The 129,551-nt window shown below is 38.1% G+C and overlaps 3 protein-coding genes across 6 annotated transcripts; 1 reads left to right on the top strand and 2 right to left on the bottom strand.

Annotated features, from left to right (window-relative positions):
* Positions 1 to 42,703: 42,703 nt before the first annotated feature.
* On the bottom strand, positions 42,704 to 62,774 carry BPNT1_1 (3'(2'),5'-bisphosphate nucleotidase 1). 3 transcript variants are annotated; one of them, XM_012942749.3, is made up of 5 exons: positions 59,366 to 62,774; positions 59,171 to 59,328; positions 58,732 to 59,034; positions 52,724 to 53,020; positions 42,704 to 44,611 (listed from the first exon to the last, which is right to left on the bottom strand). In XM_012942749.3, the coding sequence occupies exons 1-4, from the start codon at positions 59,571 to 59,573 to the stop codon at positions 52,724 to 52,726; spliced, it is 966 nt and encodes a 321-aa protein (XP_012798203.1). In that variant the 5' UTR covers positions 59,574 to 62,774; the 3' UTR covers positions 42,704 to 44,611. The 3 variants fall into 3 exon arrangements, with proteins under 3 accessions (XP_012798203.1, XP_051074557.1, XP_051074556.1); XM_051209127.1 differs by lacking the exon at positions 42,704 to 44,611 and having other exon boundaries at positions 50,887 to 53,020; positions 58,732 to 59,328; XM_051209128.1 differs by lacking the exon at positions 42,704 to 44,611 and having other exon boundaries at positions 52,724 to 59,034; positions 59,171 to 62,774.
* A 22,383-nt stretch (positions 62,775 to 85,157) lies between these two features.
* Positions 85,158 to 89,627, top strand: MS3_00001656 (uncharacterized protein; the record flags this gene model as incomplete). The annotated part of the gene is made up of 2 exons (XM_051209126.1): positions 85,158 to 85,452; positions 88,681 to 89,627. Exon 2 carries the CDS (start codon positions 88,692 to 88,694, stop codon positions 89,625 to 89,627), a length of 936 nt encoding a protein of 311 aa, XP_051074555.1. The 5' UTR covers positions 85,158 to 85,452; positions 88,681 to 88,691.
* A 13,005-nt stretch (positions 89,628 to 102,632) lies between these two features.
* On the bottom strand, positions 102,633 to 124,359 carry MS3_00001655 (uncharacterized protein). Of its 2 annotated transcripts, XM_051209125.1 has the most exons (3): positions 124,299 to 124,359; positions 116,881 to 117,125; positions 109,676 to 112,331 (listed from the first exon to the last, which is right to left on the bottom strand). In XM_051209125.1, exons 1-3 carry the CDS (start codon positions 124,309 to 124,311, stop codon positions 112,281 to 112,283), a joined length of 309 nt encoding a protein of 102 aa, XP_051074554.1. In that variant the 5' UTR covers positions 124,312 to 124,359; the 3' UTR covers positions 109,676 to 112,280. The 2 variants fall into 2 exon arrangements, with proteins under 2 accessions (XP_035590158.2, XP_051074554.1); XM_035733950.2 differs by lacking the exons at positions 109,676 to 112,331; positions 116,881 to 117,125; positions 124,299 to 124,359 and adding exons at positions 102,633 to 104,157; positions 104,202 to 104,512.
* Between the last annotated feature and the right edge of the window lie 5,192 nt (positions 124,360 to 129,551).

Raw genomic sequence — 129,551 nt, 5'->3', positions numbered from 1 at the left:
ACAACCAACTGCTGCGTTGTATACTCGACCCTTAATTGATAGACGGATATCTCGCCTTCGCCATAGGTGACGTAAGTTGGCATAAGCCAAACAACCACTTCGAAACCGTGATCACAATTCGTCTGACACCAACCCATTAGGGCTGATCAGATTTCCGAGATAAGTGAAGTTGTCGACGTGTTCGACTACTTCACTCCCTATCCACAGTTCAGGTGTTGACACAGATCAGTCCTGAAGCAACAACTTGCATTTAGAGGGGAGAAACGCATCCCAAGCATCCTGACATTGTTGCTCAGTGCTACCAAAATACTCTGCATTTTATCAGCGTCTTCACCAAACAGGACTATGCCATTTGTGTATTCTAAGTCAATAAGTGGCCCTCCTCGTAGGAGGTCAATCCCAGAAAATTCAGTCAACGAGAACGTTATTTCCAGCAGTAGGTCTATGATGAAATTGAACAAAAATGGAGATAGTGGACTGCCTCGACGGACAACACTTGAGGTTGAAAAATCAGATGAAAACTTTCCATAAGCACTGACCCGACTGGTAGTGTTCGAGTAAAGAGCCTTCACAAGGTTTATGTACTTCTGAGGAACACTTTTCAATGACAGACACTGACACAGAACCTCTCGGTCTACAGAGTCAAATGCTGCTTTTAAGTCAAGATAAACATTCATTGTCGTACGCCGATAAGCATGTCTGTGTTCTAAGATCTGGCGAATGGTGAATATGTGGTCGATGAAGCCACGACCAGGTTTGAAGTCAGCCTGATTTCCTCGTGTTTGCAGTTCACGAGTCTTAGTTAGGCGTCCGACAACAATTGAGGCTAGTATTTTACATGCCATATTAGTTGAACTAGTCCCTCCATGGTTATCACAGGATGATTTTGACTCCTTCTTATATATTGGGACAATCAGTGATTGCGACCAGTCAGATGGGATTACATCCAACTCCCAGATTTTAGCTAAAATATTAATCAACCTAATCGCTAAAATTGGACCACCTTACTTAAAGACCTCTTGAGCCAATCCATCTGCTCTTACTCGTTTCAGATTAGCTACAGCTTTTTGAACTTCAATTAGAGTCAAGGGCCTATTTCAATGTTCCGTTCAGGATGTTTAAAAATGGTAGGTAGCTGTGAAATAGTTGGAGGCAAGCCCAACTTCTCCTTAAAGCGTTTCCTCCATCGTTCTAAACCTCTGTACTGCGAGCAGATGAGGATGTTGTCTTTTTCAGAGATTGTCTTACACTTGACTTCTCAATTTCGGTTTCCTTTATTAGTCTGGAAAGCTGCCTGGTGTTACCTACAGTCGCTGCCATTTCCATCTGTTTTGCTTTCGTTGCCCACCACTGCTCACGATCGTTCCATAGACTTTGGGCTAACCTAGATTTGATTTGTTTTCGCTTATCATCGTGTTCGGAGCCTGATGGGATAAGTTTACGAGAGTCTAGCAGTGCAAGAGATGTAGCACAAATGCACTGGTTATTCGTGGTCCTTTGTTTCAAATCACTAGTAGATGTCACTGCTGTTTGTATATCTTGCTAAGCAACATCCGGGTCGGCCTCGTTTTCGGAATTGCCTAAGTTGTTCCTGGAATCTACTTTTGACTTTCTCGTCACTGAGTTTAACTCGAATGAGTCTTCTTAATGTGGCTTTACCGTGTCCAGTGAAGCACAAGCAAATACGTGCTTGTATTAGAACATGATCGGAGTCCAAGCATGTATTCCAGAACGAGCAGTAGTCTTCTTTCGAACCTCAACAACGATGACTGATGGCAATATGGTCTAGTTGAGTTCATCGTTGGTTTGGTGCAGGCGACCGCCATTTTAGACGATGTCCCTCCTTGTGTTTAAAACTAATGCTTGTTAAAAATAAACGATTGTCTGGGCACAGTTGCAGCAGACGATCACTGTTATCTGTTCTCTGAGCCGGAATACCAAAATGTCCACCTAAATGTCTTTCTGTTCTGTTTGAGCTACCTACTTGGGCATTAAATTCACCTGCTACAAGTATTATGTCCGAGTGTTTAGCTTCTTGAAGAACTCCAGAGAGATTTCTGTAAAAGTTATTTTTCACTCCATCCGGGCTTCAGTCAGTGGGAGCGTTGGTAGAAATCACGAAAAGGTAACAACGTGTTCTTACGGAGTCGTTTGGTCAGACAGCATATAGTCGACTGTTAACGCGGATCCATTTTAATAGTGTTTGTTCTACCCTCGTACTCAGTGCTATGCCTACACCCACCAGTCCATGAGAACTAGCCATCGGATCACCAGGTAAACGGAGGGTATATCTCGTCGGCTGCCCGTTTTGGTGAGGTGAGGTCAAGTGAATGACCACACTAGGATCCTTTATGCATGTTTCAGAGACACAGCAAACATCAATGGTACGAGATTCTAGGGTTTTAGCCAAGGAAGTCTGCTGGCCGATTTGACATAGGGTGCGTACGTTGAAGACTCGAATGTGTAGTTTCGAGCGCGGTGTCAATAGACTTGGGACAGTATTTCGCGCACTAGAATCGTTGGCCATAGTGACACTTGAGGAGCAAGTCGAAGCAGGAAGTTTAGAGTTGGTAGTCAAGGGAAGATGAATAACAGGAATTGAAGGAAAGTGAAATCAGTGGTCTTGAGTGCTGTTAGAGATATGAGGACGGTTTTCTACATCGTTGAAGGGTTCTTCTGGAGGTACCTGAAAAGGTAATCGGGTTAGAGTTGGTCTTAGTGGCCTGAGAGCATGACCGCAGAGCTCAAGGTACAACCTCTTCAGGCCGGTCACACACGACCTTCTTGTGGGTAATTTTTGCGTTAGCTCAGTACTTGTTGAGACCTTACCGCCGAAGACGGATATCTGTAGGATAAAACGTGGTATGTATTTTTAGGATCGACCTTTAGTAACCCTACCCTTACTTTGTAGGAATACAGCACCGCTATCATGCTGGTTGTCTAAAGGAAACACCTCACTGCCGTCACACCTCTGTACAGTCAGTAGTACGACTTCGCCATCGGACCTTGGCTTTGTTGCTTCTAGTCTTACAGCCATTTAACCCACCTGTCTGGCACCGTAGGACCTTGAGGAACTATTTTTCCAACTAGTATAGCCCGACTGGCTCACCACGATGGGAAAGCCCGACTATCATGTCAAGGTAGAAGCAACGGTCGGATCTAAATTACCAATTGACTGTCTGATTTTCGGTACATGGGATGAAGTTATAATCCATAACTGAATGACTGAAATCAGGCCTTTTAAACCAATAAAACGCGGTTCCGACTTTAAAATTAACAAACGAGGAAATCCGATTTATGTAGGTAGAAGATACGTTTTTCCGGGAATACGATAAAGCAGAAATTCTAACTACTGTTGATTGGGATGTCACAAATACATGATTATTTTACGACTAACCTTTTACATGATGTCCAATTTATTTGAAAAAATAAAGAATATCACTTGAAAAGGAAAGAATTCGATGGATAAAAAGCACAAGATAATGTAAATGTATCTGCGCCATTGCGACCAATCCTGAGCCATGTCACACAACATCAACTATTCGTTACAATAATCGAACACACCGAAACCAAGTAGTGTAAATGCTAGAGTGAATGAAGACATCTTTCGTCATGAAGTAACGCAATTGTTAATGTATTTGTAGAAAAAATACAAATATAAGTACTAAAATTAATATTTAAGAATAATAAATTGTTTTGGCAACATATAATCAATAGGAAACAGAGAAAATAACAGGATGAACCCGAACACCATACAGGACAATGTTATAATCGGATGCAAGCTAAGATAGCAGAAACAACTAAAGATGATCCTAAAGCAATAAATCCAGTCGTATTACATGTTTTGATAGGAAAGCCAATAGCGTAGTCCCAAGCCTAGTAAAATAAATAAATTATACAATCACACATTTTCCGTAAAATAAAAAGCTAGTAGTGAAACTCAATAAACGTCTCTGAAAATGAGCCATGAATAAAGTGGAATTTTTTAGTTCCTTTCCACCAAACAAGTTACTTATTTCATAAAGAGGTCATTTTTAAGTTGAGTGGCAACCAATGCAACACTGTTGAGCATTCGACTAATACGCCAGAGGTATTGGTATCAGTGTAGTTACGCCATATAATGAAGCTGTACTGTTTAGGCTAAAAGCCTTGATGGCACCTCCAATTATCCTGCCTTTCTACAGTGGAAGTCAGAAGAGTCTTACCTTAAATGAGGCCCAACTTGCCTCGCCTAACATATTTCAGGTGGACTGTTGGTTAAGGCATTTGACTGAGTTCTAGATACGAGCCCCACACTTAAAGTTAGGGTGACCCACATCCAAATACTTAGCGAATGAGCTAATTAATTTACTATACAAATTTCAAAACCTGAAATTAAGGTATACAGAGTAGTTTTTACAACAAAAAAAACGTGTATGGTCAGTTTTAAGCAGAAATCTCTTGAGCCATTGATTGACGCTCCATTATTTAAGCCTCCCAAAAACAAATTTCTTTACAGTGTAAGTAACCTGGAAGTGTCAGTCATTTGCACAACTCTAGCAGCACTTAACATAATACTATCCATAGTAAAAATCCTATCCTTAAAGTATTTTTCTATTCCTGTTATCAGCCTTCCTCAGGTTTCATCTTCACTTTCACATGTAACCAATGCTAGTGATGCAGTCTTGAGAAATGTTATTCCATATCTCATGAAACCGTTTCAAACTGTATCGAAGCTTTCATTGTATGGACACGAATCAAATAAGCCTTACTAACCAATACTTTAGGCCAACATACAGAATCGGACTATGATTTTTTTATGTGACATCATTAAGCTGTTGTACAAAATAGGTGCGAACCACCACTCGACATTTGACATTTTTACTACCCATTATTAGAGAGTCGACCAGAAGCGTTGTCAGGTGTGGATGGTTTTTCACATAATAGTATACATGTTTGAACACTAACCACACTCTGGTGAGAGCAAATATTCGTCCTTGACCCAGGAAAATCGCAATAGGAGGGCTGATTCATTATTATGAAACTATCTCTGGTATGCCCAAGGAAGAGCTACCTGAGTACTTAGTCAATCAGGGAAGGAATGTTCATCCTGAGACCACTATACAGGGAGACTGAGGTGTAACACAATATACAAAGCAGAAAAGAAGATATTTTAAAAATCCCAAATACAAAGCAGTAACTATGCCATCCGTATCCTAATAATAATGATTTGTTTTCCGCCCTCCAAATATCCATTTATAATTCGCAAATTACTGTATCATTGCTGCCACTATTTCTATATTGTTGAAATATGCGACAAATTAAGACGATAAACAGTCACATGGTGCTTTACATTATTTGCATTTTTCTCGAATATAGGAACGTAATTCTGATTGGGAGCACGCTTAGGTTGCGCATATATATATGAGATTTCATAAGAATGTCCCACTGAGTCCGTTTCATCAAGAGAACAGCTATAACAGATTAATATTCTGGTGAATAAGACATATAATAGTTTAAAAATATCCTTGTTGGAATCGAAGTAATAGATATGAAACCTTAAACTTTTATGGGCTCGTCTGGTTACAGCATACAAAAAGGAATAATTCACAATACAATGAATGCTTACCAAGTGTCTTATCCCGTTCAAATAGTGGTAAACCAACGGGTAACAGAGAATAAACTTGCATGCGGTTATGACGGAAGTACCCAAATGCATGTTTTTTACATAATCAAGTATAGAGTCATAATGTCCAGTGAAAAAGAAAGCACCAATTCCTACAGATGACCACACTTTGAAAAAGATTATGTGATAGAAACAAAGAGATCTAGTCAAGAACAGAACTTCAACGAAAATGAAAGCAACACTACAAACAACATGATCAAGTACAAACAATACAGTTAGGGAAAAAGTTTAGTCAGTTACTTATCAACCCTAAAATCTGTGCAAAATGCTCACAAGCGCTAATACACTTTTTACGCTTAACCGTCATCTATACCTCTAACAATCAGATGAACGTATGATGAGCTTATCTCCTCCACCTGATCAGGCATTTAAAATAACAGAATCTAACTAATTAACCTTCAATAACACCGAAAACTACAAGCCAAACGACAATTATACCTTTCACATCAGATCGTTCAATGATCAAAACTCTCAAATTTCAAAGACAATCGGTACCTTCAAGTTACAAGAGCGGTTTTATTCCAACAATATTTTGCATTCTATTATGCACATCATACGAAATCTTTTGATTTGAAAAACGCAAAGTTAGCATCTCCGACACGTATCACTAACGGCAGTCAATAGTAATTATTGTTACAAAAACATCACAAATCACTTTATATTTTTATCTTCTTATTGTTAACATACTAGTTTATAAAAAGACTTACCAATAGCCATAGCAATCCCCGTCGCCCGATGTAGAAAAGAGAATCTCATTACCAAAGGTGCCGAGTAAACCTGAAGGTGGGGAGACCAGGGCCGCCTTTCAGTAGCATTTCTGTCCCAAAACGACTGCATTTCCTTTTCAGCTTGCCTACGAACTTTTTCGCTCGCACTACCTTTAGCTGCTTTGGCTGTACGTACGATTGACGATGGTCGTAAAAGTCCTACTGAAACTTTGGATACTGGTCCAAAGACTTCACTGAAACCAGTAAGGTTTCGCAAACAACACAACCTAGATGAGAAACTGATGAAAGAGTTAATATTCAAAAGCAAAGAACCTCATCATTGAAACTAATTTCCACGATTTCTTTTTGGGCGGTTACATAAGACCTTGAAGGCTAATGTTTCAATATTCAAATGGTTCAAATGGTTGTGGACGGAATAGAAGAAGCTTTCGCTTAACAGGCTTCCGTGTCTAGTAGCAGGGGTTCACTAAATCCTCCAGGCAGGAACCTAGGTATGTTAACAATAAAAGAGGAAAAGAAATTGGTAAATCATAGTATGATGCTGTTATTGGTCCTTAAGAATAAGTCAAGTTGCCTCTTGAAGGACTCCTGGGAAGTCGCACGGACTAGCTCAGCCGGCAGCGAGTTCTAGCATTTGACAACTCTTAAGGAATAGAAGTTATGTCTACATTCCGTTTTGCTATGTTGTGTATCCAGTTTCTGGGTGTTACCTCTTAGGTTAGTGTTCGAACTAAGCTTAAGTAGGTGTTTAAGAGGATGTCCAGAAAAGTTGAGAATACTATAAGCCATTAATAAATCACCTCTAAGACGCCTATACTCTAATGGGTAAAGGTCTAGTGAATGGAGGCGCTCTTCGTAAGGTTTAAATTTGAGTCCTCGAACTGATTTCGTGATTTTGAATTCACTCCCAGATTTTTAGACTTACGTTTTAAGAACAGAACGCTAAGAGCACAAATCGTTTGTTTTCTACGTCTCTGTGACTTTCTCACCACCCCTCGGATGAGTTAATTGAAAATATGAACCCTAATTGCATAGTATAGTGAGGTTATATTTCCTGAAGTCACATAGGAAAGTAGTCGGTTTGTACCTCACACGGGTTCATGTTTTATTAGGCATGAGTATGGCCAATGACTGTTCAATATAAATGGATACTACATTCAGGTTTACTTTACGTTGGCGGCCTGGAAGTCACGATCTACCGTGAGATCACGAGACAGAGCTTAAAGCCATAATGTGCCTACAGTGTCATACTTATTGTCATGTGGGTGTCCGATTTGCGTGTAAACACAATTTCACCGTGAACAGGCATCATCCACAATGCAGACGAGGTAGGCGGAGCATAAAGGTCGAAATGCTGAATTCATCAGCAGCAACAGAGGCTTTATGATATACGGGAATTCGTTAACATTAAGTAAAAACAGTAAATGACCGAGATCAGATACTTGAGATATTCCATAGAGTACTCTTTCCAGGAAATCTATTTGCGGATTATCTCACTTTAGTCGAATGCCTGCCTTAAGGCCCTTGAACAACCTAAGCACTGGACTAGAAACTTTCAGGAATCCTGCAACTCTAGTATGAGCCTATGACGTAACATTATATCAAATATTTGCAAAAACCAATACAGAAATATATCTAGTGTGCCATTACCAAACATTTTCGCCCATTTATTATTTTGATATCACGAAGTATGTTGCGTCAAAAAATCCTTTCCTGAAGCCGTGCCGTTCATGTTTATTCAAATTACTTTTGCTCGTGAGGGTCATAAGAACATTGTCACTCTGACAGTGATATTTTGAATATCATGGTTAACAAAGCATTCATATATATTGCAAGTACTCTTGGAAGTTTAGAGGCAATTGTTAAATGTTAGTAATGGTTAGTAACTTTGAAACGTCGACTAGTGGAAGTCTACTGTGAGTAACTAAATAAAAAACGTTGTCCATGAAGCTAATTCTAAATTGAAAGGATTCTTGAGAGAAAGTTTGTCGAATTATGGTCTACTATGATATTAGTACCGCTCTAATAATAGACCTAATCCTAAAATTGTAGAGTTGCCATGATATAACTGCCTAATCTATAAGATCTTACGTGGAAGACACACCATCGTCTACACCAACTCATTGCATTGTAACAATCACCAATACATGATGGAGAACAAGCTTAGGCTAGAGATAGAACAACGTATTTAATATGAATAAAAGATAAAGGTAACATTCAACAAGGACCACGCCTGCATGGCCGAGCCATGCCATACGATCAACTCCAATTAATTCAATTCCTTGTTCTCGCCATTTCGATCGTTGGGTTATTCTCCGCGTCAAATGTTTTTTATCAGTATGGGGGTTGTGGAGATTGTTAAGTTTTTGGTTGAGATCATGAATTAATTGATGTTAGACCACCGCTGGAAACCTGAAAGCACTGGACGGCCGTTTCGTCCTAGTATGAGACTCCTCAGCAGTGCGCATCCATGATGCTGCACCCCGCTGGATTCGAACCCAGGACCTACTGGCTTCGCGCCTGAGCACTTAACCATTAGACCACTGGATGCCAGCTCAGTTGTCTAATGGCTAAGTGCTCAGGCGCGAAGCCAGTAGGTCCTGGGTTCGAATCCAGCGGGGTACGGCATCGTGGATGCGCACTGCTGAGGAGTCCCATACTAGGACGAAACGGCCGTCCAGTGCTTCCAGGTTTCCAACGGTGGTCTAACATCAATTAATTCATGATCTCAATCAAACGTTTTTTCTGAGTAGTCTCGTGTTCAGCTTTGATGATTGTGTTGTTAGGGCTCGATGTCACTAAAAATTCTTCCTAGAATAAGGTTTGATGACTTTCACTCAGTCCTGTTCGTTTTCTAGCATCTTAATCCCACTTCTCTCAATAGTTAAATTAGGACCTCATAAATAAGTTCTTCTTCCATAATTGATTTAAGAAAATATGAACCTCTGAAATTACTCTGAGTATGAATAACTTAAGTTCATGGATAAACAACTGTGGTCTCTGACATAAGTGCGCAGATAATAATTCTGAGCTCATTCTTTTCGTTGATGATAATGCTAATGAATGTCGAGCATATTTTGTCTTACCTGTGGATACCGCAACGAAAGCTTCACAAAATCAGCCTAATGACGGTTGAAAGTAACTGCTGTTATATTTTTATGTTGTCCAATAGTGTTGAAGTCTATCTAGTGATTACAGCACTTAATATATGGTCTGGAAGTTTAAACGCATGGTTCTCAAGCTGATAATCGTCATCTACCAGCACCAGACGCAAAAAATCATCCTTATCTTTGACAAACACACAATGCACAGTGCACTCGCTCTATGAATCTCTATGAGAATAAGTTGAAGGCTATATGAACTGAAAAATTACGATATCAAGAGTCTTGTTATCTGAAAACATAACTTTAGCCAATCACCATAGTTGATTCTGGCGATGTAGCTTCTTCATCATCAATTGTACGCACAGTTGGTATACATACGTCTTAGCATGCTCCGAAGCATGAGCAAATAAGGTTATCAGACCGAAGTTAACCAAGAGCGTGGATTGAGTGGTAGTTACCAGTGCTAGTCCTTGGCAGATCTTCGCTCTGTATGGAACTTAACATTATATCCGTCGCACGAGGAATAAGGTTCATCATGTATTTCCTTGTTCAACGATTGCTATGTCGAAAAGCACCCATGGTAGTCATAGTGATCAACAAATAAACACATGCCTCCACGAATTGGATGTTCGGCATTGTCATTCAAAATATGGCCACACGGCAACAAATAGTTGTTGAAAAGTTCACATCGTATACGTAAAGTATCAACCACATGCATCATGTCGTTACAGAAGCAGCCAATGTGTCTTCCTAATATTACTTCATGTCTCCTTCTACTTGCCTTATGAATGACAGCTGAAGTCCTGGCTACTAATGATATAGCCCCGTTGTTCAAAAAGCTTGGAGTGAACTCACTCAAACCTGTTGATCTGATACGTCAAACTGATACATACCACCTCTGCAGACGCGTGACAGATAATTATTTGCACACGGCGACCGAAGCAAATCATAGATATATTTCTATTTTCTTGAAATACTTTCACGTTTTGGCTATACGAGCTGTACAATGCCGTTGACATGTTTAGTTCTGAAATCAGTTGATAAGAATGTATGTTTAACAACCTGAATGTAACTATGACCGCATTTTGGTAAAATGGTCCTTGATAAGCTCTTAACGGAACTCTCAAGAGACCAGATGTTGAATCCTACGCGTTGGTGTATAATTCAGCAAAAACGGTCTTAAATGCAATCGATGTCGAGACACCAGTTATCGTTTTAAAGAATAGTTAGAATTGCATTCTCTTAAGCTAGGGTGGTTGTGAACAGTTTTTTTAGTGGGTATGACCTTTAGCTTACTATTTACTGCTAGACTCGAAATTCAGATTGACAATCGCAATCTTTAGACATAAAGTGTGAATTCGTTCGAAATGAAATAAACGGTGATGCTTTATGTTACATTCTTTGCCTAGGCTGTGATGTTGAGTTAAAAGGCATATAGGCCGGGGACGAATGCTGATCACTATCTCCTTCTGCATCCTGAAGGCAAGCTTCCGGTACCAATGTACTGCATATATGTGCATATGTACAAACATATCTGGCGAATAAAACTTCAGAGTTTGGGCAATTTCGTCCCTTTTGCATACCGATATGACATACTCAGTGTGTTCATACTGAGACAAAAGTAATAAGTCATAGAGGTCAGATTACCTTATGAACTGTCGGGCAGATGTCAGAACTATTTTTACCGGCGAATCGTCTCAATGGCGTGATATTATTGAAAACTCGTCTTTTACCATTCATCATTACAACGGCATCATTTTGAAGGATGGAGGCTATCAGATATAATGGGGCTGAACTCCATGTAAATTTCACATTACCTTGATTTGACCACATCTGGAAAACTTACAAATTGTTTAGTTAGTGCATTGATCGTTTCATGTACGTTCGACCTTCGATTGCTCAGCAACCTCCGTCAATAGACAGTGTTATTGGATCGTTGCCTTACACGTTCGAAGCTTTACACTGTTAACTTCTTGTTCCGTTTATCGGATTGTCTTAAACTCGCGCTTGTGTTATTTCTGATTATAGCCAATTGATTTCGATGTTAAACACAGGTGCATTCCATGCGTTCATTGATTTGTTGCCTTGTAGAGGCATTGGGCCCTAACAACACAATTATCAAAGCTGAACACGAGACTACTCGGAAAAAACATTTGACGCGGAGAATAACCCAACGATCGAAATGGCGAGAACAAGGAATTGAATTAATTGGAGTTGATCGTATGGCATGGCTCGGCCATGCAGGCGTGGTCCTTGTTGAATGTTACCTTTATCTTTTATTCATATTAAATACGTTGTTCTATCTCTAGCCTAAGCTTGTTCTCCATCATGTATTGGTGATTGTTACAATGCAATGAGTTGGTGTAGACGATGGTGTGTCTTCCACGTAAGATCTTATAGATTAGGCAGTTATATCATGGCAACTCTACAATTTTAGGATTAGGTCTATTATTAGAGCGGTACTAATATCATAGTAGACCATAACCCTACAGGCCTAATTTTTCTTTTCTCCTCCAGATAATTGCTCTCACTGCTCCAAACTCTAGTCCGACACGCATGGTACCTTCAAAAGTTAATGCAAACCTATTAAAGGCTGGACATTACAGTTATGTCTTCGTTGCGTCTAAACTTAGCTGTATTGCGTTAGTGAAGAGCAATTGATTAGAACGCTTGTAAATTAAGGCCTAAATATCAAGATTGCCAAATCCGAATACAGGTGACAAACTTTTATTCGCAAATCCCATGTAATGTACTAAAATATATTACTCCAATATTAACTATAATAATCACACAAGAAACCTCCAACGTTCAGATTTCTAGAGCAAAATGTTCAAAATGCCAAACCAAAATATCATAAAACCGAAATTACGTAGAGTCGAAGTACTGTCAAAATGTTTGAACTTTTAGTCAAATAAATAGATTCAAAACGTTCAAATTGATGATATTCAGTATCACAATAATTGACAAGTTAAACGCCTTCAACTCATCGCATGATGGTACTTTGTGAACTGACTGCTTCCGCTTCACGTATTTTATTATTAAGGACGTCTCCTGTTTGTTGTAGAAACGTTTACAATTCATAATTGGTAACTAATTTTACTACCTTTGTAATAACTACTTTCTAGATCATTGCTCATATTTAGGCAGATTGATTTGATCTACTATTTTTCTTAGGACAGGATAATGTTCGTTCACTGATAGGAATGTTTCTCTTAATGTGATATTTGCGTTTTTTGAAATGCCTGTAACAGCTGAAAAAATAATGTTCATGTGTCATTAATCTCATACGCACTTACAATTTTTTTAAAGCACCTTTTTTGTACCACCTTGAAAGTTATTAATAAAAACTCACTGGCTATTATCATCACCTGAATTATTGAACTCTAATGAACTTAACATTCATATTATCAACGGCGCTGTCACATGAGAGCAACCAAAACTCCTAATGGAACAATGTATACAGTGTATTGGATAACAAACTTTTGTTCTTACACATACACGTAAAGTTGCCACTTTAAAACTTTTAGTAATACACTTCGTTGTATTTTGGTCTTTCTAGCATTTCACTCAGCTATACTATTTCAAGGACTGGATTAATTCTGTTTTTATTTGACCTCTACTTCTGTTATCATTTCCTCTTATTCAGATTTTTCCTCTGAACTGACTGTGTTGATTTAAACAAAGAACAATAAAAGTGTTACCTGCTTGGCGGGACAGTTTATAGTTTTTCAATTTTTATTAGTGTATCTACCAAATATATTCCAAATCTTGTGATATCCTGTTAAGCAACTCTATGGGTTGTGTAGCTAATTATTTCTATGCGACTGGGCAGTTCTATGCAAATCGTATTTATATTTCTTGTGAATAAAACTATACACAATTCAACAACATTTTTTAAAAATTAGACTGCATGAAAAGACCAGCATCCAACGTTTCACTTGAGGCCTTATAGAATCCAAATACCACTTTAGAATTATTAGCTCTTGGTAAAAAAAGACTGTACTGGACAAACTTTTGCCAGTAATTTCGTTTTCTAAGAGTTAACTTTATCTGAATAACGGTAGTATTGGTTGAAATTACTGAACAATTCTGTTCAATTATTAATTATTGAACACTATATACTGAATGACCACACAGTCTGCCCTAGATTGCCTGCAGAGAGAGAAGAATGCTGTCCACGTTGAATTAATGGACAAGGATTATGGTCTAAAGTAATCCTTACCTGTAGTACGCAAGCCTCCTATGACACCTTTCTATGTCAAAGTCCTGTGACTAGTAACGTAAATCAACACAGTAATACTGGTTATAACAGGGTGTTTCGAGGTTAAGTGCTGATTGGTGATATAAGTCAAAATAAAGAGACTGAAAAACATGGTCAGAATAAGTACGTTTATGAATTACATGCCCGTTTAATGCAAGCTGTCTAAAACTCATTATACTGAAGACACGGTTAGTCTGCTCTGCTCTCAATGGCTGTAAGAAGTGATCTTTCAAAGTCGAAAATACAGTATTTTAATAATGAATTGGGGTATTTTTATTCATTGAATAAGAAAAGGACAATTCAGCGAAGAACTTTTTCTTTCCGACAAATCATTTACTTAGGCTGTACATTCGTATATATAGTTATCTGAAAAATATATATCTATAGGAGGACAGAAAAGATTGCATTATAAACTGGTTTGGGACTAAATAGCAAATGAAATTACATACTAATCAAGAGGTGAAGACGAAAACTGTTTACGGGTCAGATAATAGTCCAATCGACAGATATGAAGAAAAGCGACAAATACAAATGTCATAATAATAAATTGACAATAATCAAGGTGAAGATGACACAGGTATTCAATGTTTGACAACGCTTTTACCAGAAACACCTAACATAATTTGTACCCACTAAGAGAAATCAAAAGACAGAGTCGAGGAGATCGGAAGAGTGTATTTGGCGATTACCAATATATCGGAATTATCTGATCTAATCTGGCTAGAGATTGCGGTAGATGTTGAGCACAGTGTTACCACACGTGATCTGGTGCGGATGCATGACCGAGCGCCTTCAGCTAGATGAGTCCACCAAAACATGTGGTCAGCATCCAATGTCGAAAACTTACAGAGCTATTTATTTTGGGGATTTATTTACCGCTACAGATCACTCCTCCTAGTGGGGCAGTGATGACCCTAAGACGTGGCCAGCCAGAAGTTAAAACCCAACGAGTCTGTCGTTGGTAAACACTCTTCTGATAGCTTACTAGGTTTAGCAGCGTCTGGTCGTCTTTCCTTACTATATGGGACCGATGTACAACATAGTAAAAAAAGAAGAAGTACAATGAAAATTTCGGCTCCTCGTAAACTATATCGTTCTTTTCCAGCCGTCCTGGAAAAGATAAAAGAAGATGTAAGTGCATATCGAAGTACACTCGTATGTGCGTAAAAACGCAATGTCGGCGAAAAAATGGAAAAGAAAGTCAAGCACACGTAATAGCGTCGTTTTAAGTTTATTTTCAGATACTGCCGAAGTATCATCGCTAGTGTTGTTTGTCGGTTGAGGAATTATGAGTGTAGGAGTCGTGTTGTGCGATTGTACTGAAGGAAAGTCGACGTGAATAGGATTTCTTTCTAAATACGCTGCTTTAAAGCGATCGATGCTGATGCTAACGTTTGTTCCGTTCTTATCGATTATATAGTACTTAGATCACGTTGAAGAACTTTGAAAGGCCCTTCGTATGCTGATTCGAAGGGTCGTCGATGCGAGTCTCAACGAACGAAAACGTATGTACTATATCGTAAGTCAGGTTGAACGAAAACATCAGTTGATTGAGGTCAAGTGGAAGTAGGTTTAACTGAACTCATTGCGTTTGTAAGCCTGTTCGTGTAAGAGGTTAGATCCATATTCATTGAAGAGGATGTAGGATCCACTAATTCTCCTGGAACTCGAAGTGTCGTTCCATAAACGAGTTGAGCCGAAGTGTATCCAATGTCAGCTTTCACTGCATTTCGAATACCTAGTAAGACGAGTGGAAGAGCGTTAGTCCACTGTGAAACGTTTGCAGCTGATAGTGAAGCTTTTAGTTGTCGGTGAAAACGTTCTACCAACCCGTTTGCTTGTGGATGGTAGGCGGTCGTTCGGAAGCGAGTGATTCATAAAAGTGTGGTCAGGCGACGGAAAAGTTCGGATTCAAACTGACGTCCGCGATCTGTAGTGATAGTTGAAGGGCAGCCGAAGTTTGCTACCCATCGTTCGACGAAGGTACGGGCCACTGTTTCAGCAGTAATGTCCTTGATATGTACTGCTTCTGGCCATAGAGTGAGACGGTCTACGCAGGTTAAGAGATAAGAGTATCCATTTGAATCTGGTAAAGGTCCTACCAAATCCAGATGAACATGGTCGAAACGAGCATCGGGAGTTTTAAACGAGCCTAAGGGACATTTATTGTGTCTGATGACCTTAGATTTTTGGCAGCTTACACGGGAGCGTGCCCACTCCCTCACGTCTTTATTCATGCCAGGCCAGCAAAACCGTTCTGCTATAAGCTTGATGGTTGCACGAACACCTGGATGAGAAAGTTTGTGCAATGTATTGAAGACATTGCGTCGATAATGTTTCGGCACGACTGGGCGATCCCTACCTGTAGATGTGTCACAAAGTAAGGTTTCCTTACCTGTTCCCATCTGTTTGATGAGTAGTCTGAGGGTTGTAGACGATAACTCGTGCTGAAGATCAGTGTCTTCTTTTTGAAGCTGGGCGAGTTTAAGAAGGTCGATTCCTTGTAAACTGTTCAAGGAAGTTATGCGAAATAAGGCGTCTCCAACTACATTGTTTGCTCCAGAGATGTGTTGAATGTCTGAAGTAAACTGCGAAATGTAGTCCAGTTGTCGAGACTCACGGGGAGAGTACTTGTCTGAAGTAGAGCTTAGAGAGAAGGTGAGTGGTTTATGGTCAGTGAAAAGAGTGAATTCACGACCTTCGATGTAGTGTTGAAAATGTCGTACAGCACAATACATAGCTAGGAGTTCCCTACCGAATGTGCTGTACCTCGATTCGGTGTCTAGCAACCGTCTAGAGAAAAATCCCAATGGTTGCCAGGAGTTGTTAACCCATTGTTGTAAGACGCCTCCGATTGCTGAGTCGGATGCGTCTACTGCGATACTAATGGGTGCTTCGGTGTCCTGATGTGCAAGCATTGTTGCTTTAGCGATCAGTTCCTTAACTGTGGAGAATGCTTTTCGTGCGGTGTCGTCCAAATTAATGGATTTCGCATTTGCACGAAGTTGATCGGTTAGCGGTTTCATGAGTAAAGCGCATTTGAGTACGAAACGTCTATAGAAACTTACCAGGCCGTTAAACGTTCGTAATTGTTTGACGGTGGTCGGTTCTGGGTAATCCAGAATGGCAACCACTTTAGTCCTAAGGGGTCGAATGCTTTGAGCATCGATAGTGTAACCCAGAAAGTCTAATGAGTCGGTTCCGAATTGGCATTTCTGAACGTTTACAGTAATGCCATGTTTTTGTAATCGTTCGAAAACAAGATCCAGATGCTTGAGATGTGTTTCTCTGTTCGGACTTGCGGTTAGGCAGTCGTCAACATACGCATGTACGAAGTTGAGACCTCGATAAACGTCGTCTATGAATCTTTGGGATGTTTGAGCAGCGTTTCTTAGACCGAAAGGCATTCGCAAAAATTCATAGAGTCCGAAGGGAATTATGATAGCTGTTTTCGGTATGTCGTCAGTAGCCATAGGGATTTGGTTGTACGCTTTAACCAAGTCGATTTTCGAAAAGACAGTTGTACCTTTCAAGGTAGCTGTCAAATCGTGAATGTGAGGCAACGGGTAACGATCGGGAATGGTTTTCGCGTTCAATCGCCGATAGTCGCCAGTTGGACGCCAATCGTTGCTGTCCTTTTTAGGGACCATGTGCAACGGAGATGCATATGGGCTATTTGACGGTCGTATGATTCCTAAGTCTATCATGTGATCGAACTCGTTTTTCGCCAACTTTAGTTTTTCGGGAGTTAGTCGTCGTGCTTTAGAGAATACAGGCGGTCCTGTAGTTGTGATGTGATGTGTAACGTTGTTGGTTACACACGGTAGTTTTGGTTGCGTTTGTTGTATCCCAGGATACTTATCGAGTAGCAGTTGACAAAGTGGGTCTATTGTACGCTTAATTGTGACTGGAGATAATCTGCAACCAGAGAAAGAAGTTACGCAAACAGATAAACTAGTGTTTCCGTCTACTAGCCTCCGTTTGCGCGTATCGATGATCAGATTATAGTGTTGTAGAAGGTCCATACCAATGATTGGAATAGAAACATCTGCAACAACGAAGATCCAGTGAATGGGTTTGCGTAAACCCACGTTAAGATAAACGTACCTTTTGCCATACGCAGCGATAGTTTTTCCATTTGCCGCCTGTAAGTTTAGGGTCGATTCGTGAAGTCGGTCGTTGGAATTCGCTGGGAGAACGCTAACTTCTGCGCGAGTGTCGACGTGGTAGCGAACTCTCGTTGTCACATCTGTGACGTAAAACAGACGGCTATGTTCGCCGGCTACGGTTGCCGTTAACGCGTGCCGGCTTGAAAGTTTCCCGAGTTGTTTTTCGAGTCACTCGGTTTGTGTTGGGAAAATTGCAGGGCTTTCTGCAATTTCTGGAAAACTTTCCATACTGGTTATGATACCAGCACCAGTCGGGGTTATCCGTCTCTCGTAGTCTAGAGACGGATCGCTTACGTGAAGTGCTTCTACGTGGGGTGTGCGAGCGACTACGGTCGTTAAGAAGATTAAGATGACGCGTGAGTGTTCTGAAACGAGACCACAACCGCCTGCACCTGTTGGGGAAGTTTAGACAAGAAAATTTGTTTGAATAGACCCTCGTCGAAAGTTCTTAGGCCTGTAACCCCTCTCATCCTTCGCAACATGTCCGTCGCAGAACCTTGCTGCAGGTCTATGTTATTAAAGAGTTGATCTAACCTTTGTCGATCGGTTAGGTCTCCTCGTTTAAGAATCGAACGTTTTAAGGTATCGTAAGGTTCAGAAACATCACTAGTAAACATACTAGGTGTTACGTACCTGTTGAATTCGCGCGGTAGTGCCTTGACTACTGCGAGGAATTGTGCACGTGTGTCGTTCACGCCGTGCTCGTGGAAGTCGGCTTCCGCGTAACAGAACCAGGCTTCGATATTGTCGGGCCAGAAGGGCATGAGCTGGAATGAGAGTGGGGACATGGTCTTAATCCTAAATACCTTAGGAGTCTGTTCGGTCATAGGGGAATATTAGGTGCGAGAATACGAGGGGAAAATATATAGATATCCTGAAACACGGGGGAAAATATCACAACGTATAAAAAATAAAAAATAAGGCAATAATATATAAAAAATTCCCAAAAAGGAAGAGACTCACAGTTGCAATTCGGTGTACCAGATCACGTCGGTCTCACCAATGATTTTGACACAGGTATTCAATGTTTGACAACGCTTTTACCAGAAACACCTAACATAATTTGTACCCACTAAGAGAAATCAAAAGACAGAGTCGAGGAGATCGGAAGAGTGTATTTGGCGATTACCAATATATCGGAATTATCTGATCTAATCTGGCTAGAGATTGCGGTAGATGTTGAGCACAGTGTTACCACACGTGATCTGGTGCGGATGCATGACCGAGCGCCTTCAGCTAGATGGGTCCACTAAAACATGTGGTCAGCATCCAATGTCGAAAACTTACAGAGCTATTTATTTTGGGGATTTATTTTTCGCTACAAAGGAAACTTGTATGGGTAATAATAATAACTGACTACAGTTTAAAATTACAAAACAGTCATCTAAAAAATACAAAAATTCAATAATTATCAAATAAAAGTGCAGAAAAAATACAAAATAAAAAGGCCTAAAACATACCCATTAAGGGAATTTAGGTCAAGGAAGAATGAGAGGTAGGACGAATCGTTTCTGCACACAAAGTTCAAGCTTGAGTTCGTGCGTTGCCACATACTATAAATTATTGCCGGATACTATAAATTATTTCATTTCCGAAATTACCTGTTCAATTCGGTGAGTCTGTCATAATTTGTTTTTTTTTTGACAGTGTTTTTTTTCCAAAAAGCTGTTTCATATATTTGCCCAAGAAGCAACATAGTAATCTTAGACGGTAATAATCTTCTAAACTACTTATCTCTGCACCTCCCAATTTTTACTAATACGGACTTTCAGTTTATATATGTATCACTAACCGTACTTTTTTGACTGTTTGATACTAATTAACGACATTTCTAAATTAAAGCAATTAGTCGAAATTTCTAAATTACTTAACTATATAAGCTATCTTTCGTGTCATATATGTTAAAATTTATACGACTTGCTCCTTTATATTCTATTTTGCCTCCACACAGATACTGACATAAATACCTCATCTCCACCACTATCTTCCCGCCATTATCATCTTTTGATTTTAACACCACTAATCCTCACGATACATTCACTCTTGGTTAAAACATAGATTTTGATTTTTAGACTAACTTGAGCCCTCGGAATTGATTTTTCCACCCCTATTTCCAACATTCTGTTCAAACCACTTGCTATACGTCACTTTCTTATCATGCCACAAAAGAAAACGAAGACCCCTGCTCCTAGGCGTTCAGCCAAACGTAGGAAAACGACACAATTTAACACCACTACTGACACGATTTCCAACAGTTTCAACAAGACGAGCCACTCTGTTCATCCGGAAGCAGACAAGCTTTTACCAGTTGTCTCCATCCCAGACATGTTGAAAACTTTGATGGTAAACAGTGATGATCGCAACTGCAACCATATGGATGCTATAAAAAAGTTGCAAGTAGACATGAACATTCTCAATCCGCTTAAATATCTCATCAACCTCAACCTCACAGAGACTCCAGATCAAATGAATGACATAAATATTTTCCTAGATCGTGTTGCATCAGAGGTATTTGAAAGAATAAGACGATATAGCAATGTAATTGTGTTTAATATACCGGATACACGTGCCCTTAAAAATATCAAATCTAGTCTGCTTAGAGCCAGCAATATGACACACGTACCATGTGTATGCACAAGATTAAAAAGAAGTCATCCTGGTATACACTCACCGATCTTCTTCAAATTCAACTCATCTGTTGACGCCAGTGAATTTTTAAATTCCTCCAATTCATTGAGACAAAAACAGATTTTCAAGGATATTAAGACTCTTCCGGATAAAACACCATGCCAGCGAAAAGCAGGAAGGGATAACTACAGACTATCAGCGTCAAACTCTCAAACGTATCATAATCCTAATGGTTGTAAAGTTAAGTCCAATTCTAAGAGGACGTCTAGCTTAACAACATTGCCGCCACCGAAAAACCCTTCTGAATCTCATGAAGTTCAAAACCCAGAAGAAAGTAACCCCGATGTAGGTGGTGTCCATCCTCTTAAGAATGTTGACTTAGATTCAACCCGAAGTAGTTGTGCTGATGAAGAATGGGATAACACAATCCAAACCCCTGTTAGTGCAACTTCCAGTTACAGTAACTGTGCAACGGATAACAGGAAAACTAATCATAACATTCATATAACTGACCACGCACTTAACGTTGATTTATTCGAATCTCGCAAACCATCGCAAGTATGTTTAACAGTACACAATCCTCTCCAACTTATGAACAAGCCGAAATCAACCACAAACCTTGGAAATAAACGTCTTAAACACGTTATCCATACGTCAGGTATAAATAGTTATCTGAATTGTAATTGGCAACTTGGTCACAACCATAGACCTGATAGCCTTCTTGGTCCGGCTCCCAATATGTACAGTATGTACTTATCAGATGTTATATCCACTAGCAATGAGAAGACTTTTTTTGTAATTCCGCCGGCTTTCCTGCCGGCAACGGTAAATATATTTCACATGATGACAAAGTGGTTGAATCTATTTCCCCTCGCAACGCAACTCTTACCTTGGCTAATCCTACGAGTATTCATGGAACTACCAATTGCGATTTATACTCTAACCTGCTTCACTACGATGACTCTGAGTTTCTCATTCTTTCGTTCAATGCCCGCTCTCTGTCTAATAAAATTATTCATCTTAAAACTATTTTATTCCTTGTAAATCCAACCATTGTACTTATTACGGAAACGTGGTGTAATTCATCTATATCCGATCATTCCTTGAATGTAGATAACTACGTTTTCTTTAGAACCGATAGATGTTATGGAATAGGAGGCGGTACAATTATCTATGTCCGTTCAGACATTCAAGCGTGCAAATTTGAGGATAAATCCCTTGATGCTATAGACGACTCCACTTGGGTTACTGTAAACTGTGGATCTCAAAATTATTTACTTGTGGGATGCATATATAGACCACCTCATGCGGATACTAAGTTTGATAGATTACTAACAAACATATTTTCCATTGCTTCGCACAAACCGCATACTTTTAAAATCATCGAAGGTGATTTTAATCCGCCAAAAATTACGTGGGACTTGACTCCGGTACCAGGTCGATATAACAAGCTAGTTGAAACATTAGAAATTTGTGGATGGGTTCAACAGGTCCGAAAACCAACCAGGGGGAATAATACACTTGATTTAATGTTCACAATCAACATAAACTCTATCTCAGTGCATACCAGTCACGAGTTTTTTATAAGTGACCATAGAGTTGTATTGAGTATTATTCACTCTTTAAACGCCATACAATTGAACTCTAAAGCTTCATTGACGTATCAAAGCAGACATTTTGATCAACAAACATGGAAACGGACTGGAACTCTCATTCAATGTTTACCATGGGAAACTTATTTTACCACAAATAATGTTGACATTGAGCTTTTCAATCTATACCACAACCTGATATATTGTCTTGACTGCACTGCTCCAGTTATTGGCCGTGTGGCTTATAATGCTAATAGGGGCCAAAATACTTTTAAAAGAAAGATGAGGAAATTAAAATGCCGCTACTACGAGCAGAATGATGTGTATGCACTTCAGAGTATACTTAAATTAATCAACAGAAATGCTTCATCTAAACGTAAGTATTTTATGAATATAGAAAATAAAGCTCTACGTAGTAAAAGCCCAGAATTATCAATACTTCGACTTTTTAAATCCCGTACAAAGTCAAATTCCCTTGGCACGACTAAATTCTTCACAGTTAACGGAAGCATTGTTAACGACCCGAATACCATATGCGAACAATTCAGCAAGCACTTCTCGCAGTGCTACAAAACTGGGACTGAAAACTCCATCATTACATTTCCAATGCTGACATCCAGACATCTGTCGAAAATTGATTTTACACACTCCAACATCAAGCAGGCCATAGATGTCCTGAAAATGTCTTATGATGGTGGACCTGACGGGACACCTTCATCATTTGTGAAATATGGAAGTAGAGAATTTCCACTATTTTGTTTGAAACTTTTCAATCTATCTATGGAATATGGGACCTATCCATCTGTATGGAAAACATCTCTTATCACTCCTAGATTCAAAACAGAATCACTTAGTGATATTATTAACTATAGGCCAATTAATTTGACATCCTTGCTCTCAAGAACCATGGAAAAAATCATCCACAAACAGCTACTATCATTTTTACTTTCGGCTAGTCTGATCAGCCCATCCCAACACGGGTTTATGACTAAACGCTCATGTTTCACATCGCACCTGGAGTTTTTTGATCAAATTACCCAGAAAATAGATGTTGGTCAGTCAGTGATAATTCTTTACTTCGATTTTAGTAACGCTTTCGACAGTGTCTCACACAAACTTCTTCTTTTAAAACTCTCTTCATTTGGCATACAGAATCCCCTTTTATCTTGGCTCAAATCTTTTTTAGAAGAACGTAGCCAAATCGTTCGCTTTGGATCTTGCTACTCTAAACCTGTGAATGTAACCAGTGGGGTTATACAAGGAGGTGTGGTTGGTCCATTACTCTTTCTCCTTTTTATCAATGACGTGTGTTCCCTCTTTCACCATGGTAAGCCTTTCCTTTTTGCTGATGACCTGAAAGTTGTTTATTCATTCTCTTCTCCCACGAAAGAAAGTTATATTTCAGCGGTAATACAAGAGGAAATAAACAAGTTGTACGAATGGACTGTTTCGTGGAATATGCCACTTAATGTTGACAAAAGTGGATTTATTCACATTGGTCGCTGCCTTAACTTAAATCTGACTGTGCACACACATACACTCAAACCTCTCAACACTTTTCGTGACCTGGGTTTAAGATATAGCAACAGTCTGAACTTTTCTGAACACATTACATATCAAGTATCCAAAGCTAGAAAGCTCATCAGATTGATAATGATAAACTTCAATAATATCGAATCGAGATTGTTACTATACAGAAAATGTATCTTACCCATTCTTGAATATGGTATTTTAGTTTACAGTAATTGTAGACATAATGACCTGATTAGAATTGAAGGTGTTCAAAGAAAGTTCACCAAAGCTGTTCTGGGGTATTCCAATAACAAAGACTATTACCAAAGATGTCAACAACTCAACTTAGAACCTCTTTGGATCAGACGTATCAAATTAAATCTTGCCTTTATCTACCGGCTTATTAACGGTATTTCCTACTCTTCGGTATCCACCCCTTCATACCTTATGATATCATCCCACAATCTACGCAATAAGGAGAATATTCTAGCGATTCCAAGAACCCACACAAACTTACGTCAGAATTTTTTCCTTAATCGCTACTCAACCATGTGGGACAGACTGCCAGTGAACCTCCATTGCAGTGAAACTACAACCCGGTTCAAAAGTCTCCTTGACGATTTTCTTTCCGAAAGTGGATTATGTCACCTATTGAATATCAATGAATTCAATAATGATTTATACAAACAAGGTCCGTCATCCATTTAATTGCTTGAAAAGCAAAATAAAACCTTTAAATCTTTCCATGTCTATTTTATTTTATTTCTATTTATCTTAATATATGAAATCTGCTTATGTTCGTGTTTATCATTATTTCCGTTATTAATTTCATTATTAGTTCCCCGACACATTAGATATTCTTTTTATATCTTCTTATCCTTCTAAACATATTTAACTTCAGATTATCCTTTAAAATAAATTGTGACTTTCATAGCATCAATCTTAATTATCATTGCACAAATATTTATACTAATATCCGGTTTCACTCTGTATACTATTACATAAATCTAAATGTATTCATCCGAGTGCTTTAACGGATTTTTATTTTATTTTTTCAATTCCTGGTTTCCTTGTGAGGTTGATATTCATTACACAATTATTATTCTTATCATGGATCAAAACTTTTCACTAAGTGTTCACTTCTTTTCTCTCTTCTTTCCCTCTAAATAAATATTATTCTTAAGATTACGAAGTTTGTAATTAAAACAATAACTTGCGTTACACTTAAATTAAATTCTCAGACCTGTTTTATCTTCACTATGCATATATGACTCATACATACTGATATTTTATTATCCTTTTCATTTAATTGTAACTTTCATAGCATCACTCTAAACTATAACTGCACAAACATCTATTCTAGCGTCATATCTTACTGCAGTTATAAGTTATTTTTTCTTAATTATTTTTTGTTACTAGTTTAACGATACACACATAGTCGTTTATTCTTGTTCTGTGTTCGTAAACACGCCTATTAGACTGTTTGCGTATTCCACGTCTCCTTTATTTCTATCCCCTTATTTTCTCCGTTTCCTTCTTTAAACTCCATTCAATATTCTTCTCAATTGCACAGACCCGATTTATTATTATTAATATTCTACTATTATTGCTCTAAATTTTTTTAAATGGCAAGTATAATGCTGATATTATTGAAAATTGTGTATTATTGCATTTTTTGAAGAAACCCGAAATGGTTTCTTCACAACACTTATGTACTCATAAGATGTTTGTGAATAATAACAATAATAATAATAATAATGCTTCAGCAGTACATAAAATATTGATTCGACACCCCTTCCATCCAGTTTCTTTGGCTCTGTAAAATACTCTAAAAGAAGAATCTTTTAGAGCGATGTGTCTACAGTTAATTAAATGCTCCTGTATTGAACTAGTAATTGTTTTACATTCTCCTCTTAAAAGCTAACCCGGAAAGTGCTTTGAAATGCGTTTGGGCAGTGATCGCTTTGTGCAGCTTATTTATCGTGCCCCACATAAGCAAGTAAATTTATAGATGCACATTGATGTTGCCTAAAGCAGAGGTTTATACTATACACATCCTAGAATGGCAGGGCGACTAGAGAAAACAATTTGGAGCTTGGCTGCGCAGAACGTTTTATTCAACGCTTATGAAATTCGTTTATTTCAGATTTCAAAATCCATGTCTCCTTAAAATCCCATATTCGTTAACAAGGTTTTCTTCCATACTGTCGATGCTTTTTCATGATGAAGTCATTTCTAATGAGTCTGTTGAAGTTAAAATAGTTCCTCATCTTTTGCGTCATTGGCACAGATTCTCTTGATCCTAGGGGATAAAGAGTGAATAAAGCTCCTCTTTCTACTCAGTGGGACCTAACTATAGAAATTCGTGTATTGTCCATTCCAGGTAGGTTTTCTATATATAGATCTCTGTATAAAACCGTCTGGCATTCTTTTCAATCAGCCATCAAGAAAACAAAATTCATTATTTGTCTTTGCTTCCAAGGTAAATTGAATTGACGGGTGACAATTATTGAAACTAATCAAAATTTAATTAAGGTCCATGTCTTCATCAAAGATAAAGTGCCACCCATATATCTGTTACATAAATGAAATCTTTCAATTATTGGTCGAAATATCAAATTTTCTAGATTGGCCATGAAACAGTCAACCAGTCGTTTTGTATCTGCTCCAAGTGATAAAAAGTTCTGCCGATCTGTTGATATTGCCGTCTCTGGTTGGATACCAAATCATTATATTCCAGTAAATAAATCAGACTCTTGTGAGGAAGGCACAGTTATGTTTAGGTTTCACCAAAGAGTAAGCAAACATCTCGGCGTTACCACTTCTTGTACAGAGTCTTAGTTTTTAAATTTCCGATATTTTTGCAAAGACAGCCAGTAGCAGAAATAAATACTATCCAAAAACGATTCAGAAAACTTATTGAAATATAGGACTTTTTGATTGGAATCAATAAATCTATCAACAGTGACGCTCGAGAGAAATGTAATTAAGTATGAAGTGGGACTGATGGTCAAACACAGGTCACATTTGTTTGAAATAATCTGAATTAAATCAAGGAAGATGATTTATCACCGAAATTTGCGAGACTTCACAATCAAATATTAACCTCGAGAACATCAGCTCTTCTATTATACGAGGAGTCATGAAGTATAGATCAATCACGGAAACAAGAATTGTTTTGTAATGACCTATTTTTACCAAGAGGACGCAATTGGTGTAATGTAAACGATTATTATTATAGCCAATTGTGCCAGTGATTGTTTTGCTGTACTTGTTCGTTTAACGGTACTATAGACATTCTTTCTTCCTTTGATTGTAGCCTTGCACGCACCTACGTTTGCTCAGTGATTCCCCTTGTACTCCTTTGGCACGATCTCAGTATTCTTTCGATACCACGAGATCGCCAACAAATATATCGCTACAACTTCCAATCACCTTCTGATATCTGGTACGCAACCATATTGTAGTGGTGATTATAGTCAACCGCGCCTCGACGCCACACTATAATGTACATCAACATACACTTGTTCGACTTCATTCATATGTTCTTTCTACTAGTCTACTGACCGTTTATTTAATTTTATCAGACTTTTGGCAATTTGGTGAAGTTGTTTCACTTTATTAATCAGGAAAAAACAAGTGTAGTGTCTGCACAAAACGTAATTAGACATATAGTGTCTCTACACTAATTAGAAATTTTGTTATCATGTTTTTGTAAATAATTACAGACACAATGTGATGCATTTTACATTTATTACAGTATCTAATGCGTGACTAGATGATGGGATGGTGACAGTGGAACTATGTTGGAAAATGTGCATTCATGTACAACACATATGTTGTAACATGAGTATTACATGAATAACTTACGACCACCCACTCCTATTTATCGTTCGATGAGCAGATGTGTCAAAATCAAACAACTAGTATATATCCTTTACTTGTGTTAACGATCATAAGTATAGGTAATAAATGTCCAAGTCCTACTAGTTTTTCAAGCGAATAAAAGTTATTCCAAACTCATTAGATCAGCATACCTGCAGAAGGAAAAGGATGTTAGGTTGTGAATAGAAAACCAATAAGAGTGAAGAATTGATGGAACACTGATAAAAAGTTTGACTCTACGTTTTTTCCAACTATAAATCTGATTAATGTAAAACACCCAGTCTTATTTGTGTATACTGAAACAAAAGCTTAGTAAAACCAGCTTAATGATGGTAAAAAGTATCTGTTGTGAGATTCTTAAGGAGTACAAGCGTACCGAATCGATCCTGGAATTTCAATACACCATTTTCAGGGTTGCAGTATTTGGTAAGTGATCAGGATAGCTAATCGTGTGGACACCGACCTGGTATGTGTTGCACATCAATGCGAACCATCATTCCTATAGTTTATGGCCGCACAAGACCGTACAGTACATTCTCCTTGCCTTAACGCTGTGAAAACAAGTTATAGAGCATGCAGATTAATCTATATAAAACTAAAAAAATTCAAAATTGAAACGTTTTGTTGTCAAGAGACATACAACAATGGATTCTGACGATGTAGCTTCATCATCGCTACTGACTGGTCACATAACATGTGCACACATGTCTTCAGATGCTTCGAGGCATGATCGGATAAGTTAACTGACCAGAGGTTCACTAAGAGCACGGCTTGAGTGCGAGTTATTGGTGAGCTTCTCATGCAGATATTTTCCCCCTGTAGAGATTTACATGTTACCCAACGCACAGAAAACCAAGTCCATTATGTAGTTCCATGTCGACGGGCTATGTCACAATAAATCTGAAATGCTTATAGAGATGATTAAACACACGTACCATCACAAATTAGGTCTTTGGAATGTACATACAAAATATGACCGCACAGCAGCATGTAGTCACTGAAACGCTCACAAGCAACAACATATCACATGCCCTTGTTGTAGCAGCGAATGTATTCTCCTGCCATTAATTCATGTCCAATTTTCGTAACACATTTATAGTCTATGAACAAATTTTAGCTGCGGAAACTGTGAGCTCACTAAAAAGAGTTCGGAGTGACCTTGGAAAATGGAAATAGAAACTTCATTTCATTCCTCGAGCATCGGAAAACTTTGAAGATCCTTTATTGTGTCCTATGGATGGGAACGTAGGACAGTGTTTGTCTTGCCCCAGATTTTCCGGACCTTTCTAAAAATGCTTTTGAGACATGGAAACAACGCTTTATGTCGATAAGATTGTGCCTGAATTGTACATCAAAAAATTCAGTCATTGCCGAGTACATTACGGAAGTGTGTATCATAAGTAGCACACTTCGTTTTTGCAGTACTCCAGTAGTCTTGTGACATCGCGTCGTTCTCGCCTGCAAAGAACGTATATAACGGTATGCCCTTGCCTAAGCCTTTCAGTAACAATTAGTTGAAATAATGGAAAACTTTAATACAAATTGGTTACTATTTAGTGCTTTACCAACTTTGTTGGTCTGATAAGTCGAGTCAATACATAACACTTCTAGTAACGCATGATGTATAGTCGTTTGCTCCATGAGACTGAACAAGCCATAGATATGTCCCCATTCTCATCGAACACTTTTACTTCGATGTTTGGCTTGGCGCGCCGTGAAATCTCGCCGATGTGTTCAGTGACTAAGCACAATTAATTAGAATGTGAGTTAAACATGTATCCAACTGTGATCGCGTTTTGTAAATATCGTCTTTGATAGGCTATTTGTGCAACTTCAAAGAAATCAGATGTCAAATGATACTCACCGGCGAATAAATCAGTAAGAACGATCTTAAATTTAATCATCGACTCGACGACAACTGTCATCCAGAAGGATCTACAGAAATATACGCTTCTGTACAAGGATGGTTGAGCGCGGTTTTGATTGGGGAATCTTTGGCGCACCATATACTACACGGACTCAATCCAGACTGGCAGTGGCGCTACTTAGATTTGAATGATTAATTCATTTGAAATGAAGCATACGTAGACCACCGACGTCGCTACCATTGTCTCAGTTGTGATGGTGAGTAAGAAGCTATATGCTCTTCAGAAGAATGTTGATCACCATCATCACCAACATCCTGGAGGCAAGCATCTGATTTTGATGCATTATGATTATGTCCATATATGATGAAAAAACACTTCACAGTTAGGTTATCTTTGTTCTCTTCACATACTGAAATGACACGCTTAGTGAGAATATTGCCCAAAGAATTTTCAATCACAAAAGTCCCATTACCTCATGTACGTCTCTTAAGAAGGTCTCAAAATTGTCACAGCTGGTAAATCGTCACCATAGCATAACATTACTGAGTATTTGTCTTACATCATCACTTACAGCATCACTTTCGTTCCTAAAATGATAGACATTGCCGGACTCAAATCAGATCTAAAATTGTATGGAGTTGATCGCTTCTGCGAAACACTAGACGTTCTACGGCAATATGAGCTACAAGCGCCCAGTAACCTCCAGCAGTGAACGATATCACTGTATCGTTGCCATCTCACGTGTAATTGCGTGATCGACTGAAAGCGGTAATCATGCCAAATCTGGAAAAGAGCTAAAGATGCTACAAGTTTTTAAGTTTGACAAAGCCTCAACCAGTAACATCTTTTATGATCGAAATTTGCCAGTTCAGTCAAACCAGAAGTCAGAATCGAAAAGGTTTGAAGATATGTCTGATAGGCCATCGATATGTCGGAAAGTGATCAATCTAAGCTAGCAGGTAATCGTAGGAGATTTAAAGCACGATGTATCAAATAGTTTTCTGGTGTGGATATGTGACTAACCACCTTCAGTTTGATGAGTCCATTAAAACCAACGGGGTCAACATCAAATGTCGTCGACTTACAGATCCATTGTATTTGGGGATTTGTTTATCGCTACAGAGCTTATACAAATGTCGAGGTGTCGTTTCAAGGATACTAGAACTGTATGTATTAATTCTGAGGCAGTGTATTAAATTGCCTTCCAGAACATTTAGAATACTACTATAAAACTTAGTTATCCTGATCCGTTGCGTGCTCAAGGTCATGAAGATATGCGTTTAATCCGTGACAGTCCTTGTTCTCGCAAAAACATGAACAACAATCCCCCAGAGAGTCACAAAGCAGGTCACAGAGTTGATCGCAGGTTTGGTAAATGTTTATCTTGTGGTAAATTTCACTAACGTAACTCATGTGTCTCTCGTGCCGAAGTTTTCAAATGTAATAAAATGACTACACATCCCAATCTCCCAATTTTAGGGATTATTTGACTCCTTTTTGGGGAATTTCACAAAAATTTTGGGTTTTCCCTCAATATTTCAATTAAATTTACCCAGAATCTTATCACATTGTGGGAAAACCGGCCTACGTTCATTGACAAAACCCAACATTTTCGGCAAATTTGGAAAACCGATCCAAAATGTATCGTTTTACCTCAATATTTTCTCACATTTTTCGACAGATATCATAAAAAGCCTGTTTTTTTAATATTAAGTACCCAAAAGTTTATACTCATATATCCCAATTTTTCCTGTCGACTTTGCATAGCGAAAGCAACTTAACTAAAATTGGTAACTAGAGTCGACCTGTCGCCGTAAATGAAATACTTACGAGTTATACAGGAAAACCTTTATTCAACTCTAATAAAGTACAAATTTTCAATCAATACATTAGTTCTTTTAGTTCTTAACAACCGTACGTGTTTTTAATAAGTACATTAAATTGAGATTGAACTTTCATCCACCGTGTTTTACAAAAAGAAAAAAGGTACTCTTTAGTAAGTACACAAATGCCATGGCAATCATCCACCTTATGAATCCTGAATGTCATATTGTGAATAATCGGAATAAAAATCTTACAGTTACGTCCGTCAGACTTGCAAAGCTAGTTGAAAATATGATGGACAAGAGACACTTATTCCAGTATAAATGTTTATCACAAACCAATATCAAAGCCAAAACAGTTATTTAATCAAAGATCCAGAGTGCATTTAACTCACGCTTTCTTTGGATCGAATTGCGCGCTTATTGATTTTATCTCTTGCGCAGTGCGAGAAAGCCTGGCTTGCAACATCCATGGCTTGCGTTATTTCTTTCTATGGACAGGTTGAACTTTGGAACCGTGAACACAGAACATCTACAAATAAATTAATACTATAATGTGAACTTACTTTGAATGGTCGTGTAGAATTTGTAATTACTAATATCTAGTTTACATTTGGTCCCACGTAAAGCATACAAGGTTGGCAGTTCCGGTATCAACCCGCAAGCTAGATGTGATTTGACTGATTTCCGAAGATCACATATGGTCTCAGAAACTCAAGCCACCTAAATTTTTTTGAACACCTTTTAAAACTGGATATCCAGTTGGTCTGTAAAAATACTATTCATTTAACCGTAAGTAAAACTAAATTTCGCAATTTCAGTCCCATTAATTAAGAAACAAACACTATCCTAATTTAAAAATGCGAGAAATCAACTTCATATTCATGATCAATTATATATAAGTCATCAATGCATGAACAAATTTCTATGGCCAGTTTGGCCGGTATGATCGGGGTAAAACGAGAAAACTCGTCTTCTTGTACGTGCACAAAACCTACTCACAATAAGTCAAGTAACATAACCGCTACTACAGTAACTATGAGAATTTTCCAAAACGGTCACTTCAATTAGTGGTAGTCAAAGTAAAAACTCTACGAAATCAACAGAAATTAGTAATTGCCAATACACGCTTATCTGTACAGATATGCATCAGAAAACATTCAACTAGTCAAAACTCAGGTGACAAACGTGCAAAAATGTATTTTAAAAAACCAAATACCGCTTAACGCGTTCAGCATGATTTCGAATCTAAGCATCTGTTACGATGAACGCAACAGAATTCAAGCATCTTAAAATGTCGAAACATTCATCCGCTTGTTCAAAATCGCGCGGATAACCGTACTTCAACTGGTCCAAATGGTTGTCGACAGCATAGAAGAAATTTTCGCTTAAAGGGCTTCCGTGTCTAGTAGCAGGAGATCACCAATACCTCCAGGGAGGAACCCAGGTATAATAATGATAATGGAAGAAAAAGAAATCCGTAAATCTCAGTAAGATATTAACCTTAGTCCTTAAGAATAGGTCAAGTTCCCTCCCAAAGGACTCCCGGGAAGTCGCTTGGACTAGCTCAGATAACAACGAATTCCGGCATTCGACAAACCATGAGTAGAAGTTGTGTTTACAGTCCGTCCTGCTATGTCGTATTTCCAGTTTTTGGGTATTATCCCTTAGGTTTGTGCTGGAACTTATCTTAAGTAGATATTTAAGGAGATGTTCAAAAATGTATAAGATGCTGTAAGCCACTAAAAGGTCACCTCTAAGACGTCTATACTCTAATGGGTAAAGGTTTAGTGATTGGAGTCGCACCTCGTAAGGCTTGAATTCGAGTCACCAAACTGATTTCGTGGAACGCCTATGGATACTTTCCAGTGTCCTTATCCTTTTGAAGTAAGGGAGGAAACACTATCTTTCCATTCTCTAAGCGGAGGCGAATACAACTGTTGAAGATTATGTGGAAAGTTCTTCCGTCAAACTGTTCAAAAATGCCCTTCATTGTTACCAGTGCAAGGTTTGCTTGAAAGGCTTTTTGTCACAGTTAGCGTAAGACTTCAAATCGTAGTGTACCAGCACTACTAAATCTTTTTCGACTTGGGATACTACTAGACAGGAGTTTCTTAAGTTGTAACTGTAGTCTGCAATATGTCACATGTGGACTGCTTTACACTTTGGAGAGTTAAAGGTAAGTCCTTTGTAATCTGCTCAACTTTGAAGTCCAGTCAGATCCGCCTGAAGTGCCAGTATATCCTCTTGTTTGAGTATCTCTCTCCAAAGTGTCACAACATCAGCAAAAAGTAATAAGTCAGACGATACCTGTTATGGATAGATCGATTATATAAACAAGGAACAGAAGAGGTCCTAGTACTGAAGGCAGAACAACCCCACTAGAACATTCCATAGTCTGAGAAAAAGTGAAGTTAACCTTGACCTTGAAATGACGATTTTTCTGATTTGAAGTGAGCCAGTCAAATAAAGGTGATTTGATACCCAATAAAACAAATTTAAGGGGGAACTTTCTGAACTCGGCAGAAACTGCCAAAACAGTATGGCCGACACCACCAAGTAGCGAAACACTCCGCAAAAATACTATCATAACATCGAATATTAACAGAGGTGCATTGGTCGAAGTAACAACAACAATCTACACTCGATTCGTTTGCGCGCGCTTTTCGAACGGGAAGTTTAATCCTAACGTGATTTGCATATATCAAACTTTTGCTGTGTTCTTACGCAACAAAAGTACCATTTCAGTTCTAAAGAATCTATCCTGAGCTATACGTTCGGTAGATTACTTTTTTTTAGTTTCACCATATTTAATAGTTACCTGTGGTTTTGCCTCAGCTTACCATTCGGTTGTTTTTTTTTCACGTTTAGACTAGTTTCAGTTTATACCACTCGTTTTTACCTATTTTTGTTCGTTTTCAGTGTGCTTTTTAGTGTTTTTTTAAAAGGCTTAGGCTTTCGCAAGCATCTATAACATAGTTTGCTTCAACACAGTCATGAAAAACTCCGGGATGCCGTTTTGCTGTCACAACTGGCATGCAGTGCGACAACTGCAAAGGTTGGTTCCACGAAGCATGCACAGATCTGACAGCAACTGCATACAACAGACTCAGCAAGTCAGAGCAAAAGTGGGTATGTGTCACGTGCAGCTAGGACGCTGTAGTCTTGCTGAGTAACATCATTGTCCTACTGACGGGTCTTCGGAACAAGTTGTCAGTTAACTTGGATAACGATAGTAAAAAAACCGGTCGACAAACAAGAGCGTGCGACGGGTACAAAAATAGGGATGCCGATAGGTACACCACCGATGGAGCATCCGTCAACACTAATGATGACGTGTCGAGGCTCAGCACCATCATTACGTCGACGGTACTAGACTACTTAAGCAAACTCGGGTCTCCCAGCTTAGGGTCCCTGAACACAACAGTGGTTCCCAAAAACCCTGTAGGTGATTCGACCCATGTTAAGAGAGCCCAAAAGAACCAGGCATCACCGCCTAAGCCGAGCAACCCAAGTATTGCTGCACGGAAAATAAGTGGGGATTTGGTCGCACAGTCTACCCCCAAGACTCAAAAACGCACACTGACCTCCAAACAACAAGTTATTAAACAACAAGTTATCAAACCTGAACCCATCGTGAAACCTGGTAAATTAACAACAGTTCGTGACGATTCTCTCATTATCATGAACCTCGTTGACAATCCTGGCCTTCCTCTCAGTCTGCAGGACAAAAACGACAGGATGCTCTGGGGTGAATTGAACAAGAAGCTCGAACTTCCTAGAATAGAGCATTTGATGGTCACCTGGCTCACTCGAGGAAAGGATTCTAAGCATCTAAATCACCCGAGGCTTCTCCGAGTAACACTTAAGAATGCTGCCGACGTTGAGGACGTCTTGCTAGCAAGTCACTTGTTGAAATCCGATGGTAACGTAAAAATATTGCCCGACATACCGTACTCTGAGCGCAATATCATACGGAACATCCCCAAAGAAACTCACGATCAGTTTTTCCGCGGAAGAAACATAATTGTTCAAGGTATACCGGAAAATGCAGACCCTACTCAATCAAATTCTGACATCAGGGAATGGAAATTCATCAAACAGTCCTTGAGGCTCAAACACATACTAACTCAGCATGTGACGAGACTAGCCAAGAAGGACGGTGATCCTAGACCTCGTCTAATGAAGACAACCTCCCCATCTTCCCACATGGCGGCTGCAGTTCTGGAAGTATTTCGTGCCAACAGACGTCGATTGCCACCTGGAATCCAGATGCACCCGGATAGGCCATATGAAGCTAGGACCAAACACAAAAGCAAGTTGGGTCTGATCATTCCACTTGTGGACTGTCTAAATGATAAAAAAACGTGTAAAGGACAGGGCCTTATTTATTTATTTATTTGAACACATGAATATTGGTACAAGAGAGCGCCAATATATATGCGCCACACAAAACAATGAGAATTCGAAGAGAAGTAGAAAAAAAAACTAAGGAGCGCAAAAGAAAAAGAGAACAATGACGAAGAGATTGGAGTAAGGTAGTGTGGTAGTAACGAGGGAACGAAAAGGTACAATCAGAAGAAATCTTTCAGGTAAAGGAGACACAACCACTTTTTATGAAGAAAGTAAAAGAAGGTTACAGCAGGATCGCCACTGGCTTCTATTCTGAGCCATATCTCATAACGTCTCTAGCCACTGTGTAGCACCATCTCTCGGACCCCAACCAGGGAGTCGTGAAGGACCAACAGAAGCCAGTCCTTTGCAGCTTTCTTTCATACCACGACACCATGTCATGCACTGACCACCTCTCCGCTTCTTCCAACCAGTCCCAGAGTCGGCAAATTGTGCACGACGTGAAATTCTCTGGGACGACATTCGTAGAACATGTCCAAGCCACCGAAGTCGATGTTTCAAGATGGTGACGTCGATTGCATTATCATCTCTGTGCCCGAACACACGATGCCGAACCTCTGCATTACTAACATGGTGTTGCCACTGAATGTCAGCAATCCTTCGGAGACAGCGATGATCGAACACAGAGAGTCGTCTAACGTCCTCAACTCGGAGAGTCCAGGTTTCACAAGCATAGAGCAAAACTGCTCTCACCGACGCGTTGTAGATCCGATCTTTCACAGCCAGACTAACATCACGAAGGCGCCAAAGGTGGCCCAGATTGGCATAAGCCGCTCTGGCTTTCACTATACGTGCATTGATCTCATCACTCACACCACCACCAGTATTTATGCAGCTACCTAGATACACGAACTTCTCGACTACGTCTGTCTGCTCACCATCCAGGGTGAGTACAGGATTAGAATCCTGCCAGTCTTGTACAAGTACTTTGCACTTCGAAGGTGCAGAGTACATACCGTACCTACGGACATTGATTGCCAACTGGTTAAGTGCGGATTGCATGGCTTGGTCATTATCGTATAGTAAGACAATATCATCCGCATACTCAAGGTTGAGAAGTCTTTGTCCAGGCAACAGATCCACACCACCATTACTTACATTCATCAGAGCTGTTTCCAGAATATCATCGATGGCAAAGTTGAAGAGGAATGGTGAGATTGGGCAACCCTGCCTAACCCCACTACTCGAATGGAACAATGGAGAAAGGTGGTTGTATGCCCTCACTCTGCCTGAGGTGTTTTTATATAGGGCTTTCAGGATGTTAATAAACTTCTCAGGCACACCCTTCTTCAATAGACAATCCCACAGAACAGTGCTGTCCAACGAATCGAAGGCAGCCCTGATGTCAAGAAACACTACGATTGTTGGCCTTTGATAAGTATGGCGGTGTTCTAACATTTGGCGGAGGGTGAAGATATGATCAATACATCCTCGACCAGAACGAAACGCAGCCTGCTCCTCGCGAGTCAATCTTTCTCGGGTTTTGAACAACCTACGAAGAATGATGGAAGCCAATAGCTTGGACGCAATCGGAAGTAGACTTATCCCCCGATAGTTGTTACAGGAACGACGTGAACCCTTTTTAAAGATACGGACAACTATCGACTCATTCCATGACGTTGGTACACTCTCTAACACCCAAACCTTTGTAAACAACGTCGTCAGTTCCTTAGTCAAAAAGTCACCACCATCTTTAAAAAGAGCCAGAGGTAAGTCATCTGGGCCAGGTGATTTGTAACGCTTCAAGAGTTGGAGTTCCTTGCGGACTTCCTCCTCATTTGGTGGATCAGTCGTCACCGGCCATGGAGGGCAGGACAGTCTGACCGATGTTGCCGGAGCAGCAGGCCAGTTGAACTGCCCTTCGAGAAATTCTGCCCATCGTCCAAGACGTCGATGGATGTTAGTGATTGGCATCCCATCATCCTCGCAGATTGTTTCACTCACTCCAGACTTCTTGCTGCCAGTGGCTCGGATGAGCTGGAACAGCCTCCGGTAGTTACCAGATGCAGCTGCTGCTTCCAGCTCATTAGCACGCTCCGACCACCAGGCTTCTCGGTACTTACGCAAGCTTTGCCCAATTTCCTTACGTAACATCCTTCGTTTATGGTCAAACTCACGGTCACCCGGAGTAGACCGACGGGCTTCAATGACTTGTAAGGAACCAGAAGAAACCCAGTGCTTATAAGCGGGACGTTTCGCAAACCCACAACTAACTGTACCCACCATTTTCGTGGCGTCATGCAATTGCAACCAATGCTCATCTATACTTTTCGGTGGAATGGTAGCTAGCCCAGAAACTAGCTCGGTTCGATACTTACTAGCAACAGAAGTTGCAACCAGCTTGCTAACATCAATCCGTTGGTGGTGGTCACTTCGTTGTCCACTGAAAAGTAAGGTAAGATTGGCGCAGACCAAGGCATGGTCAGGGTCCAGATAGGTACTCCAAAAGGAGCGGCAGTCTTGCACACAACCACGCCAGCGGTAGCTGATCGCGATATGATCAATCTGAGTCCAGGCTTGAGATGCAGAGAGAAGACGCCAGGTGGCACATCGGCGATGACTGTGCCGAAAGTTAGTGCTAGCCAGAAACAGGTTGTGGTCTGTGCAAAGTTGCAGTAGACGGTCCCCGTTATCTGACCTGCGACCAACGAGTCCCCATCGGCCACCTAAACGACTCTCTTCTGTGCCTAGACGCCCGACCTGAGCATTCAAGTCCCCGGCTAGTACCACAATATCTGTCGAACTCACTTTCTGGAGAAGAACAGATAACTGGTGGTAAAACTTATCCTTGATTGCATCCGGGCTGCAATCTGTCGGGAAATAGGCGGAGATGACGAAAAGACATCGTTTCTCACGCCGATTTCTTCTCACTTTGATGGAACTTTCTAATCTAACAGCACATAACCGACTGTTAATGGGGACCCAATCGACTAGTGCTGCCTCAGCTCAAGCGCCTAGTGCGACACCAACGCCAGCAAGACCAGACGAAGATGCCACACGTAAAACTAGCTTTTCGAAGCGACAGATGGAGATCGAATTTGTAGTACTTCGCCAGAGTCCTGAATACGGGTCTCGGATAGACAACAAACATCAATATTAAGACTTTCCAAAGACATACCCAGCCCTATCTGTTGTCCGACCTGCATAAATGTGCGAACGTTGAAGGCAGCCAGTTTGAATGGTGCACGTGGTTTCAGAAAAACTACTTCAGTCCTCGTATTCGGTGGTGACATACAATTTTCAACCGGACAGTGACTCGAGAACGTTTAGATACAGTCGAATTTCCACCAAAGACGAGCCGCTCTATAAGTATAAAAGAGGGTGAATAATGTGGAAAATAATAATAATAACAATAATGACAATAATAGTAGTAATAATAATAATAGTATTAATAATGACAATAATTGTAATGATAATAATCTGAATCAATTGTTTGTTTTTCAAAGCGAGAAAGGTAATTTCCATAGGCATAAAGAGTTCATCAATTTGTGTGTGGGCTGTGATACTGCCCGGGTGCCCAGACCGAAGCAGATGGTTTTCTTAGGGGGCCACACCCGGATCCTTCGACCTGAAGGTCTGATCCACAAGGTAGTGTCGCATCGTGAGGAGATGTATTCCCATGGTAGCCGGTGACCAACGATTGGTTCATACGCCACTTGTTCCCGCAGGATACTGGAGCCCATGTGCACCATTGGTTTGGGATCCGGTTAAAGCGCCGGACATTCGCTTTTCGTCTTCATGTTTTCGTAAACAACACCCCCGCCACGAGAAGGCAGTGAATAGGACTTCCCTGGCAGAGGCTGTATACGCGTGGCCATGTGAGAGCATTTCGAGAGGGAGAATGGACTCTCCCCACTCTCGGCCGTACCAGGGCATCCAGGGGGCCTACCACCTCGGCAAACCTCATATAGGTGGGCTACCTGTCCATTCACATAAGGTTCATACAGTAAAACAGGACGAAGCTCACGCGTTCCAAATTGAAAGCATAAACTGCTTATATATGAACGCCGCGAGTCTAGCAAACAAACTGGATGAACTACGTGAACTTAGCAACGCTAATAAGGCCCATCTGATAGGAATATCTGAAACCTGGATATCTTCTCAGTTCTCGGACCAAGAGTTAGCATTACCTGGGATGACTTTGTTCCGCAACGACAGAAAAACAGGAATTGGGGGCGGAGTAGCCATATACATAAGCTCTTGCTTGGAGGTGCACCAAGTTCACAACCTCGAGTTTAACAATCTTGAGGAATCCATATGGTGCTCTGTTACATTGTCAAGTACTTCGAGGTGTCTAGTCGGAGTCATTTACAGGAAGCCAACTGCCGACATCGAGTACGATAGTCGTATGCTGGAAGGACTATCCCGCTCTACCCGCCTCGGTTTCACACATATCCTGATTCTAGGGGACTTTAATCTCCCTAGAGTCAACTTCGTGGAACACACGTACACTGGAGGCGACAACTCAATTGAAGCTCGGTTCTTCAACCTCATCGATGACTTGGGCTTATATGAAAATGTGAGGTCGGCAACTCGTTGGAGAAACAGTCAGACACCATCGCGCTTAGACTGCGTATTCACTAACGAAGAATTCCTAGTTGACAACCTCTCAATCCTGGCTCCTCTGGGAAAGAGCGATCATGTCGTCATAGCCTTCAGTTTTGTCATCAAAACTAAGCTAAGGTATCCCAACAATAATTTGCGTTGGAATTCTAAACGGCTGAATGTCCCAGCTCTACATGACTATCTACAACAGGTAGTTTGGGATGTTCACCCTCAACTCGATGTGGATGGTCATTGGGACTTCTTACTGCACACGCTCTTATGTGCTACAGACCATTCAGTTCCTCAAACGGTTCCTAAAAGCTGCAAGCCACCTACAGTAATCAAGAACCGTACCCTTCGCCTGCTAAGCCGCAAAAGGCACTGTTGGGCAGAATACAAACGAACTGATAACGACGGAGCGTATAGGCAATATAAACATATAAGGAACATATGCACGAAGGCTATGAGAGAAGACAGGCTTCAGTATCAGACAAAGCTTATGGACAAATTTGCCTCTAACCCTAGAAGCCTATTCCGCTATGCAGCCTCTCTTCGTCAAGCCAAAACAGGAGTTTCTCAACTGGTAGGTCTTAACGGCCCGACCAACAACGATGACAACGCCGCCAACCTTCCGGCGGCACATTACTCTCAAACATTTCGACCGGCTGACATCAACTTTACTGACGACAGTTTCATCTGCAATTCCACAGGACTCTCCGAAGTGAACCTAAGCGCTGACTTGGTGTTCCGGAAATTGCAGCACTTAAGATTAGATACTTCTCCTGGCCCGGATATGGTTCATCCTGCCATACTGAGGGAGGCAGCCTCAATCCTGGCAACGCCGCTTAGCGTGATGTTTTCACACTCGCTAAGCCGAGGCAAATTGCCGGAAAATTGGAAGTTGGCTCACATCACACCAATTTTCAAAGGAGGTGAACGCAATGAACCTTCAAGTTATCGGCCGGTGGCTCTTCTGTCATTACCTTCAAAACTCATGGAGTCCCTGATATACGACGGTTTAAATGACTATCTACTGTCCTTAAATTTCTTCTCACCCCAACAGCATGGTTTCAGGAAGGGTTACTCTTGTATAACCAACCTGCTGACTGCGGTTGACAGATGGACAAACATCCTCGATCGCAAGGGAAAGGTTGATATCATTTACCTTGATTTCTCAAGAGCTTTTGATAAGGTTAACCACTTGTGTCTTACCAATAAGCTCAAACGACTAGGTATCAAACCACCTCTAATCGATTGGCTTACTTCATACCTAAAAAATCGACACTTTAAGGTTAGGGTTAATTTCACTTTATCTCAGGCTATGGAATGTCCTAGTGGGGTCCCCCAGGGCTCAGTACTAGGGCCTCTTCTCTTCTTGATCTACATAAATGATCTTCCTCAACAGGTAACGTCAGACTTATTACTTTTTGCCGACGACGTGAAACTTTGGAGAGAGATACGCAACCAAGACGATACACAGGCACTTCAGGAGGATCTGACTCGACTTCAAAGTTGGGCAGATGATAACGAACTTACCTTTAACACTTCAAAGTGTAAAGTAGTCCATCTGCGACATGTTGCAAACTACAGGTACAACTTAGGAAACTCCTCTCTAATAGTATCCCAAGTCGAAAATGATTTAGGAGTCCTGGTGCCCCATGATTTAAAGTCTTACGCTAACTGTGACAAAAATGCCTTCCGAGCAAACCTTGCACTGGTAACGTTGAAGCGCATTTTTGGACAGTTTGACGGACGAACTTTCCATACAATCTTCAATAGTTTCATCCGTCCCCATTTACAGTACGGAAACATAGTACTCTCTCCCTCACTCCAAAAGGACAAGGTCACTTTGGAGCGTATCCAACGTCGAGCCACGAAATCAGTTCGAGGACTCAAATCTAAACCTTACGAAGAACGCCTCCATTCACTAGACCTTTACCCATTAGAGTATAGGCGTCTTAGAGGTGATTTATTAATGGCTTATAGTATTCTTAACACTTCTGGACATCCTCTTAAACACCTACTTAAGCTTAGTTCGAATAATAACCTAAGGGGTAACACTCAGAAACTGGAAACACAACATAGCAAGACGGAATGTAGACACAACTTCTACTCCTTAAGAGTTGTCAAAATCTGGAATTCGCTGCCAGCCGAGTTAGTCCAAGCGACTTCTCAGGAGTCCTTCAAGAGGCAACTTGACCTATCACACTATGATTTACCAATTTCTTTTCCTCTTTTATTGTTAACATACCTAGGTTCCTGCCTGGAGGATTTGGTGAACCCCTGCTACTAGACACGGAAGCCTGTTAAGCAAAAGCTTCTATTCCGTCCACAACCATTTGAACCAAAATTAGAAAACATACACGAATATGAAATCTACCAGAAAAACTGAATCTTCACTTGTAAGTATACACCTAGGATTAACACAGGTCATCCGGTCTACTATTATTCTTATTACGGACATCCTCAAGGTCGAGCGAATCCCCGTCTAGTTGATATCAAATTTAGTTCTCGTGAAAATGTCTCACATACCGACGAGTTAAAAGCAGTGCATGAACAATCCTGATCATCCTTCTTATCACAAGATGTTTGTAAAGTGTTCACCTCTACTCTGGCCATTTTCTTAATCAAAACTTACGCTTTTCATTCTTATTCCAGAATGGGATTATGCTCACCAAATCAGTTTTCATGCCTAACGTAAACGGCTGACTGACTAACTTTTTCGGTCGCCTTAATAAATGACATTGATTTCGAACATACATTCTTGACTGATTTGCAATCACGTGGCTCGATCGACTTTTTCTGTTAAAAATTTGAATAGAATTAGTCTAAACATATGTCAAGTCTGTATAATGTTAGTCTAGAGTGATGGTAATCAGTTTCTAAAAACGCATTTACCGAGCAGTTTGACGGTCTAACGCTCGCGAATAAATAATTATATCGATGGACAGTCGTGTGGATCACAGTCAGATCTGCCTTAATGACTGTCATTACCAATGAACAAGCCTGAACTTCATGTCCATTTCGCAAACTAAAAAACAATTTTACTCTCAATAATAATAACATTTGAACAAATTATAAGAATTATTGAAAGAAATTTACTGACTTCTATCAGCCTTTTGTACATATTGATATAAAAAAAATGAAAATAAACTTCCTAACTATTAACATGTGTTTTTGATTGTTTTTCTGGTAGACAGTGTATGGGGTATCGTACGTGTTTTTATAGAGAGGAAGTATGTAGTCCTGACAATCCGATAGGTTTAACCAGGTCGATAACCCACTTGAATACAAAATTAGTTGATCGTAACTGAGTATTGTTAGTCGTGAACAATACAAAGTAGCACGGTTCCCATTTCTGTCGAGTGTACGTTCACCGTCAACGCCATCAAAGTTCTATGTACCTAACTTATCACGGATCGATAGTGGAAAATCGAAAATGTACACATGCTTGTATAATCAACTATCATCTGGTCGCACAAACACTCGTTTCTCTCTATTGAGCTTCCGTTTAGAACTCATCACCATCTATTTGCATACAGTTGGATGATCAAGTTTTACATCCAGTCATCATAAGACACATGAGAATACAAGCACAGTTCGGGAACTTGTATTTGCTCACTGGAATGTATTTGCCTGTCAATTGTGGGATGAATGTAATTCGTATAGGATTTCCATGAATAATAAATTCCAGGAAGCCGACCATTTCAGGGTAGAAATTCTAGGAAATCTCGACCGTATTCGGTCTCGGATAGACAGAAGCAGCAATAGTAGAGATAGTAGTAGTAACAGTAGTAGTAGTGTTTGAAATAGCTGTAGTCCTAATAGCAGCAGTAATGGTAGTGTAGTGAAGGAGAACACAGGTGATGACAACCCAATCATGTTTAGTAGAACATTACAGAGTTACTTGGTAAAATAGAAAAAACCACACTATAATACCTAATTTGCAAAATGTTCAATAATTGTCTCGGACTTCATTGTTCTTGCATTTCTATACTAATTGCTTTCTATTCCCGTTCTTCCTTACTTGATCTTCTCAATCTTCTGCTGCCACATATTACATTCCTGACTCGCGTTATATACTACTTATGTCAATATAAGTAGCAAGCATCACAGTAGTATTATTATTAGGAATATTAACGTTAGTCAGTGAATTTCCGCCATGAACGTTTCAGGACAACTTTGTAAACACAATATCCGCATCCTCATTAAATCCGGTTGTGCTTAAACGGCCAACACTATTCACCTGTGAACTGTTACAAACAACGAGCTATCTTCATAGTGCTTCTATGTATAACAGTATACGTGGAAAATTAGATGATTTCCATTCGATTCTCTTTTGTTCGATTACGCAAAACTGACAAACTGTCGTGCAGTGTGATTTATCTGTCAGATGGCATTTCTGAACATCAAGTCCCCTATAAGTAAGAAAAATGATCATGATATTCGAAGCAATTAGTCCCTTTCATAAATTTGGATAGAGTAATAAGAAGACGAAGATTATCAGAACTATGCAAATTTTCATATGGCTAAGTCTTCAATAAACCTTAGTATACATTTTTTAACAACACCCCAAAAACCGTGTCAAGATCAATCTTGTAACCTGTTTCAACTATATGTCTGCGATAGAGGATGATGGATGTTCATCATCTACTCTCATTGGATCATTTGATTTTATTTGTTTTTGCAACCACTTAGGTACATGATAGTGGCTAGCAGTAGAATCCAGGAAGCGCGTTTCGTCCTGTTTGGGACTTGTCAGCTGGATGTACCTACATCTGAGTTGATGTTCACTCTGGGACTCGAACCAAGTACCATTCGCCTCAAACGCCATCGCTTCATCCACTCAGCTACTGAGTCCTGACAGCCACTTGCTTGTGCAATGGGGTAAATTTAAATTCACTTGGTATTGTTTTGGCTTGTATCTTCCCATTGAGGTTTAAGACTGCAACTGATCAGTCTGTTATTGGCATATGTGCATACTGTGCTTATGCCTCGATATTGCCTTAATTTTCAAGCTTTTTGTACATGTTCGGACACCCTAAATTGGAGATCACGATTACTCCTCCCCATCTATATGTGGCCACACACAATCAAATCGATAAACACAGTGGCATGTGACGCAATCGTTTCCATGTCTTTTACGTTTTTGCTGAGACATGGACATTGTTTTCTCTTTCATAAAGACCTTTGCTGCGTAATACGTCCTGTTAACAACTTATTTAAGCCTTTGTTTCAGTAAAAAGCTATTTGAATCACCTCCAAACCGAAAAATGATGTAGACAGGTTCCTTTCTGCCAAGGTTTTAGTGGGTCTAAGTATACCGTGACCTTTACACCCATTATGAATTTTAAGCGATAGCCATTTCTCCGCTGCTTCGTTTAAAAACCTGATGTCGTCATCAACACCGTCATTTGTACAAACACGACTAACCCTATTAAACAGACCGCTCATAGAACCTCATTTGTATTGCACTGTGCAGTAACTATTGTGACTAAGGTATTGGCCCGTCAACGTTGGTTTTCGAAAGATGGATCGTCTGCTTGAACCATCTTCTCGTCTACTTGTTAGCATATCTAAGAAGAGAAGCCGGTCATTCTTCTCCTCTTCACATGAAAGGCTGATGTGGTTTTGAAGAGTGTTAAGTCTACTTAGTAAGCAATTCATATCGTCCTTTCTTTCACATAAAACTAAGATATCATTTACATATCTCTTATAAACAGACGTGTTTTCGACTAGGTTTTCAGCTAGATTTGTAACATGTGTCATAAACACATCTACTAATAACGGTCCTAACGGACTAACCATAGTATCCCAATCAATCTGGTGAAAGTATTCACCTTCAAATGTGAACTGGACGTTGTCAGTACATAATAGTGCTAAATCTTTAAGAATTTCTAAAGAAACAGATAATTTAAGGTCGTTTAAAGATATGTGGTCGCATAATATATTAATAGTCATTTTCAGAGGTGCATTTGTGAACTAGGACATCACGTCAAACGAACACATTGTCTTTCCCTTGATATTAACACGACCTAAATTATCGACCAATTCAAAAGAATCCTTCACAGAATACTTATATAAACGTGTTCAAATAGGATCCAGTAATTTAACTAGGTTATATATAGATGAGCGAAACAGTGATAAAATTAGGCGTAAACGAATGTTTGGTTTGTGAATCTTACCCGACCGAAGCTGCTACCTTGACGCGGTGGTCGGGCTTGCCTATCGTGATGACCCAACCGAGCTATATTGGCTGGAACATATGTTCCTGTAGGTCCTACCATGCCAGGCAGGTCGATTGAAGAACGGTAAGACTAAAAGCAGCAACTCAAGGTCTGAGGGCGAAGTCGTACTGCTGACTGTAGAGGGGTGTGACAGCAGTAAGGTGTTTCCCTCGGACAACCAGCATCTACAGCGATGCTGCTTTCCCACAAGGAAAAGCGGGGTTAGAAAAGGTCGACCCTAAAAATGTCACACCTTACCTTACCCCACGGATTTCCGTCTCCGGCGGTAAAGCCCTTTGAAGAACGGAGCTAACACGTCAAAAACCTCCCACAAAAAGGCCGATCCCGACCGGCCTCAAGCAGTTGTCCCTTGGGCTCTGCGGTCACGCTCCCAGGTCGTCAAGACCAACACTAATCCAATTTCCCTTTCAGGTTCCTCAAGAAATGCCCTTCTACGGTGTGGGCAGCCGGGAAGTGACACCAGCCCTCATACCCGTAACAGCACACGAGACCAAGTTGGTCACGTTCAAATCCTTCCTACACCCCCTAATAACTCTCTTATCTCCATGACTAACCCTCCTCACGTCTCTTTATCACCTCGCACCGCTAGGGCAAACGATTCGAGTACGCGGAACGTTATTCCTGGTCTCCTGAAACCACACTCTAAACTACATGTAGGAGCTTTTAACGTTCGAACACTGTGCCAAATAAGACAGCAGGCTTCCTTAGCTAAGACTTTAGAATCCCGCGCCATCGATGTGTGCTGCGTCTCCGGAACGCGCATACAGGATCCGAGTAGCGTCATTCACTTTACCTCACCATGCCAAAATAAAGAACCGACTCGATTTACGCTTCGTGTATCTGGAAGCCCTGATTCTGCTTCCCGTGGCCTCGCCGGCGTAGGTATAGCATTGAGTCCTTGGGCAGAACTACCTCTCTTAGAGTGGATCCCAGTAGACAGTCGTTTGTGCGCTGTCCGACTAAACGGAACAGTAAGGATCCGAAAAGATAGGGACGCTCTTCGTCGTCTCTACCTATTCTCCCACTGACTGCATCTCAGATGATGTAAAAGATGAGTTTTACAGAAAGCTCTCCGACCTTCAGGAAAAGCTAGGCGCTCTGATGTAGTAATAGTGGCCGGTGACTTTAATGCTCAAGTAGGCAAACTAAACGAAACGGAAAGACACCGAGGTGGATCTTATGGTGTCGTGGCTCATAGAACAGATAATGGCGACCGTCTGTTGCAGCTATGCTCAGATAACCGCCTCTTTCTTGCAAATACTAACTTTAAGCATAAGGAAAAACATCTTTTAACATGGAGACCCCCTAATTCGTCCCAACGTTGGACCCAAATAGATCACATCGCTATCAGCCACCGATGGAGGGGCTCGATAGAAGACTGTCGCTCATTCTGGGGCACATGCTTAGATTCAGATCATGCTCTAGCACGAGTGCGTATCTGTCTGCGTCTTACTGGACGTAGGAAAGACGCTGCAAGTAAACCTCTTAGGGCCCTACTTAATGATAGTCAAGCTAAGAGTATATTTCAGGAACAACTAGTAAAACAGTTAGGCAGCCATGTATGTGATGCTCACCCCGAGGCAGCATGGAATGATATCCGACCATCTTTCGCACTGATAGATGCTCGGAAACTCATTCCACCTGGCTCTGAACATAATGAAGAGCGGAGTCAGCTTAAGCGCAAACTGACAAGAAGTCTACGCAATGATCGTGAACAGTGGTGGGTAGCGAAAGCAAGAGAGATGGAAAAGGCAGCGGCAATAGGTAATAGCAGACAATTGTTCAGACTTGTTAAGGAAACTGGTATTAGGAAACCGACTGTTAGCGAAACAATTGCAGAGAAAGATGGACATATTATTCATTCTCAATCCAGGAGATTGGATCGATGGGCAGAACACTTCAGGGATCAGTTCAACTGGCCTTCAGCCACGATCTCCAGTCAACCTGAATGGCAAGTTAATGTAGGTCCTCCGTCTCTTTACGAAGTTGAAAAAGCCATAGGAAATCTGAAGCGTAGGAGAGCAGCAGGCCCTGACAGGTTTACTCCTGAGATTTTTAAGGATGGCTGTCCAGTATTAGCAGCGAGATTGGCTGAGGTCTTAGGTAGAATTTGAGAACTGGACGTAATCCCATATGACTGGTCCCAATCACTGATTGTGCCAGTCTATAAGAAAGGACAAAAGTCCTCTTGTGACAATCACAGAGGAATCAATTTGACAAATATAGTGTCTAGAATATTAGCTTCAATAACACTTCGATGCCTAACTAAAGCTCGTGAAGAGCAGACTAGAGAAAATCAGGCTGGTTTTCGACCTGGACGTGGTTGTATAGACCACATACTCACACTACGTCAGGTTCTAGAACACAGACGCCCCACAATCGTAGTATTTCTCGACCTTGAAGCAGCATTCGACTCTGTCGATCATAAGGTTCTATGGCAGTGTTTGTCACTGAAAGGAGTACCAAAGAAGTACATTAACCTTATACAGGCTCTCTACTCGAACACAACTGGTCGAGTGAGAGCTTATGGCGAAGTGTCATCAAAATTGATTACCTTAAGTGGTGTTCGTCAGAGATGACCACTATCTCTATTCTTGTTCAACTTTGTCGTCGACGTACTTTTAGAGATAACACTTTCCTCGTCTAGATTTCCAGGGGTTGAACTTCTACCGGGAGGTTCACTTGTTGACTTAGAATATGCTGATGATACAGTTTTATTTGGTGAAGACGCTGACAAAATGCAGAGTCTTCTGACCACTCTAAGCAACAATGCAAGCATGTTCGGGATGCGATTCTCCCCCTCGAAATGCAAAATGTTACTTCAGGATTGGGTTGCATTGACACCCGAACTAATGATAGGGAGTGAAGTAATTGAGCGTGTCGATCGCTTCACTTATCTTGGAAGTCTCATCAGCTCTTGTGGTCTGGTGTGTGACGAAACCTCAGCACGGATGCAGAAGGCTCGACTAGCTTTTGCCAACTTGCGTCATTTATGGCGTAGGCGAGATATCCGTCTATCAACCAAAGGACGGGTTTACTGACCAGCAGTTCGTTCCGTCCTACTTTATGACAGTGAAACGTGGCCGGTAAGAGTAGAGGATATCCGTAGGTTACTAGTATTTGATCATAGGTGTCTTCGAAATATTGCTCGTATATCGTGGGACCATCGAGTAAGTAATGCAGTTGTTAGGAAACGGGTACTAGGTAAGGATGGCAAATCAATTGATGAAGTAGTGAAACTTCATCAGTTGAGATGGCTGGGACACGTGTTACGTATGCTTAACGACCGACTGCCTCGATGTGCGATGCTCAGTTGTATAGGAGTAGGCTGGAGGAAAGCTAGGGGCGGCCAGACTTAAACATGGCACAAGTTCATGAAGTCAATGACAAGTGGACTGAGCCATGTTGGTAGGTGTAGACTACCTGGTTGGGATGTGCGAGATGATAGCAATCGATGGTTAGAGACCTTGAATGACATGGCTCAAAATCGTTTGCAATGGCGCAGGTGCATCCACTCTTTGTGTTCTCCCAAATTTTGATCTCCTTATTCCTCCTTGTCTCTTTTTTTTCTCTTCCTAAATTTATTTCACTGGATTATACTCTTTAAATAACGTCTCCAAACAATAATTTTCCCGATTACTGCTTATACTTTTATTACCTCTACCACTACGGGATTTAAACCGACCACTGCATCTCTGTGCTAATGTGGTGTGGCAACTCGAACTGATGTACGTACGTACGAAGTTCTACGTTGATACTGACTGACTGATTGTGAATCTTAGGTAATCAATGTAGATGACGATACTCAGAACCAATAGGTTTTAGGGAATTAAATTCCTCTCTACCAATAATATTCATGTGTAACAGTTTTACTAGGTTCGAATTTATTCTTCCCTCTAGTTTGCTAATACCTCCAAATTCGGCTTCAGGCATAAATTTACTTTCATCACTGAGGATGGATAACATCTCACTTTTGTATTCATATTTGTTCATGATAATCATGATAATAAAGGGTCTTCTGCCAGTGATATTTGGATTTGGTACGATGATAAGTATATCTCAAATAACTAGAAGCATCTGTTGCAAAAGTAGCATTTCAGTACTCTCCAATCACATGATCAGAAGAATGGCCCGAAGTCCTGGATATAGCACACTAATCAAACATCAAAGCGTTCTGGACAGCCGCAACTTTGTTTACTCATGGAAATGAACCACTATACCTTCGACATTGGAAATCCTGGTTCGCTACTTGCGCCAAGGACTCAAAGTTGTTTTCTCGACCAGTATTCCCCAAAAGCTTTACTTCAGCTTATTTTATGGAATCCAAGCGCATTTTAGAACCGAATGGATGGGAGGGGATTTTATTTCAACACATAAATATTGGTACAAGAGGGCACCAAATATATATGCGCCACACCACATTTGTGTGTGTGTAGGCTGTGATACTGCCCGGGTGCCCAGACCGAAGCAGATGGTTTTCTTAGGGGGCCACACCCGGATCCTTCGACCTGAAGGTCTGATCCACAAGGTAGTGTCGCATCGTGAGGAGATGTATTCCCATGGTAGCCGGTGACCAACGATTGGTTCATACGCCACTTGTTCCCGCAGGATACTGGAGCCCATGTGCACCATTGGTTTGGGATCCGGTTAAAGCGCCGGACATTCGCTTTTCGTCTTCATGTTTTCGTAAACAACACCCCCGCCACGAGAAGGCAGTGAATAGGACTTCCCTGGCAGAGGCTGTATACGCGTGGCCATGTGAGAGCATTTCGAGAGGGAGGGCGAACCCACTCCACTCTCGGCCAAATCAAGACCATAATGTACCAGAATATTTAATACTAATCATTACATAGCTGGGACGCTTTTGGGACAGTTATCAATTACTTAGCGGTGACTTGTGAATGAACCATGACAGTAAAGTGACACAAGCCCCATTATGTTTCGGATCTAAATGAGACATTACACTGAATTTCATCAAATAATCTTGTTATCAGCATCATCCCCAAATTTATGGTAATTCGCAAACAGTAGGGGACCTTAGTATCAGCCATATTCCACGAACAATCAAATTAATATCAGAACCAGTATCAGTTTGACGTCTCGCTAACCGAAATCTGTTGTGTGTTTTGCTTGTAGCCCCTACTTCGTTAGAAAAACAAAAGAACACAGTCAGGAAATTTGAAAGGATAGCATACTGTCACTTTGTGGTTCATGATTCCTATATCTATCAGAATTAGGGAGTCTATGTGATGGAGAAAAGTGAATAATTCGTATTCTTCACATCAACTGTAATGGCTACTAGTATGAATGACTTAGCAAAGAGAGGTGTTAACATAATTAGTTGAGAAAGTTACATACACGATAGTTTTCACGTTTCGTTTTCTGAGTTTATTTGTTTTAAGATAGATTAATTATGATAAACCTATATTTTTCTAAAATAAAACTGTCAACTATCATACTAATAATGTTGTTTATAATCTGTAAATAAGAATGGTAGGCAGTTTTTAAATTTTACAACGCTTCCGTGCAAGTCAGTCAATGAACATTTTATTTGGATCACATACTTAATCTTTCCATTTACATCCAACCAACATACTAATTTATTCTTGTCGAGATAACTGAAAACCTGTTCTCCATAACTTCCGTGTCCACTTGACTAATGATAATTCCACTTTTATATCAACTATTACCAACCAGTATCATAGAATCGTCTTTTTACTAGTTAAGACAACATTAATAATAATTTAGCTTTATTTATTTCTTACATAATAAATATATGCTTTAATACGATTGAACCGACTGAGACTTTCTTTAATTAAGAAAGATTCAGAAACGAAAATTATGGATCACAACATTCAATCGAAACCATTAGGACTTCACAAAATAAAATTAGTTAGATTACAATAATAAGTGATTTTCAGCCAACAAAAACAATTTATACAGCCGAAAAGAAGTGGGCACCTGAACACATTAAATACTCGTCCAAATAATTACTATTTTTAAAACACATATAACATTGGTAGAAAGAATCAAAAGAACAAAATAATCACACACTTGAACACATACGAATTAGTCTATGGATGATATAGAATGTCATATAAACATTGTTATCAAGTAAAAGAAATACGACTACGGAATAGCGAAGAGAAAGGCTTATTCACATAAACACATAGGAAATGTATGTAATGACCAACACTTTGTGCTGAAAATTCTATAGTGTACTACACATCTAATATTGAACAAAGTCAATAATAATAAACAAAAAATAAGATTTAGTATTACCTAATCACGAGCTGAGAAATCGTCAAGCACTTCTTTTGGCAAACAAGAAACATATGATGGCAACCAATCGGCGACAGGAGTAGCAAGTATGCCTCGAAGATTATCATGTTTAGCATTCAGATCATATTTGTAAGACTGTCCAGTTAAATCTGTTAGTATCCCACCAGATGCCAGAAGCACAGCTTCTGGAGCACATGTATCCCACTTTTTAGTACCTTGGCTAGGGAATACATAAACATGAGCACGTCCTTCCAGAAGCACTAGAACTTTATAACCACACCCTCCTACACGAAGAACCTATGAAAAGAAAAAATAAGATATGGGATTAAAAAATGAGATAGCATAACAAATACTGCACGAGTATATTTCGGATTTTAGGGATAAAACTTGTGCATAAACTCTAACATCCAAAATAACCAGTTTCATTACTAAAAATACATGAAATTAGAATCGAACTTGCATCATTAAAAAAGTTTCAAGATACAGAGAGTCAAAAACAAGGTTTTGAGCTACATAAAGTGAAAACTTATCGACAGATCCTACTTACAGCATATTTACTGAATGGCATAAGATTTTATACACAATAAAGAAAGATCAAGAAGTCGACATTTTGGTAGAAAAATGAGAAGACTAAGTTGGTCTGAAAAACGTTTCGTATTTGGGCAGTTACACCTCGAACAATCTAGTCACATATACTTGTCAAGGCATCTTAAGTGAAAATTAATAAGGGTCAAATAAATGACGGTTCAAGTAAACAAAGTAGTACTTTAAAGAGAAAATCAACATAGTATGGAAAGAAGGGGAAATCATCGCATTACTCGTGCAATGTTTAGGTTTATTTGGAATCATGGGATTAGTACCTCCGATCATGATCAGTTTAGCAGCGTAATATGTCTTCGATGGCTGATTTTAGTTTCCGTCCTAAAATCATACTGTTAGATTCACTTCCAAATAGTAGAGGTATGTTAACACTTTCCTTCGCAACAGAATTAAAGAGATTTGGTGTTGACTGACTATTGCACTTATTTATAAACTCCAGTGGATAACCGTTTGATATCACTGTGTCAGTCAGCAATTCCGCATCTTCTTCAAACATATCTGCAGCACATATGTTTTGAGTGCTGTTAGAGAGGCACTTACGAAGCTTCGCTCGTGTTACAACGGATAAAAACTGGAATTTTAAATATTGATCACTCCATGTTGGTTTTCTATATACTGACCGCATTATAATCCCAACCTCCCATCGACTCGAAAGTACGTCTAAAAAGGATGATCTGTTATTACTTTCTTCCTCATAGGTCAGTGCGATATCATCCTGTAAACTATCTAGTTTATCTAATGACTGAGCAGTATCGAAATTATTATCACACATAACTAATACATCATCCACGTATCTCTTATGAAGTTACCTCACTGATGAGCTCATTTGTCACACTCTCAACATATGACAAATACACTAGCTAAGAAAGGTTTCAAAAGACTACCCATAGCAGCACCATCAACTTGTCGAAAATGTTCACCTTTAAACATGAAGTTTCAGAGTACACAACAAAAGTAAATTTTTCAACAGTGTTGACCGAATAGGGAAAAGGGGAACATTCGTAAAAACAATGTATACATCAAAAGAATGCATGGTCGTTTCTTTAATAACAAAACGATCAAGAAGGTCAGTTAGTTTAAATGTATCTTTTAAGGAAAACGTACACAATTTATTGCTCATTGCCCCCGAATGCCACGGTACGGCAGAGGGCGGAGAGAATCACCTCCCCAAAAATACTCTCTCACATGGTCACATGTATACAGCCACTCCTACGGAGCTCCTACTCACTAAATTCTCGTGACGGGAGTGTTTACGAAATTGAGAGGGTGAAAAGCGAGTGTTTGGCGCTTTAACCGGGTTGGTGGACACAGAGAGTCCACCTACGGGAGTTGGAAAACCCTAATTCCAAACCAGTGGTGCATATGGGCTCCAGTATCCTGAGGGGACAAAAGGGGTATTAACCTATTATTGGTCATCGGCTACCATGGGAGTGCACTCCTAACGTTGCTCCACTGCCTTGTAGACCTTCAGGTCGATGGCTCCGGGTGTGGCCCCCTAAGAAAACCACCTGCTTCGGTTTGGACACCCGAGCAGTATCATAGCCCACACACAAATCAAGTGACTTGTGTGGCACATATGTATTCGGTGCCCCTTTGTACCAATATTTATGTTAAAATAAATAAATAAAAATACATAAATATTGCGGATTAGGTTTAGAAATTTAGCTAGCTATTTCGCTAGTTCCTGTGTAGGTTAACGACATATAGATAATATTAGTCATAGTAAATTACTACGTTTACGATTTTCAGTTAAACTATATAAACTCGGAAGTACGGAACCGAATGGTTTTTAGCATATCAAACATTTCAGCCCGACGAAAATGGGAGGTTTATCAAGACTATTAAGCATAAAACGCCAGTGGAAAAAAACAGAAATAAACTACAAGGTTTTCAAACTAATACTACTTGCTAGCATGTTTTGCTCTGATTTGCAAATGTAGATCCTTTAATATGTTTTACGAAGATGTACTCTTGAAACTACAATGCGATGACGTAGAAAATCTAGAATTATTTCCCGACACCGATACAGTTGAACTTTTCTAGTCACAATGGTTTCGGTATATTTTACGGAATTAATAATAATTTGACTATAGACATGTCTCAAACGGAAAACTTAACACACATTGTAAGTTTAATATTCGCTTTTGATTCACAGATTACTACTAATGTTAACAAAACAAGCAACAAAAGGGTTTTCTCACAAAATTAATTTTGCTTCTGTAAATAAGAGAAATATGTAAATTGGAAATTGGTGGAATGCATAAATATCGTGCTTAAAGTACTTGGTAACGCATGTATTCATGTATGCATTCATCACTAGTGGTGACCAAGTGGTTGTAAACACGAGCTCGTAAAGTAGCTCATGTATAATAATAGTACACACCACACATAAGAAAACTACGTAAAAACTAGAACAACGATTACTTACTTAGCTACGCCTGCTAACCCTCGTGGAGAAGCATAGGTCGCGCACCAACATTCTCCATCCAACCCTGTTCTTTCCAGTTGCTATTCATCCTTTTGATGTCTGCTTCTAATTCCCGAAATAATGTATTTTTTGTCTTCTTCTTTTATGTGTCCCTTCAGAATTCTAAGTTGGAGCTTGCCTACTGACGCAGTTTAATGGTTTCTGCAATGTATGTCATACATACTTTCAGCGTCTTTTCATAATTTCCTCTCCAGATGGAAGCTGGTTTGTTCTCTCCCACAGTAAACTGTTGCTGATGCTATCCTGCCAACTTGCATTGTGTACCTTGAGTAGACAACTGGCATATCCAAGAGTTCCTCAAAGTGTTCCACCTATCTGTTCCTCTGTCCCTGAATCTAAGTGATTGGCTTACTTTCATTGTCCATGACCGGTCTCTCTGGTTTACTATATTTCCCTGCTAGTTTCCTCATTGTATCATATAGTTGTCTCATATTTCCTTCACTTACAGCTTTTTCCGCTGTTGTTACTAGGTATTCCACATATTTCTGCTTGTCAGTTCTAATGCTTTTTTCACTTTCCTATTTGCTTCTGTGTATTCAGCTTGTGCATTGATTCTCTCTGTTCTTGTTCGGCTGTTGTTTGTTCTCTTCCACAGTAGGCTGTTTCTGGTGGTATCCAGCCAACGGACATTGAGTATCTTGCGTAGACAACTGTCTGTCAGCTGACCTCCATGCACGACTTTGCACTGTAGTCCGTCGTACGAATTCCGTGTGATGTTGACAATCCTCTCAGGAACTCTGTAGTGTCGAAGAAGTTTCCATAATGTTCTCCTATCTACACTGTCAAACGCCTTCTCATAGTCAATGAAGTTGATGTATGGTGACGAGTTCCACTCAAATGGTTGTTCGACGATGATCCATAGTGTCGCGATTTGGTCTGTGCACAACCGATCCTCACAGAATCCAGTCTGTTTATCTCGAAGTTGGGCGTCTACTGCATCTTTCATCCGGTTCAGCAACACTGTTGAAACCTTTTACTGGTACAGATAGTAGTGTGATGCCTCTATATTTTTCACATTTGCCCAGATCTTTCTTAGGAATCTTGATGAGATATTCTTCTTTCCAGTCCGTCGTCACTTGTTCTTCCTCCTAAATCTTCTTGAATAAAATGCGGAGCTTCTTTGCAGTTACTTCTGTATGACTTAAGTGATTCGGTTGGTATATTGTCTGGTCCTACTGCTTTCTCACTCTTGATTTGTCCTATGGCCATCCTGATTTATTCGGTCGTTGGTGGAGTGACGGCTATAGGACGGTCTGTAGGTGGTGCTTCGATGTCCAGAGGGTTCAATGAGACTGGCCTATTCAAGGGTTCCTCGAAATATTTCACTTGTCTGTTCCTCTGTCCCTGAATCTAAGTGATTGGCTTACTTTCATTGTCCATGACCGGTCTCTCTGGTTTACTATATTTCCCTGCTAGTTTCCTCATTGTATCATATAGTTGTCTCATATTTCCTTCACTTACAGCTTTTTCCGCTGTTGTTACTAGGTATTCCACATATTTCTGCTTGTCAGTTCTAATGCTTTTTTCACTTTCCTATTTGCTTCTGTGTATTCAGCTTGTGCATTGATTCTCTCTGTTCTTGTTCGGCTGTTGTTAATCGCTGTACTGTCGTTCTTCCTTTCCTGAATCTTATCTAGGGTTTCGATGGCGATCTATTCATTATGTTGATGCTTCTTGCGGCCCAGAATCTCCTGACATGTTGAATTTAGTGATTATTTGATACCTTTCCAGTTTTCCTCCATAGTAGTTTCTTCCCTTACTAGATCCTGTAAGGCTTGAAACCTGTTGTTGAGAGTTATCTTGAATTGATTGAGTTTGTTAGTATCTCGAAGGGACGATGCACTAAACCTTTTTAATGCTGTTTCCCCAGCTGTTCAGTGTTTTTTTAGCTTCAGTTTCATCTTGGCCACCACCAGGTGGTGATCTGAAGCTATGTCAGCTCCTCTCTTGGTTCTCATATCCTCAATTGTCCTTTGGAATTTTTTATTGATACAAATGTGATCTATCTGATTCTCCGTGGTGTGGTCCGGTGAGACCCATGTAGCTTTTTGTATGTGTTTGTGGGGAAATATTGTGCAACCTAAAACCATTTTGTTGAATACACATAAATTTCCAAGTCCCTCGCCATTCTCATTCCTATCTCTCAGTCAGTTCGTGTCATCCCATGATATCCTCATAAACGTTGTTGTCCATTCCGACTTTGGCGTTTAAGTTTCCCGTTAGGATGGTCAGGTTCTTTCCTGGACATTTCACTATGATCGAATGCAGCCTCCCGTAGAACTGATCTTTATCGTTGTCACTGCTATAATTGATCGGTGCATAACACTGGATAACATTCATTGTGATTCCCTCCTTTGTTTTGAATGACGCTTTGATGATCCAGGATCCATGATTCCCGTCCTACAAGTGCGTTAGGTGCTTCTTTGGACAGCGTCAAAGCAACTTTTTGAGTGTGAGGAGCATTTTCCTCTCCGTGATCAGAGTACAGCAGCATCTCTTCCGAATATAACCTTTCCTGTCCAGCTTGGAATCAATGGGTTCCAATGATTCCAAGCACCGTTAAAGTTGTATCTCCTCGTTTCCGTTTCTATTTGTATGGTCTTACCAGTCTTCCACAATGTCCGAACGTTCCATGTACCTATAAAAACTGTTTCTCTGGTTGTTAGAAGAGTATCAGCCTCGTGAATTGCAAAGAATTTCGGCTCCCACTATGAGGCTTCATAACTCTTCAAAATGAAGACCTTTCAACTCCCAGGGTAGAGTTTAATAGATTATTTGATTTTAAGAGCGATACAAAGCATTTTACACCCACAATTACAGATCAATATCAAATATTTGAGAACTATGTGATATGTAAAAGTGTTGAACATACCCACACAAGAAATTCAAAAATGTATTGTAACAATACAATAATGCTTACTTCAGTGGGATAGAATGCTCCGTCGACAAAATCCTGAGTAGTAGAGCGATGGGATCGAGTAACCACAATAACATGAGGTGAAGTAAGTTTTTGGGCATTTTGGTTGACTGGATATGGCAATTTTGAAGAAGGTACCAGAGGATTTATGCCAAACACACCCAGACCTACAAGTCCCCAAACGATTCGAGTCGTGTAGTGAGGCTCAGTTGTATTGGCTTTGTAAAAGGGTTGAGCGATAACACCACCCACAGGCTTTCCAGCAATCGAAATTCCGATAAGAACTGTAACAAACTCAACAAGGCCCTGTATTTAGAAGAAGCACGTACACAGGGAAAATTAATTTTACTTAAGAGTTTAAAACCATGAATGGACATCTACTGTTAGTATGTGGTTGTATTTTACTTGATATCATGAATAAAAATCAAATAGATAAACATACTTCAGTAAATTCCTTTGTACCATCCAGTGGATCCACCCAAACTACAATATCCTCCAGTGACAAATCTTTTAGTTCTGGAGGACAGCGGTGTTCAAGAACAGTTGAGTTTAACTCAGTGGACGTAGATAGATCTCCAGGATCCAGATCACCTTCTTCGCCTATTTTTCGAGTTATTAGAGTAAACATTAAATATACCAATAACATGAAGACCCGGGAAGGTCTCGTTCAAGGATTGTACTATGCACCGTTGAGAATCTCGATCAGCTCTAGATTGCAAATCGTCAACTCCTTTGTCGATAATGGCCAAGTCTTTGGAATCATATACCGCACGAATCAAAAAACAGGCCTTGTCGGCTAAAGACACAGAGGCAGCAAGTATTCTCATGACAAGAGGGGGCTGCATATTTCTTTGAAATGAAAAAAGATTGAATTATAAGCTGACAACCATACTAACAAAAAGCTACTAAGGAACCAGATTAAAGTTTATGAACGTCTCAAGAGCAAAACACATTGTGACTGAAGCAAAGCAACACGATGTCTCTAGTGTATATTTAGTGCTGCGAATTACAGAATTATTCGTTAGGAAAATACACTAACAGCAACTCCCCTTCCTTTAAGAGCTGATCAGTTATAGGCAACGTAGAAACCGGTACATATGTCCATCGGCTTCAGATCAGTGAGATGAAACTGTCTAGATAAATACTAGAAAATCACAGTCCATACATACCTAAAAAGGAGATAAGCAACTTCTACACAATATATTCGCTGCTTGGATGCCAGATGGACAACCTACGCCACACGTAACCCGAAAATACAAGACAGTCTTGTGAACTTATATCGAATCTTCACCATACAGCAAATACTAGGGTCGATGAGACTGAAGTTAAATAAAGTGGATCCAGTGACAAATCAATCCTTGAAAAACCGGTCACAAGAAGCATTATCTGCAGAAGGATACCTACGATAGCGTCAGATGGAAGTTTCGATGGTGAGTACGGTAAAAGTAGTAATCTGGTGAATACCATACTGAATAGATTTAATAAATTGGTGTAAATAACTGTCTTTGAAATTTTCGCAAAATTAATGACACTGAGTAAAGGACTATGGATAAAAAATGATAGCAAATGTTGAGATCAATTTCGTGAGTTCGGTAGTGTACAAATGCCAGCCAGAATTAATTAGTGATCAATGGTAACGTGGGCCATCCTGATCAAATGCCATATCTGACACACACTCTTAAACAAGGTACCCAGCCCCGTATTAAGTACCACAATGTTGCGACAAGGATCATATTAAATAAGTTAGCTTAAACAGAAAAGTAAAGTCATCCAAAAACTCTTTAAGTATGTATCGAATATATGAGTGATTTTCGCAGACAAAATGACCTAGAAGCTAATACTTTGAAGGAAAAGTGGAGGACTCAAACAGCTACAACATAAAACCAGAGCATTCACAAGGTTTATGTACTTCTGAGGAACACTTTTCAATGACAGACACTGACACAGAACCTCTCGGTCTACAGAGTCAAATGCTGCTTTTAAGTCAAGATAAACTTCCATTGTCGTACGCCGATAAGCATGTCTGTGTTCTAAGATCTGGCGAATGGTGAATATGTGGTCGATGAAGCCACGACCAGGTTTGAAGTCAGCCTGATTTCCTCGTGTTTGCAGTTCACGAGTCTTAGTTAGGCGTCCGACAACAATTGAGGCTAGTATTTTACATGCCATATTAGTTGAACTAGTCCCTCCATGGTTATCACAGGATGATTTTGACTCCTTCTTATATATTGGGACAATCAGTGATTGCGACCAGTCAGATGGGATTACATCCAACTCCCAGATTTTAGCTAAAATATTAATCAACCTAATCGCTAAAATTGGACCACCTTACTTAAAGACCTCTTGAGCCAATCCATCTGCTCTTACTCGTTTCAGATTAGCTACAGCTTTTTGAACTTCAATTAGAGTCAAGGGCCTATTTCAATGTTCCGTTCAGGATGTTTAAAAATGGTAGGTAGCTGTGAAATAGTTGGAGGCAAGCCCAACTTCTCCTTAAAGCGTTTCCTCCATCGTTCTAAACCTCTGTACTGCGAGCAGATGAGAATGTTGTCTTTTTCAGAGATTGTCTTACACTTGACTTCTCAATTTCGGTTTCCTTTATTAGTCTGGAAAGCTGCCTGGTGTTACCTACAGTCGCTGCCATTTCCATCTGTTTTGCTTTCGTTGCCCACCACTGCTCACGATCGTTCCATAGACTTTGGGCTAACCTAGATTTGATTTGTTTTCGCTTATCATCGTGTTCGGAGCCTGATGGGATAAGTTTACGAGAGTCTAGCAGTGCAAGAGATGTAGCACAAATACACTGGTTATTCGTGGTCCTTTGTTTCAAATCACTAGTAGATGTCACTGCTGTTTGTATATCTTGCTAAGCAACATCCGGGTCGGCCTCGTTTTCGGAATTGCCTAAGTTGTTCCTGGAATCTACTTTTGACTTTCTCGTCACTGAGTTTAACTCGAATGAGTCTTCTTAATGTGGCTTTACCGTGTCCAGTGAAGCACAAGCAAATACGTGCTTGTATCAGAACATGATCGGAGTCCAAGCATGTATTCCAGAACGAGCAGTAGTCTTCTTTCGAACCTCAACAACGATGACTGATGGCAATATGGTCTAGTTGAGTCCATCGTTGGTTTGGTGCAGGCGACCGCCATTTTAGACGATGTCCCTCCTTGTGCTTAAAACTAATGCTTGTTAAAAATAAACGATTGTCTGGGCACAGTTGCAGCAGACGGTCAACAGGATATCAGTATGCAGCACTTGTTCACCAAAATCTCAGTGATACCCAAGCAGATAGTTATTGCTCGGGATTGTGACGAAACGTAATTATGTGATCTCAAAAATTCTTCATTTTAACCGGTTGAAGCCTACTATCTTATCATAAAACGACCCGGGGTGATATGATCATAGATCTGAAATTGTCTAGTAGTTTATAAAAAAACCATTAGATACCATATGCCATATATACCATCTATTTTTCTCTTCTCTCATAAAAGATATTTACGACATTTTGTAGGCGCAGGTTGTAGTTAAGGGATTTGTTACTCTGTTTAGAGAAAATCCGGAGTCAAATTACAGTTACCAACACGCTCGTCCTGCTAAATAGTCAAAAGGAAGACAACTACGTGTCAGACTACCATACTTCCTGAACCGTTATTGCTACAACATTAAGCTTATGTTTGTATTTATATACGAAGACCCAACCACATTAGTTGTAAATTCTTATAAGGATGCAATGGCGCATGAAAACCACCTATCTGAGTAAAGTTTTCCTAAAACTTGAGCAAACTAAACAGCTAGGCTTTACCAATCCTACAAAACTCTACATTAGAGGCAAAGGAACGGTGGGAAAAACTTAAATGCAGGTTAAAGGATAATGATTGATGCATATGCAACAGTTTGCGTCTGGCTGGAAGATACCCTATGTGCAAGTGAAGTATTTTGAGTATTTTGAGTGGAGAGAGCTGGAAAAAAACAGGAAAAAATATGGACGGCCCGGAAAGTGCACGTTGGACTTTTTCAAATCCGTCGCCTCGTTTCAACGACCTTGAACGACCTGACTGGAGGCGGTCATTCCGTATTTCTATTGTCGTGGGTTGTTTCTGTTGCATGAATATTACGTTTTCTCATATTTAAGTCGTCTTTTGCCGTATTAAAAACACAAAATAGCTGCCAAAAGCAATAATTTAGCAGTCTCAATTTTGTAGTGTACAAGTTAGCTCTATATACAGCAACAATATTGTTGCTTCGTAACTTGGTCTGTGATCCCAATTGCTGTAGTGAACCTCAACGCCTTTATTTAATTTCAAGATAAGGTCTAGAAAACAACGTTAAAAGGATAAGATAAACTCAGGAGGTATAGATATGCGAAGTTTGTGTGAATCGCTGTTAAACTCAGAAGTAAAGACGAAATATCCAGTAACCGGTAAGACTTAAATATTTGTAGTACTTCCTTCAGTTGGTGAAGAATTATTGCAAGGAATAACTGTTCTAATAATTAATAGGTGCTTCATGTTCAAGAGACATTTCAGTTGACGTAAGCGAGGCGTTTTAACGTATAATACTGAAAAGGCGTTTAGCAAGCTGGATTGAATTTGATGGTGCGCCAAAGGAGTTCCAAAAAGTATGGAAAATATTTATATTACTTCTCAAAGAATTGACCGACCGAAAACCCAATAATCGCAGATTTTCCCCACCGTTTTGTAGACGGGTTTCTAGTTCAGATAGTGCCGTCTTCCTTTTTATTCTATCTTCAAGAGGCATATCAGGTCTTACTCGGATGTCGGTATTGTCGTGACTACGAGCGCCACTCAGCAGAAGATCACGTTGCTTCTCCGATCCTAGGATTACCTTAAGGATTCTGGGTGGTCGGGGTTCAAGATTGTCCTCAGTCCTCTTGACTATTCTAACCAATTTTTTGACCTGAACTCCTTTAGAGTTATCCGGTAAAATACTACGAATATATTCTCCTAGCTTTTCCAAACCATGCCCTTGTCTACTTTTGGGACCAGGATCAAAATCATTTGATTCTGGCAAATTACTTACAACAATATTTTATAAGATTAGGCTTTCTCTGGACACGACAGGGTAGATTTCCTTCTTAATTTCAGACTTTGGTAGTGTATTTTGTGAGACATAATGGGAGTCCACCAATTACTTGTCAACCGAGTGGGTACCGCCTTTGGCTTTTGTGCTTCCACTTCTTTGTCGGGACTATCAAGAACAGTGACGGGTTATTCGAGTATTAAATTTTTACTGTAGAAGCATGATTATCAAGTGGCATTTCACTCCTCGTTGGTTTCCAATGAGATTATACTTCCCCGTCAATCACAGTCGGCTGTTTAGCACGTTTCGCAAAAGCACGTACTACACTGACATATTTTTCCACTTCAGTACTCATGTTACCAGCCCAGTCAGCACCGAGGTAATAGAAAACGGGCTAAAATATTGCGTTGAATGTATAAATGATTGTACAAACGGAAATTATTTAAAGGATTTGAAATTTTTTTTTTGTCAAAATTATTATAACTCATTTTTCACAGACTGAAATCATGAGTCAGTTGAAGCTAGACCACCATGGAAAACCTTGAAGCACTGGACGGCCGTTTCGCCCTAGTATGGGACTCCTCAGCAGTGCGCATCCACGATCCCGCACCCCACGAGATTCGAACCCAGAGCCTATCATTCTCGCGACAGGCGCTTAACCAACTAGACCACTGAGCCGCCATCTAATGGTATTAATGTCTAACTCCAACCAATCCACGAAGTTGCACCACCGTACACCATTGTCTTCAGTGAGCTGATATCTCTCATGATTTCAATCTGTGAAATTTCTAAAATCTCCACAAACCCCTTCTGATAGTAATCATCTGCTCACTAGTGACTGACTTCAAAAGATACTCCTGGAGTTCTAGTGAGAAGCCGTTACCAGTGGAGTTCAACCAGGTCTGTTGTGAGATATCAACTCACTGGTCTAGCTTCAATTGACTCATGATTTCAGTATGTGAAATTTCTAAAATCTCCACAAACCCCTACTGACAACTCATTTTTATCATTAAAACATTGTAGAGTGATGAGTTGGCTTCTAATTAGCGTAATTATCCAGTTTTGCTTGCAATAGTATCACTCGATGGCGAGGAAAAGCAATTAAAGTTTACGGAAATTAGTCAAAGAGGTGTATGGCATAATAATTTACCACCAATACCATTGTTTTATGACATCTCACTAGACCGCAAGGAGCCGTAACCTAACAAAATGTCTTGTCCTACAGACACGAGCAGATTGAAGTTATCTCTCCCCCATCATGTTTACTGGTCAGTAACGCCATCCTCCCTTCTTTTGTGACGTCAGGATTTCTTACGTTTGTGGTATGCATAAATATTGCTCTAATCTATTCACCATGTTACACACCTTTGTTAAATACACTGACTCCACTAGTTCCGTGTTTCAAGCAGACCAGACAACCCGAGCCTTTACATTGTGGGTCGGCTATCCATTCTGTCTATCACACTGCTATGAAGTTAACTGATGACGTAAGTTATGATATATTTGTCAGATGGTATTTTGTTTAGAGAAAATGACAGGTAACAGATCAAAGGATATAGGAGAGGGGTTCAGGGTTGCCTAATTTCAGAGTAAGATGATAACCAAGCAGAAATACACAATACTTGAATGATAGTAATAATTCTTTTAAAAAGTTTAAACTTTTATAACATGAAATAGGACCTCACAAATATGTAGGACATTGTAACTTTCCTATAACCGGCAATAGTTGAGCACTACTCATTGGGTTAGTGAGTTATCTGTCTACTAGCTAGTGAGTGAAAAGTTATTTTGTTCACTGTCCATACAACTGATGTTGATGGATGATTCTTCATAATTACCCAACGATCTTCGGTTAAGAGGTGTGCTAGACGTTAGGAGAGGTAAGGATAGTTCATTGGGTCATGGTACACGGTATTTGTAAGGCCTAGTATGTGCAACACCATAAGGAGTTATGCGGATCATAAAACAGTGATATTTAATGGTTATAAGAAGGAAATACGAAGTATTGACGATGGCACAGGTATTCAGTGTTTGACAACGCTTTTACCTGTAACGCCTAATATAACTCGTACCCACCAAGAGAAATCAAAAGACAGAATCGAGGAGATCAGAAGTTGTATTTGACGATTGCCAATATATCGGAATTATCTGATCTTATCTGGCCAGCGATCTTAGTAGCAGTTGAGCACGGCGTTCCCACACGTGATCTGGTACGGATGCATGACCGAGCGCCTTCAGCTAGGTGAGTCCACTGAAACATATGGTCAGCATCCAATGTCGAAAACTTACAGAGCCATTTATTTTGGGGATTTATTTACCGCTACAGTATATAGCAAAATGCAAACATTAAAACATGGCATTAAAACCGCGACATGTAGAATTTGAAATCAGAAACCTTAGTTGGGGTTGAATATCTGCGACGTGTGAAACATCCAGTAAGTACCAGTCGGTCATTTGTTCGCAAGTTTAGATGTTGGATGGCGCATCTTTCACTGCGGCCTGGCTTGAGTAAGCTCCATCATAGTCAAAATAGCTCTTGAGACCCAAAGTGGGACCTGAATCAAAGACAATAAACGAAAAAAATGAATAAAGACAATGCCTCAAGCGAGAGTACGAAGGTACAGTGATGTTACAATGTTAACCACTTGATAGTTAGTAATAAAAAGATAACTCAAGCTTTGAAATGACAAACAGAATCTTTATGATAAGTAGGACTTGTAGTGGCATTGGACAATGGCTACACAATCCACAAAGCTGAACATGAGACAACTCGGAAAATAGATATTCAATATTTAACACGGAGAAATACCTAACGATGGAGAAGGCGCGTACAATGGATTGAATGGACTGGAGTCGATCGAGTGGCATGGCTCGGCCATGCAGGCGTGGTCTCTGCTGAATGTTACCTTATATCTTCTATTCGTATTAAATATACTGTTCTTTCTTTAGCCTAACCTTGTTCTACATCATGTATTGGTAATTGATACGATACAGTGAGTTGGTGTAGTCGATGGTGTGACTTCCACGTAAGATCTTATAGATTAGGCAGTTATATCATGACAAATCTACAAATTTAGGATTAGGTCTATTATTAGAGCAGTACTAATATCATAGTAGACCATAGTCCTACATTGGTGAGCCCAACTAAAGAAACGCAACCTATTATTGTTAATCCTTATATCCACCTTAACCTTCTCAATCGGTTTTTATTTTAGTAAACCCAGTATTCTAATAGTCCTTTGATTAATAGTCACATATATTATCGTAATGTTATATCTACTAGTTCACATAACTTACTAGCTCAATCGATAATAAAAGTTGATCATCTATATCAACTAATTAGCTCTGATGGTTCGTTAACAAGCTTTAATAGCATTTACCTGCTTCAGCGACATAGACTTGTTTAAACATCAAGCTCTAGCAAATATGACCTGTAAATAGCGTAAATATACATTGACTAACAATGCAATCAAGGATTGAATAGTTATCTGGATCTAATTCTTAGTGTTCCTTCGCTTAACACCTCATCCTGTTTTAAACTAATCGTATTTGGGTTTATGGATTGGTTTATCATATTAGCAGCCTAAAATGCGGACATAGTTTAGATAATAAGATTACAAAATTTAGGTACTATTAACTGCACTAGTAAAATAACTAAATCCCTAGGTGGCTGTTGGCTAAACAAACGTTTAAAATCAAAACTCCGTAGCCTACTAGAATTAACACTAAACGAATCTTTCTGAATTAAAATTTATAATTAAATTAGGCGTCTCGGATTCTTTAACGTTACAAATTTCTGATAATTTCGAACCACCTAAAGCAACAATACCTATTTTTCCACTGACTAATCCTCATTCAACACTATAACTAGTTAAACATAATAGTTTCAGGATATCGTCATAAAGCATTGCCATGACTTGACAATCACGTAATATGATTGATAAAATTAATGAAACTATTAACAAAATCGGTCAGCGAATTTACTTACAATTATCACTAGTGTTATTTTTCTTTTATCTTCATTCACTACAGATGATTACAGTATGTTTCTCTATCGGTTGCTTATTCAGCAAATATCTCAAAACCTTGTCAGTCTAATTGGAGGTTTAGCGACACAATCATGCATGCAAATAATCAGTATAAGCAGTCGAGCAAATCTCCTGCAAACTGAAAACATCAATGTGGAATTTACCCCAACACTGACTAAGGTTCAAGCCATTATCATAGACATGAGTTCGGAGTGTACTCCCTTGGTTACAACTTATGTTCTCCTGATAATCACATGAGCATCAATCACTATTAATCATCTTGTAAAAACTTATTTAGCTAAATACATCTTGCAGCACCACATCACTTCGTAATATGACACAGGCCTAACTGATTTTAATAACTTATAACCACTATATCTCAATTAAATCGTATTCCGCCTTATAATAAACTGCATACTTGCAACTAACTTGTATGCTCAATCAGCCGGCAAGTATAAATACAAATAAATAGTCTGCCACAGATCAGAACATTGAGTCTAGAGCATGTCTCTCACGAATACACTCATGTTTAACGATTTGTTTCTAGCTATCTGTCCAAAATTCATATAATCATCACTCACGTATTTAAATTTTGTTTTGATATACATTTATGTGTATTAGTAGTATTACTAAATTCTATCACGGTCAAGTAAAAATGAGGTTGAGAAAATCTCCCCGTAACTAAATAAACCGTATCAAACTAACTGGAACACTAGTTGGAATTCTCCACGGTAATATTTTTGTTCCTTCAGTTAGCCTACTAATACAGATACAATTGGAAATCAACTCATATGGACAACATACCTGCATAATTGTAGATTGATTTCATAATTTAAACCAAAACTAATACCGATATTAATATTTCTACAACATTCATTACTTTAATACTTCTAAACACAAAATACTTACTACCTATACGTTAAGTTATTAACCAACAGCTATTAGCACGCATCGTTTTATTATCATTATTGTTATGTCATTCTTTATAGTTCATATAATCTTCACCCAAATTTTCATTTAAAGCGTTTTAAGCATGAAGGCAGATATTTTAAAATTATTACATGTATTTCCCGACCAGATGCTGCCACCTTCTTTTGATTTACCTTCCAGCTTACCAATACCCGGAGGATTCTTATTATCCTTGGTAACCTCCGGCGCGCGACGATCCCATCCAATTTGGTATCGAACCAACATCACGTTGATTCTGGTGGGAGAGTAGTGTAGTGGCATTGGACAATGGCTACACAATCCACAAAGCTGAACATGAGACAACTCGGAAAATAGATATTCAATATTTAACACGGAGAAATACCTAACGATGGAGAAGGCGCGTACAATGGATTGAATGGACTGGAGTCGATCGAGTGGCATGGCTCGGCCATGCAGGCGTGGTCTCTGCTGAATGTTACCTTATATCTTCTATTCGTATCAAATATACTGTTCTTTCTTTAGCCTAACCTTGTTCTACATCATGTATTGGTAATTGATACGATACAGTGAGTTGGTGTAGTCGATGGTGTGACTTGCACGTAAGATCTTATAGATTAGGCAGTTATATCATGACAAATCTACAAATTTAGGATTAGGTCTATTATTAGAGCAGTACTAATATCATAGTAGACCATAGTCCTACATTGGTGAGCCCAACTAAAGAAACGCAACCTATTATTGTTAATCCTTATATCCACCTTAACCTTCTCAATCGGTTTTTATTTTAGTAAACCCAGTATTCTAATAGTCCTTTGATTAATAGTCACATATATTATCGTAATGTTATATCTACTAGTTCACATAACTTACTAGCTCAATCGATAATAAAAGTTGATCATCTATATCATTTAATTAGCTCTGATGGTTCGTTAACAAGCTTTAATAGCATTTACCTGCTTCAGCGACATAGACTTGTTTAAACATCAAGCTCTAGCAAATATGACCTGTAAATAGCGTAAATATACATTGACTAACAATGCAATCAAGGATTGAATAGTTATCTGGATCTAATTCTTAGTGTTCCTTCGCTTAACACCTCATCCTGTTTTAAACTAATCGTATTTGGGTTTATGGATTGGTTTATCATATTAGCAGCCTAAAATGCGGACATAGTTTAGATAATAAGATTACAAAATTTAGGTACTATTAACTGCACTAGTAAAATAACTAAATCCCTAGGTGGCTGTTGGCTAAACAAACGTTTAAAATCAAAACTCCGTAGCCTACTAGAATTAACACTAAACGAATCTTTCTGAATTAAAATTTATAATTAAATTAGGCGTCTCGGATTCTTTAACGTTACAAATTTCTGATAATTTCGAATCACCTAAAGCAACAATACCTATTTTTCCACTGACTAATCCTCATTCAACACTATAACTAGTTAAACATAATAGTTTCAGGATATCGTCATAAAGCATTGCCATGACTTGACAATCACGTAATATGATTGATAAAATTAATGAAACTATTAACAAAATCGGTCAGCGAATTTACTTACAATTATCACTAGTGTTATTTTTCTTTTATCTTCATTCACTACAGATGATTACAGTATGTTTCTCTATCGGTTGCTTATTCAGCAAATATCTCAAAACCTTGTCAGTCTAATTGGAGGTTTAGCGACACAATCATGCATGCAAATAATCAGTATAAGCAGTCGAGCAAATCTCCTGCAAACTGAAAACATCAATGTGGAATTTACCCCAACACTGACTAAGGTTCAAGCCATTATCATAGACATGAGTTCGGAGTGTACTCCCTTGGTTACAACTTATGTTCTCCTGATAATCACATGAGCATCAATCACTATTAATCATCTTGTAAAAACTTATTTAGCTAAATACATCTTGCAGCACCACATCACTTCGTAATATGACACAGGCCTAACTGATTTTAATAACTTATAACCACTATATCTCAATTAAATCGTATTCCGCCTTATAATAAACTGCATACTTGCAACTAACTTGTATGCTCAATCAGCCGGCAAGTATAAATACAAATAAATAGTCTGCCACAGATCAGAACATTGAGTCTAGAGCATGTCTCTCACGAATACACTCATGTTTAACGATTTGTTTCTAGCTATCTGTCCAAAATTCATATAATCATCACTCACGTATTTAAATTTTGTTTTGATATACATTTATGTGTATTAGTAGTATTACTAAATTCTATCACGGTCAAGTAAAAATGAGGTTGAGAAAATCTCCCCGTAACTAAATAAACCGTATCAAACTAACTGGAACACTAGTTGGAATTCTCCACGGTAATATTTTTGTTCCTTCAGTTAGCCTACTAATACAGATACAATTGGAAATCAACTCATATGGACAACATACCTGCATAATTGTAGATTGATTTCATAATTTAAACCAAAACTAATACCGATATTAATATTTCTACAACATTCATTACTTTAATACTTCTAAACACAAAATACTTACTACCTATACGTTAAGTTATTAACCAACAGCTATTAGCACGCATCGTTTTATTATCATTATTGTTATGTCATTCTTTATAGTTCATATAATCTTCACCCAAATTTTCATTTAAAGCGTTTTAAGCATGAAGGCAGATATTTTAAAATTATTACATGTATTTCCCGACCAGATGCTGCCACCTTCTTTTTGATTTACCTTCCAGCTTACCAATACCCGGAGGATTCTTATTATCCTTGGTAACCTCCGGCGCGCGACGATCCCATCCAATTTGGTATCGAACCAACATCACGTTGATTCTGGTGGGAGAGTAGTGTAGTGGCATTGGACAATGGCTACACAATCCACAAAGCTGAACATGAGACAACTCGGAAAATAGATATTCAATATTTAACACGGAGAAATACCTAACGATGGAGAAGGCGCGTACAATGGATTGAATGGACTGGAGTCGATCGAGTGGCATGGCTCGGCCATGCAGGCGTGGTCTCTGCTGAATGTTACCTTATATCTTCTATTCGTATCAAATATACTGTTCTTTCTTTAGCCTAACCTTGTTCTACATCATGTATTGGTAATTGATACGATACAGTGAGTTGGTGTAGTCGATGGTGTGACTTCCACGTAAGATCTTATAGATTAGGCAGTTATATCATGACAAATCTACAAATTTAGGATTAGGTCTATTATTAGAGCAGTACTAATATCATAGTAGACCATAGTCCTACATTGGTGAGCCCAACTAAAGAAACGCAACCTATTATTGTTAATCCTTATATCCACCTTAACCTTCTCAATCGGTTTTTATTTTAGTAAACCCAGTATTCTAATAGTCCTTTGATTAATAGTCACATATATTATCGTAATGTTATATCTACTAGTTCACATAACTTACTAGCTCAATCGATAATAAAAGTTGATCATCTATATCAACTAATTAGCTCTGATGGTTCGTTAACAAGCTTTAATAGCATTTACCTGCTTCAGCGACATAGACTTGTTTAAACATCAAGCTCTAGCAAATATGACCTGTAAATAGCGTAAATATACATTGACTAACAATGCAATCAAGGATTGAATAGTTATCTGGATCTAATTCTTAGTGTTCCTTCGCTTAACACCTCATCCTGTTTTAAACTAATCGTATTTGGGTTTATGGATTGGTTTATCATATTAGCAGCCTAAAATGCGGACATAGTTTAGATAATAAGATTACAAAATTTAGGTACTATTAACTGCACTAGTAAAATAACTAAATCCCTAGGTGGCTGTTGGCTAAACAAACGTTTAAAATCAAAACTCCGTAGCCTACTAGAATTAACACTAAACGAATCTTTCTGAATTAAAATTTATAATTAAATTAGGCGTCTCGGATTCTTTAACGTTACAAATTTCTGATAATTTCGAATCACCTAAAGCAACAATACCTATTTTTCCACTGACTAATCCTCATTCAACACTATAACTAGTTAAACATAATAGTTTCAGGATATCGTCATAAAGCATTGCCATGACTTGACAATCACGTAATATGATTGATAAAATTAATGAAACTATTAACAAAATCGGTCAGCGAATTTACTTACAATTATCACTAGTGTTATTTTTCTTTTATCTTCATTCACTACAGATGATTACAGTATGTTTCTCTATCGGTTGCTTATTCAGCAAATATCTCAAAACCTTGTCAGTCTAATTGGAGGTTTAGCGACACAATCATGCATGCAAATAATCAGTATAAGCAGTCGAGCAAATCTCCTGCAAACTGAAAACATCAATGTGGAATTTACCCCAACACTGACTAAGGTTCAAGCCATTATCATAGACATGAGTTCGGAGTGTACTCCCCTTGGTTACAACTTATGTTCTCCCTGATAATCACATGAGCATCAATCACTATTAATCATCTTGTAAAAACTTATTTAGCTAAATACATCTTGCAGCACCACATCACTTCGTAATATGACACAGGCCTAACTGATTTTAATAACTTATAACCACTATATCTCAATTAAATCGTATTCCGCCTTATAATAAACTGCATACTTGCAACTAACTTGTATGCTCAATCAGCCGGCAAGTATAAATACAAATAAATAGTCTGCCACAGATCAGAACATTGAGTCTAGAGCATGTCTCTCACGAATACACTCATGTTTAACGATTTGTTTCTAGCTATCTGTCCAAAATTCATATAATCATCACTCACGTATTTAAATTTTGTTTTGATATACATTTATGTGTATTAGTAGTATTACTAAATTCTATCACGGTCAAGTAAAAATGAGGTTGAGAAAATCTCCCCGTAACTAAATAAACCGTATCAAACTAACTGGAACACTAGTTGGAATTCTCCACGGTAATATTTTTGTTCCTTCAGTTAGCCTACTAATACAGATACAATTGGAAATCAACTCATATGGACAACATACCTGCATAATTGTAGATTGATTTCATAATTTAAACCAAAACTAATACCGATATTAATATTTCTACAACATTCATTACTTCAATACTTCTAAACACAAAATACTTACTACCTATACGTTAAGTTATTAACCAACAGCTATTAGCACGCATCGTTTTATTATCATTATTGTTATGTCATTCTTTATAGTTCATATAATCTTCACCCAAATTTTCATTTAAAGCGTTTTAAGCATGAAGGCAGATATTTTAAAATTATTACATGTATTTCCCGACCAGATGCTGCCACCTTCTTTTGATTTACCTTCCAGCTTACCAATACCCGGAGGATTCTTATTATCCTTGGTAACCTCCGGCGCGCGACGATCCCATCCAATTTGGTATCGAACCAACATCACGTTGATTCTGGTGGGAGAGTAGTGTAGTGGCATTGGACAATGGCTACACAATCCACAAAGCTGAACATGAGACAACTCGGAAAATAGATATTCAATATTTAACACGGAGAAATACCTAACGATGGAGAAGGCGCGTACAATGGATTGAATGGACTGGAGTCGATCGAGTGGCATGGCTCGGCCATGCAGGCGTGGTCTCTGCTGAATGTTACCTTATATCTTCTATTCGTATCAAATATACTGTTCTTTCTTTAGCCTAACCTTGTTCTACATCATGTATTGGTAATTGATACGATACAGTGAGTTGGTGTAGTCGATGGTGTGACTTCCACGTAAGATCTTATAGATTAGGCAGTTATATCATGACAAATCTACAAATTTAGGATTAGGTCTATTATTAGAGCAGTACTAATATCATAGTAGACCATAGTCCTACATTGGTGAGCCCAACTAAAGAAACGCAACCTATTATTGTTAATCCTTATATCCACCTTAACCTTCTCAATCGGTTTTTATTTTAGTAAACCCAGTATTCTAATAGTCCTTTGATTAATAGTCACATATATTATCGTAATGTTATATCTACTAGTTCACATAACTTACTAGCTCAATCGATAATAAAAGTTGATCATCTATATCAACTAATTAGCTCTGATGGTTCGTTAACAAGCTTTAATAGCATTTACCTGCTTCAGCGACATAGACTTGTTTAAACATCAAGCTCTAGCAAATATGACCTGTAAATAGCGTAAATATACATTGACTAACAATGCAATCAAGGATTGAATAGTTATCTGGATCTAATTCTTAGTGTTCCTTCGCTTAACACCTCATCCTGTTTTAAACTAATCGTATTTGGGTTTATGGATTGGTTTATCATATTAGCAGCCTAAAATGCGAACATAGTTTAGATAATAAGATTACAAAATTTAGGTACTATTAACTGCACTAGTAAAATAACTAAATCCCTAGGTGGCTGTTGGCTAAACAAACGTTTAAAATCAAAACTCCGTAGCCTACTAGAATTAACACTAAACGAATCTTTCTGAATTAAAATTTATAATTAAATTAGGCGTCTCGGATTCTTTAACGTTACAAATTTCTGATAATTTCGAATCACCTAAAGCAACAATACCTATTTTTCCACTGACTAATCCTCATTCAACACTATAACTAGTTAAACATAATAGTTTCAGGATATCGTCATAAAGCATTGCCATGACTTGACAATCACGTAATATGATTGATAAAATTAATGAAACTATTAACAAAATCGGTCAGCGAATTTACTTACAATTATCACTAGTGTTATTTTTCTTTTATCTTCATTCACTACAGATGATTACAGTATGTTTCTCTATCGGTTGCTTATTCAGCAAATATCTCAAAACCTTGTCAGTCTAATTGGAGGTTTAGCGACACAATCATGCATGCAAATAATCAGTATAAGCAGTCGAGCAAATCTCCTGCAAACTGAAAACATCAATGTGGAATTTACCCCAACACTGACTAAGGTTCAAGCCATTATCATAGACATGAGTTCGGAGTGTACTCCCCTTGGTTACAACTTATGTTCTCCCTGATAATCACATGAGCATCAATCACTATTAATCATCTTGTAAAAACTTATTTAGCTAAATACATCTTGCAGCACCACATCACTTCGTAATATGACACAGGCCTAACTGATTTTAATAACTTATAACCACTATATCTCAATTAAATCGTATTCCGCCTTATAATAAACTGCATACTTGCAACTAACTTGTATGCTCAATCAGCCGGCAAGTATAAATACAAATAAATAGTCTGCCACAGATCAGAACATTGAGTCTAGAGCATGTCTCTCACGAATACACTCATGTTTAACGATTTGTTTCTAGCTATCTGTCCAAAATTCATATAATCATCACTCACGTATTTAAATTTTGTTTTGATATACATTTATGTGTATTAGTAGTATTACTAAATTCTATCACGGTCAAGTAAAAATGAGGTTGAGAAAATCTCCCGTAACTAAATAAACCGTATCAAACTAACTGGAACACTAGTTGGAATTCTCCACGGTAATATTTTTGTTCCTTCAGTTAGCCTACTAATACAGATACAATTGGAAATCAACTCATATGGACAACATACCTGCATAATTGTAGATTGATTTCATAATTTAAACCAAAACTAATACCGATATTAATATTTCTACAACATTCATTACTTTAATACTTCTAAACACAAAATACTTACTACCTATACGTTAAGTCATTAACCAACAGCTATTAGCACGCATCGTTTTATTATCATTATTGTTATGTCATTCTTTATAGTTCATATAATCTTCACCCAAATTTTCATTTAAAGCGTTTTAAGCATGAAGGCAGATATTTTAAAATTATTACATGTATTTCCCGACCAGATGCTGCCACCTTCTTTTTGATTTACCTTCCAGCTTACCAATACCCGGAGGATTCTTATTATCCTTGGTAACCTCCGGCGCGCGACGATCCCATCCAATTTGGTATCGAACCAACATCACGTTGATTCTGGTGGGAGAGTAGTGTAGTGGCATTGGACAATGGCTACACAATCCACAAAGCTGAACATGAGACAACTCGGAAAATAGATATTCAATATTTAACACGGAGAAATACCTAACGATGGAGAAGGCGCGTACAATGGATTGAATGGACTGGAGTCGATCGAGTGGCATGGCTCGGCCATGCAGGCGTGGTCTCTGCTGAATGTTACCTTATATCTTCTATTCGTATTAAATATACTGTTCTTTCTTTAGCCTAACCTTGTTCTACATCATGTATTGGTAATTGATACGATACAGTGAGTTGGTGTAGTCGATGGTGTGACTTCCACGTAAGATCTTATAGATTAGGCAGTTATATCATGACAAATCTACAAATTTAGGATTAGGTCTATTATTAGAGCAGTACTAATATCATAGTAGACCATAGTTCTGCAAACTCATAAACCTTTAACACAAAGAACACACCTTCACCATACTTTGAAAAACGAAAAACGGTTTCACCGCTTTCAATCAAAAGAAAATTGACAATAAAACTATAGTATAATTGAGAACGCTTTAATCGAATGGAACATCAACTACAGCACCAAAACTATGAATTGAATGAAACGGAATATGTGGAGTAACATGATCTGTCATAACATTGAGAAATAACCAGTAATGTATTTCTTTAATTTTGGGCTCCTTGATTGAGTACACTGTCTCTACTAGTTTCATGTTGCAAGCAAATCAAATGAATAAAGTTCAGTATCGTGATTTAGACATCTATCAGTATATCACACTGCTACGGAAATAACTAGTGGTATAATTTATGAGACACTGGTAAAATTATATGTGGTTTAAAGATGGTAAGGATAGATAAAAAATCAAATAATATGCACGAGTTTAGAAATGTAAAGTTTTCAGAGTAAAAAAAACATTGGGTGACTGACAAGAATTTAGGAAATTATGAGCTTCTTATGGTCGGCCATGGTTGATCAGCATCCATGAGATTACTGAGTTATCTGTCTACTTGTAATGGAATAAGGGGACATGACACTTAAGAAAAATAATACAATTTTAACCATTAGAGAGATTCAGAATCTGAAACTGAGGATTAGGAGCATAATGACATGACTAATAATCAATGAATAATGGGAGAGGGTTAACCATGTGTCCTATCTTTTGGTTATATCCGTAGTAACGTCACTTGGTGTCTGTTATACTCATGATTGGTTTAGATATAAGGCGGTTCATAATAAAGTGCCTCACTGGTGTGTGGAAGTTTATGGAATAGTTGGTGAGGCTCTTTAGATCCAAGTAAAATCGCTTTTAGTCTTTAAAACTTGGTGATAGTATCACCGTTGCGGACAGGTATTGGCGACCTTTTTCATAATGAACTATACAGCAGCGTAAAAAACTTACAACGCATTAGCACTCGGTGTTTTACGGTAAGTAGTGTATATGCGTAGTTTCCGAGTCTGTAGACTGGGTCATGGATAATGGTCAGGTAGGAGGTTAGAAATGAGAGTCCATATATTGCTTTGTAAAGAAATATTAGAATGCTCCTTAGCCGACATTGACATAAAGGTTCTAAAGAAAGGTTCCTACACTTACCTATGTAGTTGAGATTGGAGTCACATCATAGCAGTCGGCATGTGAAGGTTCTTTGAACATCTTCTACTCTCATTTTGTGTGTGGTACTCGTGTTTGAGAAGATAAACGAGCAATATTCAAGGGAGTGTCGTATAAATATTTTGTAAAGGGTAAGCTTAGCCTCTGTTGCAAAGAAAATTTTCTTTATCAAAACAATTAGCCCTCTAGATTTAGAAATAATAGAGGAAGCATGTTCTTCAAATTTTAGGCTTTCTGTGTAATTAATATCTAGATTGTAAACTGATTTGAGTGTTTGAACACTACCTTTATTTAAGTTGTAGTACGTAGGGGTGCTTTCCAAAATGCATGATCCCATACTTGTTGAGGGTGAATGGTAATTTCCATTTTTCGCTACAGATAGTTAGGTTATTGAGATTACTTTTAATCTGCGATACACTTTCACTTAGAGCTTCGAACTTAATGCTACATACCATTTCGAGATCATCAGAGTATAAGTATGGTCTCCCAAGTTTTATGGTGTTACACGTATATATATGCACAAGAAACAAGAGTGGACCTAGTACGCCCCACTGATGACTCCACTAGTTATTAATCTACGTGATGAGAAAGAGTCACTGTACTTCATCGTTTGCTTATGTTCTGTTAGAAATGAAGCAAATGATGAACGCAGTGGGTTGTTGATTCCGAAGGACTCTAGTTTGACAAGAAGCCTTCTCTCTAGAACCTTATCAAAAGCTTTCTTAAAGACTAAGAGTGGGACTGATACAAGGAGTCTGTTGTTTCGTTTCAGGGTTATGTCATTCAGATAGTCTACTAGGCGTACATCTCATGATATTGACCTAAGGAACCCATTCTGCGAGGTCCAGATGGGATTATTAATAAGCAGGTGCTGAACTACCGCCGACTAAACTACATTTTTCACCATTCTAGATACCACTGAGGTTATGTTAATGCGCCGGTAATTTTCGACATTACTTTCATGTGCCGTCTTTATTTTAAGAATGATAAGTGAAGTTTTAAGGGCTGTAGGGTAACAGGCTGTAGAGAGTGATATCACGAATAGTTTAAGAAGTAAAATACACATAACTTCACGTTCACGTTTTATTATGCTAGACGGAATACTATCTGGTACATCAGTGTAGTAGTGATTGTATGTGCAAAAACCGCCCACCAGCACTCTCCATCCAACCCCGTCCTGGGCAACCATTTCCAGTTGATATTCATCCTTTTCATATCTACTTCCAATTCCCGGCATAGTGTGTCCTTCTGCCTTCATCTTTTCCGCTTCCCTTCAGGATTCCGATTTAGGACTTGCCTCGCGATGCTGTTTTGTGATTTCCGTAATGTATGTCCTATCCATTTCCATCGTCTTTTCCCAACTTCCTCTTCAGCTGGAAGCTGGTTTATTCTCTCCCACAGTAGACTGTTGCTGATGGTATCCGGCCAACGGATGTTGAGTATCTTGAGTAGAAAACTATTTATAAATACTTGCACCTTCTTGATGATGGCTGTGGTAGTTCTCCAAGTTTTAGCTCCGTAAAGTAGAACTGTCTTGAAGCTCCTAATGAAGATTCTGACTTTGATATTGGCTTCCATACAGTTGTTTCGTAGCTCCATGTTTTTCAAACGTAGGAATGTTGTTCTTACTTTGCCAATCCTTGCCTTTACTTCTGCATCCGATCTTCCTTGTTCATCGATGATGCTGACCAGTCAGTCACGTGAAATTTCACACCTCTTACACAGTTTTTCCATCAAGTGTGGTTGGATTGGTGTTCTCTGTGTTACATTTGAGGATCTTGCTTTTTGCTTTGTGTATGTTGAGGCCTACTGATCCAGAGGCTGTTGCTACACTAGTTTTCTTTATCTGCATTTGTTCGTATGTACGAGATAGGAATCCTAGGTCATATGCAAAGTCCAAATTGTCTAATTAGTTCTGAGCTGTCGATTGTATTCCGTGCTATTCCTTAGATGTCGAGGTCTTCATAATCCAGTCAACCACCAGAAGAAAGAGGAAGGGGTAGAGTAGACAGCCTTGTCTCACTCCAGTCCTTACTTAGAATGCATCTGTCAACTGTCCTCCATGCACGACTTTGCACTGTAGTCCGTCGTACGAATTCCGTGTGATGTTGACAATCCTCTCAGGAACTCCGTAGTGTCGAAGAAGTTTCCATAATGTTCTCCTATCTACACTGTCAAACGCCTTCTCATAGTCAATGAAGTTGATGTATGGTGACGAGTTCCACTCAAATGGTTGTTCGACGATGATCCATAGTGTCGCGATTTGGTCTGTGCACAACCGATCCTTACAGAATCAAGTCTGTTGATGAAAAAGTTGATCGGAGGAATGTTCGAACATTAAAAAATAATCTTAATTCAAATTTTTATATCTGTGAAAGAAATAGAAAACATGATAGATACTTGAACTCTATGAATATGAACGATATTTTACCTAAAGGATTATTTAATTGTACTACTACAAATAATATAAGTAGTACAAATTCATCTTCTTTAGCTATTCCAAAAGTAATTTCTTCGCCGGATATAACTAAACTGCTTAACACTCGCAGTAATAATAACAATAATAATAACACTAGCAAACATTTAAATCCTATACCCACAATACATACAGAAACATCAAATTCAACTGAGAAAGTTTCAAAACCAAATATTTATCACTTATTTTATACAGATTCCGGTGAATGGATACATTTAAACAAGCTCAATTTAAATATATCAGCTCCATCAAGTGCATCAAAATCATCGGCTTCATCAAAAGGTATGAAATGTACAAAATCTTGGTCTGAAAATGAATAGATTTAAATAAGATATATGAATGTTTTGATGTGTATACATATTTCGAAGTTGATGATAACTTCATTTTACAAGTTATATATCTAACTGACTATTTGAATATCAAGAATTGCATAAATTTATATCTAAATATACTTTCTTGTTTAGCAAATTGGTATATGTAATTACATAGACCATTATTTGTTTTCATTTTCATAGAATTAAAATAAGTGGATAATTCTATGAATATTAGATTTTATCATTTATATACTTGTAGAACTATCAAGAAAAACAAATTATATTAATTAAATCATACAAATAAATTGTGATTGGTTTATTGATTTAATGAAATAACTGAAGTCGAATGTATTTCTTTTTTTAAAAAAATTGTTCCAGAACTTACATATTTTGTTTAACTTTTAAAGTACGAATAGTTTACTTCAAGAATTTTCAAATATAAAATATATATTTCAGTAAGGCGTACCATGTAAGTTTTGATTATCAACCAATTATTGGATAATAGACAGGTCAGTCAGTCAGTTAATTCGTAGAACTAGACATATATATATATATGCATCGGTTCAAGTTGCCATACCTCATTAACACAACAAGATAAACACCGAATTCATAGAAGTAATATATAAAAGAAAGATTACATATAAGGACATAGTACAGGAAAAAAGAATTAGTTTATAGAAAGAAAGATGTGAAGCAATTTCAATCTCATAGTTTAAGGGATGACAAAGAGTGTATGCATCCATACCATTTTGATCGATTCTGAGTCATGTCATCTAGGTACACATAAATCTAAGTAAAATCTTACCAAATTCACTGTTAAAATTGTTTTTTTATTATAATTACGAAATAGAATACTTTAACAATAACTAAGATATATTTATAAATATTCATAGTATATTGAACCTCATATAAAAACAGAAATGAACAAGCTTTATACAGTTTATGATTATTTATCATACAATAAGTGAGTAAAAATATCAACTTTTGAAAGAATAGTACTACATTTTGTGTTTCTTTTTACATAAATAATGTTAATTAGGAAAGAAAAAATAAAACAAACAAATGAATGAATGAATTTCTGCTTATACTAAGAAGATCTTTCATCTTTATCAGTTAAAAGATAAATTAATGTAATTCATGTTTCTTTTAACTCCACCTGGAGTCCTTCCGGGGCTACTACCGGTCCCAAGCCCGGATAAAGGAGGAGGGTTGGGTATGGGGTTAGTGACCTCATCCCGTAGAAAACTAACTCGTTAATGTTTTTTTTTTAAAAAAAGTCAATAATTATGAGAACCAATTTGAAAGGAAAATTTAATTTCTTATTGCTGTCATGGATCAATCAGTTAATTTATTTTATTTCTTCATTGTTAACTATGCTGATTTGTCATTTAAAATGAAACATGCCTGAAAAATAATTATTTCGGATTTTTTCTATTTAAGCACTAAAAACACGAAGTTCAGAGAAGGGATCTCCTTTTTCAATGAATTTATTATCAAGCTGTACAATCGTATACATATATATATGAAAATTTCTTGTTCAAGTACTAGTTCCGTGAGGAAACGTAAACAAGGAATAGCTAAGATGATGTAATGGAGAGATTATAATACTAGATTACGCAATACGAATAATAACAATAGACATAATAAGTTAGTAACGAATTATAATGTAAATTTGGTAAGATGATTGAAATGTTTTCATTACAGTCATTCTATTGATCCACAGTTTGACTTTAACGTCGTATATACGATTCGTCCAAATCTACCTAGATTTCATCGTATCTAACTTTTAAAAATAGCCGAAGCTCTTACCATCCATGAGCTCAAGCCAGAACAATGTGTACAAAAGAAGTATGTTCTATCATTATCGTTACATATATACTTACGCCTGTTACTCCTCGTGGAGGAGCACAGGTCTCCCACCAGCACTCTCCATCCAACCCCGTCCTGGGCAACCATTTCCAGTTGACATTCATCCTTTTCATATCTACTTCCAATTCCCGGTATAGTGTGTCCTTCTGCCTTCATCTTTTCCGCTTCCCTTCAGGATTCCGATTTAGGACTTGCCTCGCGATGCTGTTTTGTGATTTCCGTAATGTATGTCCTATCCATTTCCATCGTCTTTTCCCAATTTCCTCTTCAGCTGGAAGCTGGTTTATTCTCTCCCACAGTAGACTGTTGCTGATGGTATCCGGCCAACGGATGTTGAGTATCTTGAGTAGAAAACTATTTATAAATACTTGCACCTTCTTGATGATGGCTGTGGTAGTTCTCCAAGTTTTAGCTCCGTAAAGTAGAACTGTCTTGAAGCTCCTAATGAAGATTCTGACTTTGATATTGGCTTCCATACAGTTGTTTCGTAGCTCCATGTTTTTCAAACGTAGGAATGTTGTTCTTACTTTGCCAATCCTTGCCTTTACTTCTGCATCCGATCTTCCTTGTTCATCGATGATGCTGACCAGTCAGTCACGTGAAATTTCACACCTCTTACACAGTTTTTCCATCAAGTGTGGTTGGATTGGTGTTCTCTGTGTTACATTTGAGGATCTTGCTTTTTGCTTTGTGTATGTTGAGGCCTACTGATCCAGAGGCTGTTGCTACACTAGTTTTCTTTATCTGCATTTGTTCGTATGTACGAGATAGGAATCCTAGGTCATATGCAAAGTCCAAATTGTCTAATTAGTTCTGAGCTGTCGATTGTATTCCGTGCTATTCCTTAGATGTCGAGGTCTTCATAATCCAGTCAACCACCAGAAGAAAGAGGAAGGGGTAGAGTAGACAGCCTTGTCTCACTCCAGTCCTTACTTAGAATGCATCTGTCAACTGTCCTCCATGCACGACTTTGCACTGTAGTCCGTCGTACGAATTCCGTGTGATGTTGACAATCCTCTCAGGAACTCCGTAGTGTCGAAGAAGTTTCCATAATGTTCTCCTATCTACACTGTCAAACGCCTTCTCATAGTCAATGAAGTTGATGTATGGTGACGAGTTCCACTCAAATGGTTGTTCGACGATGATCCATAGTGTCGCGATTTGGTCTGTGCACAACCGATCCTTACAGAATCCAGTCTGTTTATCTCGAAGTTGGGCGTCTACTGCATCTTTCATCCGGTTCAGCAACACTGTTGAAACCTTTTACTGGTACAGATAGTAGTGTGATGCCTCTATATTTTTCACATTTGCCCAGATCTTTCTTAGGAATCTTGATGAGATATTCTTCTTTCCAGTCCGTTGTCACTTGTTCTTCCTCCTAAATCTTCTTGAATAAAATGCGGAGCTTCTTTGCAGTTACTTCTGTATGACTTAAGTGATTCGGTTAGTATATTGTCTGGTCTTACTGCTTTCTCACTCTTGATTTGTCCTATGGCCATCCTGATTTATTCGGTCGTTGGTGGAGGGACGGCTATAGGACGGTCTGTAGGTGGTGCTTCGATGTCCAGAGGGTTCAATGAGACTGGCCTATTCAAGAGTTCCTCGAAATATTTCACTTGTCTGTTCCTCTGTCCCTGAATCTAAGTGATTGGCTTACTTTCATTGTCCATGACCGGTCTCTCTGGTTTACTATATTTCCCTGCTAGTTTCCTCATTGTATCATATAGCTGTCTCATATTTCCTTCACTTACAGCTTTTTCCGCTGTTGTTACTAGGTATTCCACATATTTTTGCTGATTCCGAGCATCGTCAAAATTGTATCTCCTCATTTTATTGGAAATGTCTGTCTACATGAGGATAGAAAAATTGCATCGCCAAAATGGATCCGAGGATATATAACAAATGAGGTTACGTACTAATCAATGACACTATGGGTTATTTTAAGCATGTATATTTAATTGCAATTTCACTGAAAATCAAACAAACTTTCTCAACACCTGAATAAAGTTTCTCATGTATCGTATTGGACTAACAAGGTAATTATTTATAACGAACATGAAAAACGGAGCGCACGTCACTCACTTGCATCACGTTAGTTATCTGTGATGGCTACTAAGCATATCGGAACACTTTAGCTAAACAAAAAACAAAGTCAGTTTATATGTGTCTCAGTCAAATCCTTGTGTCCGTATTTTGTAACTTGTGTTAATGACAATAGTTTTGTGTGTTTATTAAACAGTGCGTTATTTTATGGACTTTTGTGAAAATATAAGTACGGGATGCGGCATATTCAAACACGGTACGTTACGTATAGTTGTCGACTAATTTCCCCCGAATACACGAAGTAAGGGGGAAAAATCGACATTTCCCCTCTATTTACGCTTCCGTCCCCTTTGTTCACCTTTATTTCCGCTTTATTGGTTGTTTGGGGTTTATTCTCTTCCCGATTTTCTCACTAAGAGACGGAATATTCCTACCAGACTTTCCTGTTTATGTCTTTTGAGAAAAAAATACCGCCAACTGGACGCAAACTCATAGGTGAATATATTAACAGTTGCATACCACATACTTCCAAATTTATACAGAGGTAATTGAAAATTTTAGCGATGTTTTACGAATAATTTCAAATGTTTTTGAGAAACACTTAGTAAAATTTAGAGTTTTTATTGTCCAGAAAAAAACATTCCTGACCAATTCTCTGGTATAGTAATTTTGTTATTACATTTATCAAGTTTATCTACACAAAAGTTTACTGATCAGTAAATTCTTTAATGTCCAACAAGCGTTACTATTATAACGTTGTAGGCAAGACTCTAGGGAAGACCTTTGAACGAATTTTAAATGACCCTGAAAATTATTAGCCAATCAGAAGACAGTATAAAGTGGGAATATAAGTAATGAATTACAGTGGGTATTCTAAAACTTGTTAAGGTTTGATAAAGGTTTAGAGGTTCTGAATTCATAATGCATATGGTATAGAAACTCGTCCATAGGGTTAGGTTAGAGTTTAGTGTTAGGGTTTATGTTTAAGGTTAGGGTTAGGGTGCTAACATGAGATCGGTTTACAACGGATTTTAGAGGTTAGGGTTAGGGTTGTAGCCTAGGGTTAGGGTTACGGTTGGGGTCAGGGTTAGGGTTGTAGCCTCTCTATACCGTATGCATTATGAATTCAGAACTTCTGAGCCTTTATCAAACCTTAACAAGTTTTTAATCATGTAAAAGAAGAATATCCACTGTAATTCATTACTTTCTTGTAATATAATTTTACTTCATACTGTCTTCTGACTGGCTAATAATTGAAATTGCACAAACGCTTCTCATTGGTTCGTCCCTAAATTAGGGTCTTGCCGTCCCATCTGTTGTAACCTCTCATTAATCACCTCCTCTCTAAGATCCGCTGTGAACCGATCGTATGTTAGCAGCGCGTGTTGAACTTGGCTCCGTGACCTTGAAATTGCTCAAACGCTTCTGATTGGCTCGTCTCTAAATTAGAGTCTTGCCTCGACATCTTCATACTCTCTTAGGAAATAACATGAAATTTTTTAAAGTTGTTCAGATTACTTTAATAGTTAATTAACATAAAGATCAATATTTCCCATATATATGGTCACCAATATGTTTATGTGTGTTTAAGTGTTTACTGTCAACCCGACTTAATATTATTCACCACGGAGTTTAAGAAATCAACTTGATTAAAGTATAACTATATTCGTTAATTAACTCTAGTAGGAAAATCTCTATGAAGTGTGGAATGTAAGAATATGTTCCCTTTCCTATTCATTTATTTAAAAAGTAATAAACAATGTATTGCATGGTTTGTGGTTTGCATCTTTTCTATTATAGTCAGTTAACGTTAAGAATTACCTATAAGATGGTATTCATCTTTTATAATAAAGTCTAAAGGTAGAGTACATAAGAATATCTGTCTTCCAAGTAATATTTTCGATAATAACGATAGGTGTAACAGGATTAAATCATATCAGGACCATCAGTCCCTTAGAAATTTCAAATGCTTTTCAAGTTGCGTATGTCTTTTAATTGGTGCTTCTATCAATTTCCTTCAAATATTAGAACTACATTTACTGTAATATCTGATCTATTAGCCAACTGACTATAGTTTAAGTAGGACAATAGAGTTTGATCTTCATTACGAATATTAAACTCGTAAAAGCATTCGAGTTGTATTGTTTATTATTAAGAATAACAAAAATATTTTGTCCTTCTTTCGAACAATGATCAAACCAACTTGCTTAAATTTATTCCTAGATTAAAGAAGTAATTAATAGTTCTAAATTATTGTTTCCCCCAAACGCTCTGGTTCGGCAGAGGGAAGGGAGAGTCAGCTCTTCCTCGCAAAGTACTCGCACATGGCCACATGTATACAGCTACACCCACGGAAGTCCTACTCGTGACGGTAGTGTTGTTTACGAAGTTGAGATGACGAAAAGTGAATGTCCGGCGCTTTAACCGGGTTGGTGGACACGGAAAGTCCACATAGGGGAGTTGAAAAACCCTAATTCCAAACCAATAGTGCACATGGACTTCAGTATCCTGAAGGGACCTGTTGATGGTCACCGGCTATCATGAAACTGCATCTCCTTACATTGCTCCACTGCTTTGTGGATTAAACCTTCATGTAAAAGCTCAAAGAGTGACCCTCTTCGTTTGGGCACCCGGGCAGTATTCCGGCTCGCAAACATATTGAATGATACTCATGGACGCTGTGTATAACTTTTACACTGATTGATATCAGCTCTAAGACATTTTTAAGTAAGATTTTGAACCCTTACCTCAGGTGGCTGCCCAATACTGTAACGAAGTTGTTTGTCCGTTTAAAGTATGCCAGTTATATGTTTCAAAGCCATTTAATTTTGAAAGCTAAGTTGACTAATTAATGTATCAAACCATAATGGGTCTTCACTAAGACTCTGTGTGTTGTTATGCTTAAATGGTCAGTCCCAGTGAGAATTAACTGATCAAAAAGTATCTATTTGTTATTTCTGAGTTTTGTTCCACGTCCAGGAACACTCGAGCTAATCATTTCCAGGATCAAATCTCACTTCCTGGTGCTCGTTCTGTTTTCATCCCCAACCCTCTTCTGGCTTCAGCTTTCGCACGTTCTCCGCAGTGACGTTTGATAAACATTGCTTCTGCTATACTATTATGAGATTTCTTTTTTAAAATATTATATAGCTATAATATCATCGTCCTACACACGATAGACACCATGCAAGTAATCCCAACATTGAATAGCTGGTATTCAGATATGTACTCAATAAATTCACTGCACCCACAGGTTTTGACCGCTTATGTATGAGAACTATGCCATTGCAGTGGCGTCCAAACAGCATAGTGTTTAGTGGAGCTTACCTGTAAAGATAGTTTACAACGCAGTACCTTGAAGTGAATGATCGTAGTATTAGTTTACTGTCCAACAGTTCCTTGAGTAGAGTCCTGGAAATTATATGACTCATCATCAAATGTAGCTCAAAATTGCTGTTATTGCCATAGTTCTTCTCGGTGTTAAATTGAACACATTCATGGAAATGATTCGGTCATAGCACTTAACTTTCAGCTAGTAGGTTACTCGTCCCAACGCCATTCTAACCACTTCAATTCAAGTAACCGGGTGGTTTTACTAACCATCGAAAACAATGTGGCTTAAAATCAACTTGGTGTTCACTCGTTGAATGGGTTACAAGCATTTTTAACCTATGTAGCTAAGCTGTAATGAGAGCTTGTTCCTATTCTGAATTCATATTATCAGTCACATATCTTGATCCCCCTCATTATTTTTTTCACTATCCTCTTTTAGGTTGACTCAACATGTCAGATGTTGTTGAGTGTTTTGTTTGCAAAATTATTTTTTGTGACCAGGATGCCTATTGGAAACATGTCTACGAGGAAGACTGTCACAATCCGTGTAGAACTTCAACTGCTAATTTCAGTAATGACAAAAATAACATCCAAAAATCTGTTGAAAGCCTGTCTAAAATAAGCAATCACTCTGCCCAATCATCTACAAATCAGCCTTCCAATGTTTTGTTAAAACCATCCTCATTTGATAAAGTGTGTAATGTTAAGGCGCCACTCAATAAAAAACCTACTAATAAGGCTTTTTGCGGTGTTTGTCAAACCTACATGAGTCCTTTTGATTTAATTCGGCATGAGACCGGTAAAAAGCATTTGAAAATGTTAGAAAAAGGAAACCTATATGCCCCTAAATCAGTCGACGGACATCAAGATGCCAACCATTCTACTCTTAATCATCAAGGAAATTATTTTAAAGAAGAAAATTATTGTGACCGTAATCATAACCCCCATAGCATGACTTATGATATACCGTCGTGTAAGACTTCATCTTCAGAGGCTCCAGTAAAATGTGATGCTGATTCGCAGTTCATTCCTAATGTACGTTCGCTCTTAAATTTTAATGAGACATCCGAGAATAATTCAAGCAAATCAGCTACTAAGTCTATTTTACGCAGATTATGTATGACGGAAATTTCATCACTTCTAAGTCAAATGATTGGAGATATGTATAAAAATACTCATTTTTATAGGCAATTAAAAATAAAGTGTCGGAACGACCTTAATTCTATCTTGTGTCTTGAGGTCCCTATTCTGCAGAGCACAGTCAGTCAAGAACTCTCAGAATCAAATTCTTCCGGACTAAACAGCGTTTATCATGATGAAAATACGTCGCTCAGTCAGTTACTTTTGTCTTGGGTCAAACAACTCCATGCACTAGACAACGATTAGTTTTATTAATGAATTGTTCATTTCTTTGAGTATTTCATTGCATCTTCACAAATAGAGACTATTTTGATAAAAAGTGATTTCTTCATTTTGATTGCTTGTTAGTGTTGTAGAAATTGTCAACGTTCAAAGGACTGATTATTTTCACATTCTATGCCTAAAATTACAGCTATGGCATAGATCTACCCCTCATTCATCTCTGCTGCTTTCTTTCCTTTCTACATAACTTTTCATTAGGTTCATATGCTTCATCGCTATATTTTTATTATCTTAGTTCCATTCTAGGGAATGAAGTGTTTCCATTTCATCGCCCCGAAATGCCCTGATACGGCCGATAGTGGGGAGAGTCAGCTCTCCGTCTCGAGATGCTCTCACATGGCCATGTGCATACAACCACTGCCAGAGAAGTTCTACTCACTGCCTTCTCACGGCGAGGGTGTTGTTTACGAAATTGAGAGGACGAAAGGCGAATATCCGGCGCTTTAACCGGATTGGTGGACACAGAGGGTCTACCTAGGGGAGTTGGAAAACCCTAATTCCAAACCATTGGTGCACATGGGCTCCAGTGTCCTAAAAAACAAGTGGCGTATGAGCCTTATGTTGATCACCGGCTACCATGAAACTACATCTCCTGACATTGCTCCACTACTTAGTGTTTCAGACCTTTGAGTCAAAGGCTGCGAGTGTGTAGCCTCTTAAGAAAACCTGTTTCGGTTTGGGCATCCGGGCAGTATCCCAACCATTACACAGATCGAATGATTTATGTGGTGCATCATTGTACCAATGTTTATGTGTTTAAATAAATAGATTTTATCGCTGTAGATTTCTCATGATCTTGATAAACGACAAAAAATTTTTCTTTTTGCGTAAAACATTAGCGAAGTCGTGTGATTGTTTGCATCCTTAACCATTCATAAGTTGATGGTTAAAATACCTTGTTATAAGTATGTGACATATGTGGTGTTCAAAAGTTCTATCTTCGGGTTTCCCGTCATTCAGTATTTAAAAAACTGTCGGAGGATTTATCGGGAATTCGGTATGATTTTTGTCATGTCATTATGTTGTTAATATTAACTGAATAATTTGGATACGTTAGCGGTCAAATGATTTAGGTGTTTCTACATGATAATTACTTTTTCATATTTACGTGTCACCTGTTAACGTAGTGTTTAGTATTGTCTGTCACATGTAGTCGAAGTGTGTTAATAGGGACGGGTGCTATTACGATTTTTCTTATACTAAGGTTATTTTTATAGTAATATGACTACTACCGTAGTGTGACTAGTAGCAATGTAATAGCTAGTGGAATGAGTTTTAACAGTCTTATCTGACTATTAGTTCGATTATTCAGCGTTCGTTATTTACATATATCCCAAGATTAATTTCGTGTATATTACTGGACTGGATTTCATTCACTATAACGCCGTTTCCAAAAGTTAGTATACGAAATCTATGAAGGGTACGTATATCCCTAGTATGCATATGAGTAGCAGACATACGAGTCTGAATAGATAAATAGTTGGGGTTGGTTACACACTAATTAATTAAATTATTTTGTCTACATTGATAGAGTCATATGCATAGTGCAATAAATATACATGCAGACACATGCATGTATAGGAAATGTACTTCCACAAAATGTTAGTATAAATAATCATTTTAGCATTAGTGGAAAGTGGTTAACAAGGTCATGTGTGAAAACGTACAGGCAGTATAAATAAATATAAAGTAATTGATATTACTACAGTCACACATTTGGCTCCCACATGATTGTCTCGTCAGAAATTTGTGAAATTCATTTCGTACTAATGATATTAGTCCTGTTACGATTTCCATAAAATATACAAAACGAATTAGAAGCCCGTACCTGTAAATGTCTGGGGTAACTCAGTCAGTCAGCTACAACGTAGGACCAGGCAGATATATGTATCGGTCAAAGTTGCCACGCCTTATTAGCACAACAAGATAATCACCAAATTCATAGAAGTAGTTATTTCAGTGATAGTAATATATAAAGGGAAGGGAGAGAGTGTATACACCCACCCAACTGTGATCGATTCTAAGCCACGTCACCCACAGTCTCCAACCATTGGTTACGATAGTCAGACGGACCCCGACCAAGTAGTCTGCATATACCAACATGGCTCAGACCAGAAGTTAGTGACTCCAAGAACTGATGCTACGTTTTGGTTTGGTCACCCCTAACTTTCTTCCAACCTTCTCCAACACTTGTCACCGTTGTGCACCGTGACAGTCGGTGGTAAGGCATGCGTAATACGTAGCGCAACCACCCCAGTCGATGAAGATTCACAAACTCATCAACTGATTTACCATCATCCCCTGATACCCTGAGTCTAACATCATTATTACTCACTATTACCCGGTGATCCCAGCAGTGCTGGAAATCTTTCTAAGACATCTGGAATCAAATACTAGTAACTCACGAGTATCCTCTATCCCTAATGGCCACGTCTCGCAGCCACAAAATAAAACAGAACCAACTGCTGCGCTGCATACTCGTCCTTTTATTGATAGACGGATATCTTGTCTTCGCCATAGGTGACGTAAGTTGGCATAAGCCAAACTTATTTATTTATTTATTTGAACACAAGTATTGGTACAAGAGGGCACCAAATATGTATGCGCCACACATAACAATGAGAATGGAGAGAAAAAAAGAAGGTAGGGAGCGTAAAAGAAAAAAAAGAACAATAACGACCAGATTAGTATAAGGTAGTGTAATAAAAATAATAATGGGTAAACGGAAAGGTACAACCAGAAGAATCCTTTCAGTTAAGGAAGTTACATCCACTTTTTATGAAGAAAGCAAGAGTAGATTACAGCAGGATCGTCACTGGCTTCTATTATGGGCCATATCTCATAACGTCTCTAGCCACTGTGTTTCACGATCTCTCGGACCCCAGCGAGGCAGTCGAGAAGGACCAACAGAAGCCAGTCCTTTGCAGCTTTCTTTCATATCCCGACAAGATGTCATACACTGGGCATCTCTCCGCTTTTTCCAACCAGTCCTAGCGTCGGCAAATAATGCACGACGTGGAATTCTCTGAGACGACATAAGCTAAACGACCATTTTGAATCTGTGATCACATTTCGTCTGACACCAACCCATTAGGGCTGATCAGATTTCCAAGACAAGTGAAGTTGTCAGCGTGTTCGACTACTTCACTCCCTATCCACAGTTCAGGTGTTGACCCAAGTCAGCGCTGAAGCAACAACTTGCATTTAGAGGGGGAGAAACGCATCCCAAACATCCTGACATTGTTGCTCAGTGCTACCAAAATACTCCGCATTTTATCCACGTCTTCACCAAACAGCACTATGTCATTTGTGTATTCTAAGTCAAGAAGTAGCCCTCCTCGTAGGAGGTCAATCCCAGAAAATTCAGTCAACGAGAACGTTATTTCCAGTATTAAGTCTATGATGAAATTGAACAAAAATGGAGATAGTGGACTGCCTCGACGGACAACACTTGAGGTTGAAAAATCAGATGAAAACTTTCCATAAGCACTGACCCGACTGGTGGTGTCCGAGTAAATAGCCTTCACAAGGTTTATGTACTTCTGAGGAACACTTTTCAATGACAGACACTGACACAGAACCTCTCGGTCTACAGAGTCAAGTGCTGCTTTTAAGTCAAGATAAACTTCCATTGTCGTACGCCGATAAGCATGTCTGTGTTCTAAGATCTGGCGAATGGTGAATATGTGGTCGATGAAGCCACGACCAGGTTTGAAGTCAGCCTGATTTCCTCGTGTTTGCAGTTCACGAGTCTTAGTTAGGCGTCCGACAACAATTGAGGCTAGTATTTTACATGCCATATTAGTTGAACTAGTCCCTCCATGGTTATCACAGGATGATTTTGACTCCTTCTTATATATTGGGACAATCAGTGATTGCGACCAGTCAGATGGGATTACATCCAACTCCCAGATTTTAGCTAAAATATTAATCAACCTAATCGCTAAAATTGGACCACCTTAAAGACCTCTTGAGCCTATCCATCTGCTCTTACTCGTTTCAGATTAGCTACAGCTTTTTGAACTTCAATTAGAGTCAAGGGCCTATTTCAATGTTCCGTTCAGGATGTTTAAAAATGGTAGGTAGCTGTGAAATAGTTGGAGGCAAGCCCAACTTCTTAAAGCGTTTCCTCCATCGTTCTAAACCTCTGTACTGCGAGCAGATGAGAATGTTGTCTTTTTCAGAGATTGTCTTACACTTGACTTCTCAATTTCGGTTTCCTTTATTAGTCTGGAAAGCTGCCTGGTGTTACCTACAGTCGCTGCCACTTCCATCTGTTTTGCTTTCGTTGCCCACCACTGCTCACGATCGTTCCATAGACTTTGGGCTAACCTAGATTTGATTTGTTTTCGCTTATCATCGTGTTCGGAGCCTGATGGGATAAGTTTACGAGAGTCTAGCAGTGCAAGAGATGTAGCACAAATACACTGGTTATTCGTAGTCCTTTGTTTCAAATCACTAGTAGATGTCACTGCTGTTTGTATATCTTGCTAAGCAACATCCGGGTCGGCCTCGTTTTCGGAATTGCCTAAGTTGTTCCTGGAATCTACTTTTGACTTTCTCGTCACTGAGTTTAACTCGAATGAGTCTTCTTAATGTGGCTTTACCGTGTCCAGTGAAGCACAAGCAAATACGTGCTTGTATTAGAACATGATCGGAGTCCAAGCATGTATTCCAGAACGAGCAGTAGTCTTCTTTCGAACCTCAACAACGATGACTGATGGCAATATGGTCTAGTTGAGTCCATCGTTGGTTTGGTGCAGGCGACCGCCATTTTAGACGATGTCCCTCCTTGTGTTTAAAACTAATGCTTGTTAAAAATAAACGATTGTCTGGGCACAGTTGCAGCAGACGATCACTGTTATCTGTTCTCTGAGCCGGAATACCAAAATGTCCACCTAAATGTCTTTCTGTTCTGTTTGAGCTCCCTACTTGGGCATTAAATTCACCTGCTACAAGTATTATGTCCGAGTGTTTAGCTTCTTGAAGAACTCCAGAGAGATTTCTGTAAAAGTTATTTTTCACTCCATCCGGGCTTCAGTCAGTGGGAGCGTTGGTAGAAATCACGAAAAGGTAACGACGTGTTCTTACGGAGTCGTTTGGTCAGACAGCATATAGTCGACTGTTAACGCGGATCCATTTTAATAGTGTTTGTTCTACCCTCGTACTCAGTGCTATGCCTACACCCACCAGTCCATGAGAACTAGCCATCGGGTCACCAGGTAAACGGAGGGTATATCTCGTCGGCTGTCCGTTTTGGTGAGGTGAGGTCAAGTGAATGACCACACTAGGATCCTTTATGCATGTTTCAGAGACACAGCAAACATCAATGGTACGAGATTCTAGGGTTTTAGCCAAGGAAGTCTGCTGGCCGATTTGACATAGGGTGCGTACGTTGAAGACTCGAATGTGTAGTTTCGAGCGCGGTGTCAATAGACTTGGGACAGTATTTCGCGCACTAGAATCGTTGGCCATAGTGACACTTGAGGAGCAAGTCGAAGCAGGAAGTTTAGAGTTGGTAGTCAAGGGAAGATGAATAATAGGAATTGAAGAGTGCGATTGATTATGAATTTATTGGCCTCGAAGTGTTGTCATAGGTTTGTGAGCGGTTATCACTCCCGGTTGCCCACACCATGGCAAGATTCTTCTAGAGGCAAACATAAAGCTCTATTGCTGATTCTTCAACCATCTTCGTATAGATAACACAAAAATCATACTGGCGCTAATGAAACTTTATCCTAGTGTAGGACGTTAATTTAGGGATGTTGCCGGCACCTGTTGCCTAGATTTTAGCTCTATTGACGGATATGTCCCTTTTATCTACGATGGATCAGCAACTCACACCAAATGGCTGAGTTGGTGAAAGGTCACTTCGGAAAACTCCAATTACAGCTATTTTTCGATTTTTTGTCTACCCAACTACAGAATAAATAAGAGATCGATCGGGTCCTCAAGTCTTAAAAAAAGTTCAAAACGGGGTAACTAACTTTAGGTAGGCAAAAGCACCAGTTCATAATGGACTAGTGCTAAAAAATGACCGTGGTTATTGGATATAATCTGATTAACACTACTGTAGTTTTAATATTCATACCCCACTAGTAGTGAAAGGTTTTTCACCTATCAGTGCTACCTGTCATCCAATAAAATAAAGACCTTGGTCACCATCCCTTTACGGTGATTATAAGAAGTCAACAATTCCTGGGTAAGTACTCTTTTTCAATCCCAAGCCATACTAATAAATCAAAAGTGAATAAAATAGTTCCTAACGAGATTACAGAGAATGTTTCTGATTATGTTTTCTCTGATAGTGTTCCCCTCTCTCAATGCATTGAAAAGCTGGCTTAAGCCAAATCTGAAAGTGTCCAACCTCTGGTTATTTCTGCGATAGCAGCTTTTAGTGTCGTAGACTTTATGAACTTACAAAACCAACAATGAATGATTGTTTCTAAATCGAATCATAGCACTTTGTATGAATATAACGTTAATATTTATTTTCGCTTCATCAGTTGTGAAACTTCTACCGTACTATTCCTATATGTGCTGTTCTTCAACCAGTCAAACGGTATAACTATTCAGTAATTAGATTGTGTATATTTATGTTCCTCTTATTATAAGCTTCATTTTGACCCATAGATTATTGTTGCATGATTTAGTGTTCTTATATTATAATCAGTTTATTAATTACTGTCTCCCACATTCACAGCTACTTTTTGGCTTTATTGTGTATGAATGTTATTTCTTGTTTCATGGTGCGTTGCGGTCTGTTTGGTTGCTTTATAAACCCAGTATGTCTGAAATAAATGATTCGCATAATGGAGGCTGTTGTTGGCATTGTGGACTCAGCTGGACGGGCTAGACGAGCAACGAACCAATAGGACGCTAGGCTGATCGGATCGAACGAACGTCATTGGTTTAGTACAGTACAAGGGCGAATAAGTCGTATCTTGATTGGCTAATGAATTCCGTGATAACTAACCGACCATAATGACACACTAGTGTCAGTTAACAAGTATTTGCAATACTGTAAAAAATAATGTTCTCTTGAGAAAATTAGACTCATCTAATTCAGAGCTTCAGCTATCATTATCCCCAAAGTTCATGTATTGTTGATAGTCTTCCTAAAAATATCTAAGTTTCTAAGATGTGATAACCGATTTGTGTAGGCTTGACAATCGTTTCTTCCAGTTTCTCGGCAGAACACTTTATTTATATACATCATGTAAAAGCTAATTTGTAACACACAGCTTAACATTTTAGCTTTTATTATTGCAACTTTACGATTAAACACTTGTCGAATTTCATTGTATATACTGACCATCCAAAATATCTAAGATTCCAAAATATACCTATTGGTTATATCCTGCTTCATTCATCAATCCTACTGGCCGTGTGGACGGATAACAATTAATAATCATAAGTGATCTTCAAAAGTAGTAACAAATTAATTTAATGTGAACGAGAACTACTCTACCAGTTACATAACTGTATTCAGATAGCTGCGAGATTATAATTTATAGACGAACCAATCACGTATAAGATATCAGGTCTCAAATTTTGGCGCGAAATCCACTAATCCATTTGGATAAACAGTTTTGGTATTATAGGTGATGTCAGATCGTGATGAAAACGCTAAATCTAATTCCTAACCCTAACCATCAACTGTAAATCATAATTCTAATTCCTCAAACAGGTTTATAACCCTCATTTGGTCTTATTTATTAGGTGGACACTAAAGGTTAGTTTAGCGTCACTCAAATGTTGTCCATAAATTATAGTTTCACCTAAAATTTCAGTGATAATAGTTTTAATTATTACAAAATAATCAACGAAAGCAAAATAGTTCAATTAATTATCGAATAGGTAGGTATTTTTTGTGAATTCATGATAGTAGCAAACTTATCCGACTGATTCATCGCAATAATTTTGATGTCGGTTATTCTGTAAAACAGTTGAGTGAAATCCATTTCAAATCGCAGTATATTTTAGCACATTTCTTTGAACTGAGTTACCCTTTGATAAATGCCAAAGACTTGTCTTAGTTATGCCATTATTATAAACAATGCATTGTCACTTATCCAGTGGTGAGTATACAACAGAATCAGGTGAGTTAGACCAATGTATACATCATTTAAATGTTAATTTGCTTATTAATATTCACCATACTATCGTTACGGGCACTTAGTCATAACCACTACGCCATTTTAGATTGACAACTAATCTAATTATATGAGAGACCAAATAACGAGGCGAAAACGATGTTCGTATACCAAAAAATATGAATCGCTTGTCTATTGGTTGATTATTCAATAATCTGTTTGGATATTTTCTATTCTTTTTTGGCCTGCGATCTGACTACAATCCTCATGAAACTAAATGCTGCAAAAAACAGACCTTTCGTTTAATTCTATGTATTACACTTAAACTAATCCCGTTTGTGCGATGGCGGTAATCAGAAGCCAAATATGGATGAGTTTATTTCAAGCAGGCAGACACTAAAGTGGGGAGCAGTAGAACCAAGCAGAAGCAGAAAGGGCAACGATCAACTCGACTATACCACTCATTTCAAGCATTAATATACCTGGGAATAGATTATGCGTATTGTGACAACTAAACAGGCATTGGATAGAAAAAATCAGCGTAGGAATACAAGAACATGAGTATACGACATGTGTGTGCTGAAGATAACAATCTCCTATGAAAACAATTCAGTCATTATGAAGGTAAAAATGACTCGATAATCACATGCTATTGGAGTTATTAAAGTTTGTACAAAAGCTAGGACAAATCATGTGTGTCGTACTAAATACTACAATTCTCAGCTCATTTTGTGCTTACAATTCTAGGCAAAAGGTCAAAATGTTTAGGTGGAACACGCATTCTGAAAGCATAAAATAAAGCCTTGGATCTTTGAATTGCCTCTGATGAACTATCAATACATTAATAGCATGGTATCCCAGTCAGAGGACTTTGTTCAGAAAACGTATCACAAATTTAAGTTAATTAAATGTTTGTTAAACGATCAGCTACATGAACGACTACTTTTCACACATAGCGTCACAATTTATTGAACTAAGATGCTGAATAATTCTCAATGTTAGTAAACCCAGACAAAATGTTCAATTAAAGTACACTTCTACAATAACGAAGCATTACTCATCGAGTAGTTGAGTTACGTAATAGCTACATGGTGTCACATTGAGTATAAATTACTATACCAGAGAATTGGTCAGGAATGTTTTTTTCTGGACAATAAAAACTCTAAATTTTACTAAGTGTTTCTCAAAAACATTTGAAATTATTCGTAAAACATCGCTAAAATTTTCAATTACCTCTGTATAAATTTGGAAGTATGTGGTATGCAACTGTTAATATATTCACCTATGAGTTTGCGTCCAGTTGGCGGTATTTTTTTTCTCAAAAGACATAAACAGGAAAGTCTGGTAGGAATATTCCGTCTCTTAGTGAGAAAATCGGGAAGAGAATAAACCCCAAACAACCAATAAAGCGGAAATAAAGGTGAACAAAGGGGACGGAAGCGTAAATAGAGGGGAAATGTCGATTTTTCCCCCTTACTTCGTGTATTCGGGGGAAATTAGTCGACAACTATACGTAACGTACCGTGTTTGAATATGCCGCATCCCGTACTTATATTTTCACAAAAGTCCATAAAATAACGCACTGTTTAATAAACACACAAAACTATTGTCATTAACACAAGTTACAAAATACGGACACAAGGATTTGACTGAGACACATATAAACTGACTTTGTTTTTTGTTTAGCTAAAGTGTTCCGATATGCTTAGTAGCCATCACAGATAACTAACGTGATGCAAGTGAGTGACGTGCGCTCCGTTTTTCATGTTCGTTATAAATAATTACCTTGTTAGTCCAATACGATACATGAGAAACTTTATTCAGGTGTTGAGAAAGTTTGTTTGATTTTCAGTGAAATTGCAATTAAATATACATGCTTAAAATAACCCATAGTGTCATTGATTAGTACGTAACCTCATTTGTTATATATCCTCGGATCCATTTTGGCGATGCAATTTTTCTATCCTCATGTAGACAGACATTTCCAATAAAATGAGGAGATACAATTTTGACGATGCTCGGAATCAGCAAAAATATGTGGAATACCTAGTAACAACAGCGGAAAAAGCTGTAAGTGAAGGAAATATGAGACAGCTATATGATACAATGAGGAAACTAGCAGGGAAATATAGTAAACCAGAGAGACCGGTCATGGACAATGAAAGTAAGCCAATCACTTAGATTCAGGGACAGAGGAACAGACAAGTGAAATATTTCGAGGAACTCTTGAATAGGCCAGTCTCATTGAACCCTCTGGACATCGAAGCACCACCTACAGACCGTCCTATAGCCGTCCCTCCACCAACGACCGAATAAATCAGGATGGCCATAAGACAAATCAAGAGTGAGAAAGCAGTAAGACCAGACAATATACTAACCGAATCACTTAAGTCATACAGAAGTAACTGCAAAGAAGCTCCGCATTTTATTCAAGAAGATTTAGGAGGAAGAACAAGTGACAACGGACTGGAAAGAAGAATATCTCATCAAGATTCCTAAGAAAGATCTGGGCAAATGTGAAAAATATAGAGGCATCACACTACTATCTGTACCAGTAAAAGGTTCCAACAGTGTTGCTGAACCGGATGAAAGATGCAGTAGACGCCCAACTTCGAGATAAACAGACTGGATTCTGTGAGGATCGGTTGTGCACAGACCAAATCGCGACACTATGGATCATCGTCGAACAACCATTTGAGTGGAACTCGTCACCATACATCAACTTCATTGACTATGAGAAGGCGTTTGACAGTGTAGATAGGAGAACATTATGGAAACTTCTTCGACACTACGGAGTTCCTGAGAGGATTGTCAACATCACACGGAATTCGTACGACGGACTACAGTGCAAAGTCGTGCATGGAGGACAGTTGACAGATGCATTTTAAGTAAGGACTGGAGTGAGACAAGGCTGTCTACTCTACCCCTTCCTCTTTCTTCTGGTGGTTGACTGGATTATGAAGACCTCGACATCTAAGGAATAGCACGGAATACAATCGACAGCTCAGAACTAATTAGACAATTTGGACTTTGCATATGACCTAGGATTCCTATCTCGTACATACGAACAAATGCAGATAAAGAAAACTAGTGTAGCAACAGCCTCTGGATCAGTAGGCCTCAACATACACAAAGCAAAAAGCAAGATCCTCAAATGTAACACAGAGAACACCAATCCAACCACACTTGATGGAAAAACTGTGTAAGAGGTGTGAAATTTCACGTGACTGACTGGTCAGCATCATCGATGAACAAGGAAGATCGGATGCAGAAGTAAAGGCAAGGATTGGCAAAGTAAGAACAACATTCCTACGTTTGAAAAACATGGAGCTACGAAACAACTGTATGGAAGCCAATGTCAAAGTCAGAATCTTCATTAGGAGCTTCAAGACAGTTCTACTTTACGGAGCTAAAACTTGGAGAACTACCACAGCCATCATCAAGAAGGTGCAAGTATTTATAAATAGTTTTCTACTCAAGATACTCAACATCCGTTGGCCGGATACCATCAGCAACAGTCTACTGTGGGAGAGAATAAACCAGCTTCCAGCTGAAGAGGAAATTGGGAAAAGACGATGGAAATGGATAGGACATACATTACGGAAATCACAAAACAGCATCGCGAGGCAAGTCCTAAATCGGAATCCTGAAGGGAAGCGGAAAAGAGGAAGGCAGAAGGACACACTATACCGGGAATTGGAAGTAGATATGAAAAGGATGAATATCAACTGGAAATGGTTGCCCAGGACGGGGTTGGATGGAGAGTGCTGGTGGGAGACCTGTGCTCCTCCACGAGGAGTAACAGGCGTAAGTATATATGTAACGATAATGATAGAACATACTTCTTTTGTACACATTGTTCTGGCTTGAGCTCATGGATGGTAAGAGCTTCGGCTATTTTTAAAAGTTAGATACGATGAAATCTAGGTAGATTTGGACGAATCGTATATACGACGTTAAAGTCAAACTGTGGATCAATAGAATGACTGTAATGAAAACATTTCAATCATCTTACCAAATTTACATTATAATTCGTTACTAACTTATTATGTCTATTGTTATTATTCGTATTGCGTAATCTAGTATTATAATCTCTCCATTACATCATCTTAGCTATTCCTTGTTTACGTTTCCTCACGGAACTAGTACTTGAACAAGAAATTTTCATATATATATGTATACGATTGTACAGCTTGATAATAAATTCATTGAAAAAGGAGATCCCTTCTCTGAACTTCGTGTTTTTAGTGCTTAAATAGAAAAATCCGAAATAATTATTTTTCAGGCATGTTTCATTTTAAATGACAAATCAGCATAGTTAACAATGAAGAAATAAAATAAATTAACTGATTGATCCATGACAGCAATAAGAAATTAAATTTTCCTTTCAAATTGGTTCTCATAATTATTGACTTTTTTAAAAAAAACATTAACGAGTTAGTTTTCTACGGGATGAGGTCACTAACCCCATACCCAACCCTCCTCCTTTATCCGGGCTTGGGACCGGTAGTAGCCCCGGAAGGACTCCAGGTGGAGTTAAAAGAAACATGAATTACATTAATTTATCTTTTAACTGATAAAGATGAAAGATCTTCTTAGTATAAGCAGAAATTCATTCATTCATTTGTTTGTTTTATTTTTTTCTTTCCTAATTAACATTATTTATGTAAAAAGAAACACAAAATGTAGTACTATTCTTTCAAAAGTTGATATTTTTACTCACTTATTGTATGATAAATAATCATAAACTGTATAAAGCTTGTTCATTTCTGTTTTTATATGAGGTTCAATATACTATGAATATTTATAAATATATCTTAGTTATTGTTAAAGTATTCTATTTCGTAATTATAATAAAAAAAAACAATTTTAACAGTGAATTTGGTAAGATTTTACTTAGATTTATGTGTACCTAGATGACATGACTCAGAATCGATCAAAATGGTATGGATGCATACACTCTTTGTCATCCCTTAAACTATGAGATTGAAATTGCTTCACATCTTTCTTTCTATAAACTAATTCTTTTTTTCCTGTACTATGTCCTTATATGTAATCTTTCTTTTATATATTACTTCTATGAATTCGGTGTTTATCTTGTTGTGTTAATGAGGTATGGCAACTTGAACCGATGCATATATATATATATGTCTAGTTCTACGAATTAACTGACTGACTGACCTGTCTATTATCCAATAATTGGTTGATAATCAAAACTTACATGGTACGCCTTACTGAAATATATATTTTATATTTGAAAATTCTTGAAGTAAACTATTCGTACTTTAAAAGTTAAACAAAATATGTAAGTTCTGGAACAATTTTTTTAAAAAAAAAAGAAATACATTCGACTTCAGTTATTTCATTAAATCAATAAACCAATCACAATTTATTTGTATGATTTAATTAATATAATTTGTTTTTCTTGATAGTTCTACAAGTATATAAATGATAAAATCTAATATTCATAGAATTATCCACTTATTTTAATTCTATGAAAATGAAAACAAATAATGGTCTATGTAATTACATATACCAATTTGCTAAACAAGAAAGTATATTTAGATATAAATTTATGCAATTCTTGATATTCAAATAGTCAGTTAGATATATAACTTGTAAAATGAAGTTATCATCAACTTCGAAATATGTATACACATCAAAACATTCATATATCTTATTTAAATCTATTCATTTTCAGACCAAGATTTTGTACATTTCATACCTTTTGATGAAGCCGATGATTTTGATGCACTTGATGGAGCTGATATATTTAAATTGAGCTTGTTTAAATGTATCCATTCACCGGAATCTGTATAAAATAAGTGATAAATATTTGGTTTTGAAACTTTCTCAGTTGAATTTGATGTTTCTGTATGTATTGTGGGTATAGGATTTAAATGTTTGCTAGTGTTATTATTATTGTTATTATTACTGCGAGTGTTAAGCAGTTTAGTTATATCCGGCGAAGAAATTACTTTTGGAATAGCTAAAGAAGATGAATTTGTACTACTTATATTATTTGTAGTAGTACAATTAAATAATCCTTTAGGTAAAATATCGTTCATATTCATAGAGTTCAAGTATCTATCATGTTTTCTATTTCTTTCACAGATATAAAAATTTGAATTAAGATTATTTTTTAATGTTCGAACATTCCTCCGATCAACTTTTTCATGACGTTTACGTAAATTTTCTAAGACATCAGCAAATTCACGTCGTTCTAAAGAAAGTCGTTTTAATTCCCATTCTAATTGTTTGTCCAATTGAGATCTTAAAGATTGAAGTCGATTTCTTTCAACTAAATTTCTTGTTTTCACAAATCTTGCAACATCTGGATTACGTGAACATTGTTCCCATTCAGTTTCCTCACGAACTTCATCTAAATTAGCTTGATCCTTAAAAAAAACGATAATTTATAAAACATTTAAGAAAAAATTACCATTTGTGAATTGTGATTAAATTAATTCCTTCTTTACAATATTGAAAAAAGAACTTTATTATATTTCGTTCTTTTTCATTTACACTAACTGTTGAATAGGACTATATGGCACTAAGTTCTATTTTCACTGGACACTTGCATTATAAAACAAATGGGTGACCTTTAAATCAAGGTTAAAACACCCACGCAAAGAAAGTAGACAAATGAAAACACTATGACAACAGTTTAGTATTATTTCGATGGTATACTCAAATAAACACAAATGTTTGTTTCAAGTTTACATACACATGATGTACACACTTCTAATGAAGATAATATGAATAATAACTAAATATTATATGTTCTAAAATGTAAATTTGCATAAGTATGTATGTGTATATATATGATACATGCAGATGAAGTGTACCTAATAAAAAGACCAAAAAAATCTAAAGAACATTTTCCAAAAAGGTATTGTGAAGTGGACAACATAGAGGGATAATTATTGTGACTGATTCAATAAACTATAAGCTTAGTTCTTAATAATTGAAGTAGGTAGTAAAATCTGAAAGATTAAATTTTACCATTAAATTTCATGAAGAGTGGGTCATGATTTATTTAAAATGTAGCCAATGTGTTATATACAAATATTCAGAGAAAATTCAAAGTAGAAATCAGAGTAAAACCATTTTCTTAATACAATAATGAAATTAAGAGATTTGCTGCATGATTTTATTGCTTATTCAATTGACCATTCAAATTCGTTCGGTTAGAAAAACAATATTCTTCTATAAATGATACAATCTGAGACAAAACTAATTTAAGCATGGAAAAATTCGGTTTCAAAAAAGTCACTTCCTTAAATTAGGAAACGAAAAGTGATCAAGAAACTGGTGCAATTAAGAGTTACCTGTTTGTAGAGATTAGAAGTATGTTTTGTGCATCTGAATTATGGCCAAAAGTAACAAATTAAAGAGTTGGATAGTGAACAGAAGTCCTTGAATGAACATCAACTCTGGGATGTATCCACATTCAGCTGACCAGTCCCAAGTAGGACGAAACGCACGTCTTAAATTTCATTGTTAGTCACCTTCAAATTCTCATTAAAGTGCTTGTGACTTAATGACAATATTGAAGTAATCCACACAGGAGGCACATGTACCAAAAAGACTAACCAATTACAATTCTAAATAACGATGGCACGATCCAAACAACCAATACAAATGAATTTTAGACTGCTTATTGAATTTGTCCAATTCTTTCATGAATAACTGATTTCCAACTATTTAAAATCACAGAGATACATAGGATGAAGATAAACGTCTGAATTCGGAAAAAATTTCTTACCTTTCTTTTACTCATGGCTTTAACCTGTCATTCACTTATTTTTTTAAGAATGCTGACATTTCTCAAATGGTTCTCTAGTTTCACAGAAAAGTCTTGACTAACTTTAAAACTCCGGAAACTGTCTGCGGTATTGTCTAAGGAAAAGCTTCTCCGTTCGTCCCTCTTTAACTGTATCCACCGATTTCCTTATTTTTATAGGCCAAGGTACATTAACCTTTCCTAGTGTTTGCTTTTGATACGTGTTAGAAAAAACAGTTCAACCTGGTTTTACAAGTATGATGGGTAATCGGCTAAGTATGTGGCCTTTGAACACTGAATTAACCCTGACGAACCAACTATTTGACATTACTGATTTTAAGGTTGCTTATAGAATTTTATAAATTTCTTCGTGCTTAAAACAAAGGAACTCTTGTTTACCCATAAGGTGATACTTGAGCTTTGTATATAAAGGAGTTATCAGCTCTCCCTTGTCCTGGATCTATTAATATTACTTACATTTCGTACATTTTTGCTTATGGAAATGTACACCTCTTCTTTTCGTAATCCCTTTCTTTTCTACTTGCTTTTAATATCATTTCATATAATCTCACTAACACCTTTAATCGCTGGTATGAAACACACAAATCATTTTACTCCCTTCACATTATAATCCAGTGCTACCACACCATTTTCACATCCCTTCTTTATATACATATCCTGTATCGGTTGTAGTGCTCTACACTATATCACCTGCTACTATAATCTTCTCTTAATTACACCATGTTTACTCAAATCACCACCACGAACTAAGCCCTAAAATACCATACATTTAAGTCTACAAACTCATTGGAGTTTCACTAGAATTGTGAATGTTTTTAGTGAGTATTAAAGATTTACTAAAATACTAATAACTGAAGCGTCCTTAACATTCTACGACTTATTCGTAATAAATGTCTTGTGATTATGCCAACAGAAGTAATTATCTGTAAATGTAGACAATTTTAGTCCATTATTACATCACTGACTGATTAACTAGTGATTCTACTAATAATAAAAGTATACTGTATGCACCTATCTATCTATCCGATAATCTACTCGTATAAACAGAAGAGTGCATTTCATTAGAGCAGAACACAAGTTTTCCTAAATATGTTCTTAAAACTCTTTAGATCAAATAGTTTTCGATGGTGTTACCTATTCCATTCAAGATATAGATTACTTACTTTTGTAATGATCATGTACAAATCTCAATCTTATTTGAGATTCATAAATGGATAAAATTCAATTAATTCTTGAATGATACTAAAAGTTGTGAGGATTTACCATGCTTGTTGGGCGTTATGCATTAATCTTGTTGGTAGATAGATGTGTTATATAACTTATCAAATTGAATGGAAGTTTGCTTATCTATCATATTGAATAACATTGCAATTAACTATTTGACTTGACTTTTCAAGGATTTCCGACTGATAATCCGTCATACAATTTTAACGTACAAATCTGCATTACTGCGGAACATAAGACCAAGCTCTAGATACCCAATTGTGTTACCAATAACTATCAGCTTTTCATGTTGGTAGGTACAGTCCAGGGCAGTATTTTAACGAGTATACAAGTATGAATTATTTTTATTTGAACACATACATATTGGCACAAGAGGGCACCAAATATATATGCGCCACACAAAACAATGAGAATGACAAGAGAAAAAGAATGTAAGGAGCGTAAAAGAAAAAAAGAAGAACAATAACGACCAGATTAGTATAAGGTAGTGTAATAAAAATGGTGAAAATGAGGGAACGGAAAGGTACAATCAGAAGAAATTTTTTAGTTAAGGAAGACACAACCACTTTTTATGAAGAAAGTAAAAGAAGGTTACAGCAAGATCGCCACTGGCTTCTATTCTGAGCCATATCTCATAACGTCTCTAGCCACTGCGTCGCACCATCTCTCGGACCCCAGCCAGGGAGTCGTGAAGGTCCAACAGAAGCCAGTCCTTTGCAGCTTTATTTCATACCACGGCACCATGTCATATACTGACCATCTCTCCGCTTTTTCCAACCAGTCACAGAGTCAGCAAATAATGCACGACGTGGGATTCTCTGTGGTGACATTTGTAATGTCAGTTATTATGCCAAGCCCATATACCTTATTCTAGCTTTCGGACATCCCATTTTATTCATTCTACTTGAGCCATACTTTGACCTTGTTATTTATTCGCTTATCAGTCTTGACTGTTTTTATATGAGCGTATATGTGTGTACCCTTCTTATCCCATTAATCACATGTCTGTAGTTTTATTTTGTCTGACTACAAATATTGAGTAACGCTTGACTAAAATGGAGTTGGCTTACCAGCCATCTCCACTGCGCATCATTTCTACTTGACTTCACCGTGTGCTTGCTTGCTGTACGCTTGCGGATTTTTATTAATCATTGCCAATAAATTATCTCTACAACTGGTGTTCAGGCTTTTGAATAATCTCGCATAAAATCCATAATTCTACCAGGAGATTTAGCCTGCATTAAATACTCAGTTAACGAGATATTATTTATTGGGGTCAGATATTGAGGACATTAGCCTCAACACATTCGTAGAACATATCCAAGCCACCGAAGTCGGTGTTACTCAAATGGTGTTGCCACTGGATATCAGCAATCCTTCGGAGACAACGACGATCGAACACAGAGAGTCTTTTAACATCCTCAACTCGGAGAGGTCAGGTTTCACAAGCATAGAGCAAAACTGCTCTCACCGACGCGTTGTAGATTCGATCTTTCACAGCCAGACTAACATCACGAAGGCGCCAAGAATGGCCCAGATTGGCATGATCCTCTCTGACTTTCACTATACGTGCATTGATCTCATCACTCACGTCACCACCAGCACTTGTGTAGCTACCTAGATACACGTACTTCTCAACTACTTCTATCTGCTCACCATCCAGGGTGAGTACAGGATTAGAATCCTGCCAGTCTCGTAGAAGTACTTTGCACTTCGAAGGTGCAAAGCTCACACCGTACCTACGGACACTGATTAAGTGCGTATTGCATGCCTTGGGCATTATCGCACAGTAAGACAATATCGTCCGCATACTCAAGGTCGAGAAGTCTTTCTCCAGGCAACAGATTTACACCACCACTAGTTACATCCATCAGAGCTGTTTCCAGAATGTCATCGATGGCAAAGTTGAAGAGGAAGGGTGAGATTGGGCAACCCAGTCTCACCTCACTGCTCGGATGGAACAATGGACAGAGGTGGTTGTATGCTCTCACTCTGCCTGAGGTGTGTGCATATAGGGCTTTTGGGATGTTAATAAACTTCTCAGGCACATCCTTCAATAGACAATCCCAGAGAACAGTTCTGTCCAGCAAATCGAAGGCAGCCCTAATGTCAAGAGACACTACGGTTGTTGGCCTGTGATAAGTATGATGTTCTGACATTTTGCGGAGGGTGAAGATATGATCAATACATCCTCGACCAGAACGAAAACCAGCCTGCTCCTCTTGAGTAGAAAATTTCTCGGGTTTTGAACAACCTACGAAGTATAACAGAAGACGCCCGACCTGAGCATTCAAGTCTCCGGCTAGTACCACAATATCTGTCGAACGCACTTTCTGGAGAAAAACAGTTAACTGGTGGTAGAATTCATCCTTAATTGCATCCGGCATGCAATCTGTCGGGAAATAGGCGGAGATGACGAAAAGACATCGTTTCTCACGTCGATTTCTCACTTTGATGGAACTTTCTAATCTAACACTACATAACCGACTGTTAATGGGGATCCAATCGATTAGTGCTGCCTCAGCTCTAGCGCTTAGTGCGACACCAACGCCAGAAAGACTAGACGAAGATGCCACAGGGTCCCCGGATAAACGCACGTAAAACAAGCCTTTCGAAGCGACACATGGAGAGCGAACTTGTCGTACATCACCAGAGTCTTGAATACGGGTCTCGGATAGACAACAAACGTCGATATTACGACTTTCCAAAGACAGCCAGCCCTATCTGTTGTCCGACCTGCATTCAAGTTCGAACGTTGAAGGCAGCCAGTTTGAATGGTGCGCGTAGTTTCAGAAAAACTGCTTCAGTATTCGTATTTGGTGGTAGCATACAATTTTCAACCAGGCAGTGACTCGAGAACGCTTAGATAGAACTGAGTTTCCACCATAAGCGGGCTGCTGTATAAGTCGAAAAATAAGGACACATAAAGTGGGAATAAAAGAAAGTGAATAAATGACGTAGTAAATAATAATAACAACAATGTGGATCGTCTGACCGTTAATGGAAGCAATCATAGTATTATCCGTAAGTATTGTGTGTGGGCTGTGATATCTCCCGGGTGTCCAAACCGAAGGAGATGGTTTTCTTAGGGGGCCACACCCCGAGCCTTTGACCTAAATGTTCGACCCACAAGGCGGTGGGGGATCGTGAGGAGATGCAGTCCCATGGTAGCCGGTGACCAACAATTGGTTCATACGCCATTTGTTCCCTCAGGGTACTGGGGACCATGTGCACCATTGGTTTGAGATCCGGTTAAAGCGACATACATCCGCTTTTCGTTCTCTCAGTTTCGTAAACAACACCCCCACCAAGAGAGGGCAATGACTAGGACTTCCCTGGCACAGCTGTACGCGTGGCCATGTGAGAGCCTTTCGAGAGGGAGGGCGGGCGGTCCCACCCCACTTTCAACCATACTAGGGCATTTAGGGGCAATAACAAATCTCTTACTCAAGTTTATTCTTTTTTCCCTGACGTTTGGTTTCACTCCCATTAAAATTAGGACTGATAAACACTTACCATAATTCCGGAAATTTACTATGGAGTACTTAAAAATGAGCGATTTGTTTAACTGTCATTTGGAAATAACTTCATATATTCTTGATGGTTTGTTTTAATTATGCTGTAAATATATTATTTCCTGTTCTGTTCAGTTTCCTGATTCATATCACTCGCAATTTCTAATGGTTCTGTTTGAAGGGCACCCATGAAATTAAACTACTCTATGCTAAGATGGGATAAAGCACAGGTTTGCTTTAATTTGGAGTAATTTTTGTCATGTATCATGGGCATTGCATTAACTAGGTTTAAATTTATAGCTTGGAAATTATCACATACCTAGTCTGATTTTAACTACTTAGATGAACAACACAGATAAGTTGCTTAAACTAGGAAGTCTGCTTACATGATCTAATGTGATGTGTTTTGAAGCATGTTAACCGACAACAAGCTATATCAAAAAAGTTTACCATAGCTCCAGTTGACTTCTAAAAATATGTTCATTGAATCGATAGTTACATAAATTAGTTTCATCTGAATAAAAATGCGTAATAATTTAGTTCATTATATTTTTTCTCTTAGTAATAAAATCAACTGATCTATAGATTAAATAGTACTGGACTATTTTCCGTCCATTTATGATTTGTAACTATGCAGAAAGCACTTAGGAATTTTGAAAAAAACAATGTAATTTTCAACATAAGCATTAAAAAAAATGTCGAAATAAATAAGGCACCACGTGACCAACCTGTTTTATCATTTCACAAAGTAATTTTTCAGCAATTATGTTGTATACAATGCTTGTACAGAACAACAAATTATGCATAGATATCACACTCTAATTATGGAGAAAAGTCAAACTATTTTGATGTCTGTTTACTTATACAAACGAGAGCACGTGGAGCTTGTATGAGACCAATCGCTGTCCATCTTTTTTGAAAATAGACACCTACCACAACAAATTTATATTTCAGTTGCCATAGTATTTCTGGTAATCCCTACTAACACAGAATTTACAAAAACACTGTGAATACTTTGGGAGGGGAGAGCCATTCAGTTTCTAGTAACTGGAACAATTTCTCTGGAAGAAGACTGAAAGGTAATAAAGAGTGGTTGTTGCTGATAGATAGACTGCTTCTTATCATCAATTTTCGGATTTTTGAGACGCTTGTACTCCAAGGTCTTCCATATCAATGAAGAAGATTGTTTCCTTCTCCGAATACTGACTAAAGACATAGGTCCAAGCTTGTTAGACGTTTTGTTGATAGAAATCCAAAAAGACTGATCCATATTTGAATTCATTCCATTGTATACAGATTACACTCAATGATTAATAATCAAAGTCAAAATGAACAATTATCATATAGAATTAGTATAATTGAATACTATACTGAACAAAAGTCAAGTAATTGAAAAAATCACACTGAAGTAATTAATACCAATTAATGTTACAGTGAGCAAAAGTTACGATGAGTTAATACGAGAATCAACTAGATGGAAATCACGTTCAAATTAATACATAGTTTTTTACAATTTCTTATTAACAAAATTGGATTGCTCATAAAACCCTTAAACATTTGTTGAATTCGGAAACTTCTTTGATAGTTCATCCTTATAGCATCAAAATACTTCATAAATTATAATAGTATAGATATGCCGTATTGGGGAAAGAGCTTAAATAAACTATTTCTAGTACTCAGTTCCTACTTTGTACCCACTTATAACCTAAAAACAACGTGTTTATCTCCAAATCGTGATTGCACGATCGATTTCTTGGTTCCCTATTAAATTAAATCTATGGATTTAAGTGAGTAATAACATTTGAAGTATATTAAGATGTAGGAAAAGACTTGAAGTTTCTAATGGAAACCTCAAAAAATCTAATATATTGTGTAATCAATCTATATGGTCTTTAGAACTAAATAAAAAAAGAAAACACGATTATAATTTTGTAAACTTTATTTAGAACAACAGGAAACAAAAATAATCAAAACACTACTTGGTGTTTGTATGATTTTCTGTTGTATTACCATTTTGTCCAGAAACCTAGATAAATGAACGTAAAAATTATTAGTTGAGTATTCTTGTTCATATTAAGAAAATAATTAACTCAGTGTGGTATGTGCTACTTATATTGACATAAGTAGTAGATGTTAGTCGTAAACAGAATGTCTGGCAGTAGAGAAACAAGAGGATCGAACAGTAAAGAATGGAAACAGAATGCAATCTGTATGAAAATGCAAGAACAATGAAGTCTGATTCATTTTGAGACAATTGGTGGACATTTTGCAAATTACGTATTTACTATTTGATTGTTAGACTTTATTAACAAGTCCTGTAATTTTGTGTTAAATAGATTCGATTGTTCCCACTGGTGTCCTTGTTAGCTACATCAGAATCTATGGGTATATAGATAAAACTGACTAATATCACATTTTACCCACTAACTGCTCTAGTTTAAAAAAATGGAAACTTAATAGCATAGTACTTGTGTCAGGTTGCAGTAGACTGAAAGAAATAACGAATTAAAAGAAGGCATATAAATGAAACCTGTGATTAACTGACATTAACTAGATTTTTCTATTATAGTTGTAGTTATTGAACCTGATTATCTACTTTTTAAAAATTCCAGTAGGTAGGTCAGTATTCCCTAATATGATAGTTGATGAACCTAGTGACGGTCGCAGCATCTCGAACTAGATTAAGTTGACTTGGTCATTCAGTCATCAACATAGAGGCAGACAAAGATGCGAATCGGTCCAAGTTGCCATAGCACATTAGCACAAGATGACAATAACTGAGATGAACGAAAACACATGGTACAGAGGTGTATGAAGGAATACTGAAATTCAATATCCAGAATAAGATAAGTTGTGAATGCTTCTTCATGTCGAATCTCTAGACAGTAATCACAGTTACTGAGTGAACCCCAACCAAGTAGACTACATCTAACAACACAGCCCAGATCAATAATCTCTGGCTTTATGGACAGATGGTTTGGCCGACCCTAGTTTTCTTCCAGCATACTATTACGCCCTCAAACAACGCCTTACGTAACATGTTATAATCACCCAATTGGATAAAAATTTACAATCTCACCAACTGATCTGCTACTTTGCCTAATACTAAAAGCCTAACCTTAGCATCACTCAATAGGCAGTCCCACACAACGTGACCAAGGCTTGGGAGACAGTTATGATAAAAAGTCCTCAGCCTACTTATCCCTCTACTTTCGATTTTTATGTCTCATAGCTATGAAATGATGCACAGAACAGTACACATGCATTTTAGTTGGTAGACAGGCATCTTGCCTACACAAAAAGAGAAAGTTAGCAAAAGGCAGTCAGACTTTTTGTATTCGTGTGCCGATTTACTCAGACACCAACCCGCCAGTGTTGATGGAACTCAAGATAAATGAAGTTATCAACACACAAAACCACTTCGTTCTCTAAAGCGGTAACGCACAACATTTCTGAAAGCTGCATTTTGCCTACGTCTTTATCAAATAGGACTAGATCACCTGAGTATTCTTAGTCGATAAGCAAACCTCGTGGCAAAAGGTCAACTTCTGAAAAGTTAGGTGAATGGAGTTATTTCTAGGACATTACAGAGAAGTTAAATAAAACGTTGGGTAGTGAGCAACCATGCTGAAAAGCACTTGAGGTCAACAATTCTGGTGAAAAATCACCATAAACTTTTTCTCAGCCAATAGTATTCAAGCGGAGAGCCTGTACAAGGTTTACAAGCCTTTTTTATACACTTTTCGATAACGAACATTGACATACAACCTTTAGTCCAACAGAGTAAAACGAGACCACAAGACCAAGGAATAAAATTAAGGTTGGGTATCGGTACGTACGCCTGGGTTCCAAAACCAGGCGAAGAGGGAGCATTTGATCAATACATCCATGTCCAAGTATGAAAGTAGCCTGATTGTTTCAGGTTCGATCTTTATGAGCCCTAGTTAAGCGGTAGATGATTAGAGTACGTTAGATCCTACACTAATCAAAATGATTCTTTTATGATTATCAAAACAGAATTATTCTTTCTTGTAAACTGGAGAGATTGAGATCGAAGCCAGTCAGATGGGATTATGTCCAGCTCTCAAACTTCAGCTTAGTTTCTAAAACTGGACAACCATCTTTATGGATCTTATTACGGTTCATCGCTCTTCATCTTATAGTTCTGCTTCTATTTTATTTGTTTCTTAACACAAAATCTCACAAGGTATTAAAAATACTCTATACAAAACAAAGATAGGATAGTCATATAATTAGAATATCAAAGTTCATGTCTCAGACCAGAACACAAGATGGGTTTCAATATTGTATTCTAAGAATACCGCCGATTTTATTGTGGAGTACCTTTCATAAAGACTCAAGTTACTAAATGGTATAATTTCTAGGATTTCATTAACGCAGATGTGATGTACGGCCACCAAGAATTAAATCATCGTAAAAATCACGGATTTTATGGGGACCTGTCATTAACTGATCATCTCTTTCATTTACCACTTTTGTAAGAATAAGCTCGAATGGACTCTGAATTTTACGCTTTAAGTGTGACAGAAAATATCAAAGATTTTCAGACCTTAATTCACATATACGGAATAGCTTAGAATAAACGCTTTCCGTGTTAGAGCAGAATACGATATTTTAAAAAAGAATGAGTAATGAAAGCGAAATTAGGTCAGAACTTAAATCATCAACTAGAAATAATAAACTAGCTTACAGTTATAACATCCCAGCTATTCTAATTAATTGTTGATTTTGAGCTAAAGAATACCATCGGTAAGGGTGATATGTATCCGTATGTTTCGGAATATATTAAGTTTATCCTTGTGAAACTTATCAGTGTATTTTTCAATATGATCTTTCTAGATAACCAGTAAACGTTTATTTTAGGATGTTGTAATTTGTTGCACAGATCTAAGCTCTTTACAATTTTGATAAGCAGGCAGAATTTTTCCTGAAGAATAATGTACCGTCTCAGTCTGTCAGTCAGCTAAAACGTAGGACCATGCAAATATATACATCGGTCCAAGTTGCCATACCGCATTAGCACATCAAGATAAACACCGAATTCATAGAAGTAATATATAAAAGAAAGATTGCATATAAGGATATAGTACAGGAAGAAAGAATTAATACGTAGAAAGATATGAAGCGATTTTAATCTCATAGTTTAAGGGGAGACAAAGAGTGTATACACTGACGCCACTGTGATCGATTCTGAGCCATGTCACCCACAGTATCCAAACACTAGTTACAATAGTCACACGGATCCCAACAAAGCAGTCTGCATCTAACAACATGGCTCAAACTAGAAGTTTGTGACTCAAAGAACTGATGCCACGTTTTGGCTTGGTCACCCCTAACTTTCTTCCAACCACCCCCAACACCGGTTAGCATCGCGCGTCGTGGTAAACGGTGTTCAGGCATACGCAATGCGTGGTCCAACCATCTCAGTCGATGAGGATTCACCAACTCATCAACTGATTTACCATCATTCCCTAATACTCTGAGTCTAACCTCATTATTGCTCACTATTACCCAGTGATCCCAGTAGTGCTGGAAATCTTTCTGAAACATATGGAATCAAATACTAGTAACTTACAAGTACCCTCTCTCTATCCCTACTGGCCACGTCTCGCAGCCACAAAATAAAACACAACCAACTGCTGCTTTGTATAGTCGTCCCTTAATTGATAGACGGATATCTCGCCTTCGCCATAGGTGACGTAAGTTGGCATAAACCAAACAACCATTTCGAATCCGTGATCAGATTTCGTCTGACACCAACCCATTAGGGCTGATCAGATTTCCAAGACAAGTGAAGTTGTCAGCGTGTTCGACTACTTCACTCCCTATCCACAGTTCAGGTGTTGACCCAAGTCAGCGCTGAAGCAACAACTTGCATTTAGAGGGGGAGAAACGCATCCCAAACATCCTGACATTGTTGCTCAGTGCTACCAAAATACTCCGCATTTTATCCACGTCTTCACCAAACAGCACTATGTCATTTGTGTATTCTAAGTCAAGAAGTAGCCCTCCTCGTAGGAGGTCAATCCCAGAAAATTCAGTCAACGAGAACGTTATTTCCAGTATTAAGTCTATGATGAAATTGAACAAAAATGGAGATAGTGGACTGCCTCGACGGACAACACTTGAGGTTGAAAAATCAGATGAAAACTTTCCATAAGCACTGACCCGACTGGTGGTGTCCGAGTAAATAGCCTTCACAAGGTTTATGTACTTCTGAGGAACACTTTTCAATGACAGACACTGACACAGAACCTCTCGGTCTACAGAGTCAAGTGCTGCTTTTAAGTCAAGATAAACTTCCATTGTCGTACGCCGATAAGCATGTCTGTGTTCTAAGATCTGGCGAATGGTGAATATGTGGTCGATGCAGCCACGACCAGGTTTGAAGTCAGCCTGATTTCCTCGTGTTTGCAGTTCACCAGTTTTAGTTAGGTGACCGCTTATAAAGACATGAAGGCCTTATCTAACCTATAATTTTAAAATTGTTTTTTATTTCAGTTAAAACAAATATTTGAGATAGTTTAAAATAAAAGTTTGTCATCAAAACATACTGCTGTATCACATGGAGCATCCTGATTCACAAACATGGAAGGATCAAATACACCTTGGGTAACCGCCATTTCAGTTTTAAGTGAGCTTAGTTCACTTAGGAAGTTTTGTGCCACCTCTTGTTGAACACTGGGAGTTAGAGAATCCCAATTGTGAAGGTAAGTCCAAGGTTCTTCAAGAACTTTCTGATATGCTATTGAATTTTGCAAACAAGATAAATCCATGTGAGGAACAACGAATTCATCATCTAAAAGGTAAGGAAACAGTAGTAATGAATTTAATTTTTGGGATCTCAGAATAAAATTAGCACTCACTAAAAAAAGGTAGAATGCAAAATGAAATATCAAATTAGCAGTCAAACTATCGGAACATATAGGCGAATCTCAGGACTATCTAACTTTATATAGTAATGGTAGGCTATTTAAGTCCACAAAATAGTATGTGATAAACTGAATTTCTCGTTATTAAAGAAAAGTAAGCTGATGCATACTGATCGCTAATTTACTAAAAAACTAAACAATCATAAAACTATTTGGATAAAGATACAGAACTAGGACGTACACTAATAAGTGTTTTACAGAAGTCTAGATTACAGTTCTTCCATACTATTCAAGTAAAGATTGGTTAGAGAAAACAGTATAGACTTAGATTTATATTAGATCAATTTAACGCTGAAAACCTTACTCTACCGGAAAGAACTAGACTTTTTCCATACTAATTTTGATGATCATTTAGTGGCCTGTTGACTTGGCATCAATTTGAATTAATGACCTTATCATGAGTGTAAATCTTCCGTTTAATTCCATATATATTAGACATACGCTAACCCCGTTTCTGCGACGGTGGTAATAAGAAGCCAAATACGGATTAAGGTGGATGAATTTATCTCAGGCAGATATCAAAATGAGAAGCAAGAATGCGAAGCGAAGACAAGCGTGCCAACTCGATTTGATGGGTGTAACTCCCCATTTTTATTCAGACAAAAACAAGCTAAAGACATGTGATGAATAGAGCAAGCGATACACGCATGCTTAAGTGAAAACAGTCAAGGTTATGGGGGAACAGTTAACAAGGTCAAACTGTGACTCGAGAATAAGAAATTGGTCTGTATGAAGGCTAGAATAACCCCTGGAGAAATGACATAGTACTAGACTCTACGATCGCACCATTTATGTAAACATCTGTTTGTAAAAGCGAAAGGACAAAATCATGATTTAAAATGATAACAGCAATAATCTAATTTCACAAGTACAAAGCAGAATTAACATTTTCTTGTGCATAGTCCACCATGAACGATAAAACGGCTTATTGAACAGTGGCCTAGGGTTTTCAAACAGTCTAAACGTCAAAAATTCTTACCAGAATCATTTTAATATAACTTAGTCCACCGTCAGCTATTATAGTGATGTCTGGTATACAAGTCGACATTTGGATGTTATCGAACATAGCAAACAGGTTTACGATACTATTCACCTTGGTGGGGTTTCGTTCTCTAAGTCACTTGGTTTAGTCATGAAGCTTTCATCTTCCAACGCCACTACGACAAACTTTGAACAGATTTACCAGCGTTGAAAAAACCTGACTGTTGAGAGTTATTTGTGATGGGTTCCTGGTATTTCTGAACAAATCTAAGGATTGGTAACTACATCTGCAAGTCTTGTTTCATGTGCACTACGATGGAATCCGTAAACTATTTAATTTGTTTTATTTTAACACATAGATATTGGCAGTTTAAAAATCCCCATAGAACATTCAAAAACGAAGAATATTTGAGCGAACAATTGTTTTCAATAACTTCACCATCAGGCTCTACAGTTATAAGTCCATAATTATAATATTTTACAAAGGCCAAAAATAAGGCATGTTTTAATGAGTTTGACAATGTTATGTGTTAAAAATGGTGAGCGTTTGCATCTGTTACGATATATATATATATACTTCAAAAAGAAAAAATTGTAATATTTGCAAATTAGAAAGGTCATTCAATAAAGGTCAGTAAATTGTTCAGTCACAATAAGATAATAGTACTATTGCAAAATTGAAAATAATTTTGTCAACTGAGATAATGATAACATTGTTGTGTGAATATAATATGTAATAAGGGGGGGTGTTATCAAGGTAATTACGGTCAACAAATTGGGAATGATGGATATGAAGATTAACATATAGATAATGACAAACAATGATAATAAGGAAAATAAATAAAATAAAGGAAGGGGTAAGAGGTTTATAATATTCAGTCTAGGTATTCGGTGACCCAGTCGTAGGCCAGGGTAAACATAGAGGCTGGATATATTTTTTCTGGATGCATAAATTAGGTCTTCTGGAGTTGATCCAGATGGCTTCGGCTGTGTAAAGCAGTCGTAATCTAGCTCCTTGAGGTAGATATTTTGGAACTTGATATAAAACAGAGAAAGCTTCCTCTATTTTGATATGATGTTCACTATCTACCAAGTGAGGAAGAATGGTGCTGTTAATCGATTTGGTGACTCCTTTTGCCAACCATGCTGGTACATGTTCACGAACACGCAAGGATAAATCCCTCTGAGTACGGCCTATGTAACTAGCTCAACAGGAGCAGTTGAATTGGTATACACACATGGAGGAGCCCATCTTCGGTAACTTATCCTTGATTAGTTGTGTGAGTACTGGTTTAGTCGAGAAAGTTATGTGCAACTTGGCGGCATGAAACGTCCTCTCGACAGATCTTTTGAGTCGACGTGTTAGAATATCACCCGCTATGTCGCCTTTAAAGTCAAGTTTCAGATATAAGGTCTTTTTACTGACTGTGTCGCAATGTCTTCTCTTTTTAATACTTTGTACGAGGTATTTTTTGACGAAATTATTAGGATAGCCATTATTACGTAATGTGTTCTTTAGTATAACTATTTCTTCCTCCACACTGTCTTCAGAACATAATAACTTGATTCTGTGGTTGAGACACTTAACCAAATTTATTTTATATTGCAGAGGTGTGAAGCTTTGGAAATGGGTATACTGACCCGTCCATGTACACTTTCTAAACATATTTCGCTTTATGGAACCATCTATCCTTCTAGAGAGTCGGACATCTAGAAAAGCTATGCTATTGTCCTTCTCCTCCTCGCTGGTGAATTTAATGGCTGGGGGGACATTATTGAAAGCGTCTAACATCTCCTGTTTGTCGATATTTTCGTCACATATAGATGGTTCCATAAAGCGAAATATGTTTAGAAAGTGTACATGGACGGGTCAGTATACCCATTTCCAAAGCTTCACACCTCTGCAATATAAAATAAATTTGGTTAAGTGTCTCAACCACAGAATCAAGTTATTATGTTCTGAAGACAGTGTGGAGGAAGAAATAGTTATACTAAAGAACACATTACGTAATAATGGCTATCCTAATAATTTCGTCAAAAAATACCTCGTACAAAGTATTAAAAAGAGAAGACATTGCGACACAGTCAGTAAAAAGACCTTATATCTGAAACTTGACTTTAAAGGCGACATAGCGGGTGATATTCTAACACGTCGACTCAAAAGATCTGTCGAGAGGACGTTTCATGCCGCCAAGTTGCACATAACTTTCTCGACTAAACCAGTACTCACACAACTAATCAAGGATAAGTTACCGAAGATGGGCTCCTCCATGTGTGTATACCAATTCAACTGCTCCTGTTGAGCTAGTTACATAGGCCGTACTCAGAGGGATTTATCCTTGCGTGTTCGTGAACATGTACCAGCATGGTTGGCAAAAGGAGTCACCAAATCGATTAACAGCACCATTCTTCCTCACTTGGTAGATAGTGAACATCATATCAAAATAGAGGAAGCTTTCTCTGTTTTATATCAAGTTCCAAAATATCTACCTCAAGGAGCTAGATTACGACTGCTTTACACAGCCGAAGCCATCTGGATCAACTCCAGAAGACCTAATTTATGCATCCAGAAAAAATATATCCAGCCTCTATGTTTACCCTGGCCTACGACTGGGTCACCGAATACCTAGACTGAATATTATAAACCTCTTACCCCTTCCTTTATTTTATTTATTTTCCTTATTATCATTGTTTGTCATTATCTATATGTTAATCTTCATATCCATCATTCCCAATTTGTTGACCGTAATTACCTTGATAACACCCCCCCTTATTACATATTATATTCACACAACAATGTTATCATTATCTCAGTTGACAAAATTATTTTCAATTTTGCAATAGTACTATTATCTTATTGTGACTGAACAATTTACTGACCTTTATTGAATGACCTTTCTAATTTGCAAATATTACATAGATATTGGTACAAAGGGGCACCAAATGAATATGCACCACACATCTCATTTGATATGTGTGAGGGCTTTGATACTGCCCGGGTGCTCAAACTGAAGCAGATGGTTTTCTTAAGGGGCCACACCCGGAGCCTTCGACCTGAAGTTCTGATCCACAAGGCAATGGAGCGTCGTAAGGAGATGCAGTCCCATGGTAGCCGGTGACCAATAATTGGTTCATACGCCATTTGTTCCCTCAGGGTACTGGAGCCCATGTGCACCATTAGTTTGGAATTAGGGTTTTCCAACTCTTTTACGTGAACTTTCCATGTCCACCAACCCGGTTAAAGCGCCGGACATTCGCTTTTCGTCATCTCAATTTCGTAAACAACACCCCGGCCACGAGAAGGCAATGAGTAGGACTTCCCTGACAGAGGCTATACACGCGTGGCCATGTGAGAGCATTTCGAGAGGGTGAGCGGACTCTCCCAACTTTTGGCCGTACCAGGGCATTTGGGGGCATCGGCAAACAAACCTCAGTACGAAAAGCAGGTAATAATAGTACCTGGAGATCCATGCTAAGGACTGTTCTTAGAATGTCGCCGATATCGAAGTTGAAGAATGGTAAGTGTGGGCAACCCTGCTAGATCAGAATAACGGAGAAAGGTGACTGTAAACTTTTTCCATGCTAAAGTGTGTACAGAACCTTTACGATGTTAACAAGCTCCTTAGTTACTACGTTATTCAACAGACAATCCCAAGGTGCAGAGCTGCCCAACGAATTGAAAACGGTTTTGGTATCAAGAAACACGTCTGTACCAAGTGTGGCAGTACACTAACAGTTTTCAGAGGGCGACGATGTGATCAATGCGTCCATGACCTGGTCGAAGGCCACCTGCCTCCTGAGGATCAGTCTTCTATGGATTTCGTAGTCATGATCGAAGTCAATATCTTGGATGCAATCAAAAGTAATTGTTACCTAGATCACACTAACGATAAATATCCGTCGATTAGTATAAAAAAAGTGATTTTTAATTCGGACGTCATTATAGTAAAGTTATTTGTAATCAAACAAAGTTTATTTTCCGTACTTTTCATATCGAATCAGCTTCATTAAAGAACAACAAGCGTTCCCTCATCGTGATGTAGCAGTATATACGCAATGTTCAGACATTCTAGATCTTTAATTTTTGATACAAACATCATCGCAACAATCAACACAGCCATGAACGTAAACATTATCTTTTACAGTAAATTGCTAAGTCGTAGCCACGATAATACCGGTTCAAAGATCAGGTGGAATTACAAAGACTAACAAGTGGGTATATTTAAATTCATAACGTATTTGATAGACTATTTCAAGGAGTCGATACTTAACAATTCCAAAATAACAAAACTTCTTCATGATAAAGTAAAAACACGAGTTGAGAATAACTGGGTTTGGGAGAGTTCGGTTAACAACTCGACTATTCTGAGCGTATTGATGTATACGGCTTCAGAGCACAAACTTTCTAACGATGAATTCACTAACAAATATAAAATTATTAGTCCTAGGTGACTTTTAATGGTACGCCAAAATATACTACGAAATCACTAGAGATGTATAGCGGCTTATCAAAAAGTTTTACGTCATATTTTTGACCAGTAATTATGGTTTAGCACTAAAAACAAGTATATATTACGCAACTCACACCGTGCGTTAACAATAAAAGGTAAGTACGTCTAAATTCCACCAAATGTTTCTCTAAATATGTCGTTCTTGATTATCTTTAGGTTTAATACATACCTATGGCTAGCCTAGGTGATGTTCACCAAATAACTGTGGAGACTTGGCTCCACAGTGAGATGCTACCTTTGATGAAGGTTTGTGTATCTGCAAACGTTTCTCTACATGCCATAAGTAGTAAATACGCGGACTCGATAAAACCAGGAAAATGGAACCGCATGTTAGACCTAATGAAGAACTCAACAATATTCATGAATATTTTACATACTCTCAACTTTGTGGGAAAGCTAACGGGAAATTTCAGAGGAATGCAGTTCGGGAATTCAGTAGAAAGTTATAGGAAACGATATAAAATAGGATTTTGCATTCTTTTCAGAATTCATCTAGAAAGCCAAATTTCTGAGAATGTATACCAGATTAGTCGCTCAAGGTTCCCAGCACCAGCGTTAACCCAATTCATGATTTCCTTTGGTGTTGGACACTGCCTGCAGATACACAATTGTTTGTTAACTAGCAAACTACTAAGCATAACTAGTACTTATTGATTACACTAATAACGACGCGATCTATGCTAAGGGAGAATTTCATTATCACAGGACAAACTGGACGCTAACTTTTTCTTGTATACGAATTGAACTGCAAAGATGAACTTAATTAGACATGACAATGAATGATAACAATTTAAGTTATGCACACTTCAAACAAGGAATCCCAGTCCTTCTACATTGTCATAGATCACTGCAAAATTACGATTTGACTTTTGACCGAACTATTCGCTAACACTATAGTGTAAGACGTCAAAAGGAATTGGTAAGGGTATTTCTGTATATTACTGGAGGTACTTACGCAGCAGAAAGTCCTAATGAGGCCATGATCTATGAACGAACTAATCAAATTTAAGATGGATCTTTGGATTTGGCGAGAAATTCAACCACTCATACTGCTAAATATAATATTGGTATCATAGCTGGTGTCAGATCGCGATGAAAAAATTTTGTCTAATTCCCAATCCTAACGTTCCTAATTTCTTACATCAACATAAAATCCTCATTTAATCCTAATAAGTATGTAGACATCCCATGGTCATTTTAAAGTTGCTCAAACATCGTCGATAATTTATAGTCTCACTATATTACTGTTGGATTTCGAAAAAGATCAACATCCCTTCATCGATATTCAGAATCTGAGCAATTTCCACAACGTTGCTGTGTCGAAGTTTTTATAAAATTTTGGAGAAGTCCTCAAAAGCCAATGAATTGTTTGTGGAAGTTCACTGGACTAGTTTAAATTTTGAGATTCGGTGTTGTCTTTATTCCGAAGTTACCACTGAGTCTATCAATTCCTCCGAAACGTCGAAATTTTTAGAATACTTGAGTGGCATCAAATAAAATATTTTAATTTTGCAAACAATGAAGAACAATATGCCTTCAAATAACTACCTTGAGAAACCATGCCTTAAGGCAACGTTACGTTTTAAAAATGGTGCTAGTAAACCTCTAGCGAAACTTACATAATAAATTCAGAATTTCTTAACCAGTAATGTCAATTCTTGTCAAATGCGAAATTCGTTTTCATTGTCTTCATATTTCTCTCGCGGTTCTTAGCTTCAATAGTTTACAAGAATTCTACTGTTTTCGTAATTATGAATGCATTTAATAAGTAATTTTTATTATGATGAGCATTTTAACAGTTGCACACAGCTTGCACAGTCTCGTTTGTTGATTGTCGTGTCGCTGTTCAGCTTTTTCATTGCCCTTCTGTTATCTCTCTGTTCTCTGTTCGCTTGAAAATGATTTTCACTGTCACATACTCTGGTGCATACACATTTCCAGTTCTATAACGGACATCTTGTATATCAACAATCCATGTTAAAACATCGCATTAAGATTTCCATTACGTAATTATTCCGTATACCTATTATCTTTGATTATATTTATTATACTTGGAATCCTAACGTATTTCTTTTAACTGAGGATTACTAAATCAAAACTCAAAACTTCGTATGCATTTTGTTTGTTGGTATTTGTGGTTGGATGTATTATCAACTATCTTCGTACTTTTTGTAGTAACTCTATCATCATTCCTGAACTTGGTCCACCGCACTGTCTTTACAGTTAATAATTTCATTTTGGAAAGAGAGATAAGTAAGAAGGCTTCAGTTGGTTGCATAAATTGCGCATAAAAGAAGATCTGAATAAATTCTGGGTCATCGAGTTCAACTATAAGATGGTGGAATGTAATGGATTGTAGACAATCTGTGACTTTATCTGCAAGGTCTGGGTCCCTATGGATAATGGACTGGATTGGGAAAACGAAAAAAGTGTTTTAAGTCATAAATTGGTTGATTTTAGTTGACAGATTTCTCTATAGATACTCAATTTACTGTCAACAACCCTAGCAGCTGTTAGTTAGGTAAATATATTATTTTAAATTTCAATGTTTACAAACTCTGGATCACGTTATTTTTGTAAAAAAGGCACTGAATCCTACACTTTACATCAAAATGAATCTAGTGGCATTGTTTCGCCATACAACTAACACCCGACCACTCTATTAGTAGGTCCGGATTTCTCATGATAATATTCATGTCAACAGATCGTCGGGATGTAGTGACTCACATTTATCACGAGAACACGACTGGTTTAATAAAAACAATTATTATTATAACCAACTGTACCAGTGTTTGTTTTAACGTGCTTTTGTTTGACTGTGCTAATGACAGCTATTTTGTGCTTCCATTCTTATACTTACACTTTGATTGTGACTTCGCGCGAATTCGGTTACGTTCTGTAACCAAGCTTGTATCCTGGCACGATCTCGGTATCCTTTCGATACCACGAGATCGCCAGTGAATATATCTTGATTTGGTCCATTAATTGCCTTCTGATATTTGGCTTCTCGGGAATTTTATGGATTTATTTGGTTACGTTCAACCTTCGCCTTCTGATTTACTTAGCACGTGTTTCTTGGTAGCGGTGTTCATAGTTAGTCTCGACCCGACACCACGCTACAGGGATGTGAAATGATCAACGATATTAGAAAACCGAAAATATAATTCATACATAAGGTGAGTAAGATACAGTTTGCAATGTATTTCTAGTTTGATGAAAATACTCCAAGGCCAAGCCGAATTATCTCACAGACTCACCGTACCCCTGAATTAAAATATTGATCACTGAAAGCTGAATCATCTACAAAACTCTATATCCATTCCATGGAAGAACTGAATAATTCACTTACTGATTCTGGTGAGTGTGGCTACCTGTAGGTTCCTATACCTAATTTTTCATATCCGTCATGACAAGTGTGTCAAATTCCGCTTAGTAAAATTCTGCCTGTGTTCTGAAGGCATTGCTGAACAAGGGCAGTCTGACAACTTAGTCAGAATGAATGAGGCTAGGACAGATTAAATGTCTCTAGTAATCGACTCTAGTAAAACAGTGTTTGAGTTGAACAGTCATAACATTATATTTTAACTCTTGAGAGCCAGGATGTTTAGTCGGACTGTATAAGCAAGCTTTGTAGACCATTTATTGTCAAACACCTACACTTGTTTTCTGGTGCACTACATTAACCACCACTATTCAGCCTATCATTATTCCGTACTATTTGCCTGCGTGCAACACAACAGTCAGCCTTTCACAGAAGTGGATTTCTCTCGACTAGGATTTTTTAAATTTGATAGTACTTTTATCGGTTCGACTTAAAGGTAGATCTTCGGAAATCGCCCAAAAACTACAGTATGTAGCTTCTGGTTTTTATGGGGACAAAGTTTCCTCAAAAGAAAAGTAAACATGTTAGGCGTAGACTACATGCTGCACGTTCGTTTTAATTTCCAGAAAGTTTCACGTTTCATTCAAACACAACTGTGTTAAGGAATGTACCCACAGGTTTCACGATGTAAGCAGCAAGCTAATATAGTTGACTAGGATGCTCCTCAATAGGGTTTGTCGATCTTCCTATATCATAACTGTTCACAAGTCGGATAGACTGAGATATTAAATAGTCGCTTGTTTCAAGTTTTGGTTATAATGGTGTGTTGTCTTTGTGATGGAGGTACCTCAATATGCTAATACTCTTGCACAATAGTTCAGGAATGTCTCGGATTCATCGTACAAGTGTGGTGAATAACACACGAAAACAAGAGTTTCAGGTATCATGTGTATCGATTAGTGAGCGTGTTAATATTTCACAGCTTAAAGTAAATGTATGAAATTAGTGAAGATCACCAATGTAGGTGATCTATGTTAATGACTGAAGGCCAACCCGAGTCAAACGAAAGTAGTGTGACCAATCAGTGTACGTCAAAGTCACAACTCACAGTCAATACACAGTGTAGACTACCGTTTGATCGTGTCCAGGCACTATGTGGAATTTGATGACCATATAACAGAGACAAAGATATCACAGAAACATATAAATAAGAATAGCTAAAAGCAATATAGAGCGAATATTGACGTACGGCCCAGTTTGCTTGACGAATACTGATTGGGTGTCGATGGTAGCTGAATAGTCATGTCAAACAAACTATTTTGAAAGTCCCTCAGATTAGATCTGTATTTGTTAGAGATATAATCACGACAAAAGACATACAATACTTTTTGTTTTAATTGACGCGAATAAGTCCAGAAAAGTTTCGATTTTAAAACAATGAAAATCCAGTCCAGTAATAATGTCAGTAGGAAAAATCTGATCTCAACTAGATCAAAACTGAAGAATTTCGTAGTAGGACCAGACAGTGTTTGCAAAGTTTTTGATTGAATCCACAAGGACTTCCCAGTAGAAGTGTTAAGGCTTTTTCACGTGGTAAGTTGTCAGGCTACAACTCTGTTATCACTACATGGTTATTCAAGACTGACATACTCGGTATTTCGTAGGATAATTAAGTGCTGTCGACTAGCTTTTCTAGCTGACTCCAACCGTTTGTTTCTCGTACTTGAAAGAATTTTTCAAAATAAGAAGGATCACGTACTGGATTCCAACTTAAGGACGGCATGCTGATGTTGTCACCTATTAACTTAGCTCAAGGTATTAAATAATTCAAATGTCTGCCCATGGCATCAGAGGTACTTGGTGGTCTATAGATGCAACCGATTATAAAATGCTTCTGGAGAAAGTTATTCACAGTTAAGAACTCTAGTTCGCGACCCAGCCACTCGTCATGTTCTCAAATCACAAAATCGTTGAAGAGGGACGCAACCATATCTCCTAAATAAAAAAATTCAGTGTCATTTGAAATCACAATAAAAAAAACTGTATTTAGTTTATACAAAAAATTCAAGAGCCTTCTCCTAGTATCCGCTAGCTCTGATTGGTTATGAAATAGCCAGTCAACGTGCCGTAACACAATCCTATAAGGAATTTGCTTGAATTCAGTATGTAGTGGCTTTACTTCGTTGGTCGATCACCTCGATAACCGTTGTAATTTAAAACTCAGCGGCGAGTAAAACCAGAAGACAATGAGAAACGGCAACTACAGTTTATACTCAGATAGCGCAAATCACAAAGCTATAAGGATGTCGAGCGAATTTGAAGCAGAGAGGCGAATGAATATGTGCAAACGATTGTAAAGGTAAATTTATGGTCGAAATGCATAAGGGCTCAGCAAGGCAAAGTTTAAGCTAATAATATGGTTTGAGTATATACATACATGGGGAGGAAGGTGAATCATCGAGTGATATTTAAGCAATCAACATCTTAGCTAGAGCCTGTATGTGTTCTAGTTATCATAATGATACTGTAACGACCGAACAGCCAATATTCGGTTGGAACAACGGACTGACGAACCCAAAATTTATTCGATTAGACCAGACCAAGTTCCTCTGTATAGCTCACAACGCGTCTTTGAAATACTCGTATTATATTATATCAAAACACAAACTCTGTGCTCAATATAAACGGTCCTAATTAAGAAAACAGAACAAATTACATCAAAAATACAAAATACCTCAAACGGTACAGCCTGTGCTATACAGTCAGAAGTTTCTCTAACGCAAAGTAGCGCGCTAAACAATGAAAGAGACAGTTAATACTAAAGGGTTTGATACCTGAGAATCAATACAAATATTCCCAATAAGATGGGATCAAATATCTATCTGCAGGGATTGCAGCAATTCTCCCAAGCAGACACTCAGAAGGTTAACAGTCACAAACTGAACCACGCCGTGACCTTGAGCTTAGTCAAACACAACCTTACTGTCAATGGTCCGGCAACATGCAATAGAAAATTAGGTAACAAAAATAAGTCTTTAATCAAAATCACATAATAAAGGCTCAAACGGAGAAGACTGAAGAACAAAAGACATGGTTAAACGAGATCGAAACAAAGGTTGGAATACACAAAAGGGAGAAGGAACAAATAAATGAAAATACTGTTCAACAAAGAAGCTGCAGAGGGATTTTCACTGTTCTCTTTCCGTTACACCGGCCCCCAAAATCCCTCCAGCTACGCAAAGAAACCTTAGAATACATTTCTGTCATGGCTCTCCTTACTAACTGCTCTATATCAACGGGAGGCACAGGACTTAAAACAGTACGCCTGTACATCCATAAACCTAAGCTACAATCTACAATTACTCGGCTCCCTCTAGAAGGCAGAGCTTTTGCACATCTCTTCTTACTACACCTCTCATTCGCACCATCACTGTTCTTACCAATCCATCTCTATCTGTCTCGCACTTATCAACCCGTCC

The sequence above is a fragment of the Schistosoma haematobium genome, chromosome 1 (genome assembly GCF_000699445.3).
Source record: "Schistosoma haematobium chromosome 1, whole genome shotgun sequence".
Lineage (NCBI taxonomy): Eukaryota > Metazoa > Platyhelminthes > Trematoda > Strigeidida > Schistosomatidae > Schistosoma > Schistosoma haematobium.
Note: the sequence above shows the minus strand (reverse complement) of the source record. Positions and strands in the feature narration are given on the sequence as shown.

Coding starts and splice junctions, on each gene's coding strand:
- BPNT1_1 (XM_012942749.3), bottom strand. CDS start 59,573: ATGCAGCCCCCTCTTGTCATGAGAATACTTGCTGCCTCTGTGTCTTTA. Junction 59,329..59,365: donor CCCGGGTCTTCATGTTATTG/GTATATTTAATG, acceptor CTCGAAAAATAG/GCGAAGAAGGTGATCTGGAT. Junction 59,035..59,170: donor GTACAAAGGAATTTACTGAA/GTATGTTTATCT, acceptor TTCTAAATACAG/GGCCTTGTTGAGTTTGTTAC.